The sequence below is a fragment of the Saimiri boliviensis genome, chromosome 1 (assembly GCF_048565385.1).
Source record: "Saimiri boliviensis isolate mSaiBol1 chromosome 1, mSaiBol1.pri, whole genome shotgun sequence".
Taxonomy (NCBI): domain Eukaryota; kingdom Metazoa; phylum Chordata; class Mammalia; order Primates; family Cebidae; genus Saimiri; species Saimiri boliviensis.
This window is the reverse complement of record NC_133449.1, coordinates 284,220,391-284,364,569: the sequence shown is the minus strand read 5'-3', so window position 1 is coordinate 284,364,569 and position 144,179 is coordinate 284,220,391. Positions and strand designations below refer to the sequence as shown.

Below are 144,179 nucleotides of genomic sequence, written 5' to 3'. Positions count from 1 at the left end.
ACCTGGCCAACATTCTACTTGATATCTACTCTTGAATGTCTCAAAGACACATTAAAATCAATATATCTAGAACTAAAGGCATGATCTGCCTTCCATATCCAGCCTACTTCCAGTGGACTTCATCCTGGTAATCTACCCAATGCAGGGCGGATCCTAAATGTAGGGGGCCAGCCTCAACATTCCTTCACCTTACCCTTACTGAATTTCAATAGTAGCTTTCTAAATATCTTTTGAAGTTATCTTCTCTTTCAATTCTTGCCACTGTCACCGTTTCCAAGCTATAGTCATCTCTCTCCAGGGTTACAGAAATAGCCCATTAGTTTTGTCCTCTCTGGATGCCTCTGGTCCATTCTCCAGGCTGTGGCTAAAGTCAACTTTCTGAAAATGTGGCCTGGCATGGTGGCTCACGTCTGCCTCAGCCTCCCACAGTGCTGGGATTCACATCCAGCCCAACTATGCTCTTAACCATATCTCCTCCCTGATCCCATCTTTCTCATATTTCAGTCTCTCCCTCTTGCCTTACGGATCACGAGGTCAAGAGATTGAGACCATCCTGGCCAACATGGTGAAACTCTGTCTGTACTAAAGATAGAAAAAATCAGCCAGGCACGGTGGCGCACACCTGTAAGTTCTAGCTACTCAGGAGGCTGAGGCAGAATAATCGCTTGAACCTGGGAGGCAGAGGTTGAGGTGAGCCAAAATCATGCCGTTGCACTCTAGCTTGGTGACAGAGCAAGACTCCGTCTCAAAAATAAATTAAATAAATAAACAAAATAAAAATAAAAAGTAAAAACTTTCTAAAAGTGTATAAAATACAAATGTGATCAGGTGAGCTCAGTCCCCTACCCTTTTAAAAACTCATCAATGACTTTCTAGCTCTTTACTATGAAGATGGACCCCTGCGGGATGTCCTGTAAAACTCCACCTCGTCCGGTCCTACTAATGTCTCCAGGTTCATCCTCCGGCCACGCTGGCTGCCTTTTGATTCAGGGGCTTCCAGTACTCCCCGCTTCCACAGGGCCTTTGCAGAGGCCCAGACTTCTTCTCATCTTTCCCTTCTCATTGACTCCAGCTTGTGAACTGAAATTATGCCAGTTTCAGCAAATCGCACTGCCATGTGTGTACCTATGCAACAATCTTGCATGGGCTTCGCGTGTACCCCAAAACCTAAAATGCAATAAAAAAATCACAAAATTTAAAAAATTTTAAAAATTAAAACAAAAATTAAATTAAAAAATTAATTGATTTTTGAATGCGGATCTAGCTTTGTATCCTGGGATGAATCCCACTTGGTTGTGGTGTGTCATTCTATTTATATATTATTAGATTTGAATTGCTAACATTTCGTTGAAGACTGTTTTCATCTATGTTCATGGGAAGATTTCTTCAGTTTTAAGATGAGAAGTTTTGTACCAAATCAGCTTTATTGTCCTTTCTAATGCTAGAATTTTGTGAGTCTAGGAATGAGTTATTATTTCATTTTAAATACCTCACTGAGGTAGATACTAAATAAATATTTGCTAAGTTAAAAAAAAAAAAGAAATTATACCAGTTTATCAACAAGTTCTCCTTGTGCCAAAAGCATTTGGCTTGTGCTGAAAAACAGTTTCTAGTGAGAGGAATTGACCTACTCAGAGAGGAAGGCTTTGCCGACACCTGAGTAGGTCAGTTTCCTCTTACTATAGACTCTTACTGAACCATGTGATTTGACATAGCATCTATCACAGTTGCAATTTGGCATTTACTTGTGTGGGCATTTGATCTACACCTGCCACACTCAGCTTTTAAGCTCCAGGAGGGCATGGATGATACCTGTCGTGCCAGGGTGTTTTGTAGGAGCTCAGAAAATAGTGACCAAAAGAATGACTTAATGAATCAATGATTTATTTTCTATTTCTTAGGAAAAAAAGAGTTCCTCGGTGTGAATGCCTTCTTTTCCCAGCCTAGACTTGCAGTTTCAAGAATTTGAATGAAGCCTCTTAACTACAGTCTGCTTTTTTTCCCCAGGCTGGAGTGCAGTGGCACGATCGGAGCTCACCACAACCTCTGCCTCCTGGCTTCAAGTGATTCTCCTGCCTCAGCCTTCTGAGTAGCTGGGATTACAGGCATGCGCCACCATGCCCAGCTAATTTTGTATTTTTAGTAGAGACAGGGTTTCTCCATGTTGGTCAGGCTGGTCCCGACCTCAGGTGATCTGCCCGCCTCTGCCTCCCAAAGTGCTGGGATTATAGTTGTGAACCAAGCCTGGCCTTTCTTGCATCCATTACTATTTCAGGTTTTTTTTTTTTTTTTTTTTTTTTGACAGGGTCTCACTCTGTCACCCAGGCTGGAGTGGAGTGGCATAATTGGAGCTCACTGCAGTCTCCATGCATTAGGCCCAAACAATCCTCTCATCTCAGCTCCCCGAGTAGCTGGGACTACAGGCGCATGCCACCACACGTGGCTAATTTTTGTATATTTGTAGAGACAGGTTTTGCTACACTACCTAAGTTGGTCTTGAACTGCTGGGCTCAAACAGTCGACCTGCCTCAGCCTCCCAAAGTGCTGGGATTACAGGTGTGGGTCACTGCATCCAGCCCAACTATGCTCTCCCCCGTATCCCCTCCCTGATCTCATTCTGATGATTCCACCGTTCTCCCATTTCAGTCCCTCCCTCTTGCCTTATTCCTTTTTTGGCATCCATTATTATTTCAGGTTTCATTAGAAAAATACCTTCCTCAACTTCGCATCTTGTCATTTTTCCTTTACAAATGCCCCAGAATAAATAACTTATAGTGACTACCTCTATTTTTCATTGTCATTGTGCTCTTAGCTACTCTGTGACTCTGACCTTAAGAACAGATCTTGCTCTTGAACTGGACTCTAAATAACCAACCAGTGCTTCAATATATTTACTTGCGGCTGGGTGCAGTGGCTCACACCTGCAATCCCAGCACTTTGGGAGGCCGAGGTGGGCGGATCACCTGAGGTCGGGAGTTCGAGACCAGGCTGACCAACATGGGGAAACCCCATCTCCACTAAAAATACAAAATTAGCCTGGCATGATGGTGCATGCCTGTAATCTCATCTAGTCAGGAGGCTGAGGCAGGAGAATCACTTGAACCAGGAAGGCAGAGGTTGTGGTGAGCTGAGGTCATGCCATTGCACTCCAGCCTGGGCAACAAGAGTGAAACTCCATCTCAAAATACGTATATATATATTTCTTTCTTTTTTTAAAAAAATATTTATTTGCATGTTTAAGGACTCCTGTAAGTCGGCCTATTATTTCTCTCATCCAAGTACTAACCAGGCCAGACCCTGCTTAGCTTCCAAGATCAGACGTGTTCAAGGTGGTCTGGCTGTAGACAACCTATTATTTCTCCTCCAAACCTACTTTTCCTGCTGTATTCCTTTAGAACAGGTGAAAGTAGGCCGGGCGCGGTGACTCACACCTGTAATCCCAGCACTTTGGGAGGCTGAGGTGGGCAGATCACTAGGTCAAGAGATCGAGACCATCCTGCCCAACACGGTGAAATCTCATCTCTACTAAAAATACAAAAATTAGCTGAGCATGGTGGCGTGCGCCTGTAGTCCCAGCTACTTGGGAGGCTGAGGCAGAAGAATGGCTTGAACCTGGGAGGCAGAGGTTGCAGTGAGCCAAGATGGTGCCACTGCACTCCAGCCTCACCACAGAGTGAGAGTTGGCCTCAAAAAAAAAAAAAAAAAAAGGAAGAAAATGTAAAAGTAATATACTCTACTCACTTACCAAAGCTAGGGCCCTGATGGTTACCCTGGTCTGTTTCAGTGTCTTCTCATCCCAGTAAGTCACCTTGCCTCATATCTTGTGTTTTTAAAATGTTTCTGGAATTTCTGCAGAAATCAGTATGGATACTCGTCTTTAGCTCCTGGACTACCACGAGAGCTTCTGAGTGGTCTCCCAGGTCAGCCTGGCTCCACTTTCCCCCGGTATTTACATTGCTAGAGGGAACTTTCTAAAGCACAGATCCGTTCCCGTGCAACCTCTCCCCCGCCAAGCATCAGCCCTTGCACAGGCGTCGCAAACTCTCTGATTCATTGGCACACCGTGCATGTCCCCACTTGGTTATGTCTTCGGCTTCACCTCCAGCTGCTCCTTGCTTATCCCCTTTGATCTAGATGCTTCCCAGTCCTTGATCATCTCATAATGTCAGAAGCTTGCACTGTTTCGTGTTTCTCTGCCTTTTTTCATGCAGCTGCCTCTGCATTCGACATCCTCCCTCGACCTTTGGAAGAACGGAAGACGTCTACCTGGGCTTCAAGGTCTTTGGTCAATGACTGCTGGTTTTGTACAGCTCTCCCTGGCCTCCCCACACAGAACTGGCTGCACTATCTACTGTGCCCCGGGTGTACCCAGTACACATTCTATTAGAGCTCATGCTGGCAGAGCTGCTGTGTAGGGTTGTTCAGGTTGTGGACTGCACACCTCTAAGGGCCTCGTTCATGAAATGATGCATAGTGAAGATGGTCATACATCGTGGCCCTGCTTTTCGGACTGTTTTTCCGTTCTTTGTTTTTAAGACTCATGGAAATGGCGATGAAGGCATGACAAGAATGTCACGTGGAATCTATGTGTGAGGAAACGCTACGTAACTCAAGAAGAGGGACAAAGACAGGGATCCCTGCTGAGTCAGGATGGCTCTGTGTGTGCTGCAGTGGGCTCAGAGAGAAGCCTAGGTGCTGTGCTTACGTGGCAAATCGTGCAAGAGGAATGGCAAGAAAAGGCTGGCTCAGCGGAGCAGGCGGCACGAGAGGAGGAAGAACGGGAGGGATGTAAGCCGACTGAATGAAAATGATCAAAACACAACTGGCCACTGAGAAGGGAGTGGGGGCTCCTTCATATCGTCCTGGGGTTGGGACTGGTGTTGGCAGTGAGGATCTCTCAAGTAAATCTCCTCCCAGGGATGGTTTCCTGCCACTCGTGGATGGCAGCAATCACTGCTGGAGCTTGGGTGGGTCACTTGCTTATATGCTTGTCCCCACTAGGCTGAGAGCATCATTGGGGCCAGGGATTGAGACTTTTGATCTTAAATCACCAGCATCTCACACGGTGCCTGGTTCATGATGGGCCCTCCACAGCCTTCCTGGCCAGAGGAGATGATGGAAAGAAAAGGGGGGTTTGTGGACTTCGACAAAGTCACAATAATAATAGCCGTCAACACGAAGAGAGTCCCATGAATATAGTCTACCGTGTGTCTGGCACCTTTCTAAGTGCTTTATCTAATCGGCTAATTTTAGCCTTGTAGGTAGGAATTATAATAATTCTCGTTTCACAGTTGAAGAAACTGACGCTGGAGACATTCAGGCACCTCGCAAGACGACACAGCTAAGTAGCGGGGGCAGGCTTTGAGCACACAGAGTCTGTCTCTGGAGCCTGTCCTTTACAAAGCTGTTTCGTGCCCCACCTATCGTGACGGCTGGTTGAATCTGAGGAGAGGCTGAGCATTTTAAATGAGGCTTCTGTGCACTTCATGCCTTGGATTCAGGTGGGTTTTTTTTCTTATTTTCTCTTTTGAGAAAATGTGTTTATTTATTTTTGGGCCTTGGAAACCTCTATGTTTTTGTTGTTGTTGTTACTGTTGTTTTCTTGTTTTGGGGACAGGGTCTCACTCTTGTCGCCCAGGCTGGAATGCATTGGCACTATCAAGGCTCACTGCAGCCTTGACTTCCCAGGTTCTGGTGATCGTCATAGGCATGCGCCACCACTCCCTGCTAATTTTTGTATCTTTTGTAGAGATGAGGTCTCACGATGTTGCTTAGGCTGGTCTCGAACTCCCAGGTTCAAGCAATCCTCCTACTTCAACCCCCCAGAGTGTTCGGATTACAGGCATGAACTGCTGTGCTTGGCTTCCACTCTTTTATTATTATTATTATTATTATTTTGAGACAGATTCTGGCTCTGTCACCAGGCTGGAGTGCAGTGGCACCGTCTCAGCTCACTGCAACCTCTGCCTCCAGGGTTCAAGCAATTCTCCTGTCTCAGCCTCCCGAGTAGCTGGGACTACAGGTACGCACCACTACACCCAGCTAATTTTTGTATTTTTAGTAGCGATGGGGTCTCACCATGTTGGTCAGGATGGTCTTGAACTCTTGAACATGTGATCTGCCTGCCTCGGCCTCCCAAAGTGCTGGGATTACAGGCGTGAGCCATCACACCTTGCCTATTTTGTTTATTTATTTATTTTTCTGAGACAGAGTCTCGTTCTGTCATCCAGGCTGAAGTACAGTGGTGGGATCTTGGCTCACTGCAACCTCTGCCTCCCAGGTTCAGGTGATACTCTTGCCTCAGCCTCCTGAGTAACGGCGATTACAGGCATGTGCCACCATGCTGGCTTAATTTTTGTATTTTCAGTAGAGACAGGGTTTTACCATGTTGGTCAGGCTGGTCTCGAACTCCTGACCTCGTGATCTGCCCACCTCGGCTTCCCAAAGTGTTGGGATTACAGGCTTGAGACACTGCACCTGATCTGGTTTTTGGTTTTTGTATTGCTGCTGGGGAGACGAGGCTAGGAGCTAGCCATGTTCCCATCTCGGGGAACACCTGGGTTTTCGAGTAACATGTTTTGAAGATTTAGTATGAGATTTTCTCTTTTCATGTGTTGCAGGGACAATTGAGGAAGTTTGTTTTTCTCTAGCTATGCTTTTAAGATACTTCTCTGTTGTCTTTTGTGAATTCAGCCATTTTTTAAATTAGGTTCTTCTTTGTCATCTCACCCCAGGGTCAAATAATTGTACTTCTTCCAGAAACACTCAGAATTTAATTTTTCTTTTAACTTAGCTGTGTTTCTTTTGCCTGTGGAGAGATTTGAAACACTTAGTTTTAAAATAAGGCATGTGAGTCTGAAGTTTTCTGGCAAAAGGCAAAAAAAAAAAAAAAAAAAAAAAAAAAAAAAAAAAAAAAAAATTCACACCTGGCTTGCATTTGGTGAGGATTCCACATGCTTCATTATTTTCTTTGAATTCCCCGTAGGAGTTCAAATATATACATGTTAGCATTTTTGTAGTGTACATTAACAAATGAGAGCTTTGATCTTTTTTTTTAAATTGCAGTTCTGAGGGGAAAAACAGGCATTGTAGTTAACATGCCCTGTAGCAACAACTACGGCCAGTTTCAATTCTTTTTTTTTCTTTCATTTTTTTTTTTTTTTAGTCTTACTCTGTTGCCCAGGCTGGAGTGCAGTGGTGCGATCTTGCTCACTGCAATCTCCACCTCCCAAGTTCCAGTGATCCTCCTGCCTCAGCCTCCCAAGTACCTGAGATAACAGGCACACACCACCACACATGGCTAATTTTTATATTTTTAATAGAGATGAGGTTTCACCATGTTGGCCAGGCTGGTCTCAAACTCCTGACCTAAGGTGATCCGCCCACCTCAGGCTTCCAAAGTACTAGGATTACAGGTGTGAGCCATCATACCTAGCCTCATTTTTGATTTAGATCTTAAAGAACAGTTAGGGTTTTGTGTGTGTGTTTGATGAGGTCATCGTCTGCTGACCAGGCTAGAGTGCAATGGCACACTCATAGCTCACTGTAACCTTGAATTCCTGTGCTCAGTGGAGCCTCTTGCTTCAGACTTCTGAGTAGCTGGGGCTACAGGCATGTGCCACCATGCCTGGATAACTTTTTAATTTTATTTTTGTAGAGATAGGGTCTCACTATTCTGCCTAGGCTGGCCTTGAGCTTCTGGGCTCAAGCAGTCTTCCAGCTTTGGCCTCTCAGAATGCTGGAATTACAAGCATGAGCCACTGTGCCCTGACAAAATATTTAGTTTAAAATAATTGCTCTCCATCTCCACACCTAAGTGTTTTCTAATTATGTAGGTGGTTGGCCTGAGTATGTGAATGTTGGCCTGTGCTATTCTTCTTAGAGGTCTTGTCTTCCGGAAGGCATGCTAGATTTTCAGATTTCTTCTCTTCTAAAAAATACAACAGTATGCTCTTACAGCAATTTAACCTACACTTATATGTTAAAAATGAAAAGACCAGGTCAGGTGCAGTAGCTCACGTCTGTAATCCCAGCACTTTGGGAGGCTGAGGTGGGTGGATCACCTGAGGTCAGGAGTTCGAGACCAGCCTGGACAACATGGCGAAACCCCATCTCTACTAAAAATACAAAAATTAGCTGGGTGTTGTGGCACATGCCTGTAGTCCCAGCTACTTGGGAGGCTGAGGCAGGAGAGAGAATCACTTGAACCTGGGAGGTGGAGGTTGCAGTGAGCCGAGATTGCGCCACCACACTCTAGCCTGGGTGACAGAATGAGACTCCATCTCAAAAAAAAAAAAAAAAAAAAAGTAAAAATAAAAAAAGAAAGAAAGAAAAGTCCATGAAATCTATGGATTTCTACCCTTAGTTCTCTCAAAATCGTATTTAGTTTGTGTAAGTGTTATTGCCGAGTTTAAAATGAGGAAACTGAGACCAGCATAAGAAGATTAAATGCCAATTTATTTAACTCCTGGGCGAGGTTCCATGGTCCCAAGAGATGGGGCCAGGGAAGTCGCACCAATTTCCTAGGGCGTGGGGTTTTTATGGCTAGGAGGACCGAGCGACAGCTGGATGTTCTGATTGACTCCAGGGGAGCGGGATTGGCTATTGATTGGCAGGTTGTTGGGCGGGTTTTCCGGTGGGAGAGCCGCCAGGAGCCTTGCATCAGCTGGAACCTTCCAGGGGAGCCATGCAGCAGAGCTAGGTGCCGAGTGCAGAGCCTGGTGCCGGGTGCAGAGGTGGGTGTGTCCAACCTCCAGCGAGGCAACCGGCCTTACAGTTTGATTTTAAAATGTTCGAGAAATGATGCATGGTGTTAAAACTTCAGTTTCAGAGCACGGATTTGGTAGATTTTCAGGGGTGGGAATCGAACCCCCTTTCCCAAGATTTTATAAAGAGTTTAGTAAGACCATTTTTCTAGGATTAAGTAAAGTCCTGTTTGGAAGTGAGTTTATGAATTAACTATGAATTAGGTATGGCTGGGTTTCTAGTATACGGTATTCCAGTCAACTGAGTCTATAAATCACTTGTACTTGTGAAGCCACATGTCTCAACTTTTAGTTTGGAAAATACGGTTCCTATATGAGTTTACTAGGGTTGCTGTAACCAAAAACCACAAACTGTGTGACTTAAGCAATAAAAACCCATTTTCTCACAGTTCTGGAGGCTGAAAGACCAAGATTAAGGTGTTGGCTGGTTTGGCTGCTTCTGAAGCTGCTTTTTGACTTACACATCACTACGTTTCCTCTGTATCCTCACGTGGTCTTTCTTCTGTGTGTCTGTCCTGATATTACCTCCTTATAAGAACACCAGGCATGTTGGATTAGAGCCCAATCTAAGACTTCATTTGACTTTAATTACTTCTTTAAAAGCTTGCACTAGTCTGTTCTCACATTGCCGTAAAGAACTACCTGAGACCAGGTAACTTATTAAAAAAAAGAACTTATTAATTGACTCACTGTTCTGCAGGCTATACAGCAGGCATGGCTGGGGAGGCCTCAGGAAACTTACAATTATGGTGAACAGTGACAGAGAAATAGTCACATCTTCACATGGCAGCAGGAGAGAGGGAGAGTGAAGGGAGAGGTGCCACACACTTTCAAACAACTATGTTTTGGGTTGGATGTGGTGGCTCATGCCTGTAATCCCAGCACTTTGGGAGGCCAAGGCAGGCAGATCACCTGAGGTCAGGAGTTCAAGAGCAGCCTGACCAACATGGAGAAACCCCATCTCTACTAAAAATACAAAAATTTGCTGGGTGCAGTGGTGCATGCCTGTAATCCCAGCTACTTAGGAGGCTGAGGCAGGAGAGTGGCTTTAACCCAGGGGGCAAAGGTTGTGATGAGCCGAGATTATGCTGTGGTACTCCAACTTAGGCAACAAGAGCAAAACTCCGTCTCAAAAAGAAGAAAAGCAAAAAAAAACCAACTATATCTCTTGTGAACTCTATCAGGAGATAGCACTTGGAGGATGGTGCTAAACCATTAGAAACCACCCCGTAATCCAGTCACCTCCCATTAGGCCTGCCTCTAACACTGAGGCTCACAATTCAACGTGAGATGTGGGTGGAGACGCATGACGTGTGGTGAGCGAGACGTAATTCAGCCTATAACAGTCCCTATGGAAATGGTCATATTCTAGCCTCTAGTGAACTTGAATTGTTTTGGGTCATGATGGCCCTACTCCATGCGACTCAAGAACACTTAAGAGCAATGGCAGCCTCAAGGGGTTGACACATCACTTGATACTGTGAAAGAATAATGAGTATTTTAATCCCAGAAAAAATAAAAATAACTATAATAATATAAATAGAATATGATTATATAATAAATACAAGAAGCCCAAGTGCCTCCGGATAATAAATAGCTTAGGCTGAAAACAAGAATGTTAGGCTACCCACTAGAATGAAAGACATTTACATACTTATTAATTAATAAAATTTGTTAGGTGATCTATTACCATTCTTTCATCACTCGTTATAAGGCAAGCACTTTGGTTTGCTAGGAGAGATGAATATCTTCTGCCTTTTGTTTTTGAGGCATTCCTAGTTCAGGATCTCAACCAAGCTGAGATCCGGATACAGCAGGATCACATTATCTGAGGCAACCAGGTGTTCGCTGGGGCTATCTGCCGCTTCCTTCTCAGATCTAAATCACATCTGCTCAAACTCCTTGTCCATCAGACAGCGGAAGTTCAGTGAGTTTGCCAAACTTTCTGGCTATTCCCATCACACTCCCAGTCACTCTGTTTTCTGCTGCCAGCTTCTGCTGGAGTCCACACAAATGTGGGACACAAGTCTTGGTTGTTTGCTGTTTCCTGGAAAACATAATGCATGGGATGCAGCTCTCTGTGGTAAAGTTTTGTTGGCAATTTGATGACAAGAAAGGCATGTTGCAGAACCATAAAGCAATTCATCGAAACCTGAATAAATAGCACACTCCCCTATTCTTCAAACTGTTACTTGGGTGTTTCCAACCACTCTATTTTCATTCCACCACTATTTTGTTTGTTCGTTTGTTTGTTTGTTTGTTTTGAGACAGAGTCTTCCTCTGTCACCCAGGCTCCAGTGTAGTGGTGTAATCTCGGCTTACTGCAACCTCTGTCTCCCGGGTTCAAGCAATTCTCATGTAGTCTCCCAAGTAGCTGGGACACCAGGAGAACAACAGTGTGCCCGGCTAATTTTTGTATTTTTAGTAGAGATGGGGTTTCACCATGTTGCCCAAGGCTGGTCTTGAACTCCTGACCTCAAGTGATCCACCTGCCATGGCTCCCCAAAGTGCTGGGATTACAGGCATGAGCCACCGTGCCTGCCTCCATCACTATTGTGATGAGGACTCTTTCTGCCCTCCCTCTTCCTGCTCCTTTTCTTTTCTCCTCTTCTTCCTCCATTCTCTGTCCCTTACCTCCCTCATTCCATCAATCGAATTCTCTTTTATTAATTAAGCAAAGCTGTTGAGCTATATTTTGGGAGTTTGCTTCCAAATTCCATCCTCAGGGCCTCACCTCCTACCCCTTATACATACTTTCATCCCCAAAGTGAAACACTAGAGCTAGCTAGGAAAAATGAGCTTTCCGAACTGGATACTCACGCAAACCCATGAAATGGTCGTGTCCAAGTGGAAAAGATTTGTACAAATTCTGCGGAAATTTAAGAGAAGATGTGAATGTCCTGTAGCCATTTCTGCGAATGTTTGAGCTTTGTCACACGAGGAGGTGACTCTTCCCCAGGATCTTGAAGAATGAGAAGGAGGGGTGGCCCCCACCCGCACCCATTCTACGCAGAGGGAGTACCCTAAGTAAGGTGAAGAGGCTGGAGTGCAGGGTCCCAGTGGCAGAGACCGGGAAGTGAGGGGAAGAAAAAGCCTGTGACTAAATTGCGTAGCCAGTGTAGCTTTGAATGTCAAAGCTTCAATTAGAGTTTTTACTTGCTTCACCTTTAATGGAATTTTCTGCAAAGGCGACGGTGGCTGACATCTTAAAAAGAAGTTTAAGCCCTTCTACGGCAAAACTGCAGTAGCTCTATTACATCAAAACAGAAAGACGATGGGACGGAAAGTTCTCTGGGTTCTTTGCTTGCCTATCAAGAGGACAGGTAAGTCTCACAGGTTTTCCTGGCTTCTTGGTGCTAAAGAATACATTTTTATTAAAAAGGCAAAATCATGACGCTCATGAAAATGAACACATGTAAAAGCTTTTATTTAACTCACCAATTAATGAGATAACTAGTAAGATGTTACAGCTGATTCAAAGGAATATCCAAATAACACATACTTAGGCAATCGGGAATGCTGACGTGAACCTCAAACATGGACAGAAACGTGGTCAGTGTCCATAGGGCAGTATTATGGGCCACGTTCCAGTGAAAAAATTCATTAGCATTCTGTGGACAAGAATCATTTGCATTATTTTTAATTTCCTACAACTTACGGAGTTGTAAAATAGCTCAAAGACAGTGGAAAATGCAGGCCCTTGTAGAAGCAGATAATCTTGAAGGGCATGCTTCCAAGGAGACACTCATAAGTTTATTTATAACTTGCCCAGTCAACGTCTTTCACAAGTTACTCTTACCTTGGTAAACAGGCAGATCATGTGGGCTTGGCTTGATGAAATCAGAAGAATAAAGTTTTCTGGTTTTGCTCCACTCTGGGGTGAAGCAGCTTGCTTAACGTTTTCCAGCACTAAGTGGTTGACACAGAATATACTTTATCTGGGAGAGGATCCATCTCATTCTCGCCTCCTGAACCTCTTTTGTGAAGATTCTCCTCCTTTATATTCTTAGTGTTCTGGGTCCTTTGCTTTGATCGGTGACTTTTACTTAGCTAGCATTGCAGATATTTCTTCCTTGAAACTTTTTTTTTTTCTAGTTGGAGTCTTGCTCTGTGCAGGCTGGAGTGTAGTGGTGTGATCTTGGCTCACTGTAACTTCCACCTCCCAGGCTCAAGCAATTCTCCTGCCTCAGCCTTCTGAGTAGCTGGGACTACAGGTGTGTGCCACCATGCCTGGCTAACTGGTTTTTGCATTTTTAGTATACAGGGTTTCACTGTGTTAGCAAGAATGATCTCTATTTCCTGACCTTGTGATTCGTCTACCTCAGCCTCCCAAACTGCTGGGATTACAGGCATGAGCCACTGCACCTGGCCGTCTTCTCCGAATCTTATCACTGTCAGTCCATGCCCTTCTCTGTCATTAGGCTTGGCAGGTCACAAAAGCAAATTTAGATCAATTACATGCTCTAGAAGAGTAACACAAACAACCTTCTTCTATTTTCTAAGTTACACACACGATGATTTATACTCACCGTCAATATTTCCGTAACATCATGTAACTAGAAGTAGAGTCATGGCAAAATAGGTCAAAAAGCCTTTAATGATTTGAGGAATTACTGCTATTTCTTTTACAATAGCAGTCAAAAATGCCAGTCTAAGGAGTTTGAATTTAATCCAGTGATCTCCAAATGGGCTGTCTTCTCAAAAGATGCAAAAGGTAATCCAGTTGGCAGTGGGCAACTATATTACAACAATTTGTATTTTATCTCGTACTTCCATTAAAATTTAGTTTCTAAATGTATCTGCTGCAAAATTGAGTTTTTTTTTTTTTATTGGTGTATAGTATTCTGGATTTTAACACATACATATAGGTTATTGGAACCTATTAGATTAATATCATTATAATCAGGACATACAACAGTTTCATCACTTCCTGCAATGACACAAGAGATCATGTTACACTTTTAAATTTATATTTTTATATATATATAATTTTACAATGTGCAAAATATATTAGCAAAGTAATGCATGTTTATAATTTTTAAATAATCCCATTTTAGAGGTGTGTGCTCAAATGTTTTTATTGGCTGGGTGTGGTGGCTCACACCTGTAATCCCGGCACTTTGGGAGGCTGAGGCGGGTGGATTACCTGAGCTCAGGAGTTCGAGACCAGCCTACCAACATGGTGAAACCCTGTCTCTACTAAAAAACACAAAAATTTGCTGGGTGTGGTGACATGTGCCTGGAATCCCAGCTACTGGGGAGGCTGAGGCAGGAGAATTGCTTCAATCCGGGAGGCAGAGGTTGCAGTGAGCCGAGACTGCACCATTTCACTCCAGCCTGGGAGACAGAGCAAGACTCCCTCTCAAAAAAAAAAAAAAAAAAAAAAAAAAAAAAAGTTTTACTAAGAGGCATATGGATATCAGGTGAAATTTTGTTTAGGAAGATAATTAGGCAGCTGAGCTAAAACAGAGTACCTAGAGGCTGGTGGACAAAGATGGCGATGACTGTAATTCCTCAAGCAAGACATGCCGCAGGCCTAGATGAGTGAGTGGCTGAGAAGGAGAGACGGATTTCAGAGACTTCTCTGAGGCAGAGTTGGGGAGGTGTTGGTAAATAGATGTGGGCATGACGGAGAGGGAGAAATTGAGCTTAAATGTCAGATTTGCTATGTGGGAGGCAGGGTTGGCGGTGATAGTGTTCATGGGGAACTTGACTATAGAAGGCAGGGCCAGTTTATGAAGCTGGGGAGAAACTGTGATTTACATGAGTTCACGTAAACCATGTGGAATGGTTTAGGTGATGGGATGCGTATTGGAATTACCTTTTGGATTTACAGTAGATTATTCTAGCCAGTTGGAGCCAGGTAAAAGATGCCTGGGCTCATTTCCTATCTGTCGTATAATCATCTCACACTCCTGGAAATGGTACTTTAAAAGGAACACTTTGTAATCCGCCTGAAAAATTCTAGTTCAGACTTTTGGCCAATTAAACCGCAGGGGCGCTCTCACCTGGAAAACCACTTGGCACAGGGCAGTGAAGAACTGCTGCCGGTGGGCAGTGCCTGTTCTGTCTTAGCTCCTTCCCTGCTGAAAGGTCAGTGGGACTCCAGCAAAGGCCTGGATACGCAGGAAAGAGGAGGGTGAGGATGGGAGGTGCATCTGTTCATCTGAGCCAGCCCCTGTTTAGCTCTATAGCCAGGTCTGAGGCTATGATGGGTTAAAAAGGAAACCCAGATGGGCCTTGGGCTTATTTGAAAGTCAAAGCTGAAGACCATAATGGCAAGACTTTAGAGAGGGTCTCAATTATGACCCGATGTCATTTCAGAAACTTTTCTCTTGTAGCTGTTTTGAGCACGGGTCTCTCATGTTACAGGGGAGGCCTGTACCCCTAAATGTATGCAAGAAAAAGGGTTACAGATGTATTCCCTAATCTGAAAAAAAATAAGGGAGACACGAAGCTTTACTGATACTTACACGTGAGTGAGAGCAAGCATGTGTGGAGTTTATAAATAAGTGTCCTACTGGGGATGCCTGCCCAGAAATCTTCTACTGATAGGGGCACATGACTCAAAAAGTTTGGACTTTAATGGTGTATCACAGAGATGAGAAGCAGTCTGGCTAGATGGAAGCACATAGGATTTTGGAGATGGGACAAGAGGGGGCAGTCTGGACAGTGGGATAAAGAGGAAGAGCCGGAGGAAATGGTATTTAAGAGGAAGATTCTTCAGGAGTTGGTGACTGATGATTGACGGATTTTGAGTGAATCTTTGACAAAACTCTTACCCCTCCACGAACAATTATTTTAGTCTTCTTAGTCCCTCTAGAGACCTGCCATCATTTCTGTGATGGCAAAATTATCAACCTAGTTCTTTATCAGTCTTTTTCCTCTTTCCAAACGCCTTTGCGTTGTATCTCCAGTAAGTTAGTGGATACCAAATACATGCTGCAATGTGAATATTACATGAAATGTTTAACTGCTCAAAAAATGGAAGAGAAACTTTTTTTTTTTTTTTTTTGACAGAGTCTTGATCTGTTGCCCAGGCTGGAGTGCAGCGGAGCGATCTCAGCTCACAGATCACTGCAACTTCCATCTCCCTTGTTCAAGCAATTCTCCTGCCTCAGCCTCCCAAGTAGCTGAGACTACAGGTGTGTGCCACCATGCCCAGCGAATTTTTGTCTTTTTAATAGTGACGGAGGTTTCCCCATGTTGGCCAGGCTGGTCTCGAACTCCTGACCTCAGGTGATCCATCCACCTTGGTATCCCAAAGTGCTGGGATTGCAAGTGTGAGCCACAGCAACTGGCCTAAGAAACATTTTTGAATAAGAGAGTGTTCTTGGTTAGATGCTGTGGCTCATGCCCGTAATCCCAGCACTTTGGGAGGCCAAGGCAGGAGGACTGCTTGAACCCAGGAATTCAAGACTAGCCTGGGCAACATGGCAAGACCCTGTCAGTATAAAAAAATTAAAAAATTAGTCTAGTTTGGTGGTGTGTGTCTATGGTTCCAGTTACTGGGGAAGCTGAGGCAGAAGGGTCACTTGAGCCTGGCAAGTGGAGGCTGCAGTGAGCTGTGTTTGTACCACTGCACTCCAGCCTGGGTGACAGAGTAAGACTCTGTCTCAAAAAAAAAAAAAAAAAAAAAAAAAAAAAGTGTTTCATACAATTGTAGGTTTTTATATCAAGAATAATATAACCATGCATTATGATATGCTGTGGAATCAGGGATCTTAACAGCAGCCTTAGGATTCTGCATTATAATTTGGAAATTACTAGAGATTTGTAAATGACTATTGTTTGAAATTTACATGGTGATAAATTTACATGGCGATTTACTAGCTGCAAGTATATAGTCAAAATCAACCATGAAAGTTATTTTCTCCTTATGAAAATATAAAAGTTAAAATTAGGTATAAAAGTTAGTTTCAAAGCATTTCCTTTTGGACACGCAAGGAATGCTGACTATTCAACAAACAGTAGTTGTTGCATAAAGAAGATTTTTGGTCCCATGATCTGGCTGGAGCTTTGCACGAACAGCTGCTTATCTCATGAATGGAATTTCCTGTTAATATTCTTGCAGGCTAATTGTTCATCAAAAGTACAACAAATGTCAACAAACATCACAAATGTGTTACATCTTAATATTTAAAAGACAGCAGAAATAGTTCAGATGTTTAACTTGGTTGAGCTTAAAAGGCAGGAGTGCAATCTTTAGCTTTTGTCACAAACTACTCTTGAAGGGATTCATGCTATTCATATAAACCATTTGTTTAAATGCCCTCTTTCCTGTTAATGTACAACAACATATGGCTTAAGATAGCACAGAATAAGGGAAGAAACAAAACTGTAACTTCAAACAGCGTAGTTGAAAGCACCTTTGTTTTGAATGGATTTCATAGACTTTTCATCCCAATTACAAATGGAAATAAATTTTCTTAGAATAAAAATGCTTCAAATGGACTCTTAGCCTGGACACGGTGGCTCACTGCTGTCCTTCCAGCGCTTTGGAAGGCCAAGGTGGGAGGATCACTTGAGGTCAGGAGTTTGAGACCAGCCTAGGAAACATGGGAAAACCCCATATCTACTGAAAATACAAAAAATTAGCTAGGTATGGTGGCACACACCTGTGATTCCAGGTACTCGGGAGGCTGAGACAGGAGAGTCACTTGAACCCAGGAGGTGGGGGTTGCAGAGAAGTGAGTTCGCACCACTGGACTCCAGCCTGGGAGACAGAGGTAGACTCCATGTAAAAAAATAAAGGACTCTTAAATTCTGTGACAGCAACCACAAAGACATCCACTTGTCTAAGTGAGAGGTGGGCTTCCTAAGATGGAGGTCCCATGAGGAAACAGTATCACCAGGCCATCAGGGTTCGGATCAGAGGTGAAAATTTAGAATCAGTAGAAACTTCCTGAAACACAGACAACAGATTTTGTTTTTAAAGCATTTCCAGATTTTTGTCTTTTTTCTGTCAGTGAAAGTAGCATTTTGCACTGAGGTGTCAGTTTGGGAGCTGTTTCAGGAAGGTGCTCAGGGAAAATACTTTAGTACAGCACCCGGGGCTCCTTCATAATACTCATCATGTCCTTTCCTTAGCCCTAACAGACTCAGAGTGCTGCAACACTGGAAGCCAGCCACAGGTCTTTTTCCTTTCTCTTCCAGATGGTAGTCACCTTGTTCCTCTTTCAGACATAGGTGAAAATGGAAGCTTCTAGAAACTGGAGATTCCTTCTCGTCTTCTTGGCATCTTCTCCTGGGGAGAGGGGTAATACTTTTACAGGTACTGGGAGCCACTTTTTAGGTTATAAAGAGGGAAGTGTAGTTACCCCCACCTCTGCTATCTTCTCTATTCCTGTACATTTTAGGCAGAAAATGTCTCCATTGGATATTTGTGTTTAGTGGTTTTTTTTTTTTTTTTTTTTGAGACAGAGTCTCACTCTGTTTAACCCAGGCTGGAGTGCAGTGGTGCGATCTCAGCTCACTGCAGCCTCCGCCTCCCAGGTTTAAGCAATTCTCCTGCCTCAGCCTCTCGAGTAGCTGGAACTACAAGCATGTGCCACTGTATATGATTAATGTTTGTATTTTTTAAGTAGAGACAGGGTTTTGCCATGTTGTCCAGGCTGGTCTTGAACTCCTGGCCTCAAGTGATTTTCCAGCCTTGGCCTCCCAAAGTGCTGAGACTATAGGCATGAACCACTGTGCCCAGCCCTGGCTAATTTTTTTAAAAAAGTTTTTTGTAGGTTGGATACAGTGGGTCAATCCTATAATCCCACACTTTGGGAGGTGGAGGCAGGAGGATCACTTGAGACCAGAGGTTTGAGACCAGCCTGGGCAACATGAGGAAACCCTGTCTCTACTAAAAGTACAAAACATCTTGGATCAATTGAGCCTGGGATGTTGAGGGTGCAGTGAGCTGCTATTGTGTCACTGCACTCTGGCCTGGGTGGCAGAATGAGACCCTCTTTCAAAAAAATATATAGATACGTGTGTAGAGACAGGGTTTTGCCATGTTACCCAGGCTGGTCTCGAACTCCTGGGGCTCAAGCACTCTGCTCACCTCAACTTCCCAAAGTACTGGGATTACAAGTGTAAGCCACCATGCCTGGCCTATTTAGTTTTAAGAACTCCCAACTCTGGCATGATAAGTACCCATAAACCACCACTACCCTCTTCCCAGCCCTGGACAAAAGTAAGACAAATGACTGAACATGGAGTATGGCCTTATCTACAAGATCCTGTCTGTATGTCATGCTCTGGGTTTACACATAGTCTTTTTATTGTTCAGTATAGCTGTGTTTTCTGGAGTAATAGCAAAGTCTTGCCAGTCTGCGGCACAGTCGTCATATATGTCCATGAGTTTTACAAATATTTCATGAGCGTCCTTCCTTGTGTGCTCTGCTATAAGTGAGGCACAGGGTGAGTAGGAGATTTGTGCTGCCCGCAAAGTTCCTGAAATAGAAAGATGACATAAGGAAGGTGTTGGCGAACTATGGCCCGAGGGCTAGATCTCAGGACAGTACCTGTTTCTGTAGGCCTTGCTAGCTGAGGATATAAAGGGTTACAAACCAGAAGAGAGTATGCAGCAGAGATTTATGTGGTCTGCAAAGCCTAAAATATTAACCGTCTGGCTCCTGACAGCCAAAGTTTGCCAACCCTTGACACAAGGACTGGAAAGCAAGGTAGAATATTTCAGGATCCCTATCAGGAGTCGCTAAAAGGCACTGCAGTGCAGAGGAGAGAAACACGACTCTTAGCTCATGGGATCAAAGAAAGGTCTGTGGATGGAGGAAGCGGGTTTTAAAGAAAAGATGTTTCAGTGAAAGGATATGGAACAGAAGCCATTCCTGGGCGAGGGAAAGAGGAAGAAGAGCAAATGACCAAGTGAGTGCTTCTCATTCCTTGACCACACGCTGAGATGCTTTGGAAAGCTTTTAAAATGTATTCATGTTGATCGGGCATGGTGGCTCACGCCTGTAATCTCAGAACTTTGGGAAGCCAAGGCAGGAGAATCACTTGAGGTCAGGAGTTCCAGACCAACCTGGGAAGCATAGTGAGACCCCATCTCTACATAAAATTAAAAAAAAAAAAATTAGGCCGGGCGCGGTGGCTCAGCCTGTAATCCCAGCACTTTGGGAGGCCGAGGCGGGTGGATCACGAGGTCGAGAGATCGAGACCATCCTGGTCAACACGGTGAAACCCCGTCTCTACTAAAAATACAAAAATTAGCTGGGCATGGTGGCGCGTGCCTGTAATCCCAGCTACTCAGGAGGCTGAGGCAGGAGAATTGCCTGAACCCAGGAGGCGGAGGTTGCGGTGAGCCGAGATCGCGCCATTGCACTCCAGCCTGGGTAACAAGAGCGAAACTCCGTCTCAAAAAAAAAAAAAAAAAAAAAAAAAAAAAATTAGCCTAGTGTGGTGGTGTGTGCCTGTGGTCCTAGCTACTCAGGAGCCTGAGGTGAGGTGAGAGGGCTGACTGTGCCCAGGAGTGTGAGGCTGCAGTGAGACTCTTGGTGACAAAACAAGACCTTATCTCTAAAAAATCAAATAAAGGATATTCATGTCAAATTCTAAAATTAAAAACAATGGAAGCAAATACACCTAGCTGTATACGGAGCTGGAAACGTAGCCATACTGAGAAATAATGATTTCAAGTGACTTTTGACCTCAATGCTCTGACTAGACATCCCTTATGGGAAATATTGTGAGGGTCAAAAGAACTGCAAGGAAATCTTAAGCTTTCCTCAGTAGTTTTATTAGGAGTTGTAGGGCTGGGACTGTAATTTTGAAATTTGTTTGTATTAGGGCATGGTGGGGAGCGCCTGCAGTCCCAAGCAAACTGGTAAATATGTTAATTGTATTAAAAATCAAGGTTTTTGGTATAAAAGAAAAGAAATACAAATTAAACAATAAAAGGCGTTAAGAAGGTGAAATATTAATTGGGAGTATTTGTATAAATCTGTCATTTCGGTGTATGCATAGCTCCTAGTTCTTGATTTAAAGTGTTTACGGATGAATGTATTTCTAATGAAGGAAACTAGAGGTGATGGGTGTCCAGTAGCCACGAGAACCCTGCTGCCCAGAATGGGTTTCTAAAGACTGTTCAAAGGAACCCCATCTTTTGGAGAATGGCTGATCCTAGGCTTGATTCAGGGAAGTTCAAGGTGAGAATGGGAATCTTATCGTGCCAGACAGCAAAAATGTCTCAAAACCCAATGAAGTCATGTCGAAAGCTTAAGGACTAACTCAACAGCCTTCCCACTAGGGAAGAATTGAGAAGAACTTGAGCATTATTAAGAATGATAAATTTAAGTGATCGTAAAATGTGGAGTAAATAAAAATACCTAAGTCTGCAGTTATGAAAAGGAAAGGGAGGGCCGGGTGCCTCATGCCTGTAGTCCCAGCACCTTGGGAGGCTGAGGCGGGCGGATCACAAGGTTAAGAGATTGAGACCATCTTGGCCAACATGGTGAAACCTCGTCTCTATTAGCTGAGCATGGTGGCACGAGCCTGTAGTCCCATCTACTCGGGAGGCTGAGGCAGGAGAATCGCTTAAACCTAGGAGGCAGAGGTTGCAGTGAGCCGAGATTGCACCACTGCACTCCAGCCTGGATGACAGACGGAGACTCCGTCTCAAAAAAAAAAAAAAAAAAAAAAAAAAAGGAAGAAAGAAAGAAAGGAGAATGACCAAAAAGAGGAGGTCTGAAAGTGTCTACTGTAAAACTCTTTCCTCTAGTAATGGGTAATTAGGTGGAAAAATCAGCATTCACTCTGCCTTGATAAACCGATCAGTGGTTCATCTCAAGTTGATGAGGAAATGCTTTTCATCATGGGAGAATGCCAGCTAAGAAATATAAGGGATGACGGAATTTAAAAACAGTTATTCAACTCTCATACACTGTGGGGAGAAACACAAGATGGTCCAGCCACTGTGGAAAAGAATTTAGCAGGCTCTTCTGAAGTCAAACACACATTTACTAAACAACTCAGCCATTCTACTTCCAAGTATTGACCCAAGTGAAATGCAAACTTCTGTTCACACAAGGGTCCGGAAGAGAATGTTCCTACGGCTTTATTTGGAATTGTTCCAAACTGAACACAACCTGTCTGTCCTTCAGTGTGGGACTGAGTAAACAAGGTGGAATACAATGGAACACGATGGAATAGTGCTCAGTAATAAAAAGGAAAAAAAACGCTGATGCGTAGAACACCACGGAGGGATCACGAACGCATTGTGTTAAACGAAAACAAAACAAAACAAAACAAAAAAAACAGACTCAAAAGGCTGTACTGTATAATGTATAATTCCAGGTATGTGACATTCTGGAAAAAGCAAACCTAAAGGGACAGAACAAAGATCAGTAGCTGCCAGGGGCTGGGGCTGGGTGAGGGCCTGACATGGAGGCGTTTGGAGGGGAGGTGGAACTACCCTATGTCTTCATGGTTGTGGTGTTTACATGAATGTATACATTGGTCGAGATCTAAAAAATTACGGAACAGAGGGTGAATTTTTACTGCCACATAAGTTATTTCTTAATTAAAAAGTAAAAAAAAAAAAAAGACCATTTTTTTCAATTTCCAACTAAACGATTCTTTCAAAGTCACCAAAGGATGGCAAAACTACCAGGTGAAATTTCACTGGGAAAACAGTATATTCATGTGCCAGATGATCACAGATTCCTGGCTAATTGCAAATAGACAAACATATTGTAATGGAAAGATACGATGGCCATTCCTTCCATCAAGGGATGAAATTCAGCCTCACTAAGAGTATGACAAATGACAACTTACACTGGTTGTGATGGGAAGTTCCCACCTCCCATGAATTGTACTTGCTCCAAATGCTTAATCTGAATATAAATTCAGACTTAAATTTCAGTTTACAGGACCAAGTGGAAAAACACACACAAGTTAAAAGACACCAGGAAAAGACAATCAGACCAATATAGATTGTCAACTATTCTATAAGAGAAAAGTCAAAATAAGAAGTAAATAAGAATGTCGGGTGCGGTGGCTCATGCCTGTAATCCCAGCACTTTGGGAGGCTGAGGTGGGCAGATCACCTGAGGTCAGGAGTTTGAGACCAACCAGGCTGGCCAACATGGTGAGATCCTGTCTCTACTAAAAATACAAAAAGTAGCCACGTGTGGTAATGCACTCCTGTAGTCCCACCTACTTGAGAGTCTGAGGCAGGAGAATTGCTTGAACCAGGGAGGTGGAGGTTGCAGTGAGCAGAGATCATGCCACTGCACTCCAGCCTGGGCAACAGAGCATGACTCTGCCTCACACACACACAAAAGTAAATAAGAAGTAAACAGGTAAAAAGAGCAGTAGGCTAAAGAATCTTAACATTCAAATGCAATGTATCAAATTGGATTGGATTCAGTTTTTAGAAAAAATACAGCTGAAAAGGAGATTTGAGGGACAACTGAGGAGATTTGAATATGCTTTGTACATTAGGTTGTACATTAGGGAAACATTGTTTTTTTCTTAGACATGATAATGGTATTGTGGTTTTGTAGGGCCATTCTCTTATTGCTAGATAGTTCCATGCTTAAATTTAGGGTCGAACGTCATGTCTGCAAATTATCTTCAAATAGTTCAGTTGTATCTATCTATCTATCTATCTATCTATCTATCTATCTATCTATCTATCTATCATCTATCTATTTATTGGCTATCTAGTTACCCATCTAGTGTATTGCAAAATAGTCACAATTATAATGGATCTATAGCTATTCATGTATTATTTGTCCAATTCCTTTATTAAAAATTATTATAACAAAAACTAGGTAAAAAAATTAATACCAGATCTCACTCCAGACTAAATAAATCCGGATGTATTGGGAAGAGCACCTAAGCTACAACACTTTTAAAAAGATCTCCAGGCCAGGCACGGTGGCTCAAGCCTGTAATCCCAGCACTTTGGGAGCCTGAGGCGGGTGGATCACAAGGTCGAGAGATCGAGACCAACCTGGTCAACATGGTGAAACCCCGTCTCTACTAAAAATACAAAAATTAGCTGGGCATGGTGGCGCGTGCCTGTAATCCCAGCTACTCAGGAGGCTGAGGCAGGAGAATTGCCTGAACCCAGGAGGCGGAGGTTGCGGTGAGCCGAGATCGCGCCATTGCACTCCAGCCTGGGTAACAAGAGCAAAACTCCGTCTCAAAAAAAAAAAAAAAAAAAAAAATCTCCAGATGCTTTTTGTTTTTGTTTTTGTTTTTGTTTTTGTTTTTTTTTTTAACATAAAATGATCATTTTATTGGGCTCCTGGATTCTGTTGGTCAGAAACTCAGACAGTGCAAGCAGGTGATGAGGTGTCTTCGTTCCACGATGTCTGGGGCCTCAGTTGAGGTGTGGTGGTGCCTGGGGCCTGGGGTCATCTTGGATGTATCTTATACACACACGTCTGGCAGTGCAGCCTGGCTGCTGGCTGGAACCTTAGCTGGACTGCTGGCAGAACGCCTCCATGCGTCCTTTCCACGAGTCTCTCTGCAGAGCCTCCAGGTGATTTTAATGTGAAGTCAGAAATTCCCGAGACGTGAACAATCATTAGGATTACCTTAAGTATTTATTCAAATTCAGATTTCCCGGCTGGGTGTCGTGGCTTATGCCTGTAATGCCAGCACTTTGGGAGGCCAAGGCGGACAGATCACCTAAGGTTAGGAGTTTGAGAACAGCCTGACCAACGTGGTGAAATGCTGTCTCTGATAAAACTACAAAAATCAGCCAGGCATAGTGGTGTATGCCTGTAATCCCAGCTACTCGGGAGGCTGAGGCAGGAGAATTGCTTGAATTCGGGAGGCAGAGGTTGCAGTGAGCTGAGATTTCACCACTCCACTCCAGCCTGGGTGACACAGCGAGACTGTATCTCAAAAGAAAAAAAAAAAATGTCAGATTTCCTGACCCCTCTTCTGGGTCTGGAGTGAGGCCTAATAATATTAAAGTTAAAACTCAACAAAGTGATGGTAAGGGAAAGAGAAGTCTGGAAAGCACGGACCGAGGGCGTTAGCCCCGTAGTTCTTTGAAAGTCTCAGATCTGTCCAGACATAAAGTGCCAACTACCACAGAAAATGGGAAATGTCACATACTGCTGTTCTGTTTCTGAAACTTTGTCCTGGGCTGTTCCTTTGATTCCTAGTTTATCTTGCTGCCTATGGCTTTGTCTTTTCCTTGGCTATGAGTATAATTCTCCTAAGGTTATGTATGTGGGTCCTGCTGCTCTAGTCAAAACACTTGTCTCACTTGACTATGCCCTTGGAAATTCCGTAGGCAAGACATAATTTTCTTCTTCTTTTTTTTTTTTTTTTTTTTTTTTGAGACGGAGTTTTGCTCTTGTCACCCAGGCTGGAGTGCAATGGCGCGATCTCGGCTCACCGCAACCTCCGCCTCCTGGGTTCAGGCAATTCTCCTGCCTCAGCCTCCTGAGTAGCTGGGATTACAGGCACGCACCACCATGCCCAGCTAATTTTTGTATTTTTAGTAGAGACGGGGTTTCACCATGTTGACCAGGTTGGTCTCGATCTCTCGACCTTGTGATCCACCCGCCTCGGCCTCCCAAAGTGCTGGGATTACAGGCTTGAGCCACCGCGCCCGGCCTCTTCTTTTTTTTAAATTTGAGATGGAATCTTGCCTTTTTGCTCAGACTGGAGTGCAGTGGCCCCATCTCAGCTCTCTGCAACCTCCACCTCCCAGGTTCAAGTGATTCTCATGCCTCAGCCTCCTCAGTAGCTGGGATTACAGGTGTCTGCTATCACACCTGGCAAATATTTTGTATTTTTAGTAAAAACGGGGTTTCACCATGTTGGCCAGGTTGGTCTTGAACTCCTGACCTCAGGTGATCCACCCGCCTTGCCTCCCAAACTGCTGGGATTACAAGCACGAGCCACCAAGCCCGGCCAAGACATGAAATTAGATAAGTTTGAGGTAAAATGGGAGAGAAAAAAAAAGAAGACGAGATCTTGCCATATTGCCCAGGCAGGTCTCGAACTCCTGGGCTCAAGCTATCATCCCGCCTCTGCCTCCCTAAGAGCTGGGATTACAGGCATGAGCCACAGTGCCCACCCAGATCATATCAATTCTTGAATGTCAAGCTGGGGAGTCTGACCTTAAGTCAATATGCAATGGTAATCCAGAGAGAATCCATCATGAATTCAAAAGGATCAGGGATGTGCATTCAGAAACATGATCAGGAGCAGTGAAAACCTAGAGGCAGGGAGAATAGACCAGGCCTAGGAGAAAAGTTATGGGGCATTTACCAAGATGATGACAATCTCCGTATTAAGGTGAAGATGGATCTGAGACATGTTTTTTAAACATCCCTTACAGATCATTGTCACATTCCTTGGCATCATGTTGGTTTATTAAATAAAATGAATAAACATTTTAAGAAGAAAGATGATACCGATAGTTTCTAAGCTCCATTCTGACTGGGCTCTAGGCTTGTCAATGTGTATTTGAGGTGATCAAATGGGATCAGACTCTTCTGCTTGCATTGTTTCCTTTTTGGCTAACAGGACTCAAGTTGAGCTAAGCTTTAGGTCTGTGGACATTTTCCTCGGGCGTGTGATTTCCCAGCCAACTGAGCCTCCCATCATAGCCTAAAGCCAAGAAAGACCTTCTGTCCCCAGATTAGAACCAGAGAGATGGACTGTCTTCCGGGAGGTTCCCACTAGTATCTGCTAAGTGATTACCTAGGCACGTGGGTGTGATTTTTGCTTTGTTTTGTTGTTGTGTTTTGAGATGAAGTCTCACTCTGTCTCGCAGACTGGAGTGCAGTGGCGCGACCTCAGCTCACTGCAGCCTCCACCTTCTAGGTGCTAGTGATTCTTCTGCCCCAGCCTCCAGGGTAGCTGGGATTACAGGCACACACTACCACACCCGGCTAATTTTTGTATTTTTAGTAGAAATTAGGTTTTATACGTTGGCCAGGCTGGTCTCAAACTCCTGACCTTAGGTGATTCGCCCACCTCGGCCTCCCAAAGGGCTGGGATTACAGGCGTGAGCCACCTCGCCCTGCTGGGTGTTTTCTTTTCTTTTTTAAAAAATTTATTTTTTGTAAAGTTCTACCTAAAATTAATGAAGGTATAGTTCCTGCTAGTTATTTAGAAATAAAGAGTAACGATGAATCCAGGACAGGCCATCAAATTATAGCCCACAGCTGAATAGGGCCAATGCCGGCTTTTGTAAACAAAACTTTACTGGATATAGCCTTGCACATTCGGATTCTCACGCATGGACTATGGCTGCTTTCAAACTACAAAGGCAGAGTGGAGTGGTTGCAATAAAGGCTGTATGGCCTGCAAAGCCCGAAATGTTTACTCTCTTGCTCTTTATGGAAAATGTTTGCTGACCCCTGATTGAGGAGACTGGTTTTCTCATCAACGGATGGTGTGGCCTTCTGTACGTTGATGATGTTGGAGAACAGTGAGAAGATTGAAAATTTCTCTATCCATTTTCTTTTTCGTCTTGAAAGTCCGGTTGAGAGAGACTGGGAAATTTAAATTTTCCTTTTTGTACATTTTCTTTGAAGTTCTTGCTCTTCTTTTAAGGGAACTGTTACTAGATTTATATTTGGCAGAACTACAGTCAGGCCTCATCTGTGATTTGTGGAGCGGTAGTTAAATCCGTGGGCCCTGGAGCCTGCCTGCTCATATTCACATCCTCACAGCTCCACTTACTCCGCATGTAATCTGGGGCAAGTTATCTGACTGCTCTGTGCTTCAGCCCAGCTATATTAGTAGAACTTGCTGTCTATGGTTCTTGGGAGGATTAAATGAGTTAATGCGTGAAATGAGCAGGACAGTAAGTAGCTGGCGTGCAGTCAATATTCTGTAAACATTAGCTCTTATTAGTATTGATTTGATATAGGGTCATCTATAGCCAACATTCTTAGCTGAAAGCCCTAGCATTCCTCTTGTCAATGATGACTTATGCTTTAGGCAGGAGGGAAGAATTTGTTGTCTTAAATCAGAGAGCCCTGAAATCAGACAACAGATTTCACTTCTTCCAAGTGTTTCTTAAAGTGTTCTCCCTGGACTGGCAGAACAAGCCTTCCCTGGGAACTTGTTAAAAATGTAAATCATAGGCCAGGTGTGGTGGCTTGTGCCTGTAATCCCAACACCTTGGGAGGCTGAGAGGCTGAGATCACAAGGTTGGGAGTTTGTGACCAGCCTGGCTAACATGGTGAAACTCCATCTCTACTAAAAATAAAAAAATTAGCCAGGCATGGCTGTAATCCCAGCTACTCTGGAGGCTGAGGCAGGAGAATCACTTGAACTTGGGAGGTGGAGGTTGCAGTGAGCCGAGATCACTCCGTTGCGCTCCAGCCTAGGTGACAGAGCAACACTCCATCTCAAAAAAAAAAAAAAAAAAAAAAAAGAAATGTAAACAATCAGGCCCCATCCCAGATTTACTGAACCAGGGACTCTGGGAAGGGAACGAGCAGGTGGTGTGCTGGTAAAGATTTAACAACCAGCTCTCCAGAAAGCAAATGCCCTTAAGCTGATGATTCCAGTGGTTTAAAATCTCACACTATGACTGGCCGTAAGTTATCAACCTGCCGTTATTGACTGCAGAGTTGGGAAGAGGTGCGCATAACAAGCTCTCCTGAGCTGAGCAGAGGAGCCGGCTCGAGCACACTGTTGGCCCAGCCATCTGTGCTTCAAAGAGCTTTTCAGATTATTCTGATGCACGCTCAGATTGGAGAGGCATTGAGGGTGCTGATCCCCAAAGAGCATGCTCACCTCAAGTCCTGACAAGAGAGTGCAACAGAGCCCTGACTTCGGCACCAGAATTTCTGGGTGCAAATGCAACTCCACCACTTCCCAATCTTGAGCAAATGCCTGACGTATTAGTTAAGCATAACTGCACATTCGTTGTTATTACTATTGCTCCAAATGCACGTTTGCCGCAGTCAGCCAACATCTTCTCCAGTACTAGGAGGCGCTCCAAGGCCTTTGCTGCTGCCCGGGGCCCCTAGGGAAGCGCGTGAGGCTGCATTTTGCAGGCAGATCTCCAGTACTTTCTCAAGGGCTTTGGTGTGTTATATATTGTGCTTCACGGTGAGTATGTATAGGGGAAAACGGGTTTTATTCTCTCATTTTATATGACAATAGTAAAAATAGGCAACATCAGTGGGGGGATTTACAGAGTCTTATTCTCACGCTGGGTTGGGGTCCAGGATGTAGGCAAGGTAGGGGCTCGTTTTTGCACTTTAGTAACAGAAATTACTTTGAGAGAGGAGAGGACGTCTAACAAATCCTTATAATTCCAATTTCCACCACAATAAAATAGCTGGGCTATGTGTGTCAGGGTGCCTTGCGGGCAGAGAGACCAGGATGGACGACCTGAAGTCTAACGAGGCTTCTTAAACCCCGCTGAGCTGCTCACCCAATGGCTACATTCACACCCGCGTTCAGATCTCACCGGCGTCTACGCTGGTCTTCCCTGCTGCATCTCCTTCATAGTCAGTTACCAGCCCAGAAGCCACCTCTTCTTCTTCCTTGTCAACATAGCCCTGATTTTGTTCACACACCATGAGAAAATGTGCTCAGGGAAGATTTGCCCCTCATCCGGCTGCATGGGTGAACTCTGATTCCAGCACTGCTCAACAGACCTTCACAGATGATGGAAACAGTCTAGAGCTGCACTGCCCATTATGAAACCCCCGGCCCCATGTGGCTACTGAGCACCTGAAATGTGGCTTGAGTGACTGGGCAATTTTATTTTATTTTATTTTATTTTTATTTTGTTTTGAGATGGAGTCTTGCTCTGTTGCCCAGGCTAGGGTGTAGTGGTGCAATCTCAGCCCACTGCAACCTGCACCTTCTGGGTTCAAGGGATTCTCCTGCTTCAGCCTCCTGAGTAGCTGGGATTACAGGTGCCCACCACCACACCTGACTGCTTTTTACATTTTTGGTAGAGATGGGGTTTTACCAAGTTGGCCAGGCTGGTCTCGAACTCCCGACCTCAGGTGATCCACCTGCCTCGGCCTCCCAAAGTGCTGGGATTAAAGGCATGAGCCACCATGCTCAGCCTTAATTTTAAATTTTATTTAGTTTTAATTTAAATCAAAATTGCTTTATCTGGTTCGGAGCTACCATGGGAGATAGTACAGAGACTCTGAATTATGATAATTCCACTCTCCTTTGTCAGGTGTTGGCTCAGACATTGCTGCGGGGCCCAATCATAACCTAGAGGCTCTGACAAAGCATGAGGTCTGGGAAAGAGGTTTCTCCCTGCTAAAGGAGAGAGATGCCCATGGGAGGCTCGTGTCATTCTTATCCCTTGCCTTGGCCCTCCAGCACTTTCCTTCCTGTCCTGCATGCTGTCGCGCTGTCGTGTGTGGTGTGAAAGCCTGCTGCTTTGGAAACAATCTTGTGACAATGAGGGATGGTAAAAATAAATGAAGATGACAAGAACTGACACTCATAGTGCTTATTATGTGCCAGGCTCTCTCTAAGCAGTTTATAGGTATTCACTAATTTCATTCTAACAGCAACTCTGGAAGGAGATACTACTGTTTTCTCCAATTGACAGAGGAGGGAACCGAGGCTCAGCGAAGTTCAGTAACTTGTGGGAAGTTTCTCAGACCACAAGCATCAAAGCTGGGATTTGAACTCAGGGAGACCCACGGCAGAGGTTACGCTCCTCACTGTCACGCCATACTGCCTTTCTAGAACCAGGAGAATTGCAGAGAAGCTGCCTAACCTGGGAGCCATAAATCTCTAGACTTCTTGTTGCGTGAGATAAACACACATGGTTGTGCTTGAAGCCACTATCAGTCGGATCTCCCATGAGTTGCATCCGCAGACATCCTGAGTGACACCAGTGTCTTTGAATGTGTCTCCTCCAACCCGGGTACCCGACTGCAGGAGTCTACTGAATCATTCCTCTATCAGGGGCTGATTCACGGCAGACATGGGTGAGGAAACCATCCCAACGTCCAAGAGAAACAATCCATCTAAGGCAGGGGAACACCGATGTGGCAATACCCAGTGATGACACCCACAGGAGGATCCCACTGGGACCCCACCCCAGAGCTCACAACAAAGCTCAGCTCTTTGGCATCTGCCCGCTATCTCTGATTCTAAGAAATAAAGTCTGTCCAAAGGCATTGTGGGAATGGGAAGTTCAAAGGCACAGGGAAGCCTGAAAGCCATCTCCGGGAGCCTTTGGCACATACCTGTAATGTTTCAGCTATCATTATTCATTATGCTCTCATCAGTAGTCAGCGTCTGGGTTTCCCCAGGGCCCCGAATTCTCTCTTTGGTGACTAAGAATTTAGGATGACTTGCCATTGGATTTCACTAAGTAGAGTGTTCATCTTTCCAGGCTTATGAAAATGTGGAAATATATAAATGCTCAATCCTTTCCATCAGAGGCAAACAAGGGCTCAAGGGAATGTCGCTGAGGACCACCCGTCCAAGGTAGCACGAGATACTTTAGACCGGGGACACGGCAGGCTCCCATTGGCCGGCAGTTGCAGGAGTCGCCCTTCATCCCTGTGATCATTCTCTTCCTTCCTTGTGCCAGGCTGGCCCTTTCTCCCAGCTTCCCACCGCCCTTCTCCCTCCCCGACCCTGGCATTCCCTTCTTACCGCATCCCAGGATTAAGCAGGGCCTAGGTTGCAATGGCACGATGAATGGGGATATCTAAGGAAGGAAGAACAAATCTAAGTGGCAGAGGGTCCCAGGGCCCACCTCTCGCCATGGTCTTTACTGACCCCTTCACTCATTCCACAAAGAATTACTGAGCACATACTGTGTACTAGGCACTGGAGAGACTAGTAGAAAAACTCTTTTTTTTTTTTAAATGGAGTCTCACTCTGTCACCCAGGTTGGAGTGCAGTGGTGTGATTTCAGCTCACTGCAACCTCCGCCTCCCAGGCTCAAGCAATCCTTCCACTTCAGCTTCCCGAGTAGCTAGGATCACAGGCACACACCACCACAGCCAGCTAATTTTTTGTATTTTGGGTAGAGACGGTTTCACCACATTGCCCAGGCTGGTCTCGAACTCCTAGGCTCAGGAGGGAGATTCACTTGCCTCGGCCTCTCAACGTGCTAGGATCACAGATGTAAACCGCCATACCTGGCTGAAAAACTCTACTGGGAAGAAGATGCAAACTGAATATCCCTCCGGGGTTTTATTTCTGAACCTTATTTCAGTATTTAGTGTATCCAAAAACCCGGCATTATCTTTGGATCAAAACTATGAGACAAGTAAGTTAGGTACCATTGTCCGATTTCTCATGGGAGCACATGAAGACTGACGCCAAGCGACTTCTTCGTGGGATGTGAGTAACGGGTAGACTCGGGCCTCAAACTCACGTCTTTTGACTCATTTCTTTTCCCCTGACATGGCTCATCCCAGAGGCTGGCCTGGGCAGGACCAGCCACCGCCGGCGTCCACACTGCTCTGAAGCGGATTCACCAAAGTTCTTTTCAGCCGAGGCCCCTCATTGTGGGGAAAGGCGGGGTTCACTGGCAGTCCCCTGCACAATCCCGCTGGCTAGTCTTTGAAGTAAAAAGCCTTGAGATCAAAGGAAATATTTTGTTGAACTCAGCGATTCGTCCTGGATCTGCTAAAAACCTTAATTTAATTAGCAATATAAACTTTGTAAAGACCACTTTCTCAAGTTGGTTCAACTTATACCATTTTTTTAAAATTTGGAAGTGAATAAGGAAGAAGTAAAGAAGAAAAAATATCTAAAATATCTCACGTAAGTCATGGACTATGCCATACTTATGTCTCATGAGTATTTTTCCATGGTATTGACCTAAATTTTTATACTTATCCTCCAATGAGCAATAAGTTATAGTAGGAAATATTTTGGACAGAATTATCTAGTTGTGCAAAATTTTCAGATTCCCTGAGGTTTGAAATCGCAGCATTTTAAAAGGGAGGATACTGGCATTATGAAATTCCTGAAGTCAGGTGCCTTATATGTTTAAACAATTCAATCCTTACAAGAATCTGTGACATTGCTATTCTTCTTTTCAGTTTTCAAAAGAAAGCAAGTGACATTCTCATGGTCACTCTGTGTAGAAATATGGATCAGAGATTCCAATCCACACTGGCAGATACCAAGCCCTACTCTGTGTTAACAGTTTACTGTGGTTTTAGAGCTTCCTTTCTTTATTAATTACTATTATTATTTTTTAGATGAAGTCTTGCACTGTCACCTGGGCTGGAGTGCAATGGTGCGATCTCGGCTCATAGCAACCTCTGCCTTCCAGGTTTAAGTAATTCTCCTGCCTCAGCCTCCCAAGTAGCTGGAATTACAGATGCCTGCCAACATGCCTGGCTAATTTTGTTTTTTTTCGTGTGTGTATTTTCAGTAGAGATGGGGGTTTCACTATGTTGGTCAGGCTGGTCTTGAACTCCTGACTTTGTGATCTGCCTGTCTTGGACTCCCAAAGTGCTGGGATTACAGGCGTGAGCCACCAGGCTTAGCCATTATTATTACTTTTTAAGATGGGGACTTGACATGTTGCCCAGGCTTATCTTGAACTCCTTGGCTCAAGCCATCATCCCATCTCAACTTCCTGAGTAGCTGAGACTACAGGTGAGCACCACTGCGCCCAACCGGAGCTGCCTTTAGAACTTCAGAAATCACCTGGTCTATTTAATTCCCTTATGTCACATCAGAAGAAAATGAGGCCCAGAACTTAAAGTACCTGGAAAAAAATCTCAGGACACCAACTCTCCAGACTGTGGTCTTTTCCCTTGCATTTTATAGATGGTCAAGAAAGACAAAGTTTGTCCCAGGTGAGTGCGGGCTACCTCTGGGGTCCTTGAAAAAACTCATATTATGTTGGTACAAAAGTAATTACCTTATGTAATTACTAATGTGTGTGTGTGTGTGTGTGTGTGTGTGTGTGTGTGTGTGTGTGTGTGTGAAAGCTATGCATCCGCCTCTGTGAGTCTGCATTCATTTCAGACAAACATCTGCCCTAAGCATTTGTTCCAGGAAGGATTCCACGTGGAAGTGGGGAAGCCGCTGGCCAAGATTTCAGGCCCTGATCAGTGTCATGCCAAACCTATGTTTGCTGTTATGAAGACGTGGTCGGTATTTTGGGGCAGTCATTTCAGTTCATCGAATCCCACAATGGGAGGTTTCAAATGACTCTGGTCATAAATGACATGGCTAGAAGACGAGCTAAAATCGGCGGCCGCTGCCTGTGTTTTCCCCTTTCACTTTCACCTGCTAACAGAAAACAGAAGACCCTGGCAAGTGACTGTACGATTGTTAATGTTGATGATATAAATTCACTTTTTCTCGATCAGACCTTGTGCTTCAAAAAAGAAAGAAAGGCCAGGCACAGTGGCTCGTGCCTGTAATCCCAACGCTTTGGGAGGCTGAGGTGGGAGGATTGCTTGAATCCAGGAGTTTGAGGTTAAAGTGAGCTGTGATTGCACTACTGCACTCCAGCCTGGGCAACAGAGCAGGACCCTGTTTCAAATACATAAATAAGTAAATACAAAGAAAGGAAAAAAAAAAAGAAAAGGAAGGAAGGAAGGGAGGAAGGAAATCCTGCCACACTTGAGAAGCTCTCAACAGATAAACCAATGTCTCCTTTCACCTCAAGAATAGTAGCCAAAAAAAAAAAAAAAAAAGAATTGTAGTCAGCTAGGACTTCCTCTAGAATTATCTCCATTGATTCACCCTGAGATGATCTCCCCATAAGGTGCTTTTCTTTAAACAATCTGAAGTATAAACTTGCATGACTTGTCTGGAGTTTTCAGAAATCAAATGTTATTCCCCCCACCCCACCCCCCGTCTCCCATCACTCCCGCCACCACCAGCGTTTCTTTAGCTGGGAAAATTTTAAGCTTCTTACTGGAAGTTGCTGCCATGTGGTTAAAATCCCCAAGAAGTAAGATGTGAGCTTGGCATCAATAATCAGTTTTGTTTTAGAGTCGCATTCATAATAGTAAGTTGCAATGAGACAGATTCCTTTTTAACTAGGCTTCTAGTGATTTCCCTGAAATCTAATTGAAATTTTGAGTCTAGGAAGAATTTCGTAAAACAAATTGTATGTAATTTGTACTGAGAACTGTTTTAATTTGGGTTCCAAAATAAGAAGAAATAGGGAGGAACATGCTCCAAATCTTGTGCAACACATTTGGATGTATTCTTCTTTCCTTTTTCTTTGTTCTTTTTATTTTTTTTTTTAAATAGTAAAAAGTGATGGGGGTCTTGCTCTGTTGCACAGGCTGGAGTGCAGTGGCACAATCGTGGCTCACTGCGGCCTCGAACTCCTGGGCTCAAGTGATCCTTCTACCTCAGCTTCCTGGGAATACAGACACCTTCCAGCAAGCCTGGCTGATGTAAAAGTTTTTTATAGAGACCGAATCGTGCTCTGTTGCCCAGCGGGTCTCAAACTCCTAATCTTAAGCAAGCCTCGGCATCCCAAAGTTCTGGGATTACAGACAGGAGCTACCACGCCTAGCCCTTTCTTTTGTTTTCTCTTTTCTTCTTGTCTTTTTCTCTCCCTTCCTTGCTTCCCCCCCTTCCCCTCCCTCTCCCCTTTCTTCCTTTCCTTTTTTCCGACATCATCTACTGAATATAGTGGCCGAAATGAGTTGGCAGTTGTTGAATGTTGAGGCCAGGTGAGGGGTTTACGGGGCATCGTTGTTCTTTTATCTATATTCTTGTATATTTGAAATTTTCCATAATAAAGACGGAAAAATGAAACAGTGGCCAAGAGGAATAATCCTGGCTTGAGCCCTGGGCCGTTCTTAGCTTGAAAGAACCATTGCAGAAAACTCAACAGAAGCAGAAATTACATACAGTTCAAACTCATTTTCCTAGGCGGCTTTTCTTTTTTTTTTTAAGAAGCATTTTGCTGGCACCTAAAAACCACACTCCCAAACTGTTTCAACATGATCCCTCCTGGCAGGAGTCAGAGATGGCTGGCGTACAAGACGGTTGAGAAAGCCATGACCTACAGTTAGTGGCTGGTTGAGATAGTTTCCAAATATAAGTAAGTGGTTGCAGGACTAGAAAAATCGGCAGAAAGCAGTGATTCTGACGTTAGTCACATGGCGACCATACATGACCTACTTTACTTGAGAACCAAAAATACCGTTTCAGGTTCTTACACGTTATAGTTCCTACCTGTCTTGCTGCTTGAAGGGGGAACTCCATGTCTGGCTTTTTCTAAACAAGCAGAATGTGCAACCACGCTTAGAGCAAACTGCTCCCTATTTCAGATTTTCCAGGGGAAAAGAGGAATGTACAGTAGGCAGATTATTTTACCTCCCTACTCATACCAGGGTAAGCTTCCTAGACTAGCTAATTCTCCTTCGAGGTCTGGCAGCTCCCAGCTTCCAGCCGCCAGCCGGGCCAAGCAGAGCTCCTTCCTCCTTCGCCATCTGTGGCCCCAAAGATTCCCCTGCCACCAGGGCCGACGACCAAGTGACCACAGGCTGAGTGCTCCAGGCCCTGGCAGCTCAGAGGACAGGGAAACAGCAGCACACTTGCGGCCCCCTGGAGTCTGTCCCATCCGGCCTACCATCCCGTCACCTCCAAGAGTCACCCAAGCTCTGGCCAGGCCGGTAACAAGTCTCCTTCGCACGCCCTTGCCTCTGCTGCTCCGTGGGGCTTCCCCACGGACTCCTGACTCCTCTCTCGCTCCCGCACCAACCTTTTCCATCGGGCTGTCTGGGATTCCTGATCTTCAGGGAATACTTCCTTCTGTGTCCTCAGTCTTCAAACAATGTGTACCCTTGCTGAAACCCCACTCTCTCCAGAGTACCCTGGCTTTCCCCTGTTCACATTTCATCTCCTGGGCTGGGGACTCATTTACGCCAATACTCTGTGATCACTTGCAATCTATGACTCTTCCTGCTTTTGGGAAATATCCCTGCTCTGTTGAGTCCTTGATATTTAAGGGGTGTGTGTGTGTGTGTGTGTGTGTGTGTGTGTGCACGTGCTCGTGTGTGTGTACATATATAGTGGTAAGGGTTCCAGCTTCAATATCCAATGATGTGGGTTCTAATTTTGCTTTTGTACTCACTAGTTGATGAGACTTTGGTCAAGTTACTTTTTTCAAGGCTTGTTCACTCTTCTATGAAACGTGGATAGCAGTACTTCTATAGCATGGGATCGTTGTGAGAAGATCCATACAAAGTGTCTAGCGCATCTCCATGTAACTCAGTCAGTGAGAACTACGCTCACATTTGGGCTGCTTACTGTCCTTTTCAAATTCCCCCTCCATCTTGAAAAACGTCAATGTTCTTTGGCACTAAACAACTCACTCCTGACAGTGACGCATGACAGCATGCTTCACTCTGGAGCATGCGTTTCTACTACACACCTGCCCCACTTGCTGGAAACGACCTCCTGGTCTACCTGCTCCTTCTCCCTGCCTGGGTCACCCCCTTCCTCTCCACCATGCCCTTGCCTTCCCATAGCACTAGCCTGGGACGCTCCAACCTCAGCCAGATAGTTACTTTCACGGAGAGCTACACAGTTTGTGGTGTGTATCTGATTCATCTTGTGCGAATGTCATGTTTATTCTGTGGTTATATTTTTCATAATTCTTCCATTATAAGGATCCATTTGAGGCTAAACTATTTCCTATACCCCACCCCCATTCCCACAAGCCAGATCGCATGTGAAGAATCTGATAACCTCATTCTTATCTGAAGATTTGGTCTTAGTTCAGTAATGCCCCTGATCCCAGGGAGTTAGTTGTCTAGGACGCAGACTTGGCAGGGAGGTGAGGTAGCACTTTTCAGTGGCCATGACTCAGTGGCTTGGAACAACGAGGCTGCAAGGTGGTCTTGGTCATCTGGCCAAGTGCATAAGCTTGGATGAAGGATGGAGCAGGGCTGGTGAGCGGCAGACATGCTCAGCTGTGTTTCTTGTGCTTCTGAGGTTTAGGCTTGTTACATTTTCTGGATTTTCTTTGATTTCCCTTTCTCTTTTCTTTAGTACATTTGGAAATTCTAGTCTGTTTCACTTCTGCTGAAGCACAGCAGGGATGAGGGATTTTGCCCTGGTGTGGCTCCGTCTTTAGGCTGACACTCATCTTTGGGAGGCAGAATGCCAGGGGCAGAGGGAGTCCGAGTGAGGGCTCTGTATGTTGATCCCACGCCCGTGGCACACAGAGGATGCCCAGGTCACCGAGCTAAGACCTTCCTGTGCCAGGGACGTGTAGAGCCAGGGAATTTGGGGAGAAGATTTAGCTGGGCTGTGTCTTAGCTTTCCTGCCATTCTGAGAGGTGAGGTGGCTCTTTCTCAGAATGGAATGGAGAGGAAGGAAGATTTTGGAGAATCAGAACATAACAAGGTACTCGCTCCATTTCGTTTGAGGTTTTATGAATTCTCAGAGGATCAGAGGCATTTCTATAAAAATAAAACAGAGAAAGGTCACCTGGGGACAGTGGCTTATGCCTGTAATCCCAGCGCTTTGGGAAGCTGAGGTGGGTGGATCACAATGTCAGGAGTTTGAAATCAGCCTGGCTAATATGGTCGAATCCTGTCTCTACTAAAAAATACAAAAATTAGCTGGGTGTGGTGGCAGGTGCCTGTAGTCCCAGCTACTCGGGACGCTGAGGCAGGAGAATCACCAGAACCTGGGAGGCGGAAGTTGCAGTGAGCCAAGATCACACCATTGCGCTCCAGCCTGGGTGACAGAGTGAGACACTATCTCAAAAAAAAAGAAAAAAAAAAGGTCTCCAAAGGGCAACTCTTGATTGACCACCATTTTGGAGGATTTATTCATTCTTGTCTTGTAGGTAGATAATAAAGAATAAAATATAATTGTATAATACTGGTAAAAGACTCTACGAGGAGTTGGGAGATCTGTCTGCCAGGCTCTGTTCGCTCGCTGGAAGGCGGTGTGATTTCGTCTAAGACCCTTAACTTTGCTCTCTATTTCCTGAGGTTTAAAATAAGATTTGTACTTATCTTTTCCTTTAAATTGTCCTGAACAAAAAGGGAGCATTTATGTCAAATAGTTTGAGCAACTCAAGGGAGCTAGGTGCTTTAAAAATGCCAACCAGACTGTGAAGTTTTTAGGTTTTTGAGGGGACCTATAAAATGCGCTGGAAAAAATAACAGACATGTGTCCAGAAATCACCAACAGCTGTGCGTTGACAGAGAAAACAAAATCACATTGCATATTGAGAAATTGGAATATTGGGGTTGAGTAGAAAGGAAAATAGGAAAGAAAAGGAGTAGATGCAGAAAAAAAAAAAAAAGCCTTTAAAGCTTTGTGCCTCACCATTGAGCCTCTCTTCATTGTCATTCCCAGAATTTCATTCTACTTTTTCCAAATTTCTTTGTTTGAGGGGGATGAAGTTTTGCTCTATTGCACAGGTTGGAGTGGAGTGGGGCAATCTCTGCTCACTGCCACCTTCGTCTCCTGGGTTCAAGCGATTCTCCTGTCTCAGCCTCTGAGTAGCTGGGATTACAGGCACCCGCCACCAGCCTGGCTAATTTTTGTATTTTTAGTAGAGATGGAGGTTTCGCCATGTTGGCCAGGCTGGTCTTGAACTCCTGACCTCAGGTGATCCACCCGCCTTGACCTCCCAGAGTGCTGGGTTTACAGGCGTGAGCCACCCCCGCCAGCCTACTTTTTCCAAATTTGGTCATGCGTTTCCTGCGGCTGCCATAATGAAGGACTACAAACCTGAATTGGGTGGCTTAAAACAGTGGAGATCTATTTTCTCCAATTCTGGAGAACAGGAGTCTGAAATCAAGGTGTGGGCAGGGCTGGTTCCTTTCGGAGCTCCTTCCACCTGTCCCAGCTGCGGACAGTCCTTGGTGTTCCTTGGCTTCTGGACACATCACCCCCATCTCTGCTCTCTGCATCTCAGTGTTGAAATCTCTCCTTATGAAGACAGCGGTCATCTTGGATAAGCACCCCTAGTGACCTCAGTTTAACTTGAGGCCGACTGCAAAGAACCTCTTTCCAATAATGTCTCATTCGCATATAAAGTGGTGTTAGGACTTCAACATGTTTTTTGGGAGAAGACATACAATTCAACCCAGAACACTGACCAAAACTTCACTTTCCCTGGGTGATCCAGGCAATGGCGAGTTTTCTGCGTGGATGAGGCTTCTGAGGATTTTTGTTGTTGTTTTCTTGAGATGGAGACTTGCTCTGTCGCCCAGGCTGGAATGCAGTGGCAGGATCTCGGCTCACTGCAATCTCCGCCTCCCGGGTTCAAGCGATTCACCTGCCTCAGCCTCCTGAATAGCTGAGATTACAGGCGAGTGCCACCACGCGTGCCAGGAGGCTCAGGGAGTCGGAGCTAGAGGGACCTGAGTTGTATTGTAAGCGACATGAGGGTGTCTTGCTGTCGTTTCTTTCCTGGGTCTCCTCACGCCTTCTCCTAGCCCTCAGTTGATCTTCAGCTCTCAATCCCAGAAATGTATTTGCAGTTTAATGAACAAATCAAATGCTTTAAATAATGGGTTTAATTTTAAAAAATCAAAGCCTTTAAAAAATGGGTCACGATGGGTGTCTCTAGCATCTTGCATTCACCTTTATCTTTCCTCCTTCATCTGCTACAGTCACAGGGAGAGCCTGTCAGGGACCACTGCTAAAGATTATAGCCTCACTCAGCTGCCTTCAGCTGGTGACCGCAGAGGCGTTATGAAATTAAATGTCCTCCACTTTAAAATCTTATTTTAAAGCTTCTACGAGGCGTTAAAATGTTTTTGTTTATGAATATCAGCAGGAGTGGTAGGGTGGGAGGAGGATAAGGGAAAAAGAAGACGTTTTCAGCTGAGAGGAGCAAGCGAAGTTTGACATTTACAAGACCCGCATGTTATCTCTGGCCTGGCCGTCTTGGTTCACATTCTTGTGCGGGTTCAAGTTTCCTGAGCGCGGGCATATTGACCTTAGGAGGAGGCCAGTTCTGGATTGCCATGAGTCAGCTCACTTCTGCTGCCAGAAAATGGATTTTTTTTCTTCAGCAAAAAGTGCCTTGTGCAATTTTTGCCTAATCATGTCTGAAAAATAGTGATCTCTCATTTTTGCAAAAACAGTTCACTATTGACAATATTAATAAAATCACCTTGAGTGTACATAGTTTAGTCCATTTCTCTGTGCTTTGACTGCAGTGCCTCCTAGTGGACACTTTTATGTTATACAAGTTTCTCACGGTCAATTTTCACAGAAATGTTAAGAATGCGTTTGAACAAACTCATTGTTTTCTGCAGTGGGTTCCTCTCTTGTTTCTTGTTGTGTTTTAATTTTTCCCCAGCTAAGGTTCAATTCAATACACGATGAAATTGTACCATCCTCTGATTGTTCACAGGAAGTTTTCGATACCCTCCTTCCTCATCTCAGGAGAGAATGGAGAGATGGAATAAAATTCGTGCGTGAGGACGTTGCCATAAGAACTTTTAAACTGTGGTTGGTAACCTGATATATGTATCAAGAAAATTAAAGTACTAAAAACACCATGATAATGAGGCTTTAAAACTAAGATGATTATGACTTAAATATTTAAAAGCAGGACAGAAATAGGAACGCCTTCAGCAAGAGTTAGATCTATTCCATTCTAGTGAGCTGTGGCAAGCATGTGGGGAGGAGGGATGGGTTCCCAGATAAAGGTCACCTTCTTGCTGCTTTGCAGAGAGGTGTCCTGCCTGTGACTTTACCCCCAGATGGTTCAGGGAAGACCGGCTCTCTAGCTGCCTACCCGCATGTTCCCTTTCTCTGTGGATGTAATTGGGGTTCAGGTGAAAGTCTTTACCTCACTTCCTGACATTGTCACTTCAGGGGTCTGCAGGGCAGCAGAGTGAAGGGGTTTGAGCAAGGATTGTCTTGTGTGGGGCACAGCTCTGGAGGGTTCTGAAGGCTTCTTGAAAGTGACTGTAAAGGGACAGCAGATTCCCAGACTTTGAGATTTTACAAACACGCCAGGAAATAAAGCATGCTTTTAATGGGGGATTAAAAAAATGTCCAATTTAAAAAAACAAACAAATGACTTTTCCTCTGGCATTAAAAATACACTAATAATGGACCAGGCATGGTGGCTCATGCCGGCAATCCTAGCACTTTGGGAGGCTGAGGTGGGTGCATCACCCGAGGTTAGGAGTTTGAGACCATCATGGCCATTGTGGTGAAACCCCATCTCTACTAAAAATATAAAAATTAGCTGGGCATGGTGATGCATGCCTGTAATCCCGGCTACTCAGGAGGCTGAGGATTACAGGCACTCACCACCACCTCAGGAGTCTGAGGCCTCCTGAGTAGCTGGGATTACTGGAGCCCAGGAGGCAGAGGTTGCAGTGAGCCAAGCTTGTGCCACTGCACCGCAGCCTGGGCGACAGAGCAAAACTTCATCTCAAACAAAAACCGAATAATGAAACAACTGCCTTCACCTACCATCATCGGTTCAAAGTGTTCAGAGAAAGAACACTTTAACACAAAAGACAAGGCATAATTTTAAAGGCTAGGATATTTCTTCCCAGGAGAACATGTTTTCTGTCTATGGTATATAGATGTGTGTAATATATATGAATATACGTGTATATACACACACACGCACACATCTGTTCTTACTTTTCTTTCATTCCATCACGAAGCAAAGGAGAGTTTCTTGTGAATTGGCAGTTGTCTGTGGACTGGCATTGGGGACTGATGTGAGAACTTTGTCCCTGAACTTTCGTGTTCTCTGTGTGATTTGCAGAGTGCCTTCGCTAAGTCCTTTCTTTGAAATCAGGACTCAGGACGACACAGTTGCTTAAGGAGAGATTTCGTCCTCTTGAGTTACAGAACTTGTTCCCTGCTGGCCTCGGCTTGCGGTGGAGAACACGTGAGAAGTTCATACCTGAGATGCTCTGGGGAACCACAGGACCTCAAGGGTCCGTTAATCCTCCCAATTCAATGCAGAACTGTACGTGATTATTCCAGACAGACGGGAATGTGCCCGTAGGTTCAGAACCTCAGAGGAAGGATTCCAAAACCTCCCCAGACATTGCATTCCAATACTCAGGAATGCTCGCTCTCAAAGAGGAAATTTATAGACCCGTAGACAGCCATTTACAGCCGGAATGGGCTTAACATCACTTGGTTTGAATTTTCTTGTATTACAAAGTTGATAATCAGGCTTGGAGACACAAGGGACGTGCAGGGGTTCACTCAAGTTGTTTTTGGACAGACCAATACTGCTCTATGTGACCCGCACAGCCTCACGCTGCAGCCTTGAACAGGGGCGCACATCTCAGATGACGGGATGTAAAATCACACTTAACCCAGCCCGCTGAGATGATACAGTGATTCATCTCAAACCTAACCCTGCTCCCTGGAAATACAGAGATGCATAATTTCACATCTAATCTCACCACCGACCCCCACCCCCAACATGGGAGATACAATGATGCATCTCACACCTACAGGCAGGCATAATTTCACACCTAACCCTCCCCACCCACCGAGATACAGTGTTAAGCAGTGAATATCCCTGCCCCACATTTGAGCAGAAGGAAAGTCAACACTTCCTTTCCTGAGAGCCTTCACCTGATGGGCTTGGACTGTTATTTTATTTTCCAAACTTTCTTTTATTCACACTTGAACTTTTCATCCTTTATTTAAAGGCCTTATCATTTTTTTTTGAGACAGAGTCTCACTCTGTCTCTCCCAGGCTGGGGTGCAGTGGCATGATCTCGGCCTACTGCAGCCTCCGCCTCCCGGGTTCAAGTGATTCTCTTGCTTCGGCCTCCTGAGTAGCTGGGATTACAGGCATGCGCGACCACACCCGGCTAATTTTTGTATTTTTAGTAGAGATGGCATTTGTCCATGTTGGTCATGCTGGTCTCGAACTGCTGACCTCAGGTGATCTGCCTGCCTCGGCCTCCTAAAGTGCTGGGATTACAGGTGTGAGCCACGGCACGCGGTCTAAAGGCCGTATCTTAATATTTAACTGTTTGATGTTTTTTCAAATTTAATTCCATTTTCACGTGTGTCATTCCGAATATGCACGATATTCTAATGCCCAGTTGATACTGAATATTTGCACGATGTATGCATCCTCCTACTCTGCACGTTGAAAGTCTACACACTGCATCCTCTTACTTGCAGATATTTGCTGTGCGTCTTTCAATTTGCTTTGTTTTGTCTTCCTAACCTTTGAATTGTTGTATATCTGGGCTATTTAACTCAGTTTGTTGGTTTTGGATGATGTCTTTATAGTGGGTTGAGTGACACCGTCCCAAAAGATATGCCCAGATCCTAATCCCTGGAACATATGATGGTACCTTATTTGGAAGCCACCTCTTTGCAGATATAATTAAGCATCTTGTGATGAGGAAATCACCATGGCCGGCGTTAAATTCAATGATAAGTGTCTTTGTGGGAGACATAAGTAGGAGAGACAGGCCAAGGAGAAGGTGATGTGAAGACAGAGGCAAAAGTTGGAGCGATGCGGCCGTAAGCCAAGGAATGCTGACAACTGCTGGCAATACTGGCGGCTACCAGAAGCTAGAAGAGGCGAGAGATGGATCCTCCCCTAGAGCCTCTAGAGGCAGGGCAGCCTGGAACACATTGATTTTGGACATCAGAAGAGTATATTCTGTTGTTTTAAGCCATCAAGTTTGTACTACTTGGTTATGGGAGCCACAGAAAACAAATCTGCTAAGTCTCCAATATGCCAAGGCTGTGTTCAGCACATTTCCTATAAGATGCTAGTCAGTCATTATTTCCTTATTTAATAACCTCTTACGCTGCCATTTGGGTCACAGATCTTGGTCATTTTGCATTTTCTAGTCATTACATTTTATTGGCCGACTTATGGGCTGTGTCTAGAATTGGAGACTTGTATATCTTTACCTGTCAACAACAACAAAAAAACTGGCTTATTTCTAATTCTTACATTTTGGAGCAAAAGCCTAGAAAGCTTACAGAATTGAAGAGTTTAACATCTTAGAAGGAAATGTGAGTCACACGAGGGTGTTTTTGAGCATTTGCATTCATTGTATTTTTTTTTTTTTTTTTTTTTTTTTTGAGACGGAGTTTCGCTCTTGTTACCCAGGCTGGAGTGCAATGGCGCGATCTCGGCTCACTGCAACCTCCGCCTCCTGGGTTCAGGCAATTCTCCTGCCTCAGCCTCCTGAGTAGCTGGGATTACAGGCACGCGCCACCATGCCCAGCTAATTTTTGTATTTTTAGTAGAGACGGGGTTTCACCATGTTGACCAGGATGGTCTCGATCTCTTGACCTCGTGATCCACCCGCCTCAGCCTCCCAAAGTGCTGGGATTACAAGCATGAGCCACCGTGCCCGGCCCATTGTATTGTTTTCACAGTTAGTGTGTGTTTGGGAGCTGGACTTGCTGGGTAGGAATCCAGCTTTCTCAGTGGGCTGTGAGCAAGTTGTTTTCTCTGCCTTGATTTCCACATCTGTGAAATGGGTACAATATAATTATACCAAATTGCAGGGTTATTTGGTGAAGATTAAGTGAAGTGATACATGTAAGGTTTTTAGAACACCACCTGGGACATAGTGAACACCACAGAAGTGTTAACTAGTGTTCATATGTGTATGTTTAAACGTCTAATCAGTGTAAAACTCCTTAAGAATGGGAGGGTCTGGGCCGGGCACACTGGCTCATGCTTATAATCCCAGCACTTTGGGAGACTGACGTGGGCGGATCACCAAGGTCGGGAGTTCGAGACCAGCCTGACCCACATGGAGAAACCCTGTCTCTACTAAAAATAAAAAATTAGCCGGGCGTGGTGACTTATGCCTGTAATCCCAGCTACTCGGGAGGCTGTGGCAGGAGAATTGCTTGAACCTGGGAGGTGGAAATTGCAGTGAGCTGAGATCATGCCATTGTACTACAGCCTGGGCAAAAAGAGCAAAATATCTCAAAAAAACCAAACCAAACCAAAACAAACAAACAAACAAAATAAATAAATAAAAGGGAGGATCTGAAGTTTTGTAACTTTAAATTATTTCCTTAGGCTAAAAAAATCAAGAAAGTGCTCCTAGGTACAGAATCCTTGATAACCCTGAAAACAAGGTTTTAAGTAGGATTAAATATACTTGGACAAGAAATGACACATTCATAAAGCCAGTATTAATTTTGCTTTATGCTGTTGATAGCTAATTAGCAGGCAGCATGACAAATGCCCTCCCTTATTAAACCAGCTAGCCCGTCTCATTCCTTAACCCCTTGCACTATTTCTCAGATTTATTACATTCATTTCAATTCAAAGCCTAACTGATTAATTTCATTAAGCTCATTATATCTTCATTCTAGCACTACCGTAAATCTTCATGGAGCTCATCTTCATATAACTATTTTCCCTTCTGCAGAATTTTGAGCACAACATTCTGTAGTCCCCAAACCTTGTGAAACTCCCAAAGTCCACAGCATGAGCCTCAAAGCTCTTTTGATTCTGCATACAGCTGGTGGGGAAAAAAAGTGACATGCCACATAAATAATACACAAATGTTATTTAACTAGTCATATATACTTGATAAAACACACAACCGAAAGTTTTGAGAAATGAGTTTAAGCTGAAATGGGCAGTCTTTCCACATGTCTGCTAATCATGGTGCTCAGACCTATCATTAGCTACTGTTTCAAGGCACGTTTTATGCTTAGGGTGAGTTTTTTTTTTAATAACAGTGGATACAAATCTCATGACAATGCATCTTCCTGGTAATTTAATTTTTTCCCTGCTTATTATTAGAGGTGATGTGATCACCGCTGCTTTTTCTTTTCTTTTTTCGAGATGGAGTCTCGCTCTGTCATCCAGGCTGGAGTCCAGTGGTGTGACCTCACCTCACTGCAACCTCTGCTTCCCAGGTTCAAGCGATTCTCCTGCCTCAGCCTCCCAAGTAGCTGGGACTACAGGTGGGCCACCATGCCCAGCTAATTTTTGTATTTTTAGTAGAGACAGGGTTTCACCATGTTGGCCAAGCTGGTCTTGAACTCTTGACTTCAGATGATTTGCCCACCTTGGCCTCCCAAAGTGTTGAGATTTTGGGTGTGAGCCACGGCACCCGACCCACTGTTGCTTTTAGCTCAGGCTGGGACGCAGATGAGTCTGCTCTGCAACTTTCTTGTTGCTTGCCTGTTCTTGCCCTATTACTACTATTAGTACTAATGATCTGTAATTTCTTTCCAGGAATCTTTTTAAGCCACCTGTCCAGTTTTTGAGGGTTAATTAAGCTAACACATGAGCCATGTGTACTGCAAAACAGGACAATAAATAGGACTCGAAGGAGTGGGAAAGTCTGTATGTGAGACAGTTCATGAATCTATCTCCACTTCTGCCACCCAAACCACGTTGGGATAGATTCAGGCTGAGTGAAGGTATCATGTCAATTGCTGTAATTAACGTTGACAAAACAGAAGACCCAATGTGCTCTTGCTGTCTGTCATTTTGTGCACCTCCAGTGTGGATCTGCAGCTCTTCGGAAAACACTGAAAAGCTTTTTAACCTGACTTCAAAGAACTTTCGGAGCCTGGACTCCATCGACCCTTCCTGGTTGGATGGTTGAACAGCTCCTATAGAACCCAAATTGAGCAAAAGCAGTTAGTCAGTCTTTACATTGTATATATGAAAATCAAGGTGGCATGTATATATAATTTAAAACATTATCAGTACAAAAGAGTTTATCATGGGCCGGGTACGGTGGCTCATGCTTGTAATCCAAGACTTTGGGAGGCCGAGGTGGGTGGATCACCTGAGGTCAAGAGTTCAAGACCAGCCTGACCATCATGGTGAAACCCCATCTTAAAAAAAAAAAAAAAAAAAAAAAAAAAAAAAAAAAAAAGAGCTTATAATGGAAAACGCGCTTGCCCCACTCACTCCTTCCCATCTTTTTTTTTTTTTTGCTTTTCTTAGGGATATGGTCCTGCAATACCTCATTGATTTTTCTGGCAAGTTCCTCCCTATTTTACTGTTCTTTTTCTAATTTTTGATTTGTCACATGTAGACATTGTTTACTGATTTCTGTTATGTCACATAAGCATAGAGTGTTCTGATAGCTCTCCCTCTCATCTCCCCTTTCCTTCTTTCCAGCCTTGCATGTTCCTAATATGTTGTAATTTGTTGTTAAATTGTTAGTATTTACATTGTTATGACTATATAACTATGGTTTACCACTGAGCCAGGTAGGGTATACAAGCTGATGCCTTTTTACAAACTTCTGTGGTTCCTGAAGTTGCCACCTTTTCTCATGTGTTTTGTTGACTCTGAAACTGTAATTACTTCTGATTTCTGAGTATCTATCAGCATTAGTTTCCAAATTCTCAAGTGCATCATATAATCTTCCGGTTTAATTAATCTGACCTGGACCAGCTGTTGTCTGGATTGGCTGTGCTGTTGTTATGCTGGGACTTCCCTCTGATGCTCCCTTGTGGGGACACCCTCCTTTTTGGATTCTATGTCTTTCTTCTCCTTGGCTTTGACCCTCATTCTGACAGGCTTTGAAAATCTGAATATGTCTATTCTATCCTTTCTTTGGATGGATAGATTGGTTGGGTATAAAATACTAGACAGGCTGGGTATGATGTCTCATCCCTGTAATGCCAGCACTTTGGGAGACTGAGGTAGGCAGATCTTTTGAGCACAGGAGTTTGAGACCAGCATGGGCAACATAGCAAAACCCATCTCTACAAAAAATACAAAAACTTATCTGGGCATGGTGATGTGCTATGGTCCCAGCTACTCAGGATGCTGAAGGAGGAGGATCACCTTAGCCTGGGAGTTGAGGCTGCAGTGAGCCATGATCATTCCACTGCATTCCAGGTTGAGTGGCAGAGCAAGACCCTGTATCAAAAAAAAAAAAAAAAAAAAAAAAAAAGAAAGAAAAGAAATAAATTCTAGATTGACAGCAATTTGCCTTCAGAATTTTGAAAGTCTTTATCTTTTTACATCTAGTATGGCCATTCTGATTCCTGATTCCAATTGTTTGTTTCCTCTCAGGAAGTCTTCTTTCTGCATCTTCTCTTTATCTCTAGGGTCCTGAGATTTCAAGATGATGTGCTTTCTTATGCTCTTTTTATTCATTCATTGTGCTTGACACAGAGTGTGCCTTTTTAATTCAGAGACTTGTGATCCTGGATTCTGGGAAAAATTTTCTACAATATCTTTGATAGTCTCTTTTGTTCTTTTGCTGGAATTTCAGAATGTTGGACCTCCTGTTTTGAATCTCTCTGTCTTCTTTTCACTCCTATTTTCTACTTCTTGATATTTCTGTTTTCCTTTCCAGCATTTCTTCCATGTTATAGTCTAATCCTCTACTGAAGTTTATCTTCTACTGACTTCTCTAGTTCATGTTGCAAGTTTTCTTTCTTTCTTTCTTTCTTTTTTTTTTTTGAAACAGAGTTTTGCTCTTGTTGCCTAAGCTGGAATGCAATGGTGTGATCTCGGCTCACTGCTCTGCCTCCTAGATTCAAGCGATTCTCCTGTCTCAGGCTCCCAAATAGCTGGGAATACAGGCACCTGCCACCATGCCTGGCGAATTTTTTTTGTGTGTGTGTTTTTAGTAGAGACGGGGTTTTGCCATGTAGGCTACGCTGATTTCGAACTCCTGACCTCAGGTGATCCACCTGCCTCAGCCTCCCAAAGTGCTAGGATTACAAGCACGAGCTCTGTGCCCAGCCGCAAGTTTTCTTAAATACCTGGTAATCCTGGGCTGTCCTTTTATAACTAAGACTAAAATACATAAAAGCAATTTGCAAGTTTGGGCAGAGCTTGTGAAAAAACGGGTTTCCCAGTAGGTGCAAAACACATTTTGGCTAGAGAGCTAGCTGGCCGCTTCATTAGGTCTCCAGAGAAGCCTCCAGTCTCCTACCGATGGGTATTTTCCTGGTTACAGACTTCTGGGATCAGACTGTGGGAAATGGAATGGGCACTGTCCCATCAATAGGCTGACTCAGGTTAATTTCCCCATTCCCAGGTCCGCCCCTCAGTCTCCCTCCTCCATGCTTATCAGTACCAAACAGTTAGACCGCCGCCTCTTGGAGTCAGCTTCTCCAGCCATGCTTCCAGACAAGGGTGGGAGTCAGGGTGTCGGAGGTGCTTGCCTCGATTGAACAACCGGGAGGGAACCCCTGCAACTTTTTGATATCCCTTGCCTCTAACTCCTGGACCTTGGAGGGCTTCTGTAGGTGACGGGCTTTCAACCCCTCCAGTGAAAGAATGACAGTGTCAACGGTTTTCTTCTTCACTAAAAGGCCCACAGGAAGGAATATCACTGTGAGGTATCTAAATGGGTGGAGTCTGTGATGCTTGATCTGGGTGGCAAGAGTGGATGGTAACTGCAGCTCGGGATCGCCGCCACTCAGGGCAGTTTTGTTAACATGCAGACATTCAAAGAGCATGAAGCTGACATCGATTTGAAAGTCCATTTGCATTCCCGGAGACCTTAGCATGCATCTGCATTCTTGACATTCAGCTACGTCAAGGGGATTTCAAAATAATTCTGATCTGGCACCAAATAGACCTGGCTCTGTTAGCCTGCCCTAGCTCAGGTAGGGGAGTGCCACTTTTCTTTCCTGGATGCCAAGAATTCACTATCATAAGTGGAAAACAAAAATTATTCAATAGAATTGTATTTAAAAAGTAAGAGTATCTTAGGTGGAGTAATTTCTTCTTATTGGTTGTATTGAGCAGTCGAAGAAATGTGTACCTTCTGGACTGCAAGAGGCCGCAAAGCAGAGTTGCAGGGCCAGGGAAATGAGCACTGAGTGACTGAGAAATATTCTGGAGCGCATGCATCCCGTGAATGGCACTTCATCCTCTGCGCTTTCACTGCTTTCCATGGAGAGGATAACGTAGACTCTTTATTGGACTCTAAATCTCATTTTAAACCTCTGAATGATGCCAACAGCTTGTAAGGGAAATTAGATAGTGCCTACATGCGCTTTTATCCTGAATATGGCAGATAAATTGAATGAATGGTGATCGAGGATATTAATAACTTACTATGTATTCATTGCTTAAGATATACCACACACGGGGCTAGGCATTTTATACATATTAGCCCACTTATTCTCACAGCCACCATAGATTGTAACAGTTAACTTAGACTAAGTAATGGCTCAGTAAAAAATAGTGCTCAGATCTCAGAAGCTCACAGCAATTCACGTTTACTTCTCGCCTACGTGCCGTGTCCATGGTGGGGCTGTGTCACTGAAGGGAGGCAGCACCTGTGTGGAGATTGGTAGTCTCGAGGCAAAAGGAAAGGTGAGATGGCAAACCAGGAGCTAGCTCTTGAACTTTTGTGCAGACATGAAACGCATCACATCTCCCCACAATTCAATGGCCAAAGCAACTCACAGGTCCCTCCTAACCTCAATGGGTAAGGGAGGTTTTATCCGACTGCATGGAAGGGCATCTCAAAATCCCATGGCCACGTGTGATATCAGTGGGTGGGGAAGCACACTCCCCCACTAGGGAGGGGCAGCAAATATTTTGGGTGATACAACCCCCCACAGAAAGATACTGTTATTCTCACCACTTTACTGATGAGGACAGTGAAGCCAGGGTAAGGATGACATCCAATTCTCAAACTCTATAAAGGAAGCAACCGATTTGGACACCTAAAAGACTACAGTTTTTATCTAATTAAAATGCAAGCAAAGCAGAACAGAACAAAAATGCCGTGTTGGGGACATAATCACACAGAAGCGTCAGAATCAAACCCTATTATGTCAATTTTTTTGGAGACAGAGTCTCTTCTGTCACCCAGGCTGGAGTGCAGTGACGTAATCTCGGCTCACTGCAACATCTGCCTCCTAGATTCAAGTGATTCTCCTGCCTCAGCCTCCCCAGTAGCTGGGATTACAGCCGCCGACCACTACACTCAGCTGATTTTGTATTTTTAGTAGAGATGTGGTTTCTCCATAGTGGCCAGGTTAGTCTTGAACTCCTGATCTAGGTGATCCACCTGCCTCAGCCTCCCAAAGTGCTGAGATTACAGGCGTGAGTCAGTGCCTCCAGCCTACATGCCACTTTTTAAGAAAGGACAAAAATTAATTTTCACCTGAATTTTCAATATCCCAGGGTGTAGTTAGGGGGAAAAAAATCAAATGTTAAGATATTCTCAGTGAGGAATAATACCAAGAGATTTCTTTTCAAAAGACCCAATCTAAGGCTGGTGCAGTGGCACACGGCTGTAATCCCAGCACTTTGGGAGGCCGAGGTGGGCAGATCAGTTGAGGTCAGACCAGCCTAAACAACATGGTGAAACCCCATCTCTACCAAAAAATACAAAAATTAGCTGGGTGTGGTGGCACGTGCCTATAGTTCCAGGTACTTGGGAGGCTGAGGCAGGAGAGTTGCTTGAACCTGAGAGGCGGAGGTTACAGTGAGCCGAGATCATGCCGTTGCACTCCAGTCTGGGTGACTGAGCAAGAACCTGTCTCAAAAAAAAAAGAGCCAATCGAAACTTATTTACACAAATGAAATTCACATTCTAAAATCAAGAGTCCAGACACATTAGGTGGTCTCAGAGAAGGTCCTGAGGGAGATTCTCTAGCGTTTTACATTTCTCATGTGACTTTGAAATTTACCAAATGTAAGAAATAGCTGAGAGGCAGTAAGTATTGTCATTTTAAGGGAAAATCATTTCTAAGAGAAAACAGGAACCCAGAATGAAAAGCTGGTGAAATTCGTCAGGAAGAATGAGCAAGAGGAAGGTGAAGATGCTGAGCTGGAACCCAGATAACTGTGTCCGCGAAACCAAGCTGGACTTACAGAGAGTTCCCAGAAACTATGATCCTACCCTACACCCTTTTGCCGTCCCCTGGGAATACGTAAGAGATTTAAATGCTGTCAGACTAGAACGAGTATTTGCTAAACTTGCTTGCTTCCCTGGATGGTCACTGAGATGGGGTCAATTGCTTGGCAAAGCATCCAGGAGCCTGGCTCCTGCCCTTTCTGGGACATGTGACGGAGAGGTTAGAATTTGGCTCAGTGAAAATGTGTCACTTTTGTGAGTCTTCTTTCTTTGCTCTTGGTGATGATAGGGCTGTGAGGCAATGGGAAACGAAGGGACCGAGCTATGGAGAACGGGAAGAGCTTTTGCACATGGTGTTAGGGAAGACAGTGGACACTGGGAGTGATCGTCACTGGAAAGAAGCTGTTTTGCCACATGTGGACAGCAAGTAAATATTTGGGATGAACAAAGAACTAATCCTAGCTGGGTGTGGTGGCTCACGCCTATAATCTCAGCACTTTGGGAGGCTAAGGTGGGTGGATCACCTGAGGTCAGGAGTTCAAGGCCAGCCCGGCCAACATGGTGAAACCCTGTCTCTACTAAAAATACAAAATTAGCCGGGCGTGGTGGTACATACCTGTAATCCCAGCTACTCTGGAGGCTGAGGCAGGAGAATCACTTGAACTCAGGAGGCAGAGGTTGCGGTGAGCCGAGATTGCACCACTGCACTCCAGCCTGGGAGACAGAGCGAAACTGTCTCAAAAAAAAAAAAAAAAAAAAAGAAAAGAAAAGAACTAATTCTTCTGGCTGGGCTTGTTGGCTGACGCCTGTAATCCCAGCACTTTGAGAGGCCAAGGTGGGCGGATCACCTGAGGCTGGGAGTTGGAGACCAGCCTGGCTAACAGGGAAAAACCCATGTCTATTAAAAATAACAAAATTAGCAGGGCATGGTGGCAGGCATCTGTGAGGCTGAGGCAGGAGAACTGCTTGAGCCCGGGAGATGGAGGCTGCAGTGAGCCAAGACTTTGCCACTGTACTCCATCCTGGGCGACAGAGCGAGACTCTGTCTCAAAAGCAAGAAAGGAAAAAGAATGAATCCTATATGATCAGTGACCTGGGATGTGACAGTGTGAAGAGTGTTAGATTTAACCCAATCGAGACGGGTCTCTCAGGATGTTGTGCGCCTGACAGGAATACAGTACTATCTGATGTGACGCAAGCTTCTTCTCTGGAAATGGACTGTCTTGAAAAGGCAAGGGGTATTTGGGTCCAGGGAACAGTATCTTAGACATGAGACCAGATATAATCTGTGGGAACCCCCTGGAAGCTTTCATTTTTATTGTGGCAAATGACGATAACTGATACCTTTCTGACAGGAGTTCACTGGGCACGCCTATGACCCCTATGGCTCATGTATCTGCAGTGCTCGATGTAGATTACTCTTCCCATTGGGAAAGACTATGTGTCTGCTAGTTTTGATAAATCTATTAGAATCTTTCCTGTGGACAAAAGTCAAAGCAGGGCAGTATATCACACAACGTGAATGCAACATGGTATCTGTGTCAAATGGACTTCTGACAGCAAGCATAGTACGTGTGGAGCTGAAGAAATGAACGTTTGCCTGTAGAAAATTAAAGGAGAAATGTCAACATCATCTTTATATAAAACGTATAGCTCATCATTGGCATCTATCAAAGTCTGGCCGGGTGCGGTGCGGTGCCTCCTGCTTGTAATCCCAGCACTTTGGGGAGCTGAGATGTGCAGACCACAGAGGTCAACCTGGGCAACACGGCGAAAACCCATCTCTACTAAAAATACAAAAATTAGCTGGGTGTGGTGGCACATGCTAGCAGGAACGCTGGAGGCTGAGGAAGGGGAATCACTTGAACTCAGGAGGCAGAGGTTGCAGTGAGCCAAGATTGTGCCACTGTACTCTGGCTGAGGCTATAGAGTGAGACTCCCTTAAAAAAAAATCTATCTACACCCAGATTCAGTAACCGCACATCATGAAAGAAGCTTTTGCCAAAAGAAAGTGAATCGTGTTAAATACAGCAAGCCTGGATCTATGCTAATTGCGCCAGAAAAGAAACTCATAGCGGCAGCTGTAAAATAATACTTGGCATTTCTAGTAATCCTGAGATATTTATCTGTAACTTTTTATTTGATAACTTTATAAATAAAAGTGCTGGGTCTAGTTTAATTGAGGGAAAAAAAAAAAGGAAGTGATTTCACATCGTCAGATCTTAAGCTTTTGAGTCCCTGGCTAACCTACATTTTATTTCCTTTCTCACGTTTGCAAAAAGTCTTGTCTGACATAAGACAAACACTTGTCTGACATAAGACAAACAAGTACATGAACGTTCTAATGCTATACTTTGCATTCCAGTGTGCAAAATGTTCACTTAAAAGTCGTCACTTCAAGCCGGGCGCGGTGGCTCAAGCCTGTAATCCCAGCACTTTGGGAGGCCGAGGCGGGTGGATCACGAGGTCGAGAGTTCGAGACCATCCTGGTCGACATGGTGAAACCCCGTCTCTACTAAAAAAATACGAAAAAGCCGCTGGGCATGGTGGCGTGTGCCTGTAATCCCAGCTACTCAGGAGGCTGAGGCAGGAGAATTGCCTGAACCCAGGAGGCGGAGGTTGCGGTGAGCCGAGATCGCGCCATTGCACTCCAGCCTGGGTAACAAGAGCGAAACTCCGTCTCAAAAAAAAAAAAAAAAAAAAAAAGTCGTCACTTCTCTGGGCTTACTGCTTACTACACCGTAGAAGTTAGCCAAGCAGGCCACACTGTGTTTTTTTGAACAAGCCTGCCACCTTGTGGTTATTTAGAAAACCAGACTGGCAAAACCAGGGCTCTGCAGCGCCTTTGCTTCCCACCACACGTATTTATTGAGTGCCTAACGTTACAGTCAGCAAGCCCTGTGCTAGGCTCTGAGCTTACAACAGTGAATGAAATGGACAAGGATCCACACTATCCTGGAGTTTATGTCTCAGAGCTTAAGAACGTGTGCATCGAAATGAATATTTGGAAAGGTAGCCCACCTTCATCAACCTGTTAACCTAATAGCCTACCTACGCGTCAGCCCTTCTTCCCTGTCACTCTTTCTCCTGTAGGTGTTCCTACAAGGCCCATTCCTTCCCTGTTTCTATTCCCTGGACCCAAACACCCCTTGCCTTTTCAGGAACTCAAGGATTTTGCACTGTATCTGGCTCCTCTTCCTCCAACCTTAGCTCCCTAACCCTTGTACAACCATCAGCATATACACGTGTTCTCACAGCCTTTATTACAAAACCTTTTCCGTAATCCAAAATTCTTTTTTTTTTTTTTTTTTGAGACAGAATCTCACTCTTGTTGCCCAGGCTGGAGTACAGTGGCGTGACCTCGGCTCACTGCAACCTCCGCCTCCTGAGCTCAAACTATTCTTCTGCCTCAGCTTCCTGAGTAGTTGAGATTACAGGCACCCACCTCCACACCCAGCTAATGTTTGTACTATTATTAGAGATGGGGTTTCACCATGTTGGCCAGGCTGGTCTAGAACTCCTGAACTCAGGTGATCTGCCTGCCTTGGCCTCCCAAAGTGCTGGGATTACATGCGCGAGCCACTGCGTCTGGCCAGTCCCAAATTATCTCTAGCTAATACTGCATTTCTCCGCTTCCTGTCACAAGCAATAAAACTTCTGGAAAGTTCCATCTGTGTTCACAGTCTCCATTCCCCTCCACTCACCTTGGCCCATGGCATCTGTTATCACCACTTCCCTGGAACCTGTCCAGCTGGGGCCACACACCACCCTCATCCCCAAAGTGTCCCTCTGTCCTCACCTCACTCTGTCCCTCAGCACTGAACACAGCAGATTGCTGCCCTTGCCTGCTTCCAGCAAGCCTTTGTGGCTTTCAACTAGCGGAGCCCCGTATCCTCTACCACCCTCTGCTCAGGATCCAGGGCTGGCTCTCAGGATTCAGCGCTCCTCCTCCCATGCGTCTTCCCCGAGTTCATTAGAAAGAGGCCCCTCCTGAGAGGAAGCACCGTCTGGAGTGATCTTATTCTTTTTACCCCTATGCCGGCAAGCCTTGCAGCTGCCCTGTTTCTTGCTGAATTCCCAGTACTCAGGAATAGTTTCCAGCATTTAGTAGGTGCCCCCAAATTATGTTTAGGTTGTATATGTTTAAAATTCATGTTGCAGTAGTGGCCCCCCATCCCATCCTGGTGTAGGGATAATCTGGTATTTCAAAAACAGAAGCACAGAAAAGCATTGAACCGACTGGCGCCTCACATTCGGCACCGGGAAGATTCTTAACCTTCATGTGTCTTAGATGCCCAATTTATAATAGGAGGAAATTGGACTAGGGTGGAGATGACAGTGAAATATCAGCTTTGGGGTGGGAGCAGATTAATTGGCAGTAGAATCTGGGACACAGAAAGAATGCTTTGATTGATTGATACTGATTGATTATCAGTCTCTACCCCGGATGTGGGAGGGGACTTGGCTGTGTATTTTTGGACATGGTTTCCTTCCGTTCTAAATTTTAAAGAGTGATTTCAAAAGCTTTTCAAAACATTATTGTTTCAATTTTATTTCATTTTGAGATGGAGTCTCCCTCTGTCACCCAGGCTGGAGTGCAGCGGCGAGATCCCTGCTCACCACAGCTTCTGCCCCTGGGTTCCAGAGATTCTCCTGCCTCAGCCTCCAGAGTAGCTCGGACTACAGGCATACACTATCACGCCTGGCTAATTTTTGTATTTTTAGTACGGGCAGGGTTTCACCATGTTGGCCAGGCTAGTCTCAAACTCCTGACGTCAGGTGATCCACCGTCTTGGTCTCCCAAAGTGCTGGGATTACAAGTGGGAGCCACTGTGCCCAGCCTCAGTTGAATTTTTTGATTTGACTAGACAAACTTTTGAAAGGTTCTCAACATGTAATGATATAATAAAAATAAAATCCAGACTTAAAATTATTAAACTGCAGTCTTCAGGAATTAATCTAGGATAACTGAAAATAGATCTACATTTATTCATTTAGCCAGGAGTCATATGCTATCCTATATCACGAGGCAAAAGTATTCTATTGTAGAATATTTTAAAATGTTCCATTCAGAAAAACGTCCTGCGTTTGTCCCGCCTCCTATTTTATTTCCTTTTATCTCCACGTCATTTAATTGGCTGACATGACTTGCTTTCCTTCCCCCGTTTTGCTTCTCTACAAGGAGATAATTCCAGACTACACTGGTAGATATTTCAAGCTATATTTCAATTACCAGGCTATTGTGAAATTCATGAGATTAAAATAAAATAAATCTCAGAAGTAAGTATAAGCCTCTTCTAATGGAAATCAGGATTAAATTCAAGTCATCACCTTATGTCATAAATGTATTGAGTGGATGAAAAAAACAATGAAACATATTTAAATACATGAAAGAATACACAAAGTTAACGTTAGTGAAAAGAAAAAGTGATGACTCGAGAATGAAGAAATATTCACATGAAATTCTCTAAATGACATGTTAAAAAATTAGAGAGCTCTTTTTTCTCCATTTATTTGTTGCTTCCAAATAATTTCCTAAGGTAAGGAAGATAGCACATATTAAAGCAATTTGAATTCTTTGAAAGGAACCTTCCAACTCACATTATTATAGTTTAGGAGTGATTTTAGCAGGAAGAAATTATTAATGATATAGAGCAGGAATGGGCAAACTGCTGCCCTTGTGTCCAGAGTGACCTGCTACGTGCTGTGTAAATAAAGTTTTATTGGAGCACAGCCATGTCCACTTGTCGACACATTGTCTGTGGTTGCTTTCCTGGTACAGTGGCACGGTGGGTAGTGTCAACAGAAATCTCACGGCTTTCAAAGCCAAATATATTCACTATTTGACCCTTCATGAAAAATGCTACTGACTTCTGCTCTAGATTATCAACATCTGTATCAGACTCTATGTTTTTTGAAGGCATGGCCTCTGTTTTCAGTTGATCTTAAAAAAATATCTTGGCTGGCACAGTAGCTCACGCCGGTAATCCCAGCACTTTGGGAGGCCAAGGTGGGTGGATTGCCTGAGCACAGGAGTTTGAGATCAGCCTGGGCAATATGGTGAAATGCTGTTTCTACTAAAATACAAAAAAATTAGCCAGGTGTGATTGGCGGGTGCCTGTAATCCTAGATATTCGGTAGGCTGAGGCAGGAGAATTGCTTGAACCCGGGAGGCGGAGGTTGCAGTGAGCTGAGATCTCACCACTGTACTCCAGCCTGGAAGAGAGAGTGAGACTCTGTCTCTAAAAAAAAAAAAAAAAAAAAAAAAAATGGAAGTGTTAGGGCTGGTCGTGGTGGATCACACCTGTAATCTCAGCACTTTGGGAGGCTGAGGTGAGTGGATCACCTGAGATCAGGAGTTCAAGACCATCCTGACCAAAATGGTGAAACCCTGTCTCGACTAAAAATAATCCCAGTTACTTGGAAAACTGAGGCATGAGAATCGCTTGAACCTGGGAGGTGGAGGTTGCAGTTGAGCCAAAATCGAGCAACTGCACTCCAGCCTGGGTGACAGAGAAAGACTTTGTCCAAAAAACAAACAAAAAAAGTACCTTTGAGATTATCAGTTAATGACAACATTAAGAAATATAACGACATGGCCTGGTGGCTCATGCCTGTGGTCCCAGGATTTTGGGAGGCTGAGGTGGGTGGATCACCCGAGGTTAGGAGTTCGAGACCAGCCTGGCCAATATAGCGAAACTCCGTCTCTACTAAAAATACAAAAAAATTAGCCAGGTGTGGTGGCGGGCGCCTGTTATTCCAGCTGCTCCAGAGGCTGAGGCAGGAGGGTCGCTGGAACCCAGGAGGCGGAGATTGTAGTGAGCCGAGATTGCACCACTGCACTCCAGCCTGGGCCACAGAAGGAGACTCTGTCCCCCTCACCCGCCAAAAAAAAAATAAATAAATATAGTGACAAGCACAGGTTTATGCAGTGGGTGGCATTCTTTATACCAATAGTTACGTGTGTCCTGTAGGCTCATTCCACTTCCCCACCCTCAGCTGGGGGCTCCAGCAGCCCCATCCCAGAAGGAGCTCTGTGCAGACGTCAGGTCCCTGATCTTCCAGGTCGGGTCTCCTCCCAGTGTTCCCCAGGAGCCGCTTACGGTGCTTCTGGGTGGGTCCAGAGAGACGGTGGGGAACAACCGCCCTCAAAACTCCTCCTGGCCCAGGTTACCTCTTTCTTTCTCTATGCTTCCTTCCTCTGGGCTTCCCCCAGCAATTTGCAGGCCCACAAACAGATTTTTTTTTTTTTTTTTTTTTTTTTAGAGGGAGTTTCGCTCTTGTTACCCAGGCTGGAGTGCAATGGCGCGATCTCGGCTCACTGCAACCTCCACCTCCCGGGTTCAAGCAATTCTCTTGCCTCAGCCTCCTGAGTAGCTGGGATTACAGGCACTTACCACCACGCCCAGCTAATTTTTTTTGTATTTTTAGTAGAGCTAGGGTTTCTCCATGTTGGTTGGGCTGGTCTCGAACTCCCAACCTCAGGTAGTCCTGGCTCTACTAAAAATATAAAAAAATTAGCAAAAGAGGAACTACCAAACACTTACAAAACCATCAGACCTCATGAGAACTCACTCTCTATCACAACAGTGGCACGAGGGAAACCATCCTGTGACCCGGTCACCTCCCACTGGGTCCCTCCCTCAACACCTGGGGATTACAATTCGAGATTTGGATGGGGCCACAAAGCCAAACCACATCCATATCATATAAGGCCTGATGAGAAGATTTCTTGATTGCTAGTAAAAATATTCAGCAAAGGCCGGGCGCTGTGGCTCACGCCTGTAATCCCAGCACTTTGGGAGGCCGAGGCAGGTGGATCACAAGGTCGAGAGATCGAGACCATCCTGGTCAACATGGTGAAACCCCGTCTCTACTAAAAATACAAAAATTAGCTGGGCATGGTGGCGCGTGCCTGTAATCCCAGCTACTCAGGAGGCTGAGGCAGGAGAATTGCCTGAACCCAGGGGGCGGAGGTTGCGGTGAGCCGAGATCACGCCATTGCACTCCAGCCTGGGTAACAAGAGCGAAACTCCGTCTCAAAAAAAAAAAAAAAAAAAAAATCACCAAAAAATCAACTTTAAGAAATTCAGGCTGGGTGCTGTGGCGAACATCTGTAATCCCAGCATTTTGTGAGGTTGAGGCTGGTGGATCACCTGAGGTCAGGACCAGCCTGACCAACATGGTGAAACTCTGTCTCTACTAAAAATACAAAAAATTAGCTGGGTGTAGTGGTGGATGCCTATAAACTGAGCTACTTTGGAGGCTGAGGCAGGAGAATCACTTCAACCTGGGAGACAGAGGTTGCGGTGAGCTGAGATAGTGCCACTGCACTTCAGTGTGGGCAACAGAGCAAAACTTAGTCTCAAAAAGAAAAGAAACTCAGTAACCCTTACAAAAAGGGATATATCAATACAGCCCTCTCAAAGTTGACTGATAAAATTTGCCGTTCCTGACACATTGGAAACGTTTTCTTAAACAGCCATGTTTTAATATTTTTTCTTGCCTGCCAGGAAGCTGAGAGCTAAATTCCTTGTGCAAACATAGCAACATGTTTCAGGTTTGCCACGAGAACTCTCTGTGCTTTCCTTCTATCCTTTCAGATGCAGTACTTAGTTCTTTTTTTTTTTTTTTTTTTTTTTGAGGCAGAGTCTCGCTCTGTTGCCCAGGCTGGAGTGCAGTGGCATGATCTCAGCTCACCGCAACCTCTGCCTCCCAGGTTCAGGCGATTCTCCCGCCTCAGCCTTCTGGGTAGCTGGGATTACAGGCGCCAGCCATCACACCTGACTAATTTTTGTATTTTCAGTAGAGACGAGGTTTTGCCATGTTAGCCAGGCTGGTCTGGAACTCCCGACCTCAGGTGATCCTCCTGCCTCAGCCCACAAAGTGCTGGCATTACAGGTGCGCGCCACCGCGCCTGGCCCCACATTCAGTACTTACTTCTAGTTTTGTCCTTCCCTTCCTGGTCCTATTGGTGGCGTTAGAAAATCACCTTCATAGCCGGGCGCGGTGGCTCAAGCCTGTAATCCCAGCACTTTGGGAGGCCGAGGCGGGTGGATCACGAGGTCGAGAGATCGAGACCATCCTGGTCAACATGGTGAAACCCCGTCTCTACTAAAAGTGCAAAAAATTAGCTGGGCATGGTGGCGCGTGCCTGTAATCCCAGCTACTCAGGAGGCTGAGGCAGGAGAATTGCCTGAGCCCAGGAGGCGGAGGTTGCAGTGAGCCGAGATCGTGCCATTGCATTCCAGCCTGGGTAACAAGGGCGAAACTCCGTCTCAAAAAAAAAAAAAAGAAAGAAAATCACCTTCACAGCATATTTTCTGAGTGTGTTATATGACTTGGCTAAGGGCTTTACATACATTTTCTTATATAATTCTTAGAATAGCCCAAGAAAGCTGGTAATATTCCTGATTTCCAGATGAAAAGATTAGGTTAGAGAGAGGAAGAAATGTGCTCAAACTCACAAAGATAGAAGACGGAGGATTTTAACTTCCATTAAAATGTTAGGATTTTAACCCATTACTATGTACTCACCAAGCTTGTCCACTTAACCACTAAGATGCGCCATCTCCCTAGTCATGTTCCAGTGGAGTTCAACATGTGTGACAGAGAGCTCATGTGTAAGAACCAGATCAATTTTCGCATTTAAAACACGATTGTCAAAAAGATGTACAGTGGCCAGGCACAGCGGCTCACACCTGTAAACTCAGCACTTTGGGAGGCCAAGGCGGATGGAGTATGAGGTCAAGAGATGGAGACCGTCTGGCCAACATGGTGAAACCCTGTCTCTACTAAAAACACAAAAATTAGCTGGGCATGGTGGTGCGTCCTATAGTCCTAGCTACTTGGGAGGCTAAGGTGGGAGAATCGCTTGAACTAGGAAGGTGGAGGTTGCAGTGAGTCGAGATTGCTGCACTCCAGCCTGGTGACAGACTGAGACTCTGTCTCAAAACAAACAAACAAACAAACAAAGATGGTCATTTAGAGGACTTTTATTCATAAAACTGGTATTAACCCTTTCATAGGAGACTGATACTGTTAGAGTAGACCAAACCCAGTGTACCAACACCGGAAAAACAAAGTCTAATCTTATCAGCAATTAAATATATACACCTTACAACCATTCTGTACCTATAAAAAGTTGTAATGGTCAGGCGTGGTGGCTCATGCCTGCAATCTCAGCACCTTGGGAGGCTGAGGCAGGGGGATTGCTTGAGGCAGGAATTTGAGACCATCCTGAGCAATAAAGTGAGACCCTATCTCTACTGCCCTCTCCCCAACAAAAAAAAGGTTTTAGGGTGACTTGGTGTTGAAGCGCTTGGTTGCACTGAATTTGTTTGATTTTGTGGAAGGACAAAAGTCATAAAAATCAGCATAGGCATGATTCAGCAGCAACGCTGTGTCATAGAAGATCATTCAGGGATACTGAGAAAAACACAAAAATCAATGTTGTGTGGAAAACAGAACTTTGTGTTTGTGTTGTGGGCTCATCAATACAAAAAGTAGGTTAACAGATGAATGGAGAAGGTAGGAGCTACCGACAGGCAAAAACGTTCTTTTCCTGTAAGCGCTACTCATTTGATCAATGACCTTAAAATGAACAACGCTAGAGAGGGGTTCCTTTGCACTAGAAGTGGACTGGAGACCTGCACCAGGCGTGGAATATCTTTCTATTTGCTCTGAGGTCAAAATGAGTGGAAATAATGCCACAAAGTCAAAAAAGAAGTGCGAGGGTTTCGGCTCCATTCTTCACTCGCGTGGAGTCACTCATTGTAAGATGAAGAAGCAGAAAGACGTAGGAAGCAGATGTATGGTGTTAAAAAGAGGCTGGGCGCGGTGGCTCATGCCTGCAATCCCAGCGCTTTGGGAGGCTGAGGCAGGCGGATCACCTGAGGTCGGGAGTTTGAGACCAGCCTGATCAACATGGTGAAACCCTGTCTCTACTATAAATTCAAATTAGCCGGACGTGGTGGCACATGCCTGTAATCCTATCTACTTGGGAGGCTGAGGCAGTAGAATCACTTGAACCTGGGAGGTGGAGGTTGTGGTGAGCTGGGCTGGTGTCATTGCACTCTAGCCTAGGCCACAAGAGTGAAATTCCACCTCAAAAAGCAAAAAACAAAAAAACCAGTCCGGGGGGCTAGGCTTGGTAGCCCGCACCTGTAATCCCAGCAATTTGGAAAGCGGAGGCAGGCAGATCACCTGAGTCAGGAGTTTGAGACCAGCCTGGCCAACATGGTGAAACCCCGTCACTTCTAAAAACACAAAAATTAGCCAGGCATGGTGGCGGGCACCTGTAATCCTAGCTATTTGGGAGGCTGAGGCAGGAGAATTGCTTGAACCAGGGAGGCAGAGGTTGCGGTGATCTGAGATAGTGCCACGGCACTGCAGCCTGGGTGACACAGAGCAAGACTCCATTTCAAAACAAAAAGAACAAAAAACCCCCTTGCTTAAAAAGAAAGAAAGAAAAAAAGCAGCCCAGGGAAAGCTGATAAAAAGGCAGGCTTCAATGAGTGATTTCTTAGCCCTGAACAGGAATCCTGCACGACTCCTATCATTCTATGTTCTGATCACCAAAGTAACAAATGGTCATTGCAAAAACATTCGGTCAACATAGAATTTGATAACATGGAAGGAAAGCTAAGCTATCTCCTACCCACCTCTGAAATGACACCAGTTCCCAGTGACATCCACCCTTAGCAGTCTGGGGTATTTCCCAGGGTTTTATTTATAACATCGATGGGACGGTCTCTACAAACTGTTCAGCAACTTGCTCCAGGCATCTAAGAAGTTGTTGACAACTTCCCTAGTGTTTGATTTTGATAATACTAACAACTTAATTACCATGAAATTGCTTTTCTTTTCCTGTCCAAGTTTTTCCAGGTACACTGAGGCTTCAAGACAGTGACCATGATTTCCTTGTCTCGTCAAGTACCCTGGTATATCGTATGTTCATTTACCGCCCCCCACTCCCCGCTTTTTTTTTAAGACAGAGTTTCGCTCTTGTTGCTCAGGCTGGAGTGCAATGGTGTGATCTCGGCTCACCGCAACCTCCACCTCTCAGGTTCAAGCGGTTCTCCTGCCTCAGGTTCCCAAATAGCTGGGATTATTGGTGCATGGCACCACACCCAGCTAATTTTTCTACGTTTTAGTAGAGATGGGGTTTCTCCATGTTAGTCAGGCTGGTCTCAAACTCCTGACCTCAGGTTATCCACCCGCCTCAGCCTCCCAAAGTGCTGGGATTACAGGCTTGAGCCACCACGCCTGGCCCATTTACCTCATTTTCATACATGCCATTCTGTTTCCCTGAGAACTATTGACACAGTAGCTGGGTTTTGCTTGTTTGTTCAAACCTGGCTCTCTTATTTCTCATCATCTTACTTTCTTCCTGTGGGAAGAAATCGTTCTTTCTGACCCTGCGTTGTACTTATCTGAGTAGGAGATTGCTAGGCTTGAAAAGCAAGAGGGTTATGGCCTCTGTTTGGGAGTCTTAGAGAGTTTATCAAAAGAGCAGAGTTAGCATGGTGAAATCCTGTCTCTACTCAAAATACAAAAATTAGCCAGGCATGGTAGTGTGTGCCTGTAATCCCAGCTACTCGGCAACCTGAGGCAAGAGAATCGCTTGAACCCTGGAGGTGAAGGTTGCAATGAGCTGAGATCGCACCACTGCACTCCAGCCTGGGTGAAAGAGTGAGACTCCCTCTCAAAAAAAAAAAAAAAAAAAAAAGTAAAGGAATAAAGATGACTACTCCATTGACAGAGCAGTCGCCTGGGCTGCTTGCCTAAGGATACTTAGTAGTTATTTTTTGATCACATTCTAAACAAGAGGTGAATTATTCGTGAGTTTTGGGGGTAATTCTGGGAACTGAGTGTTCATCCCCTTGTTAGACCATAGGGGATGACTTCCTGATGTTGCCATGGCATTTGTTAACTGTCACGGCACTCGTGGGAGCAATGAGGACAATCAGAGGTCACTTTTGTTGCTATCTTGGTTTTGGTGGGCTTTGACCAGCTTCCTTACCGCAAGCTGTTTTATCAGCAAGGTCTTGGAGACCTGTATCTCATCCTGTGACTTAGAAGGCTTAACCTCCTGGGAATGCAGCCCAGTAGCTTTCAGCCTTACTTTACCCAGCCCCTATTCAAGATGGAATTGCAATGGTTTACACGCCTCTGAAAATTTTATGTATTTTCTTACTAGAAAATGTTGGGTGGGGCGCAGTGGCTCACGCCTATAATCCCAGCACTCTGGGAGGCTGAGCTGGGCGGATCACAAGGTCAGGAGATGGAGACCATCCTGGCTAACATGGTGAAACTCTGTTTCTACTAAAAATATAAAAAGAATTAGCCAGGTGTGGTGGCGTGTGCCTGTAGTCCCAGCTACTTGGGAGGCCAAGGCAGGAGAATAGCTTGAATCTGGGAGGCAGAGGTTGCAGTGAGCCGAGATTGCACCATTGCACTCCAGCCTGGGCGACAGAGCGAGACTCCATCATGAAAAAAAAAGAGAGAGAGAAAGAAAGAAAAAGAATGCTGGTGACTGGAAATGCATTTGGGGACTCAAAAGACAGGTGGAGGAATTAGAGAGTATGAAAGGGAGAAGGGGGTTGGGAATGAGCTATTCAGGTAGACAGGATTGTTTTTATCCCCCTCTATCTTGGGCAAATGTTCCTAACGTAGCCCCCAGGCCAGGCTGTCCCTTCCATTTCAAGTCCGGTGCTTCATAGGAAACAAATGTTTGCTCGGGTTTCCCAGCTATCCTTTTACAGTACATGAAGAGGAAATTAAATAGGGAATGGAGCTTAAGTCATTTTCTTCCAGTTACTAGGTGTGGGTAACAGGAAATGGAATTCTAAATCCCTGTTTTGAAGCTTTGACATTCCTCTTGAAATTATTGCCTCAATTTGTGTTACCGTGGAGAACGGTGGTGCTCAGCGTGCACTGTGCATCGCAGGCCCTTGTTAAAAGAGAATTCTCCATTAAATGTTGTGCCTCCAAGCCTGCTGCCCTGCTAAAGATACCGTAAACCACAGCAAGAGGCAGCTTCCCTTGGCAGCATGTGCTCTTAGAAAAAAAAGATGAGGCATCTTCCAACGAAGCAGCAATGTTGTGCTCATTGGAACCTGGGTTTCTCAACCTTGCCATTGCTGAGGCCCAGATGACTGTCGCAGGGTCGTGCTGTGTACATTGCGGGGTGTTTAGCAGCAGCCCTGGTTTCTACCCACTAGAGCCATAGCACCTTTTCCTCCTCACCCTTTAGCCTACCATAGTGACAGCCAAAAATGCCTCCAGATATTCCAGTTGTCCTCTGGATAGCAAAATAGCCCCTGATTGGGGCAGATTTAAACAAAGGAAGCCCTTTCCCTGTGCTGTGTGAAAGGTGAGGTTGTAATAATCGGGAAGGGCTGGGGGTAGGAAGGAAGAAAGACAAATAGATTTCCATATTTTCTTTGGTTAAAAAATTATAAATATATTTCAGGGGGAAAAAAAAGCTGTACACTTTCATCTGTAATAATACCGTCTGGCCTTTTGCTTGAAATTTGCAGGTGAGATTTTATCAACAAATTGCAGCAAGTTGGTCTTCCACTGCTAATTTACCAGGAGAGCTAATTTACTTTCCAGTTCTCTAAATGGGTTTCTGAGGGTTTAGATTAAAAGCAGTGGCTCTGAACAGAAGCTATCCTGAAGGATGTCAAGCAAAAGTGGCTAGAGTCCCACTCGGGTGACACTAAGGTCACCATGCTTCTGACTCATTCTTGCTCTACATCTTTTACTTGAGATTTTAATCATCTTTTGATTATTTAAGAGGAAAGGATGGGGAACTGAGAAAGATGCTAGGCCTTGGTGGCTGATGTGGGAGGTGGGCAAAGGGAAGGTTAAGAGTGAGGTTTTGAGGCTCGATGAGGTCTGTGTAATAATCTACTGTAGGTGTCTTGGTTGACACAATAGATACAATTTGAAAAGCTGAACACACATGGAAATTTTTGTAAACTGACTAGTAATTTAAGTGACAATGAGTCCATTATACTGCAAGCAATGACAAATCTTTTAGAAAAAAAGCAGCAATCATAGAATAATTCATCTTTTGGATGAAGATTTTCATAATGCAGGGTAAGCTTTCCCGGAGCAAGTCATGCAGGCAATTAAAAATGACAATGGAATTTCGTTTATAACTGATGAAATCCAGTTTTGTTTGTTGAAAATATATTCATTCCATTTGGAGAGTAAAGCAGTCTTTTTTTCATGATCGTAATGGGGAAAGCTAATTAAATTCACCATTAATTACACCCTTAACATTTGTTCCCAAGTTCATTAGTCTATAATCTAAACAGACACATCCACAATAGTTAATGTTAAGTGTTCTAACATTCAGAACTTTAAAGGTTTATTCATTTATTCCCCAAGTGTGTGTTCAAAAAATTGTTTTAAAAAGCATACACATTAAAAATGTGTGATGTTAGATGAACAACCAACTAAAAATGAGACTACAAACATTACCAAATCGAATTTTGTATAGTAATATAGTTGCATTGAGATGTAACATCTTGGCAATCATTTGGTGCAAACCTACAAATTCTGCAAAATATTTTATTCTTAAGATTCATAGCACTATCAGTCAATTGCATCATTTTCTCATGAAGATGAATTCTCACCATCCTTTAAAAAAAAACCTTGAAAGAGAACAACTGAATCTGACGAAGACAAAATGAAGGAGACCTACACTTCTCATTGGTGTAAGCTTTTGCCTCTGGTTTCTATGGTAACCTATGATCTGTATTCCAATCACACCTTTGAAAGGCTTGTTTTCTCCATCGTGAAAATTTAGCTGGAAGCGCTGAAGGTACTAAATATTAATTTTTATGTTGTCTTTCTTTTCTTTTTTGGAAAAATTGGAGAAAGAGAATAGAGAGGGAAGATGACACTCACAGGCTTATACTGCAAATCCAATGAGAAAATCTATTTGCCAATTTTAAGATGATTTACACGCCTGGAAGATCACAAGAATAAAAACCCTGAATGCGAAATGAACAAGTACGCAGCTCCTCTAACAAACTCAGGAAATGCCTTGAGCATAACCTTGCAAATATTCATCTAATTCAATAGGGTAAAAACCTAGAGACTTGCTCATAAAGGCTGAAAATATAGCTCAGTGGTTTTCAACCTGGAGTGATTTTGCCTCCCAGGAGACATTTGGCAATATCTGGAGACATTTTTGGTTGTCATAACTGGTGCTAGTACTGGTGGTGTGTGGAGAGGGTGGTACTGGCTGTTGGTAGAGGCCAGCAATGAATGCCAATCATTCCATAGTGCATAGGACAACCTCCTAAACAAAGAATTATCTGTCCTCAAAATGAGGTTGTGAAAACCTGCATCCTGTGTTTAGCTTTATAGATGGTGTACTGGTGTGAGGGAAATAAATGTTCAAAAGAATAAAAAGTTTTGGAGGCAACCTCATTTGTAATTTGCATCCCTGGTTTTTTTTTTTTTTTTTTCCACACTAACTTTTAAATTTCACTTTAAATGGCAGAAAGAGAAAAAGGAACAAACCAACAAACAGTTCTGATTTTTTTCTTACCTTTGGTTTAAATGTGAACATTTCCAGCTTGCATGCATTAATCTAATTTGGTGCTGCTTCCCACCCGTCAATGTGTACAGCAGGGTCGTCAAATGTAACCGCTGCAAAATCGCTAGTGTGGTTGGGTAGACATTGCCACTTTGCTTAATTTAAATATGTAAGTTAAAATTATGAGAAGTTAATTTTCCTGTTAAGTGAAAATGCACTTACCTTTATCCGGCTGAATACAGCTGCACTTCCCTTTGACGTCTGCCTCCCTAAGTATGGTTACAGTTTGCGCTCCGGTTCTGGAGGGCGACCCTATCCCTGAATTCGCGCCCAGGTCGCAAGGGCAGAACCATCCTGAGGACAACCTGCAACTCAATCGATGTTTTCTTTGCTGGGACGCAGGCGAGCACGAAAGCCATCCGAACACAGCCAGAGGGCGCCAAAATGCCGCAAATAAAAGTTCCAAAGGCGTCAACTGGCTTTTGCGGGAAGGTAAAATTGGCTTTTGTCTAATCAAAGAGCTACCGTTGTCAACGATGTCACGTTACGTTATTTTTGCATGTCCCTCTTGCCAACAGGTAAGCAAAGTGAACGCATTTCCCAACCCCGGTGGCTATTCTGAGTCCCAGTGCTATGCCAAGTGTCCGCCCCCCAGGGCACCCGGACACGCCGCGGTTGGCCCCAGCTTCGACTCGAGCGCTCGCGGGCAGCGACGTGCGGGCTGCCTCGGGCAACCCCGTCTTCTCAGTATTGGTGGCCTCCACGAAAGCACGGACACCAGAAACATCGACGGCCCCTTTCCCCTCTTCTCTTCCCTCCTTCCTCTCCCAAGTCCCGGGAGCATCCTCCGAGGGGCGACGTGGCTCGCCCAGCCAGCTGGACCTCGGCGGCCGCGCCTCCCCGAAGCTGCAGCCTTCGGGGCTCAGCCCCGCTGGTGCGGCTGCGGGTGCGGGTGCAGGTGCGGAGCCGCCCGAGGTGCCCAATTCGTTTGCAACGGCGCCGCCCAGACGCCCCTGCAGCTGGGGCTCACCCCAACCTCGCTGCCCGCAAGGGTAGCGGAATCGCAGCCAACGTCGGGAGCGGGCGGGACTGGGGTCTGAGAAGGGTAGCTGGTGCCCGGGGGCTTCAGGCATCACCTCGAGGCAGCTCCCTAAGTCTGAGGTAGAGCCCGAGCACTTCTCCAACCGTTCGGAATAAATGAGAAGGGGGGAAGAGAGAGAGAGAGAGAGGGAGAGAGAGAGAGAGAGAGAGAGAGAGAGAAGAGAGAAAAGCCCACGGACAGCCCAGGCGCGGCGGGGGAAGGGGGAAGGGGGGCGCCGGAATGGAGGGGAGGAGAGGGGAGGCGGAGGGGAGATCTGAATAGAGGGCAGTTAGGAAACGTTGGCGGGGCACTGGGTTGGAGGGAGGGGGGAGAGGTAGGGGGAAGGGAGGGACCAGGATGGAGGAGAGGAGAGAAATGGGGGTGACTGTGCTGGAGGGGCGGGGAGGTGGGGGCCCAGAGCTGGGGGGAGTAAAGCGGAGGCGGGCGTGTTGGGGCTGGAGGAGGGGGGAGGGTCTGCGCCGGAGGGAGGGATAGGGAGGGAGGAGAGGGAGTGCAGGGGGTGGGGAGCACGGAGCTGGAGGGAGTGGAGGGGAGGCGGGCGGGGCACGGGGCTGGAGGGAGGGGAAAGCGGCGGGCGGGGAGCGCGGGAGGAGGGAGGCTGGGCGGGCGGACGCGCGGGGGGAGGGCGCTGGGCAGGAAGGGGAGGGGGAGCGAGCGCGAGAAATGCAGAGGCTGCAGCGGCGGCGGCGGCGGCAGTAGCGGCAGCGGCGACGACGGCGGCGGCAGCGCTCCAACTGGCTCCTCGCTCCGGGCTCCGCCGTCGAGCCGGGAGAGAGCCTCCGCCAGAGGCCAGGCACCAGCCGGACGAGGCCAGCGACCCCGGCCCCTCGGCGGCACCGCGCTCACCCAGGGGCTGCACAGGCACCCAGAGCCGGTAAGGAGGCGCGCCCTGTGGCCCCGCGCCGCCGCGGACCCGGGGGCCTCTGTCCCCCCGCGCCCCGCCCCGCCCCGCAGCCTCCGGCTCTCCCTCAGCAAAGCGGGCAGCGGAGGTGCGGGCACGCAGTAGATGGCGAGGGCCTGGGGTCCCTCTGTGCACTTCGGGGATCCCGGGTGATGGGGGGCCCCGAAGTGGGCGGCTTCGGCCGCTCGCAGGGTGGGAAGGGCGGGGGGGCGGCGAGGCTGGTAAGCGGAGCTGGGGGGAGGGGGCTGTCGGGGAGAGAAGCTGCGGGTGAGGGAGGAATTGCCAAATGCGAAACGCCCTAAGCGCGTGGAGGCCCGGGGAGACGGTTCTGTGGGCTGAAAGGAGCGCTTCTGTCACCGGAGCCCTTCCCAGCCGGGGAGAAAGCGCTCGGGGCGAGGGGCGCAGCCGCCAAAGATGGAGGGTGGGGGGTGGGGTGGGGCGGGAGTCCGGGAGAAAGAAGACAGGGAATCTGGCTCGATCCGAAGGAAGGGGCCGGTTTTTGCTTTGGCAAATGGGTTTTCCCGACCCGTGGGACTCCGGGATCTTGGTTCTGGTGGCCAAGGAATACGAGGTTCACACGGCAACGTGCACTCGGAAGCACCTCCGGAGCAGATCGGAGCCCCAGCCTCGTCGGTGGCGGAATCGCTGCCTTCCTACTAACCCGTGGGCTGCCTTGGAGCGATTTGCTTTTTCGAGCCTTCTGTTCCAAGAATGCGCAGGGCGCCTCCGCCCTGGGCCGCGGCCCCGGCCTGGGGGGTGTGGGCTTGAACCTGACAGCGCGCGGCCTTAGCGAGGCTCAGCCAGGCTGGGAGCGCGAGGTTGGGGTTGAACAGCTTTTGCCCAAAGCGCTAACGCTGAAACCCGACGCCGGGTTCCTGCTCCCCCAGTCCCCGTCCCCCTTCCAACTCCAGAAAAATAAAAATTTCAGAATCCTGGATCCGATCGCACGCACAATGCGCGGCTGCAAACCGCATTCTTTTCATGAATATTCATCGAACGCTTGGCCGGGCTTCTTATCTGCTTCCCCGGAGACATTTCCGCCTTGAAACGAACTCGGTGGACAGCCTTTGGCCTTGTAATTTTCACTCTGCTGAAATTAGCACAGCGCACATGTGGGCATTTTTGAGTACCTCGTACAGGGTTGACACACCTCTGTCTCCCCCGCGGCCACTCGCACTGTGGGCGGGCTAAAACCCAACACTAGCATCGAAATGGCCTTCTGCTATAGGGGTGTGGGCCGACTTCCCCCCTTCACCCGGGGATTACAGCCCGGGCTAACAGACCCCCAGTACTGCAGGCAAAATGAATGAATCGGGACTGTAATTACCTATTCCTTTGTCTTGGCCTCGCGCATGCGCCGGAGAGCTGGGTGTGGAGGGCCCGGCAGCCCCATCCCATCTCCATCATCCAGCCACCCACTCCCCTCCCGAGCCGACGAACAAAGGCGTTTGCCCTAAATGTTGCGGGAAACCCTTGGACACCAATGACAGTTTTTCCCGCCTGTGTGTAGATTTCTTCTTTTCCAGGCTGTCTCTCAGCTTTTGCTTTCTTACTGATTTCAGTGGACCAAAATTAAGATTTGCCTCGATGATGAGGGCAAATTATGGATTAAAAATTCTGTACCCGCACACCGAGATTCTTCCTTTCTAGTACTGCTCATTGTTCTTTTTCCCGTAACGTATCTTACCGCAGTGAGGGTGCTTTCTTAATTTGCATCAATTAAACGTTTGACAGATCTTTGTTGGTCATTTGATTAAGGCACTGTGGCCTCAAAACTGTCAGTGGGCGTTGCCTCTAGTGACACCACTTGGGGAAAATTAAGACATCTTGGCGTTTATTCGAACAAGATGGCCTACCAAAACCAGAGAGAAGAAAATGGTTACCTTGTCAGGATCCTAACACTTTCTGTTTTTCTCTGGACCCCTACCTCATTGTTGCGTTGAGGATTCCAAAAGGCGAATGGCGTCCAGATGGAAATCTACTGATAGGGGGAGGAAGAAGGCAGCCGTTGGGGTGAAGCTGGTGAAGTTCGCAATGATCCTTCCCCCCCACCCCCCCACCCCCCACCCCCCGGTTACCTAACAGAAGCCATGATACACCTTTGATGGCTGACTTTCTTTTCATATGATCTGTTTTCCAGGTTATGGCCATTTAGATTTCTTTTTGGGCTAGTTTGTTTTTACCACCCAAAAAGGGATTTATTGTGTATATCCAATAGTAGCCAAATATGAAATTTTCTGCAGTGGTAGGTTGTGTTTAACAGGGCTTTATGCTTAAGTATTGTCAGTACATCCTGGTGGAATAACACGTGTCAGCAATGGAAATCATCTCTTTTGTCCTTTTTGATGAGAACTTGATATTGACCACCTTCAGTATATCAGGGCCCATCTTCTGGCTGGGGTGGCTGTCTAGCTGTCTTGGGGGTGCCACGGATTGTACCCTCTGTACTCCTTAGTATTGAGTTTCATTATGATTTAGAGAGCTACGTGTAGGGGCTTCTTTCTTTTTTCTTTTCCTTTAGGTTGTGTTTTTGGTGAGGGGTATGTTGGACTATAGAACAAATTCAATAGCAAATATATACCAGCATATCGCAAACTCAGTGTCTTAGGTTTTTGAGTGAGATAGTATTTAAATCGAATTTTAAAAATTATTACAGAATTTAAAATTTTCTATCATTTCCCTTAATCATTTAGCCAGCTAGCTTTTTGCCAAGCTTTAGCAGGTAGAGAAATTGAGGCTTTTGAGAAAATGCACCAACAATGACAGTGGCATTTCTGTTCTTGAACTGGTCTTCAGCCTGCCATTGTGACGTGTAGAAGAGACCGTTTCTCCCCACATCACCCTAGTTTAAAGGCCCAATGGGAGAGCCCTAAGCATTTCGGCTCTCTATTCTTGGAGGTCTCTTCTAATCCTTGTGGGTTTACCAGGATCCATAATCCTCCTGGATCTGATGGTGCAAGAGGTGATGTGTTCTGTCTCTTTATTTTTTAATTTCACAATTAAGAAAAATTTGAAGCATTTTTATTCCGTAGTCAAGATAAGTGGAGTGTGACATCAGAGAGAAACTTTCATTTGGGGGAGATTTGATCACCCTAAAATGGATGTCTGTGTTAATCATGGTAGTTTTGTAAAAATTGCAAAATCCACACCCATTTTTAAAAACAAGGTGTCATGTATATACACATGCACACATATACATATGTGTTTATACACACACTATAAAATCTTACAAATAACTTGAAACAAACTGGTTGGTATAGAATATTACTTTATAGTGCTTTCATACTGGTCTTTGGAACATAATCAATTTCTTCCTTTCTAAATATGTGTTTTTAAAGGGAAAGCCTACCTAGTCTTTCCCTCACTTAATAAGCTCACTTCCCATTTATCCCAGTGTACCTGGTGCATTAAGCTAAGAGGTTCGTTTACAGGCCTAAACTTACATCAAGCACTACTGAACTTTACAAGCTGGAATAAACAATACCTACTAAATATAGGATTTGTAACATTGTTCTGTCTTATTTTTGTGATCTCTAGTGAAAAAATTTTTTTCAAAAATATCCGAAGAAGACCTGTGGACTATTATTTGTCAAAAGCAATTGCCCTTGGTATCTGATTCTGTTGAAAGAAATGCTTTGATTTGTCCAGGCCTTTACCTTAATGTAGTTTGTACCTACTCATTTCACACCTTCTTTCTCTTCTTAATGACGGTCTTAGCTGGTAAGCTGGAAACCAGGTAACTGCTGAGGAAAAATGCTGAGTAGGTATAAAGACAACTTGAATGTTCTCTCAGAATGGGTATGGAATCTTTATTGTTTTAGCAGATTTTCTCCGTTCACCTAATCCTTTGCAGTTATTGGATCTCTCAAGACTAGATAAACCGTGGACACGAGCCTTTTCTCTTTGTCTTAATTATAGTGGACAAATATTAGAAAGTAACAATGAGGTTGCAAATAGTCAGAATTTTTTGAGTGCTAAAGTGCTTTTTATGAGTTTTGGGGCAATGTTTTTGGGGTGGCTCCTCGGGAAATAGTGTAAAGACACTGGATTTGAAGAATCTCTAGGCAGTGGGTATTCACCTGGACAAATTACTTCAAATCTCACTGAATTTCACTTTCTTCAATTTTAAGATTGAGATAATAATTTAATTCCTACGTTGGGGTAATAATAATAATAACTACACATGATGTTTGAAAATGAGTAAGTGTGCAATGGCTGGCTCCTACAGGGCTCCTCAACCTCTCAGTCTCAATTATTTAGTGATGTCAATTACACTACAAGTGTTTTTAACAACTGATAGTGTCAACCAACACTTGCCGTGTAATTGACATCACTAACCAATTTCAGTAGATTCACCTGTATTTTTCTTTCAGCTTGATTAATGAAGTCCTGCGGACCCCCAGAGTATTAAGTTAGAAGTAGGCTGTCTCAATCCCAAAGGGGACTAGGTATCATAGTTCCTATTTACTGCCCTTGTGTTCGTACATAGTGGAAATTCTGTGAGACATTGTATGGGAATTTCATGATGTCAGGATGACCACCTTCCTTGAATTCCCCAGGTCTGCTTATGCTAATGTAACTCAAGAGGTGACATTTACTTTCTCTTGAGAAAAATACAAGGGTGGTCTTGAAACCCCAGCAGTGCCCAGCCTGCCCAAGGAAGGCTTTTGTGAAATGCCTTTCCTGCCACAGCCATTGAAACAGATGTCTAGTTAAGTGTCACATGAGAACAAGTGTCTGGTAAACGTTCTCAAGAGTAAAAATCAACCATACAGAGTCCATTTCTCACCAGAATATAGTTCAATTGTAATTTGGAGGAGCCACAAGCCTAAGAAGGAAACTGATTAAAACAGCATTCTCCTTTTCCCTGGAAGTCAGGAATGGGGTGAAATGGAGGCAGAGAGAGTGAAATAATATGTTTTTCTTCTGCATTCTAAGGACTTAAGTAACATAAATTTTTCTTTAATTTTTTACAGACTTTCCATACTTAGTACATTTTTTAACAAAAACAGGGAAAGCTGAGCTGTTTTGACTCACCAAGGCCATCAGTGCTGAGAGGTGGTGATTGAGCAGGCTTGGAAGTCTAGGAATACATTCCTGAAAGCTTTAGAGATTTAGAAATAGAAACCATCTGCAAGCACAACAGGGGCCCAGGGCATAAGGAAACACTTCAGGATAATATAGGAAAATGGTGTGCAGTGGAGAAAGCCAAGCATTTACACGATATTTTCCCCTTATCAGTTAAGCATTTTATGAACTCTTTTTTTGTGTGTGTGGTTTCATTTTGAAGGAGGCAGGACTGGACTTCATTGGTTTGTTTTTGAACTTCTCTTTAAAATAGATATTGCAGCAATTTGTATTTTGTGTAGGGAGTATGATATTTAGAAAGCATGATTTTGAGGGTTAGGCATGGTAGGGGTGGACTTGGGAGCCACAGCACCAGGTGAAAATCTTCTCTCAGCCATTTACTGCTTGTACGATCTTTGGCAAATTGCTTACTTTCTCTGTGCCTCAATTGTATTTAGAAAATGGGGATTGTAAAACATGGTTACTGTAAGGATTAAATGAAATTGTCATGCACTTAGGACAATGCCTCCTTATATTCAGTGCGTCTCTTTTTTTTTTTTTTTTTTTTTTTTGAGACGGAGTTTCGCTCTTGTTACCCAGGCTGGAGTGCAATGGCGCGATCTCGGCTCACCGCAACCTCCGCCTCCTGGGTTCAGGCAATTCTCCTGCCTCAGCCTCCTGAGTAGCTGGGATTACAGGCACACGCCACCATGCCCAGCTAATTTTTTTGTATTTTTAGTAGAGACGGGGTTTCACCATGTTGACCAGGATGGTCTCGATCTTTTGACCTCGTGATCCACCCGCCTCGGCCTCCCAAAGTGCTGGGATTACAGGCTTGAGCCACCGCGCCCGGCCTTCAGTGCGTCTCTTTAATCACAGTCTCCGTAAAGGAGTAAGTATCAGTTTTCTTTACTGCATCCTCCATCTATAGGTATTCATGTTTGTTTCAGAGAGACCATTATTGCACGGCAGGCTAATGGTGGTGCTTTGGACAGTAGTTGGTAGAATAGAGAAGTCTGTGGTTTAGAAAAGTCCTCCAGGTATAGCTAGGACACCTTAAATATGTCAGCAGTTCACTTGGACTGAGTTTCAAAAGTCCACAGTGGATAGGTTAAGATAACCCCAGCCTCCATCCTGAATTTGTATTTTTTTTTTAATGGAAGAAAAAGTGAAGGTTCTTGGAACTTCAGACAGATCACTGCTTTGGTATGTTGAGACCTGGACTCACCTTGATTAGCGGTATGACCTTGGGCGTAGATATGATTCATTTAGATTCCTGAAAATCCTTAGCTTTGTTGTGTCTTGAATCAGATTTATCATTAGCATTTGAAAGTTGTCTAGGTCAGTCCTAAGGTTGATGATGTTTTACATTCCATTTTAGTCTCCCTACCTCCACCCCGCCCCGGCCAAACATGCATCACATGACCACCGCCTCCGTACCTGGAGTAAAACTGAAGCGTGTATTATGTAGGCAGGTAAAGAGGTTGTGATGTACTGACGAATCTTTGGAAGCAGTTACCTTCCTGGAGACCTTAGTTATCCGGAACTCTGAACAACAAAACAAACAATGTCCTTTGGAATTTCAGATGTTTGGGGTGGATCAATTCTGAAATTGGTTTTAACATTTCAGATATTTACTTCAGGGATATGCCCAAGGGATTTGCCTTTGTCCTCCGGATACTTTTTTGCCGTTGAGCAAAGATGAATTCACTCTTTTGGGTAAATTGTTGTTTAATAGCTTCTTTAATCAGGTTTTTGAATCTTGTGGATTCTGGGGGGGAGTTGCATATTTTACTTTATCTGTCAGGTGCTTTCTGTAAGGAAGGGGATTTTTCTATTTAGTGGTTACGTCTTTTAAAAAGTTTCCTAGGATTTCAACCCATGTCTGATGGAGCCACACTGTACTTCTAAGCCTTGCCATTTTACCTTAGGTAATATGGACCCTTGAAGGGGAAAAAAGGAGGGGCGCTCTTGGGTAAAATGGGTAACCTTTTCACATTGACATCTTCAGTATTAGAGAGAGCGATATTAACTTCTTCAATGAAAAGTTATTTATCATGGAAAAGATTCAGTATATACCTTTAAAATTTAATCAGTATTCCATCAAATTACTTGTAGATTAGAGGTGCTTCTTGTCATAGTGAACAGAGGCTAGTACCTTAAGTCTGTTTCGTTCTGCGTCCACGCAGGATTCATTTACAGAAAGCCAATGGCTGCTTTTAATCACTATCCAAACCTCAGTCCTTTGTAAATACCTTCCTTGGAGCAGAAGGTTGAAAAGCTCATGACTAAACACTTATTTTGGAACTCAAAAGAATCTTAGAGAAGTTAGTGGATTGCTCAAGGTCTCATGAGCTCCTATCGGCTCCGTGCAAACCCAGGTTATTTCCCAAGAAAGCCTCACTCCTGCTGCCCCTCCCTTCTGAGACAGAAGCAGAGAATATCTAATTGAGTCAAACATTTACTCATTGTCTGCAACTTAAAAAATCTGTGTCCATTTTTTTTGTACCCTAGAACCATTTAAAAGAAATCCAGTGTAGAGCCTATGTCTGTCTTACCCTCTTACTCAGAGAAGACCTCCTTGGCCTTTTAATACACGAACCGTGGGGGGATAGGGAGTGGGGCTTGGTGGGGGGTGGGAGGGAACGACTTTGCAGTCACTGCCTGCTGCCACTTCATCCACAGGTCATTTTCCCTTCAACTGACCCCTCCCTGCATCTATCCTTCTCTGCTTCTTACGTTATATGCACATGCTTTGTTTTATATGCCAAAAAGTGCTGGGTGCAGTGGCTCACACCTGTAATCCCAGCACTTTGAGAGGCTGAGGTGGGCGGATCACCTGAGGTCAGGAGCTTGAGACCACCCTGGCCAACATGGTGAAACCCTGTCTACTCAAAAGACAAAAATTAGCTGGGTGTGGTGGCATGAACCTGTAATCCCAGCTACTCGGGAGGCTGAGGCAGAGAATTGCTTGAACCTAGGAGGCAGAGGTTGCAGTAAACCAAGACTGCACCACTGCATTACAATCTGGGTGGCAGGGTGAGACTCTGTCTCAAAAAATATATATATACATATTTTTTGTATATGTACGTATATATATGTCAAAAAGTGTATGGCATGCACTGAAACAGCTTTCTTCAAAAACTAAATTTTAGTTTTTTAAAAATTTAAATTAAATCCTTGTGTTTCTCCCAAAAGGCACAGTGGCTGGGGGTTAGAGAGCTGGCGATGGTGGGTATGTGCTTGAAAATAATGCTAACTGGTTTTAGACTTATTTGCGGGCCGTCTAGCCGGTGGAGCAGTCAGGCATCCCACCCCAGAAATGCTCCGGACCCTCTTGGTGGATCCAGTGTGCACGCTGCTGTGGACAGGTGGTGGATGGAGAGCTTTTATACTGGTTTCTAGCGTTATCTGGCTTATTGGTTTGGGAGCTGCATAAAACGGGATGTTTAATCTTTTTTATTTAAAATGACCATTTATAGTATTTGGGGGTGATTTAGAGGATTTAAAAAATCTGTTGGATTTTGAAGTAGCCCTTAAAATATGGAACTTAAGCGTGTAAGTTGCTAAAACACTTTCTAAAGCGTACTGTTGGGATGTTGAAAACTGATATTCGTGTAACTGTGTGCATTTGTTTTTGGATAATCTGTGATAAGTTTAGTTTTTGATGAGACACAATTTTAATTTCACATTGAAGATGATATATTTATGTCAGTAAGAGGAGCTTTGAATTTACACTTTCCAGAGAAACCCCACAATTAATAGGCAACTTTAGTTTTCATAATGCTTTTTAATTATTACAGTTACACAGATTCAGAAATGGATATATTCCTAAAATAAACCCATGTTAAAACTTCTTTTTCCTTTTAAAAACAAAGCTGTGGTTCTATTAGGGAAAAACACTTCTTTTTTAAGTTTATGAAGAAATAGATGTTAGATAAAAACTTTTCCTGGTTGAACTTTCTAAGTGACAAGTTTCCTGAATTGCTTGGCAAAGTGAGTTTGAAAAGACCCATTTCATTTTTCCTTTGACAGTCTGTTCCAAACACCATTACACATAGGCTAATACAGTAGCCAAGGTAAACAGTAAGGAGATCGAATTGGGGAAATAGTGTATCAAAAGGGGCAAAATAGTATCCACTGACAGAATGAGCTGTTTCTTAAAGAGACAGAGAAATTTCCTCGGAGTTCTTGGGTCTTCATAGGGTGCTGTCCTGGGCCTCTCTGAGCTTGCCTTGGAAGCCATAGGGGCTGTAGGAATATTTGCTTCTTTAACCCTTACAAATGTTCTCAGCTGTTTCATAGAGGAAAACAGTGCCTGTATTTGCCTTAGGTGTAAGATGATTAGAGAAAAAGGAAAATATGGAGAAATCAGATTGACTTTAGATTGACAGGCAGAAAGTTCTGGAGTGACTTCCCACTCCTTTGTATTGCAGTGCACCCACTCTGCCTCCTGGGTTCAAGCAATTCTCCTGCCTCAGCCTCCTGTGTAGCTGGGATTACAGGCAGTACCACCACGCCTGGCTAATTTTTTTGTGGTTTTAGTAGAAAGAGGATTTCACCATGTTGGTCAGGCTGGTCTCGAACTCCTGATCTTGTGATCTGCCCGCCTTGGCCTCCCAAAGTGCTGGGATTACAGGTGTGAGCCACCACACTTGGCCAATTTTTATATTTTTAGTAGAAAGGGGGTTTCACCATGTTGGCCAGGCTGGTCTAAAACTCCTGACCTAAGGTCATCTGCTCACCTCAGCCTCCCAAAATGCTGAGATTACAGGCGTGAGCCACCACACCCCGCCAAAAACTCATTTTTCTAAGGAAGAAAGTAAGAAAGAATCTCAGTTAACAATTGGTGGTGACAGTGGCTCCCGAGGCATCTCATAATCACCCAACCTCAAGTAAACAGGGTGAATGGCACCCTGTTGATGGAGGTTTATTGTGGTACTGGGTTTTCCTCAGTAGCTCTGGTGATCTATTGTTGAGAACCCAAGCTCAGATTTCCCAGGGCTCACCCAACTGAACTTTAGAAACCTGGTTGCAGAATTTTCAAACGTTTGGTTTTTCAGACAAATAGTAACAAGTGTTTGTACCAGTGTTCTCCAGAAGGTTGTTAAGACAAGATTGGTAATGCTTCCCAGGTATGCGTGTTTTCTTCTCACTCATAGCTTCATGTTACTAGTTTTCCTTATCTGACCCAAGGATTGATTGATGGAAAGTCTCATTGAAGGTTTGGTTATCCTTTCGTTGGTGGAGGAGACAAAAGCGGAACATAAAAGGCTCCTTCTATTCACCTCTGCTTTTCTATTGTAACTGGATTTATTTCTGCCATGCCGAGAGCTTGGGGTTTGATTTCATCTGTACCAAAGTTTGCTGGGTGGGCAGGTACAGGGGGTCATCATAAGGACTCAACTGACCACAGTGCAGAACGAGGTGACTGTCCAATGGACTGGTAACATGGTCCCCACTAAGGTAAGAACTGTAGTATGACATGAAATGAATTCTTAATGGGAAGGGAGTTATTACGTTTAACTTAATTACCTCTTAAATGCAGGGAATTTCACTAAAAAGTGAATTTAACAAAGAAGCGAATTTAGAAGTCAACCAGCTTCACCACTTCACTCCAAACCCGTATTAATTAGACCTTTTGCTTAAGTAAAATCACCTTGTTGAACTTTAATGATGTGACTAGCAATGCATCCTCTTACCATATATGGTGTTTAGGGGGGCAGGAAGTGATGGATAGAGGGAGCAGTGGCCGATTGGAACCCATGTACACACATTATCCCTTTAACTTGCTTTCTTTAGACCCGTGGCTGCTATCTGTGAGCCTCATTTCTGTATTGATCCCCACTGGCTAAGCATATGACTAAAGAAGGAACCTTTTGTCATTTCTTCAGTGAGCTAGCCAGGAATCTCAGATAAAGGGCAAAGAAGCCCAGAATGACGTAATGCTGCAAAAAACGTTACTGCTGTTTCTAAGGGGAGTGGAAGAAACCCAAGCCAGTTTGGACTTGGGTGTGATTCTGTTGGAAGAGGGTGAGAATTCAGAGAAGTATGCCTATTAAAAAAAAAAAAGCAAAACAAAACTCTTAGGATATTAAGCCAGTTGTTCCTATTAGCAGCACACAGCATGGGAAACCAGCATTCCCTGACCTGTTAGCAGGTGTTTGCATAGTTTACCTGGTAGAGAAAGTATCCAACAGATAGAACCAAATGTTTTAGGACACTAACAGGCACTGTGGCTAGTGTAAGGTTTAATTGGCTGGACGCATTTCCATTTAAATCTGATTCTGATAATACATTTAACTACCTCCCTGGCTAATTGCACAGTCCCAGGCTCGAGGGAGGAAGAGGCATCTGTGAGCAGCGTGAGGTCTTGTTGAAGGGTTTGAAAGCCCTTCTGAAGAGGAAGAAATAACTGTACTGGGGAAGTTTGAGCATGGTAACTGTGCTCCTGGCTGGTGGGGGAGCGGGGGGAAGAAAGTCCTTCCTTTCTGCTCCAAGAAGTGTCCGGATTCCCCTTATGTGGGCAGAATTTTTGGTAAGTGGAATACAGGAAGCAAAACCGCATGGTTCTAGGTCAGCAGTCAGTGACCTCTTACTCTGAGCCCCTCTGTTCCCTCCTCGTCGTGTGTGCAGGGGATAAAAGACAAAAGCAACCAGGAGGAGAAGAGGGGAAGGCTGGGGGAGGCTGGGAAGATGCACCCCCATTAACACAGGTCGGGGGGGGGAACCAGTTCTCTGTTCCTCTGTCTACTCAGGCTACCATAACAAAATAACAGACTGTAACTTAACCGAAATACACTTTTTCATAGATCTGGAGGCTGGAAGTCCAAGATCAACATGTTGGCAGAGGTGTTTTTTTGGGGGGGGCGGGGAGGGGAGATGGAGTCATGCTCTGTCACCCAGGCTGGAGTGCAGTGGCGCGATCTCAACTCACTGCAACCTCTGCCTCTCTGGTTGAAGCAATTCTCTGCCTCAGCCTTGTGAGTAACTGGGATTACAGGTGACCACCGCCATGCCTGGCTACCTTTTTTGTATTTTTAGTAGAGACAGGGTTTCACCATCTTGGCCAGGCTGTGCTTGAACTCCTGACCTCGTGATCCACATGCCTTGGCCTCCCAAAGTGCTGGGCTTTACAGCCGTGAGCCACCGTGCCCGGCCAGGATTGGTTTTTTTGTGGCTTCTCTGCTAGGCTTGCAGGTGACGGCCATCGCCCTGTGTCCTCACGTGGTCTTTCCTCTGTCCATTCACATCCCTGCTGTCTCTCTGTGAATCCGAATCTTCTCTCAGAGGTACACCAGTCAGGTTGGATTTGGACCCACCCTCATAATCTCTTCTTAGTTATATAAAAAAGGCCCTATGTCTAAATATAGTCACATTCTGGGGTGCTGGGGGTTAGAGCTTCAACATGAGTTTTGGGGAGACACAGTTCAGCCCGTGACCGTTCCTCTTTTGTATTCAGAAAGAGTGTTTACAGTGAAGAACATCTGAAGCTCCTGTGAAACACGCTTCGCTAGTGCCTGCCCTTAACAAGGAAGTGACAGGGAATTGGCAACTTGTAGCCCTGGTTTAATTCTTATGAATACATGTGAGGCAATCGTGAGGGTCCCCAGATGACACATGAGATGCAGAGGAGTTAATTCCCCAAGATTCGTATCACGAGGAAAGGAGAGCCTGGTGTTCAGGGTTCTGTGGCGGCGTGGTACTGAGGGTGCAAAGGGTGTGTGCAGGTCCCATCCCCACTGTCGCACTCATCATGAACGTGGGCATGTGGCAGAGGCCCCAACACAGAGCTGTAGGCAGCCGCCACCCATCAACCAGCACTCACACAGTCAAGCCTATTTTTTGTTCTGACACTATTGTTTTTTTTGTCTTATTTTTCTTTTAATCATTATTATACTTTCAGTTCTAGGGTACATGTATAGAATGTGCAGGTTTGTTACGTAGGTATACATGTGCCATGGTGGTTTGCTGCACCCATCAGCCCGTCATCCACATGAGGTATTTCCCCTAACCCTATCCCTCCTCAATCCCCACACCCCCTGCTATCCCTCCCCTAACCACCCACTCCCCGACAGGCCCCATGTGTGATGTTCCCCTCCCTGTATCCATGTGTTCTCACTGATCAACACCCACTGATGAGTGAGAACATGCGGTGTTAGGTTTTCTGTTCTTGTCTGGCACTACTGTTAAAATGCTTTCTTTCTGCTTGAAGACTTTCCCATGTGGGTATCTGTATACTCAGATGAAGTCATGCATTGTGTAATGACAGAGATACATTCTGAGAAATGTGTCATTCGGCCGTATCATCTTTGTGTGACCATCACAAAGGGTAATTACACAAATCTAGATGGTAGAGCCTTCTGCACCTCCAGGCTATGTGGTATTATATAGCCTGTTGCTCCTTGCTTACAAATCCCGTGCAGCATGTGACTGTACTGAATACCATAGGCACTGGGACATCATGGTAAGTATTTGTTTATCTAAACATAGGAAAGATACATTGAAAGTATCGTGTTCTTTGTGGGGAGATGGATGAAGCTGGAAACCATCATTCTCGGCAAACTGACGCAAGAACAGAAAACCAAACGCCGCATGTCCTCCCTCGTAGGCGGGTGTTGAACGATGAGAACACGTGGGCATAGGGAGGGGAGCATCACACACGGGGGTAGGTTGGGGGTGGGGAGCCAGGGGAGGGAAAACACTGGGAGAAATGCCTGATGTAGGCGATGGGGGTGGCGGACGGAGACAACAAGCCACCATGGCATGCGTGTACCTATGCAACAGCCCTGTGGGATGTGCACATGTGGCCCAGAGCTTAAAGTACAATAAAATAATATGTATGGAATGATAATGGGACCACCACCGTATTATGTGGCCTCTTGTTGACCGACGTATCATTATGCAGCACACGACTGTCTTCCAGGAGAGTGGATAAAGAGAGGAAGATGTGCTTAGTGCACATAGCGTGACGACATAGCCAGACTCGACTTTGCTAAATCAGGGTGGAATTATCCTAGGAAAACTCATTTTAAAAATCTCTTACCAAGAGCGGCAATGGTAGAGAGCCCTTCTTGTTCTAGACGGAAGAGTTGACCAGATGCCTAGACCACTTTAAAATCCTGTTCTAGGCCGGGCACGGTGGCTCACGCTTGTAATCCCAGCATTTTGGAAGGCTGAGGCAGCCAGATTACCTGAGGTCAAGAGTTTGAGACCAGCCTGCCTAACACGGCGAAACCCCATCTCTATTAAAAATACAAAACATTAGCCCTGTGTGCTGGTGAGCACCTGTAAATCTCAGCTACTCGGGAGGCTGAGGCAGGAGAATCGCTTGAACCCGGGAGGCGGAGGTTGGAGTGAGCTGAGATTGCGCCACTGCACTCCAGCCTGGGTGACAAGAGCAAAATTCCATCTCAAATAATCATAATCATAATCATATTCTAGCATCTGTGCTTTCTGTTGGGGATTCATCAGACAGACTCTTACTGTGGAACAGATTTTACTGGATAGAGACTTGGGGTTGAAGATGGAAGTACATGAAGAGTGGTGGAGGTTTTGACAGCAAGTGTATGAATCAGTGGGACACTGAGGAAGGGAAGTAAGAGTGTCGGGAATCATGAAATCCTCTGACTGTAAAAACCAAGGCTGACGAATTTTGGGGCCTTTCCAAGCAATAAAACAAGTAGTGAGACTTAAAGGGATTCTTCTGAGGAGCATTCTTAACAAATGTGGGTGTGGGTATGTCTACTCTTAACCCTTTTGAGAGGATCTTTTTATTATTATTATTTTGTTTTGTTTCTTGAGACGGGGCTTGCTCTGTGACCCAGGCTGGAGTGCAGTGGTACCATTTCAGCTAACTACAACCTCCGCCTCCTGAGTTCAAGCTGTTCTCCTGCCTCAGCATCCTGAGTAGCTGGTATTATAGGTGTGCGCCACCAGGCCTGGCTAATTTTTGTCTTTTCTGGGGGAGAGACGGGGTTTCATCATGGCCGGGCTGATCTCCAACTGCTGACCTTAAGTGATCCACCATGTTGGCCTCCCAAAGTGCTGGGATTACAGGCCACTGCGCCCAGCCCGAGAGGGTCCTTTTAAAACCGTTTACTTTTTAGGCGTACCCTGTCAAGTAATTCAGTTATTGCTTCCCTGTCTCAAATTTTGGGTCACTTCACATTAATTATGGCAAGAAGAATATTGCCTCATGAATGCCCAGCGAAATTGAGAATATCAATTTAATTTTACTACTCTAGATAAACCACTGGCCTTAAAAATAATGGAAACTTGATGCTGTTTATTATCTTTTGTAAAAACTTTCACTGGTGAAATTGTCTTCTACATAAAACATAGAATGTAAGTTATTGTAGAATTTAAAATTTTTGAGTCTTAAAATTGATGCAGCATCTGTTTTCAGCTCAGTGTCAGTGAGGGCCTTTAGCGCTCACTTTCCTAATAGGTAGCACGTTCTTCCAGTCATGCCAGAAAACAAGGCTTGTCTCCTGGAATTCCCCATATGGCGTCCTTCCTGGGTAGAGAAACTCACATATGTCCATTTCCCTCTACTTGAAGCCTTGAATCTAGTGGAAGCTTCTATCCCTCACCTGGATCGCTGCCCTAATACTCTCCTAAATCAAAGCATGACATGGCTCTGCTTAAGACTTTATAACATAACTCTTCATTATACCTGCAAAAAAAGGCAAAGCTCTCAGCATGTTCATCTTCCATTTTCGTCTTTTATCTCCTTTCCTATGCACACTCTCACCCACGCTCTTCAGCCATACTGGTACCTTTTGGGTCTCCCAGGGCACCAAGCTCATGCCTACTGCTCCTTCTGCCTGGAATATTCTTTTCGCCACTATTGAAGTTACTCCTAGTTCAGATCTCAGTTTAAATGTCACTCTTGCAAAGATGCCCCCACACCTCCTGGCACTGGGGATTTTTGTCCCTGCATTTACCAGAATTTATGAGATTATATAATGTCTCTGCTCCTCCAGATTAAAACATCCAGGAGGCAGGGATGTGTCTGATCTGTGGACCCATAACAGTGCCCTATAACCATTTCTGATCCATACCAAGAACTCCATGTCTGTTCAGTGTTGCAGGCTGTCTATGGCACCTTATGTTCATGAAGAGCACGTGTCTTCTGAACATCCCCTTTGGCAGCTGGGATGACCTCCATAAAGGGATCAAAATTTCACCTCATCAGTTGTGCTTACTGTGAAGATGAATAGCTGATGAACTCCAATTAGAGTAATTATTCTGTTTCCAGGCAATAGCCTTAGTAGTAATTGTTCTAAAGCCCTGAGACTTTACAAGTAATGAGTACTGATGGCGCATGCATCTGAGCGTTCTCCCAAGGTAGAGTCTGAAATGAAAAATGAAATTGTGTATTATTTGAGGGAGACAAATGGTACTGCATTGTGGGAATCTTTTAGAAACACAACACGAGGAGTTAAAGCTGAGGGTGATTGTAGCTAACAATCCTCACCTGCCCTTCCAGGTCATTGAATGCCATTGGTCTGCTTTGGATGAATCGTTATTGAACAGCTTAACGGAATACATTTTAGTAACAGTCTTTGTGAAGTTGTGGACTATCAGGCTCCCAGAAGAGCAGGTGGCTTGAAATCTCTACACATTAGTCAATTGTAAACCTAATGAAGTAAAAATGGCTTTAGCTCAGGTTCTGCGCTGTGACTACTTTACATTGTGAGTTCTGTGAGGTTAGGACATTGCTTTGTTCATCTGTGGATGTTGGTTTCTCGCACCTAATGGAACCCGTGGTCCAGTAAAGGGCTGGGTACGTGGAAGGATATTTTTCATGGCCATGTGACATCATGCTATACAAATAAGGCAATTTTCAGAATGATATCCTTTGCTTTACTTTCACATCTAGGAACCAGCTTGTAACGAACCTTTGGCAAATATCACCGGGTTTTTTTTTTTTTTTTTTCCTTTGGAGGAGGAAGTAGGGGGACAACTAAGACATCATTTGTGATTTACTCCCCCTCCTCGCCATGTCACATACCTCTTAGATGGTCAACATTCAGCTTCTGCTGTCTCATTTCCGAGTGCTATCGGCTTTAGTTTTCACTAGGATTATTAGAGAGAAATATTTTTGTGTCCGTCTTGAGATCTCTCATCAGATCAGTGTCTAGTTTTCTTTAGCTGATTATTGGTGGAATTCTTATTAAATAAAAAAATGTTTGTAGCTTTTCACGATGGTGTGAAATTGATTTCTAAAGTAACCTGTAGTTAAGAAATAATAATGCAGGGTTCCACTCAGCATGTCTAACTCTAGCAATACAATTTACTCATTCCAAAACCTATCTGGAGTGGATCCTTTATTTGCAAAATTTTTAATTTAATGGGCTTCTGGTTTAGATATTAAAACTGTAGTTGAGGTGATGGTAGGGTCTTTATTATACATGTCAGCTGTGTTGAAGACATTCTCATACCATCTGTGTAATCTGTGCCATAAACACTTGGCGCTTGGACTGTTTTATCAATACTTTGTCTGAAAATGGTCTCATTTTAAAGGAATTCAGCTCATGAATTGGCCAGTGGCAGCCTCTTCAGCTGAGACTCCTTTATCTCCTCCCCCTTCTTCGTGTCCCTCCCCTAACACACTCCCTGGGTAAGGTCTGAAGGCACTGGCTGTGGGTCGTCTAGTTCTGGGGGCCACGTCAGTGTGACGTAAGTCGGGTAGTAGAATGGGAAGGGCAGTGATAGCTCCTTGCAATTAATTTAAATGTTTAGAATTCCCTACCGCACTATACTGCCTCCTGGTTTTCATCTTGTGGGTTGTGTACTTGGGGTATGCAATTAGCCAGAATGACACAGTATCGATGGTTGAGCAGCAGTTTATGTCACAGATGAGTAACTGGGTGACTGATATGAGTTTTGATGTGTCTTTCTAAGTAGATGTTATTTTTTTTTTAACCTTCTGATATGATTTGCTAGGGATGGTGATGGCATCATTTTGGTTTTAAAACTGGAAAATACAGGCTGGACGTGGTGGCTCACGGCTGTGATCCCAGCACTTTGGGAGGCCGAGGAGGGTGGATTGCCTGAGGTCAGGAGTTCGACACCACCCTGGCTAACATGGTGAAACCCCCTCTCTACTAAAAATACAAAATTAGCTGGGTGTTGTGGCTCACGCCTGTGGTCCCAGCTACTTGGGAGGCTGAGGCAGGAGAATCGCTTGACCCTGGGAAGTGGAGGTTGCAATGAGCTGAGATCGCACCACTGCACTCCAGCCTGCATGACAGAGCGGTGACTCACTCTCAAACAAACAGCTGGAAAATACAAACAAGCCCAAGAGTGACTGACAGATGTTTAGATTGTACCATTTCTCAACTTTAGGAAATGTTCTGTGTGGATCTCAGTTTTCTGCTATTGCAGGCACATACCATACTTCACCCCCTTCAACTGTATGAAGATTATTCTATTTCTGCTCTGTAAATATGTTATTGGATTGGATGAATAAGAGGTGCACTTACACATTTGAAGCTGCAAGAAAAAAATATATACAGTTAAAAGGTACAAGTAATTGTTTTTGTGATGAATTTATTCTTTAAATGAAAGATCAGTGGCATTTGTTCACGTATTTCTCAAAGCTTTCTAAAAGCAGTTCAAGTGGCTCCAAAATGCTAAGACTATGTTGAAAACTTGTTTTTCTGTATACAAATGAACAGCTAACATGAGGTGTTTCTACTTTGTTAATTAAATACGACGTGGGAACATACAAACCACATTAAAATATTGTGATGCAGAATTAATGTTTGTTTATTGATGGAGCTGGGAGATGTTAACTCCATTAAGTAGCTTACATTTGGTGAAGGCAAACAAGAAAGTCAGTAATTACAGTGAGGCAGGTGTTGGTCTGTAGATACTGGATAGAGATATAAACAGCAGATAGTCATTAAGTTTACTACTTGGATCAATTATATTCTTTTTCTTCCATCTGTCTTAAAATCCACCTCTTTTGCCTAAGCCATGTGAGATCTCCCAGTTCAATTGGCTGTTATTTAAAGAGTTTTATGTAAATATCACTGTAGAGAATACGGGAGAATTCAGCATTGATTACAATTAGTTGAAATGTCTTAATCACTAGATAGAAAAGAGATTTACACATCTTAAATTTCCATCAAAAAGCAGGTATTTTGGCACTAGAAATTAAGGAAAAGACTTCCAAGAATAGCTATTTCTTAAAACACAGTAAGAATGAATATGCTTAGCTCTTTCGCTCTGTCTCCAGGCTGGAGTGCAGTGGCGTGATCTCAGCTCACTGCAACCTTTACCTCCTGGGTTCAAGTGATTCTCCCGCCTCAGCCTCACAAGTAGCTGGGACTACAGGCACACCCCATCACTCCCAGCTAATTTTTGTATATTAGTAGAGATGGGGTTTTACCATGTTGGCCAGGATGGTCTTGATCTCTTGACCTCGAATCCGCCCACCTTGGCCTCCCAAAATGCTGGGATTACAGACGTGATCCACCGCGTCCAGCCGACCATGACATTTTTAAAAATGAAATCTGTCAACAAACGTAGGGCAGGATTGGTAACTAGTATTTTATCATTCCTCTAGCCGTCACCTTCCAGCCTGATGGGTACTACCTGCCATCTGTAATTGACGATTGTTTCTCATGACCCCACAGGAAACTCCCTGGATGTAGCAAGTCCGCCTGAGTTTTGTTTTCCTAGACTTTCAGACACTACTTGTCCCAGGGTAATCGCTCTTTATGAATCACTGCTTTAGTCCAAGCTTGTCGAATCCTCTGGCTGTGATGGCTTTGAACGCGGCCCGATACCAGTTTGTAAACTTTATTAAAATGTGATATATATTTTTTTCTTTTTTAACTCATTAGCTATTGTTAAGCGTATTTTATGTGTGGCCCAAGACAATTCTTCTTCTTTCAGGGTGGCCCAGGGAAGCCAAAACATCGGAAACCTCTGCCCTTGTGTTTAGTGTTCGGAACTATTCCACCTTGGGAGGGAAAAGCAAAAGTGATTTCTTATTACATGTATTTCAGCCAGTATTTACATTTGTAGGGGTCTCTGGCAGGTTATCCAGAGAGCTAGGCTAGTTTCCTTCCTTCCCTCCCTCCCTTTTTTTTTTTTGAGATGGAGTTTCACTCTTGTTGCCCAGGCTGGAGTGCAATGGCGCCATCTCGGCTCACTGCAGCCCCCGCCTCCCGGGTTCAAGTGATTCTCCTGCCTTGGCCTCCTGAGTAGCTGGGATTACAGGTCCCCGCCCCAGGCCTGGCTGATTTTTTTTTATATTGTTAGTAGAGATGGGTTTTCACCCTGTTGGTCAGGTTGGTCTTGAACTCCCGACCTCAGCTGATCTGCCCACCTCCACCTCCCAAAAGTGCTGGGATTACAGGCATGAGCCAACACGCTGGGCCAGGAGCTAGTTTCTTGATTGATAAAATGTTCACTCCTTGTTGATGTCCTGTCCTGTGTAGTTAGATGGCTACTGAATATGTCCTGAGAGCAGGTCCTAGGAGTTTATTTTTCATGGCATTGTTGGAAAAGAAAAAAACAAAACAAAACCAAACCAGTAATATCTTAATCATAGGAATTAAAGATATGAAGACCCTGATATCTGAAAGTTGAGTGGTTCAAATATGGTGAGCAGTACACTCTTAACTAGACCCATATCTTATGGGGAAAAAATGTTTTTAGTAGTTTTCTTGGTACTCTAATCTTAAGAAAAAATTCTTAACAGGCAGACTTGATGTAAATAAATCACAGTTCTGTATATTTAAAAAGCTGCTTGTGCTACTGTGTCATTCCCCTGGAATTTTCAAAAGCTGGGATTTTTCTGTGTATACTTTGAAAGCTAATGGAATTTACCAGCCCGCGCGGTAGTAAACAACCAAGCATTCTTGATGGAAAGGAAAGGTGATAAGACTATATAATGAAGGACCCACAGAACTCTCGCTGAGCTCACCCAGAATGATCTTCTGGAAACTGAGAACCTGTTCTTAACATTAGTGACTTGGGTATTGTTTACTTTGAAGAAGGAAGACTGCCTAAATCTGTGTTGGAATTTGCACACATTACAGGCCTCTGGAAATAAGATGCTTAAACAGGTTCTATAATCTGTTTCTTACTAAGTGAGTGTCCCCCGACATTGCTTGCTTGCTTTTTTTTTTGCATGTGATGGAGTGTCTCTCTGCCACTCAGACTAGAGTGCAGTGGCTCGCTGCCACCTCCACCTCCTGGGTTCAAGCAGTTTTCCTGCTTCAGCCTCCCGAGTAGCTGTGACTACAGGCATGCACCACCATGCCTGGCTAATTTTTGTATTTTTGGTAGAGACAGGGTTTCACCATGTTGGCCAGGCTTGTCTTGAATTCCTGACCTTAATGATCCACCCACCTCAGCCTCCCAAAGTGTTGGGATTACAGGCGTGAGCCACTGCGTCCGGCCCCCTGACATTGCTTTGTAAAGTAAGATGACCCATAGTTCTCAGTGTTTGCCACGCAAGTAGGAAACACAACATGTGTTAAGAGGCTGTTTAATTACATAAATGCTTATTTGGGGGATTCTTGTTCTCAGTCGCCTTCTCTTGGATAGATATAGGCAGTGTGATTGGCGCTCCTTTGACACTTTATTTGGGTTGTGACTTGTTTGTCTAGGTGCTTTTCTATTAATGATTTTTCTCTATTTAAACTGCTCTCTTTTTTTTAGTACAGCACTGGACGTTTTCTTTAAAAATCTTCCAGATTCATTTGGTTGTCTTCATCATCTCAGATTTCTTACGCAGGAAAAGTGATCACTGTTCGGTCAATTCAGTCTATATAGCTGGCTGAGTTTTTTTTTTTTTTTTTTTTTTTTTTTTTTTTTTTTTGATTGAAACCAAAATAAAACTTCAAAGAAACGGAAGAAGCTGAGCCTCCCTCCCCACCCTTTCAGTTAACACGTATTGATGTTTATCTTGGAAATAATCTGATGTTTATTTGATGAAACCTGCAGTTAAGGGTTAATGGTAACTAATGTCAAGCTTCAGAACAGTGTGGAGAAAGCTTTAGTATTCTGTGTCTAGTGTCTGATGCAAGGGCTCTGTGGAACCGATGCAAGCTGGGATAAAAGTGCTCGCCTGATACCCAAATAGTCTCCTGTGAATGTACCGAGGCATCACCGCGTTCATTCCAAATCTGAACCTGACCTGCTTTTCCCCTTCTTCTGCATCTCTTTCCCTAGTTTGTCATCTTTTCCAGCACCATGAATGGTTCATACTTTTCGATAAATATCTGATGTATGATGTCAATTACATGACTATTTAAACATGACTCATAATGAACTGCCCTTAAATGTTGATATGACCTCATGGGTTTTTGAAGAACCTGTGGAATGTTTTTTTGAGTGTAGGTTACTAATCACCTGTTTTCTGTTCAACTTTGGTTATCTTCAGTAAATTTTAATATCTTTCCCTTCAAATGAGGACTTCCCAGCTGTCTGATCAATGGGTAGGAAAGGACAGCAGGTTCTGTGCTTGCTCATATTAGTCCTCTAAGAAGCTAGCTCAGTTTAGCTCATCTAATAGTTGGGGAATAAAACCACACAACTCATTTCCTTACTTAATATCAATCAGCACTTGACTAAATCTTACACCCTGTCTTCAGCTCTTTCTTAAAGAAATCCTTGGCATATGTGAAAATTCTCCTTATACACTATGGTAAGTAATTCTTGAGGTCACTCAACTCAGGATCTAAATAAAACAAGTCACTGTGTTAGTACATGGAACAGAAGACCGTATTTTTGGTGATAATTGTTGACTCCATACTCACCCTGGAGTTTTCCTGTCAATGTCTTCATATGTGTTAAGGTAGCCTGGGCTGTCAATCTTGTAATACAGCTTTGCTTAGTTTTCTTCTAGAGCCTTGCAAAGTTAAGCTGATCCTAGTCAGGACCCAGTTAGGAATTCATATATATGTGATATATTTGCATGGGATACTGCCCTTCATTTGAAAACACAGACTTAAATTAGTGAAGTAAAACTCTTTTGGTCTGGAATCCCCCCCAAAATCTGTGAATTTTTACTAATTCAAAATCCTTTTTGCTGGTAACCACTGTAGTGAGGTCTTTGGAGATTTCATCCCGGTAGCATGGTGGTGTTGCTTTTTCTCTTGAATAGTCTAGTTTTACAGTCAGAACTGTTTATAGAGATGTAATTTTAAAGCGACCCTGTGCTATGATTTGAATATATGTGTTCCTCCGGGATTCCTATGTTGGAATCTAATGCCAAATGTGATAGGATTAAGAGCTGGGACCTTTTGGGAAATGCTGAAGTCATGATTGTTCCACCTTCGAGAATGGGATTAGTGCTTTTGTAAAACAGGTTGGGGGAATAAAAAAATAATAAAATAAAAACAGATTACAGCCCAGGAGTTTGAAGTTAGAGGGAGTTTAGAAGCCGTGATCATGCTGCCTCACTCCATCCTGGGCAGTAGAGCGAGGCCCTGCCAGGCGTGGTGGTTCATGCCCATGATCCCAGCATTTTGGGAGGCTGAGGTGGGTGGATCACCTAAGGTCAGAAGTTCGAGACCAGCCTGGGCAACATGGTGAAACCCTGTCTCTAGTGAAAAATACAAAAATTAGCTGGTCATGGTGGTGGGCACCTGTAATCCCAGCTACTTGGGAGGCTGAGGCAGGAGAATCTCTTGAACCTGGGAGGCGGAGGTTGCAGTGAGAGGAGACTGTGCCATTGCACTCCAAGCTGGGCAACAAGAGCGAGACGCCTCTCAAAAAAATAAAAACAAAATAGTGAAACTCCTCAAAAAATAAAACAAAACAATTAAAAAAAACAGAGTGAGGTCTGACTCTTAAAAAAAAGAGAGAAGGAATGTGCTCACTTCAGCAGCACACATACTAAATTTGGAACCCTGTAGAGATGAACATGGCTGCTATGCGAGAATGACTGCAAATTGGTGAAGCATTCCGTGTATTTTGAAAAATAAAAGATAAAAATAAAACAGGTTGAAGGGAGTCCCTTTTCGTCCTTGATCTTGACCTTTCCAGCATACAGAACTGTGAGAAATAAATTTTGATTCCTATTTACCCAATCGAAGGTAGTTTGGTAGAGCAGCTGGAATGGACTACTAAACAAAAAGAGAAAATTGTGATTATTCTAACTTGGAAACATAAAACCATCATTGCAGAGCAAAGCTTTCTTTTTTCAATGGCGTTTAAAAAATATTTAATAATGGGCCGGGCGCGGTGGCTCAAGCCTGTAATCCCAGCACTTTGGGAGGCCGAGGCGGGTGGATCACGAGGTCAAGAGATCGAGACCATCCTGGTAAACATGGTGAAACCCCGTCTCTACTAAAAATACAAAAAATCAGCTGGGCATGGTGGTGCGTGCCTGTAATCCCAGCTACTCAGGAGGCTGAGGCAGGAGAATTGCCTGAACCCAGGAGGCGGAGGTTGCGGTGAGCCAAGATCGCGCCATTGCACTCCAGCCTGGGTAACGAGAGAGAAACTCCGTCTCAAAAAAAAAAAAAAAAAAAAAAAAAATTTAATAATGGCTGGGCGCGGTGGCGCAAGCCTGTAATCCCAGCACTTTGGGAGGCCGAGGTGGGTGGATCATGAGGTCAAGAGATGGAGACCATCTTGGTCAACATGGTGAAATCCCGTCTCTACTGAAAATACAAAAATTAGCTGAGCATGGTGGCGCGTGCCTGTAATCCCAGCTACTCAGGAGGCTGAGGCAGGAGAATTGCCTGAACCCAGGAGGCGGAGGTTGTGGTGAGCCGAGATTGCACCATTGCACTCCAGCCTGGGTAACAAGAGCGAAACTCTGCCTCAAAAAAAAAAAAAAAAAAAAATTAACAATCTCTTTTGATTATAACATTATAAAATAAAACCTTTTAGTCTGTTGAGCACAGGCTTGCTTAGTGCTTACCATGTGCCGGGAAGGCCACATCGTAACCTTTACACAGATTGACATTTTACTATTTTTTTTTTTTTTAGAAGGAGTCTTCCACTACCACCCTGGCTGGAGTGCAGTGGTGAAATCTCGGCTCACTGCAACTTCCACTCTCTGGTTCAAATGATTATCCTGTGTCAGCCTCCCAAGTAGTTAAGATTACAGGCATGTGCCCCCACAGCTTGCTAATTTTTTGTATTTTTAGTAGAGACGGGGTTTCGCCATGTTGCTCAGGCTGGTCTTGAACTCCTGACCTCGTGATTCACCTGCCTCGGCCTCCCAAAGTGCTGGGATTATAGGCATGAGCCACTGCTTCCGGCCCTACATTTTTTTTTTCTTGAGTCAGTCTTGGTCTGTCGCCCAGGCTGGAGTGCAGTGATGTGATCTTACCTCACTGTAACCTTGCCACCCAGCTTCAAGCCATTTTTATGCCTCAGCCTTCTGAGTAGCTGGGATTATAGACGTGCACCACCATGCCTGGCTAATGTTTGTATTTTTAGTGGAGATGGGGTTTCACCATGTTGGCCAGGCTGGTCTCGAACTCCAGGCCTCAAGTGATCTGCCTGCCTCAGCCTCCCAAAGTGTTAGGATTATAGGAGTGAACCACTGCGCCAGGCCCAAAGATTGATATTTTAAAATACAGCAGCTAGATGAGGCGGATTCTATCATTATCCCATCGTAAAAATGAGGAAACGGTGGCACAGAGAAATAAATAACAGGTTACATAGCCTGTGTGACCCAGAACATCTTAGTTCATGTGCCATGCTTCTCATTTGCTGGAAACATTGTCAACAAAAAAAATAACTTTTTTTTTTGCTTCCAGTTTGAGTAATGTTTCTGACTTCCTTAAATAAATGCTGTCTATTTGCTGCATTTGCTGGGAATGAACGAGGCCCTGAAGCTTTCCTAGATCTGTGCAGGAACTGGAGTGAGCCAGTGTGTGCCACATGGGTGTCCCTCGATGTCCTCTCCTCCTGTCCCTTCAGCTGGGCTCTGCGGGAGTCAGGCCATGGGGACAGTTCATAGGAACAAAACAGAAGCCCCAACCCAGTGCTGCAGGATTTGAGGACAAAGCTGCAAAGCAAGAACATGGCTCTGGCACGCAAACCCAGTGCTTTCGGAAACTCAAACTTCAGCAATTTTGTTTTCTTTAATTAAATGGGGGTAGGAGGGGACTCTCAACTGAGATACTGAACTGCACTGTGTCTCTACAAAATGTGAGTGTCCTGCATTTTAAGGGTGAATGGATATCTGTAAAAGAAAACACCTCTCCCATTCATGTCCATTCTGTATGCTTTCTCGATTGGCTGGGAAAGGAGTGAAATCATCATGCTCTCCTTTCATGCCCCTCCTTCGACCTGGAAGGCGTTCTTTGAGGCGCCATTAATAGTTTTAGCAATTACTCTCAACTACAATGAATGTGTAACTCCTTTTTTCTTTTAAGTTTGATCAATGACACAGTTGTTATTAAAATGTAAGAAATAGTAGAAGTTTTTGTATATATAGCTGTGATGAGTGCACGTGAGAATGGTCCTGTGGTTTTATTTCTCTTTTTTGTTCAACTTTATTTTTTAGATCAGTTTCACAGTCACACAAAATTGAGTGGAAGGTACAGAGATTTCCCACACAAGTCTTGTCCCGGCATGCCTAGCTTCCCTCATTACCTTTTTTTTTTTTTTTTTTTTTTTTTTTGAGACAGAGTCTTCTCTGTCGCCCAGGCTGGAGTGCAGTGGCACAATTTCCACTCATGCCAACCTCCGCCTCCTGGATTCAAGTGATTCTCCTGCCTCAGCCTCCCAAGTAGCTGGGACTACAGGTACCAACCACCACGCCTGGCTAACTTCTGTATTTTTAGTAGAGATGGGGTTTCACCATATTGGCCAGGCTGGTCTTGAACTTCTGACCTTGTGATCCACCCACCTCGGCCTCCCAAATTGCTAGGATTACAGACTTGAGCCACCGTGAGCTGCCATTTCCCTCATGATTAACATCCCCCAGCAGAGTACATCTGTCGAAGTTGATAAACTTGCATTGCCAATCATTGTCACCCAAAGTCCTTTGTTTACATGAGGGTACCCTCTTGGTGTTGTGCCTTCTATGAGTTTGGACAAATTTTTAATGACACGTATCTACTATTAGAGTAGCATAATTTTCTCTCTCTATAAATGCTCAAGTCAGGGCTTCTGATTTTAATTTAAGGGGTACTAAAAGATCGTAAGTGCATTTATTATGTCATTGTGCTTATTAATAATCTGTTTATCTGTAGTGCTTTGTGTTACGACTTTAAACAACAGAAAAGGTTATTTGTAACAGCACACCCTTGCTCTGCTTGCTAATGTCCTTGAGGAATGGAAGTAAGTCTAGGGGAAAAAAAAGTCAACTCAGTTTAGAAAAATGAAGAAAAGCTCATTGGAAGCATTTTTTTCTTCTAAAAGGATTTCTTTGTGTGGGAGGCAGGGAAGACATGTCTTTAAATAAGTAAACATGTGCTTGTAATGCTTTTTAAGCGCTCTCATCCCTGTAAGTCTGTGCCTGTCTTAAAAATCTGAGTATGAAATCAGATCATGTGTGTAAAGGGAAAGGAACATTTCTGGAACACTGTAGTATGTTGCCCCAGCAGGTCTGCATGCTAGGTGACAAAAGGGCATCATGATAAAGCCACTGAAACTTAAATTCTGTCAGCCAAGCTGGAGTGCACGGCCACGATCTTGACTTATTGCAACTTCCGTCTCCCAGGTTCAAGCAGTATTTCGTGCCTCAGCCTCCCAAGTAGCTGGGACTACAGGCGTGGCATGCAGCACCCAGCTGTTTTTTGTATTTTTAGTAGAGACAGGGTTTCACCACATTGGCCAGGCTGGTCTTGAAGTCCTGACCTCAGGTGATCTGCCCACCTCGGCCTCCCAAAGTTCTGGGGTTACAGGCGTGAGCCATCACACCCAGCCCCTCCAGCCTTCTTAACTTCAGTTTCCGGTGTCTAACTTGACACTATTGATGTCTACCTCGTGCTGTGAATTAGCAGAAGGTGAGGACTGGCCAGGAGTAATGCCTCCGTGAGGGTTGGATGTTCCTGCCATTCTTGCCGTTCTAATCTAGATCTGTTTCCTTTATTGTATCACAACACATGGTATTGTTTTGTGAATTTGTCTCACTTGTTTGTGGACTATGTCTTACCATGTGATCTGGTTGTTAGTGAGCTTGTCTTATTTAATGTGTGACTCTAACCATTTCCCTTCCTCCTCTGTCCTGGAAGCTCTGTGCCTCCAAGCCCTGTGTCTGTCTCACAGGCTGGATCCCTTATACCCTGCACCTTGATTCTCGCCGAGTGCTTGTCCACCACCAGCAGAAAACAAAGCACGCTGCCTCCCTGCAAAGCACTGCTGCTCTTGCCAGAACATCCATCGGCTGTGATTTTTCAAGTGCAAAAAGTCCTGGGTACTATGTGAAATTGGCTAAAAATAATTTTTTAAAAAAATATATCCTTACATTGTAAACTATGATACAGGGTTGAAGTTTTCTAATTGATATTTTCGGTGTTTTTTTTTTTTTTTTTGGCGAAGTCTTGTTCTGTTGCCAGGCTGGAGTGCAGTGGCGTGGCCGTGGCTCACTGCAACCTCTGACTCCTGGGTTAAAGCGATTCTCCTGCCTCAGCCTCCAGAGTAGCTGGGATTACAGGTGTGCGCCACCATGCCCAACTTATTTTTTTTAGTTTTTAGTAGAGATGGGGTTTCTTTATGTTGGCTAGGATGTTAGGTTCTTAAATATGGAAGATTACTTTTAATTTGGTGAGAGTCTATACATGAAAATATTTCCAGTGTGTCAAGAAGGTATTCTTGATAGAATTGTACTCATTGTACATTCTGAAAATCTGGGGGACACAATACTTAAGTGAAAGGTGACTTCAACACCGTGTGTGCTTTTTGGACAAATACATGAGTCCATGCCAGTGTCATGGGATCTGTGCTTGTTAAGTGATCTACTTTAACATCAGACTGGATTCTCTATGGTGTCATGTGTCGTTTGATTTGTTTTGTGTATACAGGCAACAATGATATCAAACCTCAAATATAAATAAAATATAATAGTGTTTCCCAGTACGAGGAAAACAAGTTCATTAAGGATCCTTTATGCATGAGTGTCTAGGGGCCTAGGTTCTGGTGAGTAACTCCATGAAGTTGAGGGTCTGACCCTGGTCACAGCCAGAGGAATCCCGGGAGTCACGTTTACAACTCTGAATTGTAGGGTGAGGGAGCTTATGACAGAGGGCCTGGGTGTGACCCACCAGCACTCTGCCGTGTGTACATCGTCAGACTTCGAGTTCTAGTTTAGCCTTCATGAGACATGATATGAGGGTAGGCATTGGATATATATTTGTGTTTATGTATATAATAATAATAATAATATATATATATTTTTTTGAGACGGAATCTTGTTCTGTTGCCCAGGCTAGAGTGCAGTGGCGTGATCTGGGCTCACTGCAACCTCCGCCTCCCAGGTTTAAGCAATTCTTCTGCCTCAAATTCCTAAGACTACAGGTGCATGCCTCCATGCCCAGCTAATTTTTGTATTATTAGTAGAGATGGGATTTCAACATGTTGGCCACGATGGGCTCCATCTCTTGACTTCATGGTCTGCCCGCCCCACCTCGGCCTCCCAAATTTCTGGGATTACAGGCGTGAGCCACTGAACCTGGCCAATACTAAAATTATGGTTTTAAAAAATGTACTTAAACGTCAGTGTTGAAATAGGACATTTTTTCTCCTGTAGTGGCTGTCAGATAATTTATATTCAAAATTATTTTTGCTTTCTCCCATTTCCAAGATGGAGTTTTATGTTACAATTGTTGATATTACTTTGTCTCAGTGGAGCTAGTACATTAATACTGTTTGGTTTACTGCTGCATTCTAATTGTTAACAGACATCTTATCAATACTAAATCTAAATGCCAAATATGATATATTTGTATTCAGAAGACCAAATCTATCAATACCACTTTGTTTCAATGGGTAATTCCTTTTTAAAAACAAACACTCTTAGGCCGGGCGCAGTGGCTCACGCCTGTAGTCCCAGCACTTTGGGAAGCCAACACGGTGGATTATGAGGTCAGGAGTTCGAGACCAGCCTGGCTAACATGGTGAAACTCCATCTCTACTAAAAATACAAAAATTAGCTGGGCGTGGTGGCGGGTGCCTGTAATCCCAGCTGCTTGGGAGGCTGAGGCAGGAGAATCGTTTGAACCGGGAGGCAGAGGTTGCAGTGAACCGAGATTGCACCACTGCATTCCAGCCTGGGAGATAGGGCGAGACTCTGTCTCAAAACAACAACAACAAAAACAAACAAAATAGACACTCTTAGTAATTTAAATATGAGATTAATGATAATAAATTTTATAATTTTACAGGCCTTGAAAAATTGGCACTGTGTAGAAAGTTACTTTTGTTTCTCTAGGCAGGAAATCTCAGTTTTCAGGAGGCTGAGGCAGGAGAATTACCTGAACCCAGGAGGCGGAGGTTGCGGTGAGCCGAGATTGCGCCATTGCACTCCAGCCTGGGTGACAAGAGCGAAACTCCGTCTCAAACAAAAAGAAAAAAAGAAAATCTCAAGTTTGGCTCACTTTTTTCAAAAACATACATAGAAAAATTGCTGGAGTGGTCGAAGGAAAATGGAGAAAGGGATAAAAGAAAGATGAAAGAAGAAGTCGAGGTCAGAGTGAATTAAATACATTGCTCAGGATAACTCATGGGTTAGCAGAAGCTCCAGGATTCAGATGCCAGTCTGAATAATGCCCGAGCTGTCTGCTGGCTTTCATGGAGTCAAAATGTCAAATTAGGGGACAGTAGTGGATCACTAATCAAATAATATCAATATGTGGATAGAGAAAAAAATATAAGAGAATTCCAGAAAAAAAAAAAGGTTAGATATTTTCTAGAATTTTCTAGAATTATTGGAGAAGGCTTCTCTGGGGTATTTGGAGGAAGTCTTTCAGCCAGAAACAATAGCCACAGCTGTGGGATGGACCTGGCCTCATTAAAGGACTGTCGAGACTGCCCTGACAAGAACCGAACTCTCCCTGTAAAATAAAAGACCTTTGGAAAGGTCTAGCCTGCGGGAGATGTGGCGGTCTTGAAAACTGGCCGAACTTTGTTAAATGTAACTCATGATGAGAGGAATGAATAGTGCTGTTTTGTGTCAACTCACTTCTCTGTGACTAGATGCAGGCTTCTTAGGATATGTGTAACTTGAAGAAATCTGGAAGGGCCTCATTCTCTAATTGCCCATTTTCCCCAATTTGCTTTACAAATCCTTCTGTGGAAAATCTTTTTTAAAATAGCATTTTTGCTCCCTCTGAGCCTCCAGGGTCTGAACGCTTTGGCTGTGGCTATGGCGAGTCACCCTGCCTTCTGTCAGTTACCTTGTCTCACCTTATAAAAGTCATTTGGCCATTGAAGTGGCTCAGGCCTGTAATCCCAGCACTTCGTGAGGCCGGGGCTGGCGGATGGCTTGAGCACACGAGTTCAAGAACAACCCGGGTAACAAGGCGAAACCCTGTGTCTACAAAAAATACAAAAACTCGCCGGCATGGTGGTGTTGTCTGTAGTCCCAGCTACTTTGGAAGCTGAGGTGGGACAGTTGCTTCTGTCCAGGAGGCAGAGGCTGCAGTAAGCAGATTGCTCCACTGCGCTCCAGCCTAGGCAACAGAGCCAGACCCTGTCTCTAAATAAATAAATAAATAAATAGATAGATAGATAGATAGATAAATGCCATTTGGATTTTCTGAAAGCAGAGTTTATCTTTTAAAGGTCATTTGGATTTCTGAATGTTGGATTCTTAAGGTTCTGGACATGTAAAGTGAGGCCACTGGATCTGAGAGCTTTTTATCCAGGTACCCAGAGGCTGAGAAAATGCCTTCGAGGTTCTAGGAAGGACGTGGGTCCTGACTTCATACAGGTCAACAACTATGTTACTGTGTTTTCTTCTGGTTTAGAGGATGGGAAACCATCAGCGTTACTATGCCGTCATTCAATTACGGAAGAAAGACCACCCAGTGGATGTAGTTTCTGTGTATTTTCAGGATTTGAGGCCTATCGGAAGTGGTGCCTCTAACCGTGAATGCTGTTTCTTCAAAAGGTGCAGGTGGTTGGGGATCAGCTTTGATGTGGCCCATCAGGTTCTTGGACCAGCACTTAGTCCCTGCGTTTCAGGACATAACTCCCCAGCGGGAATTAAGAAATTGCAGCTCTTTCAGTGTGAGATGGAGTTTCACTTTTGTTGCCCAGGCTGGAGTGCAGTGGCACAATCTTAGCTCACCGTAACCTCTGCCTCCTGGATTCAAGTGATTCTCCTGCCTCAGCCTCCCAAGTAGCTGGGATTATAGGCATGCGCCACCACACCTGGTTAATTTTTTATATTTTTAGTAGAGATGGGGGTTTCACAGTGTTGGTCAGGCTGGTCTCAAGCTCCCGACCTCAGGTGATCTGCCCGCATTGGCCTCCCAAAGTGCTGGGATGACAGGTGTGAGCCACCACACCTGGCGAATAAATCATAGACTTTGTAAGAATCAGAGGATCAATGCACTGCAGAGGATGAGAAAATGTTTAGCATTTTTGTGGTCTCTCTTCAGCAGTTCCTCCCTCTTTCCTGAAAAAGGACATTGGTGACCAGAGAAATTGTGACTGTTTGCATCCCAGGCCACCATGAAGTTGTCTTACTTGTGGACTGGCCATAGCCCAGGGTCATTCCGCCTCTCTCCGTCTTGTTCTCAGTTGCTGATCATCATTTCCATTCTAACACTTGATCTGGGATAGTGGGCAGATGGTTTCATGCTATTCAATATTCTAGTAAATATCTTTTCAATGGTTGCTTGTAGTCAGTCATATTGTCAGAATTCTCACTTCAGCTATAAATGTGACAGTCCCTTGGCTCACTCTTAAATTTAGCCCAGCGCTTATAAACTGTTGAAATTAAGGGTCCTAGTTACTACCTAATGTTTGTTATCTGGAGTAGCTTCTGTCAGCAGCTCGATGTGTTCATTTGATGAAAAAACAATTATATGATAGTTGAAAATAAAATAACTTTTTTCATCATATGCTGTTGCTGTATATGCTGGATAAGACTTTTGTAATCAAAAATTTCTCTGAATGGGCGAGTCACGGTGCTCATACCTGTCTGTAATATCAGCACTCTGGGAGGGCGAGGCAGGCGAATCACGAGTTCAAGAGATTGAGACCATCCCGGTCAACACAGTGAAATCCGATCTCTACTAAAAATACAAAAATTAACTGGGCGTGGTGGCGTGCACCCATAGTCCCAACTACTCGGGAGGCTAAGCCAGGAGAATCGCTTGAACCTGGGAGACGGAGACTGCAGTGAGCCGAGATCAGGCCATTGCACTCCAGCCTGGACAACAAGAGTGAAACTGTGCTCACAAAAATAAAATAACATAAAATTTCCCTGAATGTTAACACATATATGGCGTTAAGTTTATTGTGGACTATGCTGTGTTACTTTAGATGGAAAGGCCACTGCAGCAGAACCAACAGAAAATGTCTGTTTCAGCCCAACTGGAAATGACTCTGGGATATGCTGTTGTTTAATAATCATTACATTAGATGGTTCAGTGTTTTTCCAATGATTGCATACATTTGAGGGTTAGTAAAACCAAGCCCAGACACTCCAGTATTATTTTAAACTCTGAAGGATGTCACCTGTAGAATGTGGATGATTTCCAGCCTGAAGTAGGGCACCATGTCCTAAAACACACATATTTATGGGTGCCTGCAAGATGGCACAGAATGAGTCAACACCATAATCTCTTCAGAAATACATACCACACTGCAATTGTGCTTGCTGATAGTTTGCAAAGCATGTTTACACGTGGTGCGCCTGTGCTGGGGCTCCTTAACTTCCTTCTTTCCGTTGTATTCCGCCGTTCTATGGGTCTAGCATCCTTTTAAGTGTGGAGGCCCTGCACCATGTCGTATTAAACATCAACACTCACTCCCATGCCCAATTAATGGTAATTTGCAAAATTATACGTGTTGAGTTGTAGAAGCTAATTGGCATAAGTATTAGTAGACAAACATTAAAATCTGGAGGTCTTCCTTTTTTTGTATTTTGGAGGCACTGTTTTATCTTTTGAGATCTCAGACTTTTCCCCTTTCAGGGTCCTTGTGAGCTCAGACCCCCTTATTCTGTGGCCGCAGGGACAATGCAGGAACCATGCCTGTCGCTGGCCTTGCACTGATGCACCTCTTGGCCGACCCGGCATGTGTGGGGTGCAGTCAGTGTGAGTTTTCCTGCGCAGTGCTTTGCTTTCATCCAGAAGCAAATTTGGTCAAAACAAGAAGCCATCTACTCAGCTGGACGCGGTGGCTCACGCCTTGGGAGGCTGAGGTGGGTGGATCACCTGAGGTCAGGAGTTCAAGACCAGCCTAACCAATATGGTGAAACCCATCTTAAAAAAAAACAAAAACAAAAACAAGAAGCCATCTGCTCATCTCTTGGGCATGCCTGTAGCAGCAAGTCAGGATTTTCATCTCCTTGGATTGCAACATTCAGGGCCTTCTGCATAGATAGATCCCTCCTGAGCTTTGGGGCCAGCAAAAGTCTAGATGGGTGTGATTAACTGATAAGGAGTTTCAGAAGCCAGATGCAGTTACTGTTAACATCACGAGGCTTATCCAGGCAATGCTATGGCATTTTCCTGGCATACATTTTTTTAAACCTACCTGAAATCACTTGTTGCATGCAGCCTTTTTACCTTTTTTTAAACTTCAGTTTAGACTGTTTTTTTCCTATAAATGATTCTTTTGTCTGTACCAGCATTTCTCTATCTTTGCATCTTCCAACTTCATTTTTCTTCAACCCACAACTTGAAGTCTTTTTCTTGACCATTCATAAGGCTTCTCATTCTAATGTGTTTTAAGGATTTTCTTTTATTTTTGCTTGTTACTGAGACCCCTCTTGCTAGTGCTGTTTTCTCCACCTATGCTAAGGGACACATCGATTTTAATTTTTTTTTTTTTTTTTTTTTTTTTTTTTTTTTAGAGACCAGAGTCTCTATCTGTCATCCAGGCTGGAGTGCAGTAGTATGATCTCAGCTTACTGCAACTTCTGCCTCCTGGGTTTAAGCAATTCTCATGCCTCAGCCTCCTGAGGAGCTGGGGTTACAGATGTGTGCCACCATACCCAGCTAATTTTTGTATGTTTTTTTAGTAGAGATGGAGTTTCACCATGTTGGCCAGGCTGGTCTCAAACTCCTAACCTCAAGTGATCCACCTGCCTCGGCCTCCCAAAGTGCTGGGATTTCAGGCATGAGCCACCGTGCCTGGCCCTGATTTTAATTTGAGGCATATTCCACTTGACTTTAAAAGGTCACTTTGTCCTTTATAAAAACCTTGCACTTCATAAAAAGTGTGTACTTGGGTGGACTTGTCTACTCTTTTTTGAAGTTTTCTGCATTGACTTTATGATAACTATTAACAATCAGCCTGATTTTTTGATACTATTTATTTTTAACAGCCTCAGTATTTATGTGGAGACTTCATTGAGCAGAGTTGGCATTTTTAAGTGATCCTATACTCCGAATACTAGTCACTGAGAAATGTTTGTTTGAGAGATGATCATAGGAGGAGTGGCCACATGGATGATGCATTCATTGTCAAATGTATTGAAATATTTTAACCTGAGTTTTTGGTGTTTGAAGAGTGGTTTTGAGAACTCTACATGCTGTTAGATTTTGGCTGCATAGAACAGAAAATCTAAATTACAATGGCTTACATGAGAGAAAAGTTTAACTCTTCTTATGTTAAATTCCAGAAATGGGTTCTTGGGCTCATCTGGCAGTTGACAGGTGTGATCAAGTTTCCAGATTTCGGATATCCCAAACACCCTAATTTTATCATTGTATACAAGTATCAAAATATCACGTGTACCCCCAAAATATATAAAATGATTATACATCAACACGAAATCGTTAAATATCCCCAATGCCCTGATTTTATCATTACACATTGTATACAAGTGTCAAAATATCACATGTACCCCCAAAACAGATAAAATAATTACGCATCAATACAAAACCATTAAATATATGTTTAAAAGATTTCAGACTCATCTCTCAGCTCTTCCTTCCACAGTGCTGGTTTCTGTCTTTAGGTGCAAAATAGCAGCTGGAGTTCTAAGTGTCTCTGTCTAGCAGCAGGAGGAGGTAAGGGAAGAACAAAAGCTTTCTCAGAAGACCATGCAGTATTTCAGCTCACGTTTTGTTTTCTAGCACCTAGCAGTGGAGTTATGAACATATTTTAAGTGGAGAAGAACATCAGCATTGGATGTGAGGGTAGTGGTGGTGGTGGTGAAAGTTGGTCCAGAAAGACCCCCACATTTCTGGCCGAGCAATGGGATGGATGTGGTTCTATCTCTTGGGTGGGAGCACAGGAGAAGGAGAAGGTTTGAGTAGGTGAGAAAGGTAATGATAAGCTCACTTGGGGAAATCTTGGGTTCTAAGGACATTCCATTAGGTTAGCTGTAGACCACTGTGTACATGAGTCTGAAGCTCAAGAAATAATCCAGTAGGATGGAGAGTGTAGACAAAGAATCCTCAGCATCCCAGAGAGCTTTCAAAACCCTTCAAGTGGATGGGTCTCCCAGGAAGTGCAGCAAGACTGAATTGATAAGCACGAAGAGTGACAGCCCCGTGGACCTTTGGAGGAAGTCGTGGACACAGGGCAGAGGAGAGGAGCTTAGGCCGGGTCTTGGAGATGAGAAAGATACGTCTGGGAAGGATTAAAGGGAGGCTGTGACTGGGGAGGAAACTCGTGATAAGAAATAGCTGTGTTTTCTTTAGCTTCAGTTTTATCATTGGGCTCTTGTTTGGTATTATGGAAACATCGCAAAGATGAACATTTTAACCTAAGAGATGGGCAGGCACGTTGTAATCAGGAGGGCGCCGTAAGACCATGTCATCTGCTCAAGAGGGAGCATTTAAGTCTTTATTGTCTTATTTAATTTTTATAAATCCCCTCTCATGGCAGGGTATTGTTACTCCTATTTTCTGCTTGTGAAAAAACGGCCTCGGAGGTTAGGTGACCTGCCCCATGCCGTGCAGCAGCAGGAGATGGAACCCTTGCTTGACACCCAAGCACGTTCTTCCGAGCTGTTTTCTGTGGATCTTGTGCCTTGGCACCACGCCTCTTGGGGAGTTTAACCTGACCTGTCGAGCGTTTTCGACCTGGTGTGTGCTGTGTAGCAGCCTGTCTCTTTGATCTCAGTCAGAATACATAGAAGAAGGAATTAGAGTTAAGAAACAAAAAAAACTATCTTGTTTCCCAATCTTAAAACCTTCCCATGTGACATTCTTTTTCACTGATAATATTGTTGCAAACCAAAAAGTGCCTGATTAATCTTTGCAACATCCTTTAGACCTGAATCACAGTCTCATCTGATCATAGAAACTGAGTCACTGTTGAAGTATGTTCATCTAAGACTCTGGACAGGGGTCAGTCAAGTTTTTCTTAAAGGGCCAGATAATAGTAAATACTTTAGACTTTCCCAGCCATGCAGTTTCTGTTGCAACTCCTCAACTCTTACTGATAATATGTTCATGAATGGCCATGGCTGTGTTCCAATAAAACTTTATCAGGCAGCCCAGTGTACTGACCTCTGCTCTAGAAGAAAAGACTAATTTTAGAATTTGTAGCTCATAATCTGGCAAGTAAAATCATCTGACAAAATCATAAAATAATCAATTGTTTTTTTCTTTACTTTCAAAGTTCAAATGTTTAGTTATTTTAAAAAAGACTTATCTCTATAATGATGATTTATTTATTTATTAATTATTTTTTAAGACAGGGTCTTGCTCTGTCACTCAGGCTGGAGTGCAGGCGCTATAATGGCTCACTGCAGCCTCAACCTCCTGGGCTCAAGCAATCCTCGCACCTTAGCCTTCCCAGTAGCTGGGGCTACAGGCATACACCACCATGCCCGGCTAATTCTTTGTATCTTTTGTAGGGATAGGGGGGTCTCACTGTGTTTCCCAGACTGGTCTTGAACTCCTGGACTGAAATGATCCTCCTGCCTTGGCCTTCCAAAACGCTGGGATAACAGGCATGAGCTACCACGTCTGGCTTATAATGATCTTTTGCAAGTGTAACGGTGGTTTTAGGACAACAGACGCAAAGTATGACATTACATTCCCCTCTTGCTTCTCTATTTTGTTTTTTTTCTGTGTAGCCTTGGTGTAATTCTGCTTAATCATGGTCCTTCCCAATCGCTGAAAATGACCCATGTCTTTCAAAACTACCTTCTAAATCATAAAGAGCCTCAGTTACCAAAGTGAGAAGTTTAAGTTGCTTTGACCACTGTCTGTATGTATCTGAATACCTGGGGTTATCGACTAGAATCTGTGATAGAGGGAAAGCTTGGATACTCACTTTATTAACAGATTTACATGCATTTTACTCATCAATGATGAGAGGACCACTGACACATTCAGGAGGCTTTACGGAACAGAAAAATCCTTCAACATTAATTACTATATCTAGTGTTTTTATTTGTATTATGCAGAACACATACATAGCTATTTTGGAAAAGCATTATAAGTAGAACCTACCTGTTGATGACTTTACGATGTGTTCAGATTACAAATCTTCATTTGTACTATTCTTGAGAGTTTTTGGTAATTTGAACTAGACTAGATCTTTAAGGGAAAATTTTTTTTTTTCTCAGAAAACAAACCAGGAAAACTTTAACATCTTGTAGATAAATTAGTGTTGATTATGACAAACAAGAATAATTGAATTTGCAAGTAGTCATATGCAGATTCTCTTATTTTTAGCAGTTAGTTCTCATTTACTTGTAATTGAAAAAACAAATAATCTGCTAACATAACTGTAATTCATCTTTTACGTTCATTTTTAAAGTGCCTTTTCCTTTCAGGCAAGCTGCACTCATGGCAGTGATACAAGGGTGGGTTTGTAGACTGACTTTGGGGAGTGCTGTGAATCTGTTATGATTGCCGATCACAATCAAGGTTCAGTAATTCCAAGTAATGGGAGATAGTTTTGCCTGACTTCGGTGATGGTTCAGATTCTAGCATAGTTTCTTTGGAAGTGCAATTCTGTCACTTTTAAAGCTACGTTACAAACAGTAAGTCTGTGTGAATGAGTAAAGGCAGGTAGGTTGATAAAAGCATTCAGTTTGCAACAAATCTTCAGGATATTATGGAGTACTTAATTCAATTTTTGACTCAATTTGAATCCTTACAAAATATGGATCCCGTCATCTAGAATACTGAAATGTACTATGTACCATGCTTGGTACTGATCTGAAGACATTTTAGATTTTAATTTACAAAAGAGGGGCCGGGGGAGGTGGCTTACACCTATAATCCCAGCACTTTAGGAGGCCGAGGTGGGTGGATCACCTGAGGTCGAGAGTTCAAGACCAGCCTGACAAACATGGAGAAACCCCATCTCTACAAGAAATACCAAAAAAAAAAAAAAAAAAAAAAAAAAAATTAGCCGAGCGTGGTGGTGCACACCTGTAATCCCAGCTACATAGGAGGCTGAGGCAGGAGAATCACTTGAACCTGGGAGGTGGAGGTTGCAGTGAACCGAGATTGCATCATTGCACTCCAGCCTGGGCAATAAGAACAAAACTCCATCTCAAAAAAAAGAAGGAAAGAAAAGAAAAAGAGGCCTAATATAAAAACGGAATAAATCTTAAAGCATTATCTATGTTGAATATTCTTATTGTGATAGATCCCACATTGGACAGAAGATTTCAGCTGACATCAAATTAAGTGGGAATTTTCTGAGACTGACGGATATCTTGGTAAATGCTCTCTTTGCAGATGGTCTTAGATAATTTCAGCTCATCCCCTGCTTTCTCTGCTTTCTTCCAACTGATGAAGGTGTAGCTTTGATTTTTTTTTCTCTCCTCTTCATGTTACATGATCATTTATTCTGACTGGCAACTTTTATTTGTGATTTATTTGGACTCATTGTTCCAAACATTTAACTGTATTGGATCTGCAAATGTTTCTATATTGGTATTTATCGTATTCATGTTTGAGATACCTGGGATTTTAGAGACAAAGGGGCTCAAATCTGCTCATTTTATAGAAGGAATCTTACAAATGCAGAGACGTGAGGGACAGGTGTAGGTTCACAAGAGCTAGGACATGCTGTTCTAACAAAAATTCTCCTTCCCTTTGGTTCAATTTTTAACCTATTTTCGGTCCTTCCATCTCACGTTAATGACATAGTAATCTACCCACTTAATACTGTAATAAGTTCACTAGGTTTTTTTCCCATTAAAGCAGATGCATGAGTCATAGTTTACTATTACTTTCCAAGGTTTTATTCTATATTTTCCTTAACATCTGAGAATCATGTGGAATCTGTGGCATCTGTGCTAATCTGAGACCCCTGTGTATTCTGAAACCTCTTGCCCCACATTGGATGCCTGCCGTCAATCAGGAAATGTTGCAACGTGTAACACATCACTCACCACTCTTGATGGTGTTACAGGGTAGGAAGCTGTGGGGTTATGAGGCTGGCTGTGGACGTCAATACTAGAACCTTCAGAATCATCACTGAGGCTGGTTTTGCCAGCTTGTATAAATCAGGTAAATTTGCTCATGTGAAATACATCTCTTTCACTTCCACCTTCTGTTTCAAGTTGACAATATGTTTGCATTCAACTCTCTTATTAAAACAGTATGCCTTTTCTCAAACATACCTATTGCAGTTTCATGATTGCTTAAGACTAATGCTCTCAGCAGTATATTCCATTTAGCAACGTCCTACAGACCAGAGTAGGTTTCTAGACGGGGAACTCCAGATACCCACATGAACGAGGCCTGGGTTGAGTATATAGGGTAGAAACTTGGTCTGTGAATCAGAGGGTATTTGCACCCAGCTGAGGGAATCTTGAGGTGTCCTCTTGTTGACATCTGAGATTTCTCATGCTCCTTAATTGTCTGGTATCTGGATGTCTTGCCTGCACCCCACTTCTTTGCAGCTTCCACCTTGGCCAGTATCTCAGAGCACAAATGATTTGAAGGACATTCCAAGGAGAGTCCAGACAACTTCATTAGGAAAGATTTAGGAGCCTGCCTAGATCTTTTCTATCCTAACTCTTGCAGAATAGATAAGATTTTTCTGTTGCAGTTTACTTGTTAAAATTGCTTCAGCCACACTGTCAGAATTTAGCCCACAGGCTAGCATTGGCTCTGCTACCTTTGACCCTTTTAAGAGGCACAGTTTTCCTGTGATGTTAACTGGAAAGATCTATGTACAGTCGGGGTCAACCTTGATTCCCTTTGGATGCCCTGCTTCTAGCGCAGTGCCTGGATATTTGTGTCATTTCTGAAATAAGTAAGCGAATTTGAGTGCTCAGTGGACTCTAGCTGTGTGTGTACATTATTACTGCATGTTTGTGCAAAAACTAAAAATTATAGACGTAAAGGATACAATTCTAGTCGTTTATATTACAGATGAAGTAACCAACCCTGGGAAGTAAACAGTGACTTGTTGAATGTAAGCAGCTAGTTTAGTGGCTGTGATGAGACTCAATCCCAAATTGGACAGAAATTGTTTAAAGATTCCAGTTTTAAAAATCATGTACAGGCTGGGCGTGGTGGCACATGCCTGTAATCCCAGCTACTTGGGAGTCTGAGTCAGGAGAATTGCTTGAACAGGGGAGGCGGCGGTTGCGGTGAGCTGAGATTATGCCCAGGTCCAGCCTGGGCAACAAGAGTGAAACTCTGTCCAAAAAAAAAAAAGTACAATGAACGATGTTGGCTTCTTTCTAAGGAGAGTGATTTGGGTGTTACTGGGCTTGTGCAGAATGAGACGAACTCCACTGAGGAATTAAGTCGCGTGTGGGGAGGTGTTAGCACTTGATCAGCAGGTTGTGTACCAGTGCGAGAATTGTGTGGCTTGGAGTGCAAGGCCACATTCCCTGGTGGCTCCTAATTCCAAGAGCACTACTCTTCTTGGATTGGGGTAATCTAGTTTTCTTGACTTGCTTTCTCTAAGCCTATAGGAAAAAAAATGGTGGTGGCTGACTGTGGCCCGAATTGCATGCTAAGGTTGAGGAAGGATTTCCAGTCATTCTTTGCTTTAGAATATGGGATTTTTATAGCTGTGGGTGGAAAAAATAAAATATTCTTAGGGAAAAGCTTTACCGATAAATTACTTGAACCCCAAACAGGTGAACTGGGTGAAACAGAATATGACGCATTGCCCTTTGTCACAACCTCTCTAACCTAACAACCTAAAGCCAGTAAGATGGAAATAGAGTTTGGAAAACACAGTCTCTCCTGAGGTTGCTTTAAATGGGGTCTCTCTGGGGACTCAGAACACGTTTTAGGGCTCGTCCTCCCTTTTAGATTGTTTCTTGGCAATGTTGTTCTGTATATACTGGACGCAGGCATCTGTATTCCTGGTTGGCATTCATGTTTTATCAGTGTGAGCTGGCTGTTTTCATCATTGTGAGATTTAGGAACATTTACTTGCTCTTAGAATCTACAGATTACTAACGGATATTGCAGGCTGTAACCGAGAGCTTAAATATTAAAAAGTGTGGTTTAAAAAAACAAAAAAGAAGAGCGATTATTTTTGTTATGATTGAATCAATTCCCAGTGTTTGCCCCTTTTGAATACCGCGGTTGGTCCCATCCATCTTTTATTTAATCTGAAATTCAGGGTTACTCTCTGTTCTATATGAACGAAGCTGGGAAATGGTTTTAGGTAAAGGAAAGTAAAATACACTGAAAACCTACTGTGTGTCGTGAACTGAACTATGTCCTTTATTGCAAACGTTCCACTTAATGCTATTAACAACCTCCTCCCCTTCTGCTTTCTGCTGCAGGCAAGGTTGAGTTCACTGAGGCCCATTCCCTGCCCCAGGTCACATAGCCGAATGTGGTCTCTCACCCCCTTGCCTATGTGCTTTTTTTGCACAGAGTATATTGGATCGAGATTCAAAAGTTACTGGCAAGCCGTCAAAGTTCCCTTTGAACTAAAAGAGGAAAACCTGTTTTCTGCAATGTGAACTCTAATTACGTAAAATGGAGGCTTCTGAAAACAGTGTCGTCTCACAGCGCAGGCTGTAAACCTTGAACAATGGAAGCCTCATGTTGTGGAAGAAAGGAGCTTATAGAGCCAAACAGCACTGTTCCTGTGTTTCCCCCACCAGGGACAGGAGTGTCTGGGGTAGCAAAGGGACGGCCCAGGGCCTGATGTAGACATGGGGCGGGTGGGTCCTTGAAATCGTCCACACTGCTCTTGCTTTTCCATACAGGTTGCTTATATCTTGCCTCCTCTGGCTGAACTGTGGTACTAACACGAGGGGCTGTGGGAAAGTGGAGGGAAGAGGAGTACAGGGTGGTGATGGCAGTTGGCTGTTGGGGTAATTCTGATCGGGAGAGTAAGTCTGAGTCATTCTATTTATTTGTGGCTCTGGTGCAAAGAGAACTCAGAGGCAATCTATCTCTGCAGCTGATGAGGTTTCACTGGGGCTGACGCTGCCGTGCTTGTTTAGCTTTGTAACCCGCAGTAATCACATCGGTCTTGGGGATTTTGATGTTTCAGGTTTTACGGATGATGCAAAAGCATTAGTTGATTCAAAGTCACTGCACATGCTAAGCATCTGTATCTCACCCTGCAGGTGCAGGCATATGGACCCTGCACTCCTGGTTTGGGCTTTACCTGGTCAGCTTGGTAGAAAATAGATTCTCAGGACTCATGCTGAGCCCAGTAATTAACCTCTGGAAAGAGATAAAACTCCCCTCGTCTGTATTTTTAACAAGCTTCTCAGATGATTCCTGTATACACAAATTTCACTACTACTATTGGACATGTTGTACAGAAATATTGGCAAATAAGAGGTTGAAGTGACTTTGTTCTGAGTCACATCATGAGTAAGGGACAGTTGGTATTGAATTCTAATTTGTGTTTCATCCCGAGTCGGAGGATGAAATGCATCCTCTCAGGAATTGCATGGATGGGGACAAATACCCTCCATTATGTTTTTAAATCTCATAGCACTCTGGGATTCACACCTTGGGTGTTACCTCGTGGCTCAGTGCCTGTCTTGTTAGGTAGCTAAAAGGCTCGAATTTGAAGAAGGCAAAAGTGTGGAGCAGAAAGTGAGCATGGACAATTTGGGGTGAAGCATTTACTTAAGAAATCTGGGGAGACACATTTGAATTTATAAGGAGAGGCCGGGTGACAAATGTCACTGAAAGTCACACGATGCTGTTTGAAGTCGTTGTGGCAGCAGAGTCTGAAAACGGCACAGTGTGTATGTAGTAGCCCATTTTTCATGCTGCTGATAAAGATAACCTGAAACTGGGCAATTTACAAAAGAAAGAGGTTTATTAGACTTACAGTTCCACATGGCTGGGGAAGACTCACAATCATGGCGGAAGGTGAAAAGCAAGGAAGAGCAAGTCACGTCTTAACATGGATGGTGGCAGGCAAAATGAGAACTTCTGCAGGGAAACTCCCGGTTTTATCTCGTGAGATTCGTTCGCCATCAGGGGAACAGTGCAGGAAAAACCCACCCCCATAATTTAATCAGCTCCCACCGGGTTCCTCCCAAAACACATGGGAATTGTGAGAGTTACTATTCAAGATGAGATTTGGGTGGGGACACAGCCAAACCATGTCAGCATACTCTTCACCTTTAGATTGATTACATTCTTTTATTAATTTAGCAAATAATTACCGAACCCCCGTTTGTGCTGAACATGACAAAGAAAAAAGCAAACTCTTTGTTTAATGTGTCAAGGACATACATAAAGGATATTCGGATGGTTCTCATTGAAAATCATTAGAATATGAAATAGCTTTAGGACTCGAAATACTACATTTGCCTTTGGTACCAAAAAAAACCTTGATACATTAAAATGTCAATATGTAGGAATTGTAGGTGGTCATCAAATGTGTGAACCAGCCCTTTATTTTTGGAGACAGGAATTACTGGAAATAAATTGCAGTTATTTTTGGAGTACCCAGGCCTCCCCTCTTCTCCTTAATCACCAACCTGTCTTTGTCAGGTGCCCACACTGACTGAGCCTGGCATGGCTCCAAGCCCATCATGGTCTGTCTAGTCCATTAAGAAGCAGCAGAAATATCTCAACTTCTCTAAGTGTTTTCCTTGTGTCTTATTTTGAGTTCTGTTTGGAGAATTCTGAATTAGTTGTGGTGATATGACATATTAGTTTCCTGGGTCTATGGAAGAGAGAAATGGTTCAGAAATGATCTCTACAGTCTGCATTTCCTGAGCTGGTCATGATTTGCTTACTACCTTTATTGACCAAAAGAGCAGGTGGTTCATGTAAAATCATATGTTAGACTGCAGTAACTGGGGCTTTTGAAAGGACCACCCATTACGTGCAAATAAATAACAATGCAGACTCTAAAAAGCGTATCAGATGAATAATGCATGTTTTCTGATAGTGTTTGGTACATGTGGCAGGGTGTATTAAACAAGAAAACACCCTTCGCATATGCAGTCAACCTTGACATTTAAGGAGAAGCGTAACTGTCATCTGCCACCTTTATAGTAGCATTATCAATCCAGGGTCTACGGTTAAAACTTGCACAATCAGTTAGGAGATACACCTTTACAAACTGGTCTCTAGAATATGCACGTAGTAACAAAAGAAAAAAAAATCTTGACAATATCGTTGCCATGATTTCTGCATTCTGGTCTTTCATTATATGATGGGTTTCAGTGGCAGAGAGTTTGTGGTCATGGATGGTGCCTGGAACTTGGCCATGTTTTATTTAATGCAATGGAAATTTCAGTTATAATTTAGCATATTAATTTTTTTTCTACTGCTAGTGAAAGGTAAGTTACATAACCCAACTTACTGTGATGGACTCTTTCATTACAAGTTTATAATTTGAAAGTTAGATGTTTCAGTCTGTAGTGAGTCTGTGATATTTATCAAGTACCCATTGTGTATTAACAGCCATGAAACAAAATCTTTGTTCTGAAGCCATCAGATTTATGTTGAATAAATATTGAAGAAAGGCCCAAGGTCAATATTCAAGTGAAGTCAGGCAGGTCTATTTTACTGCTAGAACTTCGAACACAGTACAACAATATAAACGGGTTAAGCAGGCCTTGGCTAATGGCTCAAGCTTGTAATCCCAGCACTTTGGGAGACCAAGATCGGAGGATTGCTTGAGCTCGGGAGTTTGAGACCAGCCTAGGAAATACAGTGAGACCCCCATCTCTAAAAATTTTTTAAGAATCTATTTTATAAATAAAATTTTAAAAGGCTTAAGCAATGATGATTTAGATAAATGAAGATGGTTTATCCAAAGACCAAACTGCATAATAAAGACAGAATAAGAAGTTCTTAAGAATTAAGGTTTGGTTTTCCTTACATTTATGTAGAGAATACACATCTAGATGCTGACTGCATTTCTTGATCTCAGAAGCTTGTAAAACCATTTATAATGCAGCAACCTGTTTGCTTTACTTTTGCATATCAGTTGTTTCACAGTAAGACCTCTGCAGGTTTAGGGTCACTGTGGCAGTTCTTCAGCATTTTAGTTGTTGAAATGTGTCTGCCCTTTTCCCAGTGCTTAAGAAGTCCTAAGTGTTGTAATGTGAGAGTACGATGAAGGTAAATAACCGGGCAATGAAATACTGAAGGTAGAGGATTATTTCAAAGATACATGATCTAACGTTTACCATGTGGAGATCTTATTGAGCCATTGCTCTGGAATAATTCAGACTTAATCATATTCATTTAACAGAGAGCATGCTGTGTAGGAATAACCCTCAGATTTGGAATTTCTCTCATTGGCTTCTCTCCCTCCCCCATCTGAATAACCAAGTGTTCCACTTCAACAAACCTCTGGCCTTACCTCTCTCAGTCTTCCAGAGCTGGGCTGCGTCAAAGTTCCTCCCTCATCTTTCCACTTTAGTTTTGATTTTTATCCTTTGTCTCATCCTGTCTTCCCATAGATATTTTCAGTTCTCACCAATCTTTATCAACAAATAAAAGTCGTGCCAAAATTGCACGTCTCTGCTGTTACTTTTGCCTTTACCAACACCCTTTGGTGTTGACCATTGTGGTGATCTCTCCTGGCTCCTTATGTGCTCTGAGTCCTTTCAAAGAGGGAGGGAGGTGTCTTTACTCCTTTATCTCAGTGGCTGTAGGGTCCACTGTTCACAGCCCACCACCGGATCAAGATCTCTCTTCTTTTCTTCCTTAGCAGCATATGCCTCTTCTAAGTTACTTTGTAAAATTTTCTCTCCTTTTGATTTTTGAGACATAATCTTCTCCTTTCTAACTCCCACAGAAGAGCTGCTTTTCTGCTTTCTATCATCTAAATCGAGAGATTTTCCCTATTAGGCAATGTTTATAGATTTGGAGTCCATCTTTTCTCACTCCAAGTATGTAAGAGTCCTCTCCTTCCTCTTAAACATCAGTAGAGTTTTCTGATCATCTCAACGGGCCATTTCCTCTTTTTTGCACTTCCGCATCCTCATCTGTAGAAAGCGGATCTCTTCTTCGTGGTGGCTAAGAGACCTTAACCTTAACCCGGCTGAGTGAGCCAGAGTGCCTGCATTCACGTCACACCTCCACAAATAACTGGTGGGTGGATCCTGGGTCAGTTACTCACCTATGTGTCTTAGTTTCCTCATGCTAAAAAGTGGGGACAGTCCTCCTAGGACTGATGGGATAGTTAATGAGTCAGTCTATGTAAAGATCAAATACCAAAACAGACTTGTGCTGAGTGGATATGCATAAAGTACTTTTGATATTTCTACTATCTCAGAATCTGCAGACCTTTCTGATCCTGATCTCAACTAATCGTCATCTCTTCTTGTGAAACTGTTGCTTTTCCTTCTCTTGATAACGCTTGACTTACTCTCATTGTCTTCATATGAAGACACGTCTTACTCCTAGCACACAGTTCAAAAAAGATATTTTCTCACTAAGACCTCATCTGTTTCTCTAGACTAATTCTGAACATCAGAAGTCCTTGCTATCACTCTGGATGTTGACTTTTAAAAATTATATTGTGACAAAGTATCATTGTGTATGTTTCTGGGGTACAAAGTAGTAATTGCAATTTTTAAAAAAACATTTCTTTCTTTTTCTTTCTGAGATGGAGTTTTGCTCTTGTTGCCCAGGCTGGAGTGCAATGGCTTGATTTTGCCTCACCGCAACCTCTGCCTCCTGGGTTTAAGCGCTTCTCCTGCCTCAGCCTCCTGAGTAGCTGGGATTACAGAGGTCCGCCACCACACCTGGCTAATTTTTTGTATTTTTAGTAGAGACAGAGTTTCTCCATGTTGGTCAGATTGGTTTTGAACTCCCAACCTCAGGTGATCTGCTCACCTTGGTCTCCCAAAGTGCTGGGATTACAGGCGTGAGCCACCACACCTGGCTTTCTTTCCTTTTTTAATGGAGACAAGGTCTTACTATTTTGCCCAGGCTGATCTTAAACTCCCGTGCTCAAGTGTTCCTCCTGCCTCGGCCTCCCAAAGTTCAGGGATTACAGGCATGAGCCACTGCACCCCACCTGCGGTTACAGTTTTTGAATAAAATGTGGAAAGATGAATTAAGATAATACATCCCTCACCTCAGATGTTTATGCCTTTTGGATTTTTGGTGAGACATCTCCAAAGACCCTGTGCTGTGCTTTTACAGGGCTAGATTGGGCTTCATGAAGACTAATGGAGGAGTTTCTAGTGCTTCACCTTCTTTAGTATTTGGGGCTTTCTGACTTTGTAGATCCAACTCATCTGAATCACCTCTTTGGGAAAATTTGGTTGTAGAAGTGTGAGTGTGCTTCTCTGTGTATGTGTACTTTGTTCCCTCAAACTTGTTGCATATCTTTATCATAGTTTTTTACAATGGGGAACTTTTTTTTTTTTTTTTTTTCTCTTGAGACGGAGTTTCGCGCTTGTTGCCCAGGCTGGAGTGCAACGGCGCGATCTCGGCTCGTGGCGGTCTCCACCTCCCGGGTTTAAGCTCTTCTGCCTCAGCCTCCTGAGTAGCTGGGATTGCAAGCATGTGCCACCACACCTGGCTAATTTTGTGTTTTTAGTAGAGAGGGGGTTTCTCCATGCTGGTCAGACTGGTATTGATCTCCCGATCCCAGGCGATCCACTCTCCTTGGCTTCCCAAAGTGCTGGGATTACAGGCGTGAGCCACCACGCCCAGCCAAGGGGAACATTTTTACTGTAACAAGGTAATAAATTGTGTCGAATGTTTTCTCTGAATTTTTACTCATGATATTTCAAAGGTTTACCTAGAAACTTAGACATGGGTTGGCAGCTCTTACTATAGTTTCCTCTCCCCAGAGGACATCTGCATCCTCTAAATGATGGGATGTTATTAGAATTGCTAAATATGAGCCTTGGCTGAGTCAGACACTGACAACAATAATTTCAACAATGGAAATTGCCACCGGGCACTGAAGAAACGTAACAAGTCACTGCGACAGAGCACATATTGGTCGGAATACTAAAAATATGCTTGGGCTGCATAACCTTTATTTCATTTGCTTCTTAGAATAAAAATTTTGGCCTTTTAAAAGAAAAGGGCCAGTCATTTATTGAAAATAGAAATTGCTGGACATAGGCCGGGCGTGGTGGCTCACACCTGTAATCCCAGCACTTTGGGAGGCCGAGGTGGGCAGATCATCTGAGGTCGGGAGATCGAGACCGTCCTGGCTAACCTGGTGAAACCCCATCCCTACTAAAAATTCAAAAAATTAGCCAAGTGTACTGTAATCCCAGCTACTCTGGAGGCTAAGGTAGGAGAATCACTTGAACTTGAGAGGTGGAGGTTGTGGTGAGCTGAGATCACGCCATTTTACTCCAGCCTGGGCAACAAGAGCAAAACTCCATCTCAAAAATTGCGAGACATATTTTAGGTTTCTTTCTTCTAAAAGTATTGAAAACACTTGTATGTGGTATGCTTTTTTATTCTTTGTAAATTCTTTTCCTCATATATAAAATAATTTTTTTCCTCTCATTCCGACATTCGCTTCAGGTAGATTTGACCAATAACTTGGATTCTTTCCACCTGCGTAATTATAAACCCAAATTGTTAGTGATGGCTTTGCCTGTAGATGCACCTCAGTTATAACTTTATATGTTACTTAAAAAAGATTGATAGTGGATTGGCTGTTGTATAATCCTTGCAACCTTTGCAGCTCCGAATTAGCAGATGACAGTTGCTTGTCACAGGGTAGAGAGTTAACATGCTACAGCCACAGATTGAACTTTGTCAGGAAACTTTGATTCATTTCCTGCATCTTTGTAAGCAGTTATATTTTTTTCTGATTATAAGGTGGAAGCAGAATGAAATGGAGATGACTTGATGTCTTAATCACATGATGAAGCTGCAATCAAACCAGAAATAACACTCCACTCTGACACATACTGTGACATATTTATGTTGGGTTTTGCTATAGACTTGGAACTATCTTCCCCATTGGCACCTGTCTGATTTCATCCTTAATACCTTGATTCTGCTGATTCTGGATGAAATGGTTAATACATCCAAATTTGCATTTTCAAAGTAGAAACTTTGTAGTGGTTAGGACCTTTCCATGATTCCCTGTAAAGGAAGTGCTTGGATATTACAATAATGCAGGAAAAGAAGATGTAAGTAGGAATGGCATGTAAAGTAGTGAACATAGTAACTTTCAGATCATATGGATAAATTTGATGTCAATTTCTTATTGTTTTATATAGCAGTTAATGTGTGCCAGTGATTCTCATTACATCACAGAACCACGTTGTTGTTCATTGACAGAGCAACATAAATGTAAAAACGTGTTAATGAAAAATCAAATTGGAGATGTCATGGAGTATGCAGTAATTATGGGAAAAACACAGTGCGTGTCACCCCCTTGGCTTCAGGGTGGATAATGCCTGGAAACTGTCACTGTGCAAGGTTGCATTTTCCAAAGAAAGGCAATGGTATATTTGGGACTTGCATTTTTCTCCAAAAGCTCATTTCATGCAAAGACTTGGATAACAGGAAGTAATGGATATAACCAACAAGTGCTAGTGAAATGAAGGTTTGACAGTCCACAAATGGTGATCATCTGCATTTCAAATCTTCTAAAATCAGTATGTGGGCTGAGATAAACGTTAGCATTAGCATTTCATTACCAGTCATTTTGCTCACCACCAAAATGCAGAAGGGCTCTTGAGAGCTGGAACCTGATGGCATGTCGTCACTGAGACCTGCCGCAAAGCACTGAAGTCGTCTTGAAGGTGATAATGATAAGGTTATTGTTTATCCTACTCGATACTCCGTTCGATTCAGCATTTCTCCCTTTCTACCTCTCCTGTATCCAAACAACCTATTTAATAAATGTTTTATTTAGAGGAGTAAGGAAAGGAAGTAATAAATGATAGCTCTCAGAAACCTCACATTTCATTGGAAAGCTGTTGGAACAACTTCCAGCTCAAATGTCAATTAGATACCATTCTGATACACAGAGTTGTGCTTTTTTTGGCAGGTGGGGTGGTGGGAGACAGAGTCTCACTCTACCACCCTGTTGCAGTACAGTGGTGTGATCTTGGCTGACTGCAACCTCCACCCCACCCCCCACCGGGTTCAAGCAATTCTCTTGCCTCAGCCTCCTGAGTAACTGGGATTACAGGCGCCTGCCACCATGCCTGGGATATTTTGGTATTTTTAGCAGAGATGGGGTTTCACCATGTTGGTCAGGCTAGTCTCGAACTCCTGACCTTGTGATCTGCCTGCCTCGGCTTCCCAAAGTGCTGGGATTACAGGTGTGAGCCACCACACCCAGCCAGATGTGCCTTTATGTGTCTTTGAATACTGCAGGTGTCTTGACCCAAATCAAAAGAACACCTAGGCAGCAGAGCTGAGCCATGTGTTTTCACTTGGTACCAGCAAAGGGATTTGAGACCCGTTAGTCACGGCAAGGGGCAGAAGTGTCTTCTATTAAGGACCTAGTAAGTACTGCTGATGAATAGGTCAGCTCAGCGGCTCCACTCGCCACAGCAGTTGGTCAAATTGGGTTCCTCTGGTAGCATCAAAGAGCAAGGGACACTACCCCCATGGGCTCCCAGTGCATACACCATTGCTGTCACTTTGGGGCAGAATGGAGGTATGATTTAAACCCTACAGTGCAGGATACTTTCCCTCTGGTGTGCCTCTGACAGTGTCCTGCTAGAGAAGCTTAAGAAAACAGTACGTGTGGCTTCAGATTCCTTAAGTTAAAAATGCAGAAAAAGATTATGTCTGGTGGAGGAGTAGATTTTCAGAAAAAGCAGTTTTAAGGAGGATGAAAAGAGAATTTATTCAAAATGAGAGGCGTTCTCTCTGCTCCTTCCCCCCTCTCCCTCCCTTGCTTGCTTTGCCCTCCCTCCCTCCTTATCTCATTCTCATTCTTGCTCTTGTTCATGTAAGAGTATAATCTTTGCTTTATTGTGTTTGAATTCACCACGACTTCCTTGTTGATATTCCTAAAGTTGGCATTAAAAGTTATTTCTGGGGTGGGGCACGGTGGCTCATGCCTGTAATCTCAGCACTTTGTGTGTCTGAGGCAAGCAGATCACCTGAGGTCAGCAGTTCGAGACCAGCTTGGCCAACATCATAAAACTCTGTCTCTAATAAAATACCAAAAATCGAAAAATTAGCCAGGCGTGGTCATGCACAGGTAATCTCAGCTACTCAGGAGGCTGAGGCACAAGAATCACTTGAACCTGGAGGCAGAAGTTGCAGTGAGCTGAGATTGCACCACTGCACTCCAGCCTGGGCCACAGAGCAGTGGGATTCTGTCTCAAAAAAAAAAAAAAAAAAAAGCTTTCTCAACATAGGAACTCCAAACATAATCTTTCAAAATGTTGCCTGTGGATAGCTCTGCAAAAATGGTGATTGTTTTGTTTTGTTAAGTGGTTGTTTCATGCTAGAAATTTGGGCCTGACAACTTGTCCCACTTTTCCTCAACGTTTCTACCTAACACTAAACTGAATATCATGTTAGTTTTTGCGAATTGTCATTAGCCCTTGTGAGATTGATTTAAACTGTATTTGAAAGGACAATTTTAAGGTATCTGTAGGCTGATATTACTTAGCATTGCATAAAAGAAAAAGATGGTTTGGTTATTTTTAGAAAGCAGCCTTGCTCCAAGAGAGTGGGCACAGGCCAGGCCTTGCAAGGCAGGACGACCAGTGGTTGGTAGGTGACTCATCACAGGTAGGTAAAGGGGAAGGTCTTCCACACCAGGGCACCGTGAGCTAGTTCTGCGTGAGCGAAGCTGATGAAAGCTGACTTTTGTGACAGTTATGACTCTATCTGGGATGTCTTCAGTGAGCCGTTCCATCCTGACTCATTCCTTACAGAGTTGACGCATTATTCTGAAAATATTTTCCAAATATAATTGAAAACATTAAAAAACATTCTATGTTTTAATAAATATTTGGATGTCATTTTACACATTTTTATTTGTACTTTTATCTCTTTTTTTGTTGTTTTGAGACGAAGTCTTGCTCTGTCACTCAGGCTGGAGTGCAGTGGCGCGATCTTGGCTCACTGCAACCTCCGCCTCCCGGGTTCAAGCGATTCTCCTGCCTCAGCCTCCTGAGTAACCAGGACTATAGGTGTGCACCACTACACCCGGCTAATTTTTGTATTTTTAGTAGATGGGGTTTCACCATGTTGGCCAGGATGGTCTCGAACTCCTGACCTTGTGATCCCAACTCGGCCTCACAAAAGTGCTGGGATTTCAGGTGTGAGCCACTGCACCTGGCCCTTTATTTGGCTTTTTAAAATTGTTTTTTATTTCTAATTTTCAGCAAGCTTCACGTATTGAAATGATGTATGAACACATGCAATCATGGTAACAGCAGCTGGTTGTCAGTTTAATATTTAGGATGTAAGATGATCTGTTTTTATGATAGTGATTAGCAGCTATATAGAACTCTGTTGATAATACGACTTTTTAAAAATCTTGTATTGCATTTTATTTAGTGGCAGAAGCATTCGTAAAATTATTTTTCCTCCTAGAAAGAGAATACACTTTATGTATATTCATTTTACTGACTAGGAAGTTTGAGCTCTATAGTGGGAGGTAACCACTGAGTCTCACAGCACTTTGTTGATGGTGGAGACCAGCCCTCAGCACTCTTACCATATTTTTAGCAATCTTCATACTGAGTGCTAGGTGGCTTGTTTTTGACACGAGCCAAACAAAGAAAATATTGTATAATTTATTTTTTTCTTATATGGCATTTTGCGATCTACTCTACCACCTTTATTTTCTCAAACTGAAAGTCTGAATTTTAATTCAGTACGCCGTGCTAATGGAGTGGTTTAAGGTAAGAAAAAATGTAAGTGGGTATTAGGAAGTTCGGGATGTGTTTGGTCATGTCAACAGCCAGATCATGGTATAGTTTGTAAGAACTTGGTTGTTCAGTGAAATTCTTTGCTATTAAGCATGTACAGAGTGGATTTGGGCCCAGGGTATCCTGTGGAGTCTGTGTACAAATAAACACAGTACAAATCTACCTACTTGTGATGATTTGAATGGATAAGGAATATCTCCTGTGTTCCCTGACAGGCTTTCTGGAGAAAAAGGCACAAGCAATTTGAAAACTCGGTAGAGGAGATTGTCTCTATTACAGAGTCTTCATTGCAGCATCAGATTTCAAATTATTTCTCACCTTTACTCTCTCAAAGAAATTTTCGTATTAAATTTAAACTCTCAATAGTAAGAACCAATTTACTGGCTTTTTTTTTTCTAGGTTTACTAATATGGCAATATTTTTTTGGATCACATTTTTTTCCCTTTAACGTCGATTATTAATCTTATAAATAGAACATTCTTCTGTAAAATAAGTAACACTTGTCAGCTCTAAGACTTAACAGAATTGTTCTGATTTGCTTTGGAGGGAGGATTAAAGCCTATTTTTTAGGCCATATGTTCCTTGTTTTTGTTTTGTTTTGTTTTGTTTTTGTTGTTGTTTTTAACCAGGCCCTCTGAAGAAACTATAGTTGTTTCTGAGGACAAAATAATAATAATAATAATCACCTTACCTTGTCTAGCTAGCTAGGAAGTTGCTTTTTTATGTGCTTTCCTAGGCATGAAGAAGTTACCAAAACTCGTCTTTAGCAATGTCATGAACATTCATAAATGTACCCTTTCATTGATTAGGGAACATGATTTGCTGCCAACAAACATGTCGGGACTGAGTGTGTGGTCTAGGCTGATATCAGTTACAGGAAGTGAGACTCAGGAGGCGGTAGGTATGTGTTTTACGGATGCAAACGCTTTCTGAGTTTTCCTGCCAGGTGTAGGCAAAAAAGGGTCAGGCTGGTGTGATGAGGAATCCTCTCCAACCTTTCCAGGCCTCCCTCTGATTTTCTTGCTTTTCACCCAGGTAGCTGTGATCAACTCACAGTGCTGGAATAGCACGTTCTCTTCTCTCTTCACCATAAAGCAGAACTTTAACACATTTCTTCCAGAATATCTCTTTATAGCCAAGTGGGATTAATTAGATAGAGGCTTGGTTTTATAAGGTGGAAGGGAATAAAATTAGTCACGAGATAGTTGTGGAGGATTTTAAAGATGTAAGTTAGTATCTTTATTAAGCCACTTGACATATTATAAAAACGATATTCATCTGTGGGAAGTGGCAAAACAGAATGACATTTGACAACGTTAGCTTCTCTTTTAAACATGGTGTGTTTGGCTTACTAGCCAACATAAGGTGTAGACGAGGTTTTTAACCCCTTTACATGTGAAATTTGAGGCGGTAAATGAGTTTTAACTAAAGAATTGGGATTCCTTTTCCATCTTGGTGATCAAAACAGTTTTCTCTGGTTTCCTTGGACCAGGGATGAAGAGGTTGGTGAGGGCACAGCAGAAGCTGGAATTATGTTTCTTCTCTTTTTCTGATCACCCCAGTACTAGTTCTAATTGGGAGGAATGGATTTAACTAATCTTTGGTTTTTATCTCTGTATAGAAATTGATTTCTTGGTAGAATGGACTGTTAATATATTTTAAAAGACTCATCACCTCTTAAAATGTAATTTTTTGAAACAGAGTCTCACTCTGTCACCAGGCTGGAGTGCAGTGGTGTGATCTCGGCTCACTGCAGCCTCTGCCTCCGGGTTCAAGCAATTCTCTTGCCTCAGCCTCCTGAGTAGCTGGGACTACAGGAGCGTGCCACCACACCAGGCTAATTTTTGTATTTTTAGTAGAGACGGGGTTTCACCATATTGGCCAGGATGGTCTCTCGACCTCCGCCTGCCTCGGACACCCAAAGTCCTGGGATTACAGTCGTGAGCCACCACACCCAGCCTTAGAATCTTAAGTACATAAAATATTCAGATTTTATTTTATTCAGAAGTAGAGATTTTACAGTATGGTGACAACAGGTAACTGTAAAAACTTCTTTTCCTCAGTCATAACTTTGCAAAGAAAAAAAAAACCAAAAAACAAAAACCACTTCTTTTTCAAATGGAGCCAGCAGGGGCATGCATGGAACACATATACCAAACATCTGTTTGATAACATTAAACATTTTTTAAAAGATATTAAATGTTCTTTTTATTGTGGTGCTTCAGATGCCTGATTCTAGAACTTGTGTGCATGGAACCTATATTCTACTATGCTGTTGGAGTTTACAGGCAAAGATAATGATGGGGGAAGGAAATAACATTTTTGCAGGCCCTGGAAATGTAAAATAAACTCACATGACCTCACATTAAATTCCCATGAAATCGACATTTTTTGGTAAATTTAATTTTAAAGGAAAAGGAAGGACAATGAGATTAAATAACTTGCCCAAGGATTCTGGGTGGGTGTGCTGTGGAGGTGGGACTTATATCAAAGTCTCCTTGAAATAATTATTGCCCGATATTTAATTAAACTCAGTGAAATTCCTCTCTTTGCTGCTGTTTAGGGTTGATTATATTCTATGCCAGTATTAAGCCATAAGCCTTTCATTTTGGCCTTTGTGGCACAGAGTTTTCTTTAAAGGACAGCTTTTTTGTTTGGTTGGTTTTGGTTTTTTTGAGACAGAATTTCACTCTGCTGCCCAGGCCAGAGAGTGCAGTGGCATGATCCCAGCTCACTGCAAACTCTGCCTCCCGAGCTCAAGCCTCCCGAATAGCTGTGATTATAGAGTGCATGCCACCACGCCTGGCTAATTTTTATTTTTTGTAGAGGTAGGGCTTTGCCAGGTTGGCCAGGTTGATCTTGAACTCCTGACCTCAAGTGATCTACCCACCTCGGCCTCCCAAAGTGCTGGGATTACAGGTGTGAGCCACCATACCCGGCTTTTAAAGGACAGTTTTAAAGGATGGCTCCAGAATTTGCTTTTTTCTGAGATGTCATAGGAGAGGTCAGTTTTAGTGTTTGGTTAACACATAAACACATAGAGCCGAAGTCAGTGTGTTCGGCATTGGTCTGAATTTTCTTGCTGTGCCACTCAGGTTCTAGTGAATGTCCTAATTGTGGAGAAATGCCAAGTCAGTCTCAGACTTTTGAGTAGGCTTTGATTTAGGTTTAAGTGATTTCAGAGTGGATTCCCTGTTGCTGTAATTTTTTTAAACTGCTGTATTTTCATCTTAGAAGTTCCAACTTCTAACTTTCTGCACCAGATGATTTCTTTCAAAATCAGAAGCAACATAAATGAATGAAATCGACTGGGCATGGTGGCTTACGCCTGTAATCCCAGCACTTTGGGAGGCCGAGGTGGGTGGATCATCTGAGGTCAGGAGTTCAAGACCAGCCTGCCCAATATGGTGAAACCTTGTCTGTACTAAAAATACAAAAATTAGCCAGGCATGGTGGCAGGCACGTGTAATCCCAGCTACTTGTTGGGGAGGGGGGGCGCTGAGACAGGAGAATTGATTGAACCCGGAACACAGATTTTGCAGTGAGCCAGCACTGTCCTGCTGCACTCCAGCCTGGCTAACAGACTGAGACTCCATCTCAAAAAAAAAAAAAAAAAAAAAAAAGAATGAAGTCATTAAAGTGTGTGCTCATTGCTTTCTCTTGGTAAATAGCTTCTCTGGCAAATAGGAAGATGCAGCGTTGAGAGCTGAGAGGCAGAGGATACTCAAAAAACTGAATTTCTTCCTTATTCCCTCAACACCTGAGTTCTAAGCTACCTACCCCAGGTGGCATCACCCTTGTAACTCGGGTGTGGTAACATTCCTGGGCTGAGAGCATTGCCCCATTGCCGGCTTCTTAGTGCAGTTCCTTCTGCTCTCTCTGTGGTGACTGCCTTGGCCTTTGCTCGTAGCACAGCTCCATGAACTCAGCCAGCAGGAGTTCCTTATGGGTAAAAGGAGAAAGTGAGTGGCACAGTACCCCACGGGACTGTTGAGATTACATATTTTATGTAGTATATTTAGGAGCAGGATTGTGCAGATACCTCGGAAACAGTTCATACATGTTGTGGGCAAGGTCTTCACCCATGTGGTCTTGGGAAATAATGAGACAATCCTACTTTTCCAGGGTTCTGGTAGGTTCTCTGAGCCCTCTCTGATACCTCAGTATAACCAGCAGAGGTAAATCAGCAAAAAGCCAGGGGCGTTTGTTAACTTTGTTTGAAAAACAATCTGGACTGAGACAGAGAAACTTACTTACAACTTGATTATGTGTGTTCATTTTTGACCCAGAAACAAATCGCAGCTGGGCTTAAGACAAAGAACAGAATGTGGCCTTAACTGTGTGTCAGAAAGTCAGTTTTAGTAACTCAGATTTTAGGTTTGTAAACTAACATGACTTTAAAGCTCTGAGATTGCTGTATAGAATTTCATGCTGTGGGTGTCAGAAAGCAGCACCCCATGCTAGACTTATAGTACCCACTACGTTTGCACTTTATCTTAGCGTCTGTAATTTCTAAGTTGGCGTTTGGGTTTCTATTACTGGATTGAGAGAAGACCCTAAAGGCAGACCTGTCAGGTTTCCTGTTTCTTATTTAGTTCAACCTAAGGGACCCAAATATATCTTGAAATACCAGAGCTGAGATTGTATTTGGTATAGGCCATTTGTGCATCCTGACTGGTTAAGAATTCAATGGAAGACTTATAAATTACAATTTAAAATACTGATCCAGTTTATTTCTTTATATTTTAATATATATGTGATTGCATATAGGATGGAAGTATATTTCATTGTATTTTTGCCGTATATATTTGTTTCTACTTTTGAGGGAGAAATAATCAAAAGTTAAATCCAATAAAGACAGTCTGAGGCAGGTTATGACCAAATGCCACTCCCTTTATTTTTATTTATTTATTTATTTATTTTTTTGAGACGGAGTTTCGCTCTTGCTACCCAGGCTGGCATGCAATGGTGTGATCTCAGCTCACCGCAACCTCCACCTCCTGGGTTCAAGCAATTCTCCTGCCTCAGCCTCCTGAGTAGCTGGGACTACAGGCTGTGCCACCATGCCCAGCTAATTTTTGTATTTTTAGTAGAGAAGGGGTTTCACAATGTTGACAAGGATGCTCTCGATCTCTTGACCTAGTGATCTACCCACCTTGGCCTCCCAAAGTGCTGGGATTATAGGCGTGAGCCACCACTCCTTTTCTTAAAAAAAAGGACAGGTAAGAGAATCTTAGGTAACATCATAAAGAGAATACGAATAGTATTTTAGTCAAATTTCAGTTTATTGCTTTTCTCTCTCCCAACTACTGAAGTCATTCCAGATAGGAAATTAGCATATAGAGTGTTGAGACAAATTTTGACTAAAGAATCATTTTCTTCCACCCCAAACCTCTGACTTTTTTTTTTTTTTTTTTTTGAGACGGAGTTTCGCTCTTGTTACCCAGGCTGGAGTGCAATGGCGCGATCTCGGCTCACCGCAACCTCCGCCTCCTGGGTTCAGGCAATTCTCCTGCCTCAGCCTCCTGAGTAGCTGGGATTACAGGCACGCACCACCATGCCCAGCTAATTTTTTGTATTTTTAGTAGAGACGGGGTTTCACCGTGTTGACCAGGATGGTCTCGATCTCTTAACCTCGTGATCCACCCACCTTGGCCTCCCAAAGTGCTGGGATTACAGGCTTGAGCCACCGCGCCCGCCCAAACCTCTGACTTTTAATAAGATAAATGTAGGCTATTTCATTGTCATGAATCTTGATTCCAAGGAGGTAATAAACAGCAAATCTTTCTCTTCTAAATGAAGGATGTATGTATTTGCAAAGCTGGCAAAGGAGTGCTTACAGTTCTGCCAGTGGGCCTGACTAGAGCAAAACCAGGTGGTCCCCCTGCTCTTTCTAACCTCCCTTGGGGTCCAGGGCAAGGCTAACGCCCTCTCCTGGGCTTTTCTCCTTTGTTTGACTGGTATAATGTGATTTCTGCCATGCTTCATCCAGGAAAAGCATCCGATTGTTTTTACAATAGCAACATTTCAGTGGGTTATTACTGATGCATGGTGGCAGAAAAATTGACTTGAAGGAAAAAAAAACCACACACACACACAATCCAAACCAAGAGCCTGTTTAGCTCTGGCCATGGTTCTGGGTGAAATTTATTATTTATAAATTTATAATTTATTATTTATCTGGTTTAATGTTTGATTCCCAGAGGAGACAAATTCAAGATTCAAATCCAGTCAGAGTTTCTTGTGCCAGAATTAAAGCAGCAGCCTCAACCCAGTTGTTAATAACCATTGAATGTGCATGTGTAGTTTGAATTCTAATCAGGAAACTGATCATGAAGAACAATTTCATATTACTATGGAACTATTTTTTTTAACCTGAAAATACCTTGAAAAGCAATGAATTTATGTCAGACACAACCAGCAGGAGACACTGGCTTTGTCATAACTGCCCCTGCTTGGTAAGAAGATAGACTGAATCCTGCTTGCCTTACATGTTTGAAGATGCGTTTGCTGATATAAAACACACGCATATGTCGCAGAGTGAGTTTGCAGTTTCAGATCATTTTCTTGAATTCTGTGATTTGTGCTTTATGACGGCTGTGCAGTTTCTCCAGAAAGCATTTTAAAATGGCATCGCCTTTCTCTAGCTGCAGCCTGGGTCTAAGGTGGCTGCCCTTGCCACGTTGCACACGCCTGTTCCACTCGTGGTGTTTGCGTCAGCTGTGGGACAGCAGATACGAAATAGATAGTGCTCCCCCTGTCCAGGGTTGACAGGCTTCGCCTCTCATCACTGCTTCTTTGATCTCAGCTTATTATTCCCTCAGCTGGCTATGATTAGAAGTTCTACAACGGAGCTCCTTCATTTCTTTTCATTGTTTTAAAAACTCATTTAGAATTATGGCAAAACCCACTTCACTGGGCTCCTTAATGTGTTTGAGTCATCGATTTAAAAAAAAGATTTTTGTTTTTTGTTTTCACTTTTAATTGTGTAATTACTGCGTAATATGATAATTTAACCAAGTAGCCGGGCATGGTGGGTGCTTGGGAGGCTGCGCGGGGAGGATCCCCTGAGCCCAGGAGGTGGAGGCTGCCGTGAGCGGAGATCTCGCCACTGCACTCCAGCCGGGGCAACACAGCGAGACCCTGTCTCAAAAATAAACGCAAGAATACAAATGGCCGAGTAACCCCCCCGTGTCGTTCTGTTTTGTGTTTGCTTCCAGAACTCCAAGATGGGCGGCAAGCTCAGCAAGAAGAAGAAGGGCTACAACGTGAACGACGAGAAGGCCAAGGACAAAGACAAGAAGGCCGAGGGCGCGGCGGCGGAGGAGGAGGGGACCCCGAAGGAGAGCGAGCCCCAGGCGGAGCCCGCCGAGGCCAAGGAGGCCAAGGAGAAGCCCGCCGCGGACGCCGAGGGCAAGGCGGAGGAGAAGGAGGGCGAGAAGGCGGCGGCCGCCAAGGAGGAGGCCCCGAAGGCGGAGCCGGAGGAGAAGGAGGGCGCGGCCGAGGCCAAGGCCGAGCCCCCGAAGGCGCCCGAGCAGGAGCAGGCGGCCCCCGGCCCCGCTGCGGGCGGCGAGGCCCCCAAAGCTGCCGAGGCCGAGAGCGCGGCCCCTGCCGCCGGGGAGGAGCCCGGCAAGGAGGAAGGGGAACCCAAAAAGACTGAGGCGCCCGCAGCTCCTGCCGCCCAGGAGACCAAAAGTGACGGGGCCCCAGCTTCAGACTCAAAACCCGGCAGCTCGGAGGCTGCCGCCTCTTCCAAGGAGACCCCCGCAGCCACGGAAGCGCCTAGTTCCACGCCCAAGGCCCCGGCGCCCGCAGCCCCCGCGGAGGAGCCCAAGCCCGCGGAGGCCCCGGCAGCTAATTCCGATCAAACCGTAGCGGTGAAAGAGTGACAAGGACAGCCTATAGGAAAAATACCACTTAAAACAATCTACCCCCTCCCCCTCTCTCCCCCCCTTCTCTCCCCCTCCCTCCCCCTCCCTCCTCCTCTCCCTCCCCCTCCCTCCTCTCCCTCCCCTCCCCCTCCTCTCTCTCTCTCTCCTCTCCTCTCCTCTCTCCTATACTAACTTGTTTCAAATTGGAAGTAATGATATGTATTGCCCAAGGGAAAATAAAGGATGTCCCATCAAGGGAGGGAGGGGGTGGGAGAATCCAAATAGTATTTTTGTGGGGAAATATCTAATATACCTTCAGTCAACTTTACCAAGAAGTCCTGGATTTCCCAGATCCGCGTCTGAAAGTGCAGTACATCGTGTCCGCCTGAAACTGCCGCCACAATGCACTCCTCCGCCGAGAGTCGAATGAAAAGCTTTCCTTCTGCAATGGGAGTTGGGAGTGATGCGTTTGATTCTGCCCACGTGGCCCGTGCCGAGGCAATCAGATCTTTATGAGAGCAGTATTTTCTGTGTTTTCTTTTTAATTTACAGCCTTTCTTATTTTGATATTTTTTTAATGTTGTGGATGAATGCCAGCTTTCAGACAGAGCCCACTTAGCTTGTCCACATGGATCTCAATGCCGGTCCTCCATTCTTCCTCTCCAGATATTTTTGGGAGTGACAAACATTCTCTCATCCTACTTAGCCTACCTAGATTTCTCATGACGAGTTAATGCATGTCCGTGGTTGGGTGCACCTGTAGTTCTGTTTATTGGTCAGTGGAAATGAAAAAAAAAAAAAAAAAAAAAAAGTCTGCGTTCATTGCAGTTCCAGTTTCTCTTCCATTCTGTGTCACAGACACCAACACACCACTCATTGGAAAATGGAAAAAAAAAATAAAATAAAAAAAACAAAAAAATGTACAATGGATGCATTGAAATTATATGTAATTGTATAAATGGTGCAACAGTAATAAAGTTAAACAATTAAAAAGAAGTGATACAGACTCGGGTTTTTTGTTTATTTCTCCTGTCCCCCTGGATCACTGCTTTATTTGGGAACAGAGCACTATAATATTGGGCATTTTTCAGAATATATTTGGATAGAAGTAAAAAACAGGCCGGGCACAGTGGACCACGCCTGTCATCCCGGCACTTTTGGGAGGCCGAGGCGGGCAGATGGCTTGAGCCCAAGAGTTCAGGGCCAGCCTGAGTAACATAGTGGGACCCTCCCCCACCTCTATTTTTAGGAAAAAAATGTGAACATTACTTGTTAAAAAAAAAAAGTAGCTAGGCCAATGTAAACTGCCTCAGAAGAAGTTAAATTGAAAACATACTGTGTCTATGCATATGCACCCTGTAAAAAAGTGGGTGTAATTAAGAAGAACAAAGATTTTGAATAAAACACGTTAAAAGAAAATAAATAGATTTGATCTTGAAGGCTGGGAAAAAATGAAAGACAGGATCTCATGGAAACCTGTGTTTGTAAATTGTGGCACCACTAATGGTCATTCTGTTCTCTCCCATCCCCCAGTTTTTTAATTCTTATATTCACGGTAGAGCCAGGAAAGGCCACCTAAGAATTGTGCCATGAGACAGGAGTGATTTGGAAACCAGCATGGAACTGGCCTTGATGGTGACCGAGTTTCCGTCTTGATTTTGCCACTGGTGACTTGGATGGCATTTAAGTCACTTCTAACCTTTCCAGACCTTCCTCGCTTTACCTACAAAAGGGTGTAGCTTTCATCACCTCTGAGGCAAGGTCCCTTTGACTACTGAACCATTGAATGGCTTGGGGATATACCGGGTGGCAATGTGTAGGTATGCACCAACTGATGTGATGTCTCTCCCATCTCTTGATTTTCCAAAGCTCACAGAGTAATGAATCATACGTTAAAAGATTCTGGCATAGGAAATACCCTGTGGAACCTGTGAGGGCCAATGTAATGGAATTGATTCTCAAAGGGACATTAATGATACGATGGATTCAGATGAGCCTGGTTCCATTCTTATGGGTTACATTATACATGGTTAAATAAAAAAGGAAAAAAAAAGTTCGAGTATTTTGGGAGTAACCTGTTGTCTGTCTCTCACCTCACTGGGAAAGAAAAAGTGATGAAACTGAGTATTATGTAAATGTGCCCACTGGGTTCAATTGATACTCATGATCACTTTTTGAGTTCTTGCTTCTGTAGTGAGGTAAATTTGAATTCTTAATGCTTGAAAGCACAGCATACAAGAATCTGTAAACACAGTAACCACCACACAACTGTTTTACATAAGAAAAAAAGAAGGGGATGTCCGGGTTACTAACCATGTGTCCTCAAATACACAGAACAGCGTGGGGACCGAGTGATGGTGCTGGGGTGGTTACACATTCAGTGAACCATGGAGGACGTTTATACAGCTACTGATTAAATGCCATGCATTGTCTGCAGGAAAATGCTTGGTGGAAGCAACATTTTACATATTCTGTCCCCACTTGCCCTTCTTCTAATTAAGAAAAAATGCTAAGCTTTTTGGTGATTAGAATAATCAAATTAGCCTCCCAGATTCGCATTTATTACTATAAATTGCCATTTTTGAATAAATAAGACATTTTTCTGAGTTTAGTTAGTTGTTGAGTAGAATAGGAGAATTAAAATCTGAGCTATATATATTTATTTTTCTTTTCTCTAACTCTACTAGGTGTTGAAGCAATTGAAAAATGTTAGAAATGTAGTCACCAAAACGTTTAGATCAGAACTTTAACCTAGCCATGGTTCATGACATTTAATTTTACTGTACTGAAGAAAAAACCTTGGGATGTAGTTTGAAGTTGTGTATGCAGCAGAAAATGTAGTACACGTGGGAGTAATTGGCTCAGCCAGGAAGGGAACAATGTTGGGCACCATGTTAATTTTGGATTAACCTAGATTGTTCTCTCCTCATGAATGATTTAAAATGACGAGAAGGGACTGCACAGGCTGTGCTCAACAGCTAAGTCAGAACCATCGGGGAACGTACCGCCTATTGGCTTCACTAACTCAGGGATGTCCTTCACGAAGAATGAAGGGTTCCAGGGTCTAACATTCATTTACTGGGCATCTTTGTACAGCAAGGAGAAAACTAGGAGGAATCCAGAGGAAGCTGTACAGGGAGGCCAGCCTTGTCCCTCCAGTTTGAAGATCCTGTTCAGTCACTGGTGCTGCCTCTGAATGATGGGAATGGACTCCGGTCCCCAAGAGCTGGCGTGTGCCCGGCATCCCAGGGTGGCCCTTCCTGGCTTCAACCCTGAGAGAAGGCCATCTTCAGCCTGTTCCTAGCCGTATGGAGGCAAAGGCGACACTGGCAGTCCAGGAACAACATTCCCTGGTCTTTGAGAGTCTCCTTTCTCTCTAGAATCGAAGTGTAGGTCTATTGGACAGTAAGGACTTGGTTGTCAATTACTTGTGCTGACAAGACCTAGATGTACTTTAGCTGGGTAACTTTACCTAAGTTGGGTAAATTATTAGGTACCAGCATACCCAAGGGTACTTACTGCATTGCTAACAGGAAGTTTGTTTTCATAAAGCATCCTGGGAATTTAATTTTTGTTAAATGAAACATCCTGGAATAATGAAGCATAGCATCTTCATTGAAATACACACAGATTAGTGTCCATGATCAGAGCTAGCTGTGGGACACCGATCTTAAGTGGTTCTTTCATAGAAGGCATATACACATCAACACGGTTCAGTAAAACTTCTTTATAAAATTTTCTATCTTGATGTTTTCCAGTTTCTTGTCTCAAGATTGAAGGGATTACTCTTCACCCTTTTGATTTCTATTCTGCTATTTGAGAAGGTAACTGGAGTTATTCTGAGCTTCGTTTTAGCTAATCTGCAGAATAATGAAAACTGGATGCTCAGGAGATAATCTTAAAAATGTACCAAATGACAGGACCACTAGTAGTTGTGAGATTAATCAGGTGAGCTTTTACACTCATGCTGATAAAAGGAGGCATAATTTGCTTGATATCTAGCTGACACTGATCGTTTTACTAAGTAGTTAATATTTTAAATATTTAGCTCAGAGAGTGCTATTTGGTCACAGTGTCACTGTCTCAACACTATCTCCTAAGAGAAGAATTAAAAGGCCAATGTAGGGAGTTTTTCATGAAGCTATATGTCATTGATTTTTTATAAATGCGATGTCTTACCATGATCCTGTATGCTTTCCACTGCTTTTTTTTTTTTTTTTTTTTTTTTTAACTGTTGTTTGTTTGCTTGTTATTAAACTTTTTTTTAGAGAGTCTCACTGTCACTCAGGCTAGAGTGAAGTGGTGCCATTAGAATTCACTGCAGCCTCCAACTCCTCAAAAGATCATTTTGCCTTAGCCTTCTGAGTAGCTAGGACTGCAAGCAAGCACTACCAGGCCCAGCTAAAATGATTTTTTGGTAGAGACTGGGGTCTCACTATGTTGTCCAGGCTGGTCTTCAACTCCTGGACTCAAGTGATCTTTCCCAAAGTGTTGTAATTACAGGCCTGAGCCACCATGCCCAGCCTCAACCTTTTTACGGACACAATTTATTAGTAGTGTATAAAATCTCAAAGTCCAGGGAATGACTGATTTGGTACATTTCTCCAACTTTACCTCCATCTTCATTTTATTAAAAGCATTATTCATTCTGAAGCTGTATGCTTCCATTCACATACATAGTTAAGGAAATTCCTAAGGGAAATAACTTTGAAAAAGAATCATGATCATAAAAAAAAAAAAAAAACCTCTGCAACTGCACACATTGAAATAAATAAACCAAGTAAAAATTTCCTATCTCCTTATCTCCTTCTATTTTGAAATTATTTATTTATTTATTTTTGAGACAGAGTTTCACTCTTGTTGCCCAGGTTGGAATGCAGTGGCACCATCCTGGCTCACTGCAACCTCTGCCTCCTGGGTTCAAGCGATTCTCCTGCCTCAGTCTCCTGAGTAGCTGGAATTTCAGGCATGTACCTCCATGTCCGGCTACTTTTGTATTTTTTTTTTTTTTTTTTTTTTTGAGACGGAGTTTCACTCTTGTTACCCAGGCTGGAGTGCAATGGTGCAATCTCAGCTCACCGCAACCTCCGCCTCCTGGGTTCAGGCAATTCTCCTGCCTCAGCCTCCTGAGTAGCTGGGATTACAGGCACGCGCCACCATGCCCAGCTAATTTTTTGTATTTTTAGTAGAGACGGGGTTTCACATAGGCATACCTATATTTAGACTGCATTCTAGCCCGGGCAATAAAGCAATACCCCCATTCTCTCTCCCTCTTCCTCTTTCTGTTTCTTCCTCTTCTTTATTCTTTTTCATTTTTTTTTTTTTTTTTTTTTTTTTTTTTGAGATGGAGTTTCGCTCTTGTTACCCAGGCTGGAGTGCAATGGCGCGATCTCGGCTCACCGCAACCTCCGCCTCCTGGGTTCAGGCAATTCTCCTGTCTCAGCCTCCTGAGTAGCTGGGATTACAGGCACGCGCCACCATGCCCAGCTAATTTTTTTTGTATCTTTAGTAGAGACGGGGTTTCACCATGTTGACCAGGATGGTCTCGATCTATCGACCTCGTGATCCACCCGCCTCGGCCTCCCAAAGTGCTGGGATTACAGGCTTGAGCCACCGCGCCCGGCTTATTCTTTTTCAAAAAAAAAAAGAGAGACGGGGTTTCACTATGTTGACCAGGATGGTCTCGATCTCTTGACCTCGTGATCCAGCCACCTTGGCCTCCCAAAGTGCTGGGATTACAGGCGTGAGCCACCGTGCCCAGCTACTTTTGTATTTTTAGTAGAGATAGGGTTTTTCCATGTTGGTCAGGCTGGTCTTGAACTCCCAACCTCAGGTGATTCTCCTGCCTTGGCCTCCCAAAGTGCTAGGTCTACAGGCATGAGTCATCGTGCCTGGCGCCACCACACCTAACCTCTCTTTTAATTTTTAATTTGTATTTATTTATTTAAGATGGAGTCTCACACTTTTCACCCAGGTTGGAGTGCACTGGCACGATCTGGGCTCACTGCAATCTCCTTCCAGTCTCAAGTGATCCTCCAACCTCAGCCTCCCAAGTAACTGGGACTACAGGTGCACACCAATACTCTCAATTAATTATGCGTATTATATTTTTGGTAGTAGAGACAGGGTTTTGCTATGTTGCTCAGGCAGGTCTCAAACTTCTAAGCTCAGGCAATCTGCCCAAGGTGGCCTCCTAAAGTGCTAGGATTACAGGTGTGAGTCACCACGCCCGGCCCTATCTCTATCCTATGTGCTTGACTTCCATTTTTTCCTAAGGTCCGTATGTCACATTTATTCTTCATTTTGTTGTCTTTGAAGGTAGTTTTATATTTTCCCTGAGTTTCCCTCTGGGTCCAGGAAAATTTGGCATTAGTATCATTCATTTATAATTTAATGGCTTTGCATAATGTACACGTTCCTTTTATTGCAGCTCCTTTAGGTCAATGTGTTAAAATGTTAAATGAAAAAATGAAGGGTTAACAAGCACTTACTTAGAATCACATAGAGAACACATGTACTTGCTTTCTTTAGGTTTCATTTTTATTGCGTATATAGTCCAGGATTTACGAGACTAAACGGGTCTCAATAAAAACCATATCTTGGGGAAATCTCATCTTAGATATAATTTTTACATATATTTCATGAATTCTGAATCAGAGTTTCAGATAATAAAAAACAAAACACTGGTAGTCTACATGCTTCCCTGAATTCCTGGGTAGATAAACTTATACCAAAGCTTAAAAATAAATATAGTTTGGGCCAGGTGTGGTGGCTGACGACTGTAATCCCAGGATTTTGGGAGGCCAAGGTGGGCAAATCACTTGAGGCCAGGAGTTTGAGACCAGCCTGGCCAATATGGTGAAACCCCATCTCTTTTAAAAAATACAAAAATTGGCCGGGCGCGGTGGCTCAAGCCTATAATCCCAGCACTTTGGGAGGCCGAGGCGGGTGGATCACAAGGTCAAGAGATCGAGACCATCCTGGTCAACATGGTGAAACCCCGTCTCTACTAAAAATACAAAAAAGTAGCTGGGCATGGTGGCACATGCCTGTAATCCAAGCTACTCGGGAGGCTGAGGCAGGAGAATTGCCTGAACCCAGGAGGCGGAGGTTGCGGTGAGCCGAGATTATGCCATTGCACTCCAGCCTGGGTAACAAGAGCGAAACTCCGTCTCAAAAAAAAAAAAATACAAAAATACAAAAATTGCCGGGCGCGGTGGCTCAAGCCTGTAATCCCAGCACTTTGGGAGGCCGAGGCAGGTGAATCACGAGGTCAAGAGATCGAGATCATCCCGGTCAACATGGTGAAACCCCGTCTCTACTAAAAATACAAAAAATTAGCTGGGCATGGTGGCGCATGCCTGTAATCCCAGCTACTCAGGAGGCTGAGGCAGGAGAATTGACTGAACCCAGGAGGCGGGGGTTGCGGTGAGCCAAGATCGTGCCATTGCACTCCAGCCTGGGTAACAAGAGCAAAACTCCGTCTCAAAAAAAAAAAAAAAAAAAAAAAAAAAAAAAAAAAATTAGCTGGGCCTGGTGGCATACGCCTGTAACTACAGCCACTCAGGAGGCTGAGGCAGGAGGTTCTTGGTGTGGAGGCTGCAGTGAGCTGACATTGTGCCACTGCACTCCAGACTGGGCAACGGAACGAGATTGTCTAAAAAACAAAACAAAACAATATATATATACACACACACTAATTTAGAGAGCACTTTATATATATACATATGTATAAAAGTATACGTATATATTTTGATAAATTAAAAAAAAAAAAAGATCTTAGAGATGGAGTTCCAAACACTAGAGGCTCTCAGTTGGTGATCTCACTGTCTTTTTAGCTGTGAATTTACTCAAGTAGAAAATAAGTTTGAATAGGCAACAAAGATTCTTGCCTTGTAATTGAGTGAGTTAATCTTTAACGTTGATGTGTCGTATTTAAAAGCCACACACCTAAAAGTCAGGCACGTCACATAATTACTCAAAGAAAAACAGACCCCAGTTTTACCTTGAGGAAATTCTGTTGATTTGTCACACACTTTTGTGAACAAAAAAAAGTGAGGAAGAAAAATGAAAAAAAAAAAAAAAAAAAAAAAAAAAAAAAAAAAATCCCCCCAGCCCTCTCTCTACAAAGAAAGCAATCCTCAAAGATTGCCTTTCAGTACTGCACCAGCAGAAACAAACGAGTTTTGAGTTTCGTCGTAAAAAGAGATGATACATGTAATTCCAAGAGCCTTTTACACAGGTTGGGAGATCTGATTCGACAGTTGAACCCCATTAAAAGAAGTAACTGTAAGGTCCTACAGCAGCAGTGAAAAATTTCCGTCCCACTCTGCCTCAGCACAGATGGCTAAGAATAGAGGAACTCTCAGCCGGAACCGCCCACTGCCAAGCGCACCCTCGTCTGCCTAGTATGCAAATTCCCCAGAGGGTGGGGTTTTTCTTTTCTTTCTGTTTCTTTTTCTTTTTTTCTTTTTAATTTTAAGAGCTGAGAATAATAGAAACTATATTTTGCTTGCTGTCTATTCAGTTGCCTTCTCTTTCAGGAGCTGAAATGGTCTTGACATTCAGAGCAAAATCTACCTTTACAAAATAAAACACACACACACACACACGCACACACACACATACATATACACACAACACACACACTATAGTGGAACTGACAAAAAACAATTAAATAGAAGACAAATTTAATTAGAGTGCAGCAGAAAAAGTTGCTTCCATTTTGGATGCTAATGAGAACTTCATTATAATCTTTTTAGCTTTTATTTCCTCCCTTTCTTACTCTGTTTCCTCTACATTCTGTCCTTCCCATCAAGCTCCCTACTTCCTCTTTTTGTTGTTGTTCAGGTACATCATTTCTATTGTGATAATGTCACTCTTTCCCTCCCTCCTCCCTCCCTCCCTTCCCTCCTCCCTCCCTCCCTCCCTCCCTCCCTTCCCTCCTCCCTCCCTTCCCTCCTCCCTCCCTCCCTCCCTTCCTCCCTCCTCCCTCCCTCCCTTCCCTCCTCCCTCCCTCCCTTCCCTCCTCCCTCCCTCCCTTCCCTCCTCCCTCCCTCCCTCCTCCCTCCCTCCCTCTCTTCCTCCCTTCCCTCCTCCCTCCCTCCCTTCCCTCCGTCCCTCCCTCCCTCCTCCCTCCTCCCTCCCTCCCTTCCCTCCTCCCTCCGTCCCTCCCTCCCTCCTCCCTCCTCCCTCCCTCCCTTCCCTCCTCCCTCCCTCCCTCCCTCCCTCCTCCCTCCTCCCTCCCTCCCTTCCCTCCTCCCTCCCTCCCTCCTCCCTCCCTCCCTCTCTTCCTCCCTTCCCTCCTCCCTCCCTCCCTCCCTTCTCTCCTCCCTCCCTCCTCCCTCCCTTCCCTCCCTCCCTCCCTCCCTTCCTCCCATCCTTTCTTTCTACCTTCCTTCCTCTCTCTCTATTTTCTTCTAGCCTTTCCTTCATTCCTTCCTGCCTTCCTTCCACTGACTGCGCACTGAGGCAAATGCTACACTGGGCCAGAACTATACACATTAAATGTATTAGTTCTTACATTTTCATGCTGGCTGTTTTTGCTGACTGCATAACCCTCATTCTTCATTTGTTCAGGAAGAATAAGTATAATTTACTTGGAACTGTACTTTACGCATCTTCCTTTTCCACTGCCCCTCATCCCCCATTTATTTATAAGAATAATAAAGATTAAGAGAGACCATGTTCAGGATCAAGGTGATGTGAAATAGTCCTTGATGTACAGTGCTTATTAAAAGAGAATCTTGAAGGTTCTCACTGGCTCTGTTTCAGAAAACAAGACATCAGTTCCTAAATGTCACACAAAGGGACTAGGTAAGAATTTTCTTGGATGTCTAAATGAAAAGATCCCAGCCCCTAAGCTGTGATCCTGATTCAGTAGTTTTGTTGTTGTCGTTGTTGTTGTTGTTTGTTTTTCAGAAGGGCGGTCTTGCTCTGTTGCCCAGGCTGTACTGCAGTGGTGCAATCTTGGCTCACTACAACCTCCGCCTCCTGGCTTCAAGCGATTCTCCTGCCTCAGCCTCCCAAGTAGCTGGGACTACAGGTGTGCGCCATCACACCTAGCTAATTTTTGTATTTTTATTAGAGATGGAGTTTCACCATGTTGGCCAGGCTGGTCTCGAACTCCTGGCCTCAAGTGATCCACCTGCCTTGGCTTCCCAAAGTGCTGGGGTTACAGGCGTGAGCCACTGCATCCAGCCTGATTCAGTAGTTCTTTAAAAAGGTAGAAGGGTAGGGGTTAGGGCAAGAATGTCATGAAGCTCCTCTTTGGGAATCTACTGGGATAGTGTCACTCACAAGATCTGAACAAAGAAGGCTGGGCTAGAATCAGCGTTTAGCGGATCATTCTTTGATTTTAAGTCTATCTCATTAGAAAAAAAAAAAAAAAGGTGATGATAGCAACAGAGTTGCTGTGAAGATTTTCAATAAAACCTGGAAGTAACTGCTAGTGATACACACTTAGTGAACCGCAGCTGTTCCAGTGGAGATGTTCCAAAAAAAAAAAAAGTTGGGGTCATAAGCTCTGGCCTGTCTACTTCAATTGGAAAGGAATACACAATGGGAAGGAATTTCTTAAGATTTCCTTAGAAATACAGTCACAAAGACCACAGAATTAGATCTGAATTTTCCTACAGGGAACAACCCCTCTTTGTACGAGAAAAAGAAAACACACAAATGTATGGCAACCTTTTTAGGGGGAGAGGGGGAGGTCCAAATCCAAGATGGTTTTCCTGAGAATATTCAAATCAGATTGCGGAGATAACTTAAGACATGAACCAAGGAAGAATAATGAATTGCTTTTATGTATGGGAGACCGGGTTGCTGGAATCCCGCCTTCGTAACTTAGCTCTGTAACTGGGGGACAGATTTCTTCTCAGGGCCACTGTGTGTTTACTCAGGAACTGGAGAGGCTGGGCGCAGTGGCTCACATCTCTAATCCCA

The 144,179-nt window shown here is 43.9% G+C and overlaps 1 protein-coding gene and 1 pseudogene across 1 annotated transcript; both read left to right on the top strand.

Moving 5' to 3' along the window:
• The first annotated feature begins 52,374 nt into the window (after positions 1 to 52,374).
• Positions 52,375 to 55,648, top strand: LOC101044366 (DDB1- and CUL4-associated factor 13 pseudogene; annotated as a pseudogene).
• Positions 55,649 to 70,647: 14,999 nt separating this feature from the next.
• BASP1 (brain abundant membrane attached signal protein 1) lies at positions 70,648 to 133,344 on the top strand. Its single transcript, XM_003942912.4, has 2 exons — positions 70,648 to 70,967; positions 132,585 to 133,344. The coding sequence occupies exon 2, from the start codon at positions 132,594 to 132,596 to the stop codon at positions 133,251 to 133,253; it is 660 nt and encodes a 219-aa protein (XP_003942961.2). The 5' UTR covers positions 70,648 to 70,967; positions 132,585 to 132,593; the 3' UTR covers positions 133,254 to 133,344.
• The last annotated feature ends 10,835 nt before the right edge of the window (positions 133,345 to 144,179 follow it).

Excerpts from the sequence above, each read along its gene's own strand:
- BASP1 (XM_003942912.4), top strand. The coding sequence starts at position 132,594 with ATGGGCGGCAAGCTCAGCAAGAAGAAGAAGGGCTACAACGTGAACGAC.